This window comes from Rana temporaria, chromosome 4 (genome assembly GCF_905171775.1).
Source record: "Rana temporaria chromosome 4, aRanTem1.1, whole genome shotgun sequence".
Classification (NCBI taxonomy): domain Eukaryota; kingdom Metazoa; phylum Chordata; class Amphibia; order Anura; family Ranidae; genus Rana; species Rana temporaria.
The window spans coordinates 278631393-278775571 of record NC_053492.1 but is presented as its reverse complement, the minus strand read 5'-3'; the positions used below and the strand labels follow the sequence as shown (position 1 = coordinate 278775571).

General features: G+C 44.4%; 1 protein-coding gene across 1 annotated transcript; it reads left to right on the top strand.

Moving 5' to 3' along the window:
* Positions 1 to 27340: 27340 nt before the first annotated feature.
* Positions 27341 to 29176, top strand: LOC120935715 (zinc finger BED domain-containing protein 5-like). Its single transcript, XM_040347774.1, has one exon. The coding sequence runs from the start codon at positions 27341 to 27343 to the stop codon at positions 29174 to 29176; it is 1836 nt and encodes a 611-aa protein (XP_040203708.1).
* The last annotated feature ends 115003 nt before the right edge of the window (positions 29177 to 144179 follow it).

Genomic DNA, 144179 nt, shown 5'->3' with positions numbered 1-144179 from the left:
GAGAGAGGGGGGTGTCTGAGAGATGGGGAGGGGGCTTGGAGAGAAGGGAGGGGGGCTGAGAGAGAAGGGAGGGGGGCTGAGAGAGAAGGGAGGGGAGCTGAGAGAGAAGGGAGGGGGCTGAGAGAGAAGGGAGGGGGCTGAGAGAGAAGGGAAGGGGGCTTAGAGAGAGGGAGCTGAGAGAGAAGGGAGAGTGGCTGAGAGAGGGGGAGGGGGGCTTGAAGAGAAGGGAGGGGGCTGAGAGAGAATGGAGGGGGGCTTGAAGAGAAGAGAGGGGGGCTAAGAGAGACAGGAGGGTGGCTGAGAGAGGGGAGGGGGCTAAGCTGAGAGAGAAGGGAGGGGGCTAAGAGAGAGGGAAGGGCAGAGAGAGAAGGGAGGGGGGCTTAGAGAGAGGGGGTCTGAGAGAGCAGAGAGGGGGGCTTGGAGAGAGGGGGCTAAGGGAGAAGTGAGGGGGCTGAGAGAGAATGGAGGGGGGCTTGAAGAGAAGAGAGGGGGGCTTAGAGAGACAGGAGGGTGGCCGAGAGAGGGGAGGGGGCTTGGAGAGAGGGAGGGGGGAGTTGGGGGGAGATAAGAGACCCATAGCCCTTTTCCTGCAGTCCCACCTCTGTCCCAGTCTCTGTATGCAGGTGCCACTCTCCTGCTTCCTTCCGTCCGTCCAATTCCTGCGGCTCCCGCAGCAGCCAGCGCCTCCTGCACGTCCTCGGTGACAGCTCTGTGCCCCCAGTGAGCGGCAAGTCTGTCTGTCCCCCAGCTCCGGGTGGCCGGGCCTCACATCAGAGCAAACTTGGAGCAGTTCCTGCTAGCATGGGGTACGCTGCGGCCGCTTGACTTCTAGGGGAGGCGGGGCTAGGGGACAAAGTCAAGGAGGAGGCGGTGCTCGAGTCTCGGTCTCTCGGCGCTAGCAATGTATGCCTAGCCGCCCACATCTCCCCAGGGGTGCTGCTGATTGCTGCCCACTGCCGCGCCACCACACACATTTCCTGTTGCTAGACAGCAGGATAGAGGACGAGGTCCATTGGCAAGTTCCAGGCGCCCTCTCCTCTCAGTAGAGAGCGCCAGCCCTGGGTGTGCCTCGGCATTAGGGTGTGCCCAGGCACACCCGGCACACCCCGTGCGCACGCCTATGGGTGGGGGCACTCTCCTCCAGGGATGGCGTTGGTCGCCCAGCAGCCGACGATGGCCCCGCTCCATCCAGCACATCTGTGGATGACACAAAACATTCACATTTTGGTGGACCCACACACTTGTCACATGTTCCCTTGCCCCCCCACACATTATACACCGAAGAGAAGATAAAACACACTTACCTGTCCTCAAGGGCTGATCAACCGAATCATATCCCTCCAGGCCCTCAACCTGCTCCCTCTCCAGGCATCGGGCAATGACCAGCTCATCAGGAGTGAGGGTGATGTTGGTGGCTGGTCCACCTCCTGTGCCACTGGCATGCCTCCGGATCTTTGCCAGCTTCTCTTTTACAAGACGCTGCAGATCATTGATCTTTTTGGTTATATCCCTGGGGGTCCTAGCCTCCACGCCAAGGGCATTCACCTGCATCATTATCTCCAGCAGGATTTGATCTTTCTCCACCTTGCTGGTAGTTCCACTCAGTGCCCCATAGATGCACGCGCCGTGTTTGGAGAGGCCCTCGATAATAAGTGCCTTCTCCTCACGGCTGAAATTTAGCTTCCTCCGACCCTTTGAAGCCACTACTGGTGCAGACATGTCTCAAGAAACAAAAGTACTAGCACAAAAAAATGCTTATGTACTTTTGCACTTGACGGACGCATGTCTGGGCGTAATTATGCACTGGGCGTAGGCGGTGGGCCGGCGTATCTTAGGGGTTACGCCAGGCGTAGTTGTGAGCATGCGCAGATGGGTGCAGTCAGTTCATCCACGTCACAGCGCATGCGCCGTTTAAGATACGCCCAACGTAAACCACTGTGACGCGGTCGGACCATCATTTGCATGGGGTGACGTCGAAAATACGTTACGCTGGCACATCTTGGTGAGTAATAGCTTTCAGAATACAGTACATGCCTCTCCGCAATGCTCCGGCTTAGTGTAAAAAAGATACGCTACGCCGGCATAAATATGCGACAATGTATCTGAATCTGGGCCATTGTGTTTTTTTTTTAATTTTCTGTCTTTTTTGGTTTATAGTGCAAAAAATAAAAATCGCAGAGATGATCAAATACCACCAAAAGAAAGCTCTATTTGTGGGAAAAAAATTATAAAAATATAATTTGGGTACAGTGTTGTATGACCGCGCAATTGTCATTCAAAATGCGTCAGCGCTGAAAGCTGAAAATTGGTCTGGGCACGAAGGGGGTTTAAGTGCCCAGTAATGAAATGGCTAAAGAAGAAAATACAGGTCTGTGATAGCCAGAAATCTTGCTTGTTTGTGGGTGACCAAATACTTATTTTCCACCATAATTTGCAAATAAATAATTTCCAAATCAGACAATGTGATTGTCTGGAGTTGTTTCCACATTTTGTCTCTCAGGCCTCGTACATACGACAGAGTTTCTCGGCAGAATTCACAAAGAAACTCGGTCAAAACCCGGATTCTGCCGAGAAACTCTGTCGTCTGTACACTTTTGGCTCGATGGAGCCGCCGAGGAACTCGTCGAGAAAATAGAGAACATGTTCTCTATTTTCTCGTTGTTCTATGGGAGAAGGCGGCCCGCCGAGCTCCTCGGCGGCTTCATCCCAGAACTCGACGAGGAACTCGACGTGTTTGGCACGTCGAGTTCCTCGGCCGTGTGTACGGGGCCTCATAGTTGAGGTATACCTATGATGACAATTACAGGCCTCTCTCATCTTTTGAAGTGGGAAAACTTGCACAATTGGTGGCTGACTAAATACTTGTTTGCCCCACTGTATAGAAATAGCTGTTTTACATGAAACTGTAAGAATAATTTTACTTAGATTCTAATTTCTCTTTTACGCATATAGCATTGTTTTGCCAGTAGATGGCGAAACTGTCACATTTATTGAAAAGCCAAAAAAAAAAGTAATAGCAATAGTTATAAAAATATATTAGTGGAAAAACACTAAAACATTTTTTCTTTCCTTTATTGGTTCATTAAATTGAATATATTTATTGCCTCAAAAAAATTGATGGTTATTACTAAAATATTTTTAATAAGGGACTCAAAAAGTCATAATTGTATTGTATTATATGAAATAGGATGACTTGCTTTGTACATCTGTGTCACCACTGGGACAGTTTTGTTAGACGAGCACATGACACTTAACCTTTGTTCAAGTCAAACATTTTAATAATCACCTGCTATGATTTCTTTAGAACAAGCCAAATTTGTTTAATTAGCAAAGTGATATGTTTAGCTCTCACTTATAATAGCATTTCCATGACATAAGCTGGATACCTAATCACAGACAAACCATTAAGAACTGTTTCATGTTGCCCTTGTTTCCAAGGAAAAAATACATAAACCAAATGAACGTAAAATCTTTAATCTTTTTTTCTATGTCTTCATTAATATGTTATGTTACAGTTCAACAAAACTTGACTGATTTGTAAGCTGTTGTGTTAAGAGAATCTGTCACAGTAATGATTTACATAGTGTCTTATACATTATGTATGTCTTGAAAACCATGAAGAATGTTAAAAAACCCTACTAGTTCTGTGATCATGACAAGTGCAAGTTTATAGTAGTTTTCCATTTTCGAGACCCAGAGTCTGAATCCTCTGTGAAGCACAAAGAATAAAGGAGAAGTGAGGCCAAAGCTATTTTGGCTATATTTCTCTTATGGACCACAGGAGTGCAGTTTGTTCTGCACTCCTGTGACCCATTTTCAGCTGACAGTGGGTTGAAGCCGTTGTCGGCTGACGTCACTCAGCCTGTCCAGGCTAGGAAAAGAGCCTGACTTTACAATGAGGATCCCCCTAGATCAGTGGTCTCCAAACTGCGGCCCGAGGGCCGGATGCGGCCCTTTGCTTGCCTTTATCTGGCTCTTGGAGCACTATCCCTCCCAATGATACGAGACACTATTCTGCCATCTGACACCGACAATGGAGCACCATTTCTCTCACTGACACCACTAATGGGACACTATTCCTCCCTATGATACCAGCAATGGGGCACTATTCCTCCCCCTAATACCAGATGTTTACTCCCACTGATGCCAGGAAAATTTTCACTCCCACTGGCTAAAATCCGGCCCTCCAAGAGTCTGAAGGACAATAAACCGGCCCTTTGTTTAGAATGTTTGGAGACCCCTGCCCTAGATGCCTGGACCACCACTGGAGGGGCAGAGCAGAGAGCTGCTGACTGTGGGGGAAGGGATGAACTGAGTGATCAGCGGTGTTTGATCACTCAGTTCTCCATGCAGAGGTGGTGGGGGAGAGATGCAGCATTGGATAAATGTTGCGTAACCTAGGTGAGTATAAGGTTTTTTTTTTTTTGGTAATCCCATACTTCTCTTTTAAGCTTCAGTTCTATTAGCCATCTCACACCTGGACTGAAAGTTTTTGTCAGAACAGGGGAAGGTTGGAACCCCTGTCAGGATTGTGTTGTGCCATGGACAACCAGACAGATGATATCAATAGGCAAATCCACTGGTAAGTGTTCAAATTGTCTCAAAATATGCGGAGCAAAAAAGAGAAACGAGGGTGCACATAGCGTTAATCCATATAAAAAGTTTACTTTGAAGTAAAAGATAAAAGTTTACATTCACATTTCAGAAGAACATGACAAGCGTATAAAACAATCAAGCAGTAGGGTCAATGTGTCGTCCCGACGCGTTTCGTTCTCTCGTTTCGAACGTCATCTGGAGTCATGGATTTACGCTATGTGCACCCTCGTTTCTCTTTTTTGCTCCGCATATTTTGAGACAATTTGAACACTTACCAGTGGATTTGCCTATTGATATTATCTGTCTGGTTGTCCATCGTTTGGTCCCATACTGAATAGTATCTGAGCACTGAGTGTTTCCATCAACCTGCTCATCATCCAAGTCATTTTGGAATTTGGATATCGTTATCCTTTAAGCCTGAGTGACCTGATAAGTATATACTTACTTAGGTCCCTCTGGTAAGCCTCATCATATCAACTGGTGGTGGATCTACTATCAAATTTTCAGCACGAAGTCACTTGTAGTTGGAATGTTGTGATTTTCTCCATAGACATTCTACATTAATGTTTCATCACATTTGTGGACTATTTTAGGCACTTTTGGTGTTCGCACCACTTTTTAAGACTCATTCTTGAAGTCTTTCTTATTATTCTTTTCACTTATTTTTAGCGCTGCACTTATTTCTTTGTTTTACTTGTTTTGAAATTGATCTAATTTTGTGGTGTTGTCTGCCATTAAAATTTTGTTAACTGGTAGCGCAGTGAATGTATGTACATTTGTATATATCTTTTGCAACTTTTTTTTTCATAGCTAGAGCAAAGGGGGGTTATAACTCCTGCCATTTTTATTTTTTTTACGTCACCCATGTCTCATTTCAGAGATTTCACTTCACTCCCTGTCCCTGTCCCATAGCCAAACCGCAACTGAGAGGGATTTCCTGCAAATTAGGGGAATCCCTTGTGGACCCCCAGGTTCTAGGAACTAGTGTCCCTTTTGGAAGATTTCCCTATTATTACTCTTCTGGGGACAACCCAAAACTTGGGATTTTCTTTACTTTAATTTTCTTTTCAATTGTTTTTATTAGTTTTATCAGAGAAAGAAAAACAATAGTACAGTATTGGTTTACAGAGTACAGATTATAAATCGACATACAACATAAGTATAGGGAAGAAAAACAACTTCTCCAACCTGAAGAGGTTAAGATATAGAAGACCCAGGGTGACCCGCAGGGTCACCTAACTGAAAAGGTTGGTATCGACTAGTGTTGAGCAGAATATGCCATATTCGATTTCGCGATATATCTCGAATATATATTCGAATATTCGAGATATATTCGCTAAATTCGAATATTCGTGATATTTTATCGAAATTAATTGATTGCGATTTTTCGCTATTGCGAATGCGAAAATAATTGCGATTTTTTAATAACTGCGGTAGGAGCGCTCTGATTGGCTCAGAATATTCGTGATATTTTATCAAAATATCGCAACATGCGAATGCGATATTTATTGCGCAATTTCGAGATATGCTGGAGGAGCGCTCTGATTGGCTCAGAATATTCGTGATATTTTATCGAAATATCGCAACATGCGAATGCGATATTTATTGCGTAATTTCGAGATATGCTGGAGGAGCGCTCTGATTGGCTCAGAATATTCGTGATATTTTATCGAAATATCGCAACATGCGAATGCGATATTTATTGCGCAATTTCGAGATATGCTGGAGGAGCGCTCTGATTGGCTCAGAATATTCCTGATATTTTATCGAAATATCGCAACATGCGAATGCGAAATTGATTGCAGATATTTCGAAAACTGCTGTAGCAGCACTCTGAAATCGAATATTTATGATATTTTACCCAAAAATCATATTGCGATTGCGATTTTTCGATCGCGCATGCGCAATTGCGCGAACAGCACGCGACCATTTCCTGGAGCCTTGCCAGTTTCCAACTTATGATCGCAGCGCAATCACACAGCAACATGGTTGGAAGCAATTTCACTAAGTCTGAGGAAAAGATGCTGATTTGTGTAAGTATTTTGACCACTGTTATTTCATCATCTTCAACTGCATTTTAGTCTAGTTTAAAAGTTAGTATATATGATCAGATATTAGTATTTCACAAAAAATGTGTCTCCTGCTTTTACAAAACTACAAGTCCCAGCATGCCTGGACAGCTGCAGACACCCTGGTTGGCAAATGTGTATTTAGGCACTTTTCCTTGTTATTTAGCATAATGAATTTAACATTTTTTTGGACATAGGACGTATGCGAACGTCCTGACTTCAGTGTCCTCAAGGCCCAAGGACGTTCGAATACATATTGCCCTTTAGATGTTGCAGAACTACAACTTCCAGCATGCCTGGGAATGCTGGCACTTCTAGTATTGTAAGTTCTGCAGGCCCCCATTTTTCAGGCCTTTATGCACGGGTCTCTAAACTGTGGCACCCTAGATGCAGCAAAAGTAAAATTCTTAGCATGCACTGACAGACCGTGGCTGATGGGAGTAGTAGTTTTGCAACAGCTGGAGGTGGACTGGTCTTGAAACCCAGAGTTAGGTAACAAACCCGTAGTGTTTTGCAACCATTCTGCCTCCAGCTGTTTTTTTTCTGTTGAAAAGCCTGTGGCGTGCAAAACACAACCCAAAAACTCCACCCGGTGGAACGAAAAATTTGCACACACCTAAAGAGTGACATCACAAAAAACTGCGACGGTTGCATACGTCAGTGGTCCTCCGAAAAGGTCCCGTCTCTGACCCCCCGGGGCGTTAGGCTCCTGACAGGGAAAAGAGTTACTGTGGTCCATACAGCCGAAGCCATATGGACCCATCTCGGTCCAAGCAGCGCAATCAACACGCGAACAACACGCGACCATTTCCTGGACCCTTGCCAGTTTCCAACTTTATGATCGCAACGCAATCGCAGAGCAAGATGGTTGGAAGTAATTTCACTGTATCTGAGGAAAATTTGCTGATTTGTGTAAGTATTTTGACCACTGTTATTTCATTATCTTCAACTGCATTTTAGTCTAGTTTAAAAGTTAGTATATATGATCAGATATTAGTATTTCACAAAAAATGTGTCTCCTGCTTTTACAAAACTACAAGTCCCAGCATGCCTGGACAGCTGCAGACACCCTGGTTGGCAAATGTGTATTTAGGCACTTTTCCTTGTTATTTAGCATAATGAATTTAACATTTTTTTGGACATAGGACGTATGCGAACGTCCTGACTTCAGTGTCCTCAAGGCCCAAGGACGTTCGAATACATATTGCCCTTTAGATGTTGCAGAACTACAACTTCCAGCATGCCTGGGAATGCTGGCACTTCTAGTATTGTAAGTTCTGCAGGCCCCCATTTTTCAGGCCTTTATGCACGGGTCTCTAAACTGTGGCACCCTAGATGCAGCAAAAGTAAAATTCTTAACATGCACTGACAGACCGTGGCTGATGGGAGTAGTAGTTTTGCAACAGCTGGAGGTGGACTGGTCTTGAAACCCAGAGTTAGGTAACAAACCCGTAGTGTTTTGCAACCATTCTGCCTCCAGCTGGTTTTTTTCTGTTGAAAAGCCTGTAGCGTGCAAAACACAACCCAAAAACTCCACCCGGATGCAGTGAAAAATGTGCACACACCTAAAGAGTGACATCACAAAAAACTGCGACGGGTACATACGTCAGTGGTCCTCCGAAAAGGTCCCGTCTCTGACCCCCCGGGGCGTTAGGCTCCTGACAGGGAAAAGAGTTAGCAACGCATATCTCCCCTATACGTGTATCCTGTGTTGTTAATAATATATTCATAATTATGCAAATGATAATGGCTGCTATATTTATGCAAAAAAGGTGGCGACCGAAATGGCAGGATATAAAATCTGTCATGTTACCCCTGTCATTGATTAATAAGGCGAGAATGCTTCCAATTGTTGAATAGCATACATTTACGTCATATATCCATAAGGCTGTCAACAGAAGTATTACAATATACTTTGTTCTTCATCTTGCAGAAGTTCCTGGAAACAGGATACGATGAGCTGCGGAGGCAGCCAGAGAAAAGGGCTGTGGTCAGCGCCCTAATCGCTGACTTTGGCGGCCAACACGACCACAAGGCGATTGTGAAGAAGTGGTCTGACCTGAAGAGGCGCCAAATGGATCAGGTCAGACGTCTTCGGGCTAGATATCATCCAGGTAAGTTATTGTTGACAGTTATGTTTTTTTTTTCAAAAGTGTATTTTGTGCGTGAACTCGAAAGAGAGAGGAGCCGGCCTGCAGGAGTTGGGAGGCCTCCCCCAGAGGCAATCTGCCACCTTTCTCCATGCCCCGGTTGGCAATGGCGGGTGTGAGGGGGTCCTCCCAACCCAACCTCGCATAGCACACCCACCGGGGGCGGGGCTGAGACCACCAAACTCAATTCACATGTAGCCGAGAGCGGGATCCGAACCCCTAGCTGCAGAGGTGAATCACTTGTCAGCGCAGTGGCAATCGCGTGGAGCCACCACAGCTCCTTTGGTGACAGTTATGTAAGGTCATATGTAATTCATGTAAGGTCAGATGTTGTTAACCAAGATGCCATGTTGTGCTAACATATATCACCACCAGCCAAGGTATTCATAGTATTGTTGAAAAAAGACATGGGACAGCAGACAGGAACACAGAAGTTATGTGGGAACATACTTTTCCCATTGCTTTGCATGGGACTTTAAAGAAAAACCCCGACCATGGCAAATGGGGGTGGGTAAGGTTTAAACCACCTATCCTATGTTTGTGGCTGACATATAAGTAACCTGTGTGCCAAGTTTCATATAAATATCTTTAGCCGTTTGTACGTGATGCTGGAACATACATACATACATACATACATACATTTATGCACACACACGTTGAGTTTTATATATATAGATTACCACTAAATTCCTGTGTTAGGAGTGGGGTTGTTATAGTAATCCCGTGTGCTCCATCAGTCCCTTTTTTTAACATGAGATCGTCTGAACAAAACAAAGGAGACAAAAACAGCTCATTTTAACATGGTGGCATCCCAGCTCACGCTCAGTCCCCTGTAGTGCCCACAAGACCCTTTAATATAACATTGTCCCATTGGTTAACTGTCTATATAAATCAATTTGTATTCATATACAATACAGCAGAGTACACAGAATTTGCATACGTCATTAGAAAACATTTTTATAATATATGAACATTGTGTTATTATAGGTGCTCCAATACCAGCTGTGCGCGCCAAGCGCAGAAGGCGCCAGGCCGATGAGGAGGAGGAGGAGGATGCGGCAGAGGAGGATGCGGCAGAGGAGGAGATGGATGAGGAGGAGCAGCCAGGGCCCTCCCACTCCCCAACCCCAGCTCCTGTTGAGGAGCAAGCTGAGGAGCTTCCCCCCCCACCACCCCAACTTCTCAAGCAGAAGAGCAGGAGGAAGACAGCGGTCCTGTGAGCCTTGTTCAGGAAGGTAAATATGTGCACAATGATTAATAACATTTCAACAATAAAATGTAGATATAAAAATGGACAACATATAAAGCGCACCTGTCAGATTGTAGAACCATAATATGGTATTGATGCTAGAAGTATACAGGTAGTGCATAATTATTAGGCAAGTTGTATTTTTGAGGATTCATTTTATTATTGAACAACAACCATGTTCTCAATGAACCCCAAAAACTCATTAATATCAAAGCTGAATTTTTTTGGAAGTAGTTTTTAGTTTGTTTTTAGTGTTAGTTATTTTCGGGGGATATCTGTGTGTGCAGGTGACTACTATTACTGTGCAGAATTATTAGGCAACTTAACCAAAAAATAAATAGATACCCATTTCAATGATTTATTTTTAACAGTGAAACCAATATAACATCTCAACATTCACAAATACACATTTCTGACATTTAAAAACAAAACAAAAACAAATCAGTGACCAATATAGCCACCTTTCTTTGCAAGGACACTCAAAAGCCTGACATCCATGGATTCTGTCAGTGTTTTGATCTGTTCACCATCAACATTGCGTGCAGCAGCAACCACAGCCTCCCAGACACTGTTCAGAGAGGTGTACTGTTTTCCCTCCTTGTAAATCCCACATTTGATGATGGACCACAGGTTCTCAATGGGGTTCAGATCAGGTGAACAAGGAGGCCATGTCATTACTTTTTTTTATTTAATACCCTTTCTTGCCAGCCACGCTGTGGAGTACTTTGACACGTGTGATGGAGCATTGTCCTGCATGAAAATCATGTTTTTCTTGAAGGATGGTGACTTATTCCTGTACCACTGCTTGAAGAAGGTCTCTTCCATAATCTGGCAGTAGGACTGGGAGTTGAGCTTGACTCCATCCTCAATCCGAAAAGTCCCCACAAGCTCATCTTTGATGATACCAGCCCAAACCAGTACTCCACCACCACCTTGCTGGCGTCTGAGTCGGACTGGAGCTCCCTGCCCTTTACCAATCCAGCCACGGGCTCTTCCATCTGGCCCATCAAGACTCACTCTCATTTCAGCAGTCCATAAAACCTTAGAAAAATCTTTCTTGAGATATTTATTGGCACAGTCTTGACGTTGCAGCTTGTGTGTCTTGTTCAGTGGTCGTCATCTTTCAGCCTTTCTTACCTTGGCCATGTCTCTGGGTATTGCACACCTTGTGCTTTTGGGCACCCCAGTGATGTTGCAGCTCTGAAATATGGGCAATGGTGTGGGGGTGGTGGCGCTGTCTAAGTGGAGGCTGATGTTACCCAGAGGTGGTATGAACAAGCTATATGGACCTCAAAAACAATAAGTGATATATGTGTCCTGAATATAGTGCCTCTTAAAATATGTGATGTGCCAGTGGTAAATAAATAACTCAAGTGTGGCTAAGACCACATGCTACAAATATACAAATTAGTATATACAACGTTGGATAAAAGTATTAATACTGAAAAGTGATAGCGTACAACACGAGTGCCAAGAAATGTGTCCAAAAAAGTAAAAAATCCAAAAAATCCAAAGAATGTCTATAAATTCAGAAAAAAATGTATATAAAAAATATATATATAAAAAGCAACAATCCGGGTGTGTAAACCAATATTACATAAATTAACAGCAGTCCAGAGTGATAATGGTGACAATGTGACTTTCCAAGTAGATAGGTGATCACAGTATGCAATAGTGCAGTGATGCGAAGTGGATCCGGTGCTCCCCCTCCTGGGTCCCTACTCACCAGAGGCCCTCACCCCTGCAGGGGTAAAGTGCATAGAAGATATCCAACCGACTCGGGTCCTCGCTCTCCTAGTAGGTCCTACGGTCAAGCTGGTACCAAAAAGATCCTGGGTGGCCAGATTCCTCCAGGGGATGAAAAAAAGGGTCTCATAGAGTAGTAGGTTCAGGTTCCAGTGGGTAAGTTTATTAGTACAGCCAAAGGCTTATACTGAAACAATGTATACAATTGTATATAGACAAAAAGAAAAATAAAAAATATATGTATAAAAATGGATTTAAAAATGAAATAAAAAACGGGGGCCAGATAGAATGCTTGTGGATACAAGCAGACAATTATCTGTGTAATAGCAAGCTTCCCAGCACAGCACAAGCTCCACAAATGAAGATCAGAGCCAGCATGGGAACGGCGTGCGTTCCACCAGGTGAACTGCTGGTTAGTCCAGGAAGTGCGTGCGGGCGTGCGTGTATCCGCTTTACGCACGTTTCGTTCTCTTACGTCTTCTGAAGCGGGTGAAATATGGCCAATCTGGTGGCAAGTGGCATCTTGGCAGCTGCACGCTTAACTTTTCTCAGTTCATGGGCAGTTATTTTGCACCTTTGTTTTTCCACACGCTTCTTTTGTTTGATGATCACGCTTCAGAAGCTTTGCAATTTTAAGAGTGCTGCATCCCTCTGCTAGATATCTCTCTATTTTGGACTTTTCAGAGTCTGTCAAGTCCTTCTTTTGGCCCATTTTGCCAAAGAAAAGGAAATTGACTAATAATTATGCACACCTGATATAGAGTGTTGATGTCATTAGACCACACACCTTCTCATTACAGAGATGTACATTACCTAATATGCCTAATCGGTAGTAGGCTTTCGAGCCTATACAGCTTGGAGTAAGACAACATGCATAAAGAGGATGATGTGGTCCAAATACTCATTTGCCTAATAATTCTGCACTCCCGGGATGTGTTAGACACATAACAAGTGTATACACATGATAATGATTGATTAATAAGCCAAAAAAATATTTTATTTATTTGGTAACGTTCTTTGAAATCCAAATGTTTTTTTATTATATCCTAACAGCATCAAGAGATCTGAGAAGGCAGAACAGACTCATCAAAAAGACCCACCAGAGGATCCTGCAAAACCAGCGGAAGATGAGCTACCTAACCCAACAAAATGCTCTGCTAGAGCAGCAGCTATCGGATCATATTGCGGAACTGGAACGCATTCAGAAACGCATTGATAGTTATATTTGAATTTTTTTTTGTATTAAAAAATCTTATTTTTTGGAAATGTTTCATTTCTTTTTGAGATAGAGTTGTAGGTTTTTCAACACATCTAACTTCACATCAAACAAATCAACATCAACACATTTAACTTCATAATAAGCAAAAACATTTTATACTATTATTTTATTTAACAGTAACCTAGGACAAACTAAAGCACACGACACAGACACGACGAACACCAAATAAACTGTTGAAAAATGAACATAACAAAAGCAACAATATATATATATATACAAAGAGAGAGAGAGGGAGAGCAAGAAAGAGAGAGAATGCAGATGAGCTCTTGCAGACAGCCCAATGGTTGCAGTATAAATGCCGCAAAACAGGGTTTAACATAAGGTTCATTGTTATAGTTACACTTGCTGTTTAGATCCGGTCTGGTAGCTTGTAGCGGAGGCTGTTGGTGGATCCGCTGTGCCAGAGAGGTCATGAAGCTTTACTCAGCATGGAGGCAGCAGCAGGAGTATTAAAATATAATATAACTAGACAATGCATTTCCTGAGGAAAATGCGAGTGGGAATGCTGAATAGCTTAATTGGTGAGCCCCTTGCCAAAGACATTCACCATAACCACTACACTATCTTTAGGACACACAGCTTCTTTCTCTATCTGCAAAGTATAGAGTATGCTGACTTCCTGGTCGCCCCTCCCCCCTCAATAGGTTTCCCCTCCCCCCCAGGTCAGTGAGGAGGAATATTGCACTGAGGTCAGGAAAGTTATTTATGGAAAGAAATAACATTACAAACGCTTTTAATTCACAGATCTAATACATGATTTAAGCCTCCAAACAAAGCTTAATAAATCCTCAACCGTACATGCGATCGATACAACGACTACACCGTTTGAAATACACGGCCCTTGTAAACGCATCGATATGAAATTTATGTTGATAAACTTAAAAATGTGGCCATGTCTGCGATTTAGAAAAGAGCGTCTTTGTGAGTTCTGCAGCAACATTTTTTAGATAATTTAACATGAGAGTCTATGAGACATAATTTCTGGCTGTTGCTCCAATAACTAAAACTAAAATACGTATTGCAGAATTGATCACATTGCCATAAACCAGACAAGCATAGCTACGTTTTGATATAAAAATTGTGTATGAAAAGTAGATCTTGTGGGCGTGAGACCAATTTGTTTCCCCTTTTTCTAAAGATATTTTTAATTACAAAGATCTCCAATGTTAAGGTCACATGACAGACTCTAAATCTCCTCCATAGGATTACATTATAACCGATTGCATTTTTGTGAAAAATTCGCAAAACGTAAATTGCGTTTTCACCAAAAAATTGTAAACGATAACGATCTGAAAAGTCATAGCCGGATAGCTAAATATTTTGTGACCGCTTTAAAGTTTTTTCAGTGTCTGTAAGTGAAAGTATGAAGTAGCTGAAACTTTTGGCAGGGCATGTGAATTCAAAGGGGAAAAGGATGTTCTCATTGACTTCAATGTTAAAAAAAAGGGTCTAAAAGCTTAAAATTTATAAAAGTGTAAAAAGTAGAAAAAAACTTGAAGAAGTCCCATCATTAGCTGAACGAGACGAACATTTTTACAGTTGAATGGTCTCAATAGCTGAAAGTATGCCGAAGTTACGCAGAACCAAAAAACGTAAGGAATAATAAGATTACTAAATTTACGTATATCAATACTGGAAATGTTTATTAAAGCATTCACACTAATTAAGATTAATACATTTACGGGTATCCATACTGGGAATGCTTATTAAAGCATTCCCACTAAGTATCACACAGGCATGATTTACAAGCAGTAGTGGTAATAGTAATATATAGCATAAAAACACTTGGGGAATACTTTACAGCATCAGTAGTGGTCATAGTAGTCAATAGTGTACCAAAAAATTGGGACACAGGTGTCTTGACTGAGCTGTAATAGTAGTAGTAGACATTGACAATACAGTGTCAAATCACTCGGGCAAGAGGTGCCATGATGAACAGCAGCAGCAGCATCAGTAGTGGTAATAGTAGTATAGAGTGGCAAATAACTAGTGACATAGGTGTCTTGATTGATCAGTAGTAGTAGTAGTAGACATTGACAATACAGAGTCATATCACTTGGGCAGGAGGTGCCATGATGAACAGCAGTGGTAATAGGAGTATATAGAGTGTGAATTAACTGCTGACATAGGTGTATTGACTGAGCAGCAGAAGCAGCAGTAGTAGTATTAGCAGTAGTAGTTGATACAGAGTCATATCACTTGGGCAGGAGGTGCCATGATGAACAGCAGTCTTAATAAGAGTATATAGAGTGTGAAATAACTGCTGACATAGGTGTATTGACTGGGCGGCAGCAGCAGCAGAAGCAGCAGTAGTAGTATTAACAGTAGTAGTTGATACAGAGTCATATCACATGGGCAGGAGGTGCCATGATGAACAGCAGTAGGAATAGGAGTATATAGAGTGTCAAATAACTGCTGACATAGGTGTATTGACTGGGCGGCAGCAGCAGCAGAAGCAGCAGTAGTAGTATTAACAGTAGTAGTTGATACAGAGTCATATCACATGGGCAGGAGGTGCCATGATGAACAGCAGTAGGAATAGGAGTATATAGAGTGTCAAATAACTGCTGACATAGGTGTATTGACTGGGCGGCAGCAGCAGCAGAAGCAGCAGTAGTAGTATTAACAGTAGTAGTTGATACAGAGTCATATCACATGGGCAGGAGGTGCCATGATGAACAGCAGTAGGAATAGGAGTATATAGAGTGTCAAATAACTGCTGACATAGGTGTATTGACTGGGCGGCAGCAGCAGCAGAAGCAGTATTAACAGTAGTAGTTGACACAGAGTCATATCACTTGGGCAGGAGGTGCCATGATGAACAGCAGTGTTAATAAGAGTATATAGGGTGTGAAATAACTGCTGACATAGGTGTCTTGACTGGGCAGCAGAAACAGCAGTAGTAGTATTACCAGTAGTAGTTGATACAGAGTCATATCACATGGGCAGGAGGTGCCATGATGAACAGCAGTAGGAATAGGAGTATATAGAGTGTGAAATAACTGCTGACATAGGTGTATTGACTGGGCGGCAGCAGCAGCAGAAGCAGCAGTAGTAGTATTAACAGTAGTAGTTGATACAGAGTCATATCACATGGGCAGGAGGTGCCATGATGAACAGCAGTAGGAATAGGAGTATATAGAGTGTGAAATAACTGCTGACATAGGTGTATTGACTGGGCGGCAGCAGCAGCAGAAGCATCAGTAGTAGTATTAACAGTAGTAGTTGATACAGAGTCATATCACATGGGCAGGAGGTGCCATGATGAACAGCAGTAGGAATAGGAGTATATAGAGTGTGAAATAACTGCTGACATAGGTGTATTGACTGGGCGGCAGCAGCAGCAGAAGCAGCAGTAGTAGTATTAACAGTAGTAGTTGACACAGAGTCATATCACTTGGGCAGGAGGTGCCATGATGAACAGCAGTGTTAATAAGAGTATATAGGGTGTGAAATAACTGCTGACATAGGTGTATTGACTGGGCAGCAGAAACAGCAGTAGTAGTATTACCAGTAGTAGTTGATACAGAGTCATATCACATGGGCACGAGGTGCCATGATGAACAGCAGTAGGAATAGGAGTATATAGAGTGTGAAATAACTGCTGACATAGGTGTATTGACTGGGCGGCAGCAGCAGCAGAAGCAGCAGTAGTAGTATTAGCAGTAGTAGTTGATACAGAGTCATATCACTTGGGCAGGAGGTGCCATGATGAACAGCAGTGTTAATAAGAGTATATAGGGTGTGAAATAACTGCTGACATAGGTGTCTTGACTGATCCAGAGGAGTCATGGGAGAAAATCATGTGGTCAGATGAGACCATAATATAACTTTTTGATCATAATTTCACTAACCGTGTTCGGAGGAAGAATAATGATGACTACCATGCCAAGAACGCCATCCCTAATGTGAAGCATGGTGGTGGTAGCATCATGCTTTGGTGGTGTTTTTCTGCACATGGGACAGGGTGACTGCACTGTAGTAAGGAGAGGATGACCGTGGCCATGTATTGCGAGATTTTGGGCAACAACCTCCTTCCCTGAGTTAGAGCTTTGAAGATGGGTCGAGGCTGGGTCTTCCAACATGACAATGACCCAAAGCACACAGCCAGGATAACCAAGGATTGGCTCTGTAAGGAGCATATCAAGGTTCTGGCGTGGCCTAGCCAGTCTCCAGACCTAAACCCAATAGAGAATCTTTGGAGGGAGCTCAAACTCCGTGTTTCTCAGCGAGAGCCCAGAAACCTGACTGATGTAGAGAAGATCTGTGTGGAGGAGTGGGCCAAAATCCCTCCTCCAGTGTGTGCAAAGCTGGTGTAAAACTACAAGAAAGGTTTGACCGCTGTAATTGCAAAGAAAGCCTACTGTACCAAATATTAACATTGATTTTCTCAGATGTTAAAATAGTTATATTCAGCACTGTAAATACATCAGGTCCGGGGCTCCATCAGGGAATGCATGACAAGGGACCCTTCAGCGCCCTGAACCGACGACGGGTGCCAGAAAGTCACCGCCGATCCAGGACTCATTCATCTTTATGAATGTGAGTCTGTCCACGGAGTCTGTGGACAGACGGGTCCTCTTGTCCGTGACCACCCCACCTGCCGCGCTGAATGTCTGCTCAGATAGTACGCTGGAGGGGGGGCAAGACAATAACTCCAGCGCATACTGAGCGAGCTCGCGGCAGGTGTCCAATCTGGCAACCCAGTACTCCATGGGGTCGTCGGTGCTCATACTGTCAGAAGCACCGACGGACGCCATGTAGTCTGCCACCATGTGGGCCAGCCGCTGGTGGTGACTGCTGCTGCTGCTGGTGCTGGTACTGGGTCGCTCGGTTTGGAAGAACATCCTCATCTCATCCATTAGGTCCCCTGCTCGGCTGCTGCTGGGTGCAGCCACCTGCTGGGTGAGATGAGGGGGGACAACTGGAGGCCGGGGAGTTGCCTGCTCCAACCATCTGACAATGCCTGCCTGCAGTTCCTCCATCCGGTGCTGCCTCCGGCTGGCTGGGATGAACTGCTCCAGTTTCCCCTTGCACCTGGGATCCAAAAGGGTGGCCATCCAGAAATCATCCCTCGCCTTGATGGTCTTAACCCGGGGGTCCCTCCTGAGGCATCTCAGCATGTGGGCAGCCATGGGGAAGAGCACAGCCCGCTGTGACTCCTCAATGCTGGCCAGGTGAATGAGGTGCGACTCTTCATCCCTGAGGCGCTGCTGGTCAAACTCAGAGATGCCCAACCCCCGGACTATCGGTGCCCCCAACACCGGCTCTCCCTCCTGACCAGGCCCTGACTCCGGGACGACACCAGCAACCACCTCCTCCTCATCATCATCATCCTCCTCCTCCTCCTCGTCCTGGCCCTGGTCTCGGTGGAGCATTGCTGACTCCTCCTGCTCCACCAAGGCACTCTCCCCAGCTTCGAGCAGGCGATCTAGTGTCCTCTCCAGCATGAACACTATTGGCAGCACGCCATTGAGGCCGACGTGCTCACTGCTGACCATCTTGGTCGCCTGCTCGAAGGAGGACAACACTTGGCAGACCTGCTTTATCTGCCCCCACTCCGCACAGGCGATGAAAGGGAGTTGTGGTGAAGCCCTCTCAGTGCCTAGTTCCATCAGGTACTCCCTCACCGCCCTTTGCTGCTCCCACAACCTCTTCAGCATGTGGAGGGTGGAGTTCCACCGCGTCACACTGTCCACAATCAGCCTGTGAAGGGGCAGACTGTACTTCCGCTGCAACTTGGACAGGGACGCGGTAGCGGTTGGGGAGCGCCTGAAGTGGCTGGCAATCCTACGCGCCTTTGCCACAATGTCACTCAACCCTGGATAAGTGCGCAGGAACTTCTGCACCACCAGGTTGAGGACATGTGCCAGACAGGGCACGTGGGTCAGACTGCCAGCACTGAGGGCGGCGAGTAGGTTGCTGCCGTTATCGCAGACAACCATACCTGCCTGGAGCCTTCGGGGTGTCAGCCACTTCTGGACCTGAGCCTGAAGTGCTTTCAGCACTTCTTCTCCAGTGTGTCTCCGGTCCCCTAAACTAACAAGCTGGAGCACGGCCTGACAGCGCACGTGCCCCACACTTGAGTAGCTACGGGGGCGCTTGCTGGGAGGCTCAGCAGCTGCGGAGACAGTGGCTTGAGGGAGACCAGCAGTTCTCCCCTGGACACCCCGGGGCGGCACCACAAGATCGGTTGCCGCCGATCCCTCACCGACGCCTCGGAGGGAAACCCAATGGGCCATGAAGCTGATGTAGCGCCCCTGCCCATGCCTGCTGGTCCAGCCATCCATTGTCAGATGAACCCTGTCGCTGACAGCGTGATCCAGCGACAGGGTTACATTCTGCACAATGTGCTGGTGTAGGGCAGGGACACCAGTCCTGGCAAAGAAATGGCGGCTGGGGACACGCCATTGGGGTTGGGCCTGCTCCAACATCTGCCTGAAGGGGTTGCTGTCAACTATGTTGAAGGGCAGCAGATGTTGGGCAATAACCCTTGCCAGGAGCCCATTGAGGGAACGCACACGTCGGTCTCCAGGGGGGAAGGGAGTGGTGCGGTCAAAGGCGTCTGAAATCGACGCCTGGCGCCGGACGGCAGTGCGGGACACAGACGCGGAGGGTGCTGTGGAAGTAGAGGTCTGGCTGCCGGTACCAGTACCTCTACTCGAGGGAGCGGGGGGGCATGACCTGCTGGAAAGAGATGAAGATGTGGCAGGGGCTGCTGTACCCTGCTCACTTGTGGTGGTGGCGCTGCTACCACCACCACGCTTCATCTCGTCAAACACCGCCCAGTGGTTTATCCTCAGGTGCTGGTTCAGGGCTGTGGTACCCACCCGAGCCAAACACTTCCCTCTCTTCACCCTCACTTTACAAATCCGGCAGATGGCCACGGTAGGGTTGTCTGCCACCAGGGTAAAGTAATTCCAGACAGGTGACTTCAGCACCGCCCTCCTGTCAGATGGGGTGACGCTTACTTGCACCTGCTGGGACTCGGTGCGCACAGGTGGAGCTGCCTGCTGCTGCTGCTGCTGCTGCTGCTCCTCCTCCTGACACCTCCTGCTGCCATCACCAGTGGAGACCCTGACGATGGTCTCCCTGGTGGTGACCTGGCGCACCGTTTCACCAGGGTGCCTACCTTCCCCGTCGTCACTGACGTAGTGAGCCGACGCGTCAGATGGCAACCATGATGGGTCACCCTCTTCGCCCCCAGAGATGTCAGACCAAGGGCTGAAATGTGTTGGTCTGAGGGAACCAACTGACATGGAGCCTCTACCCTGGCTCCGCTGTCCCCTCACCCACGCCTGGGTCTGACTAGGTGCTGCTGTTTCCTGCACCAAAACAGCAGCACCAGTTTGAAGGGATGTCTCTGGGATACTGCCAGCAGGTATCCCATCCTCCTCATCCATCCCTTCAAAAAGGTCCTGACCATCAGGATAGAGCTGAAGGTCTGCCTGATGCATGGCCTCCCCCAAGATATCCCTCTCACTGTCGCTGTCGAACAGTAAGATGCTGGACTCTTGGGGGCTGGGGGGGGGGGTACTACAGGCACCGGTGTAATGGTGGTACTACTGTGAGTCGGGACCGACGACTCAGTGGCACTGCTGTGCCCCATGTAGTCCACCACTACTTCAGCCTGAGATGGCAATATCGGGCGGCTGCCCGATGGGAAGAACTCCCGGATCAGGCGTACTCCCCTTGCACCCGATCCTCTACCACTAGTAGGGGCACGAGAGGTACCCCGTGCTGGCAGCGATCCAGCACTGGGAGTAGCTCCCCTACCCCTGCTGCCACGGCCACGGATGCCGCTCATTATTGCTGATATGTGTGTGGGGGGGGGTAAACTTTATTGGGGGGGGGAAATGTGAACAAAATGTGTTTTTGTGTTTTTTTTTACAAGACAGGCACGCAGACAAAGACGTACACAGACAGCTACTAAACTATAAGAAAAGTAGTACACCAAAGACAAGGACTACAAAATTAAAGAAAAAAAAAAAGCACTAAACAAACACTAACTTTTTTTTTTTTTTTTTTTTTTTTTTAAACACAAAACACAGACACTAAACACACACTAAGCTAAGCTAGATGAAATAAATGTACACTAACAGTGTGTACACTTACTACACAAAATTTAACTAAACTGAACACAAAACTTAGCTTTTAGAAAAGCTCTTTAGGAAAAACTAAACAAAATGTGCACTGAAATGCCTAGCAAATATCACTGAACAGCGAACCTGCAAGATCTAACAGTAACACAAGATGAACAAAACTTAGCTTTTAGAAAAGCTCTTTTAGAAAGCTCAGCAAAATGTGCACTGAAATCTCTAGCAAATATCACTGAACAGCGAAGATGCAGGATCAAACAGTAACACAAATGAACAAAACCGCACAAAACAGCACAAAACGTAGCTTTGAAAAAAGCTCTTGGGTCTATTGCTTTGAAAAAAGCAGTTGATATACTGGAAAAGATCCACTGGAATCACTAAATAGGAATGCTGGTGATGATATAAATCAATCAGGAACAAAGACACAGGAACACAGAAACAGCCTCCACACTCTCTAGCCAGCTTCTGAATCTGCAATGAAATGGTGCTGGGAGTGAGCTTATATAATGTCCATGCAGGCAGGTTCCTATTGGTTGCTAACCTCTGACGAGTGTGGAAGGAGAACTCTGATTGGCTCTGATGCAAAAGGGCGGAGCAAATAATCGCGCAATATTCCTATTGCCGAATATTCGCATTGCGAATATTCGGCAATATAAAATGATCGCTTCAGCTACTCGGCCCAAGGTCTCTAATCATACCAGCAATGCTTTTAGACGTCTATGGAGATCACTAGGATGTGATCTGTTTTAAAAATGAAACTGTAAAAATCGCTCTGATGCGGAAGATCGGGGCGAGGAAAATAATCGCGCAATATTGCGTTTGCCGAATAATCGCATTGCGATTTTTCTGGAAAATTCAATGAACGCTTCAGCTACTCGGCCCAGGGTCTCTAATGATACCAGCAATGCTTTTAGACGTCGATGGAGATATCTAGGATGTGATCTGTTTTAAAAAAAAAATTGTAAAAAATCGAATACTCGGAATTGCGAATATTCACCGCGAATTTCGAAATATAGCGCGATTTCTCGAATATGCTATATTCGAGTCGAATATTCGCAATGCGAATATTCGTGAGCAACACTAGTATCGACTCTGCTGCTGAAGTAGTTGAGACCAGAAGGACCAAAAAATAATAATAATTATACAATCCCATATACACAATCCTATACCCACAGTTGCTTCAGAGGGTAGTGAAAAACCCCAGCATAATCCAATTTGCAACAGCAGGGGGAAAAAAATCCTTTCTGATCCTCCGAGAAGCAATCAAATATTTCCTGGATCAACGTTACCTATAATGCCCGTACACATGATCGGTTTTCCCGTTGGAAAAAGTCAGATGAGATCTTTTGGTTGGGAATCCCAACCGTGTGTATGCTCCATCAGACTTTTTCCAACGGAAAAACTGCTGAAGAAAGATATAGAGCAGTTTTTTTTTTACCTTTACAACCCCTTTAAACTGAATAACTCAACGCCAAGTTCACTATATGGACCCCTCATGTATTTGAACATGAAAAAGGAAAAGGAGAACATTGGGACTTTAAATGAGGCGGTAACCTGGTAAGGTTAATTGCCTCCATCCTTATCTAATGTTTTTTCATCTTTGCCCATGGTGCTGTCTCCCCACTGCCTTCTACGTCGAGCAGCCTGGTAGAGGGATGATTGTGGCACAGATTTTGGGTGGCTTTTCCGCCTCGTTGATTGTGTCTCCCTTCCACAGTAAACGCCAGCGTGACGTTGGTGGACATGCCGGCTGTGCCCTATAAGTTTCACTCTGGGATGCCTGATTCACATTGGTGGCTTCACTTGTTCATTTGGGTCAACTTTCTAGATCACTGCTAATTCAAGCTTGTATTTATCAATTCCAGGCACTCTAATCTTTACTTTTCACTATTAGTTTTAACTGGCATGTTTAAGGCCCCGTACACACGACCGAACATGTCCGATGAAACTGGTTCGTGGACCAGTTTCATCGGACATGTTCGGTCGTGTGTACGGCCTATCGGACTGTTTTCCAGCGGCCAAAAGTTTCTTAGCATGCTTAGAAACTTGTCCGCTGGAAACCTGTCTGTCGGACATGTCCGCTGGTTAGTACGTCTAACCAGCAGACCGAAATCCCATGCATGCGTCGAATTGATTCGACGCATGCGTGGAAGCATTGAACTTCCTGGTTTGCGCACGTCGCCACGTCACCGTCACTGCCACATCACCGCGTTCTCTGTCCGCTGGGATTTTGGTCTGATGGTGTGTACACACATCAGACCAAAATATCCCAGGAGACATGTCTGCTGAAAACGGTCCGCGGATTTGCGGACCGATTTCATCGGACATGTCTCCTCGTGTGTACAGGGCCTAAGATTTGATCACACACATTTTTTTTTTTACCTATTCAACAATTTCCACTTTTATCAATCTGGACTTCACTTATATTCCCTAGTATCTTACTGCCCTATTATTTACCGAGCATAGGACTTATTGTACATTACACTATAATATACTAGTTCTTTTTTTTTTTTTTAAATATAAATTTTTTGATAAAAAAATTCCAGGGAAGGTACAGTTTAAATACAGCAGTGACATAAGACCATCATGTAAGCTTGCAGCCACAACATCATGCTATGCTTCCAACAATTGGTGCAGTTATCTGCAATGTTTATAATTTCCTATACCATTACCAAAAAAAAAACATGTCCCGTTGCACAACATCAGTATCACAGGTCACTGGGTAATATATTCATTATACTAGTACTTAGTACTGTATTTATTGGCGTATAACACTCACTTTTTTACCCTGAAAATAGAGGGTAAACTGTGCCTGCGTGTTATACGCAGGGGGCTGTGGAAAGTTTTTTTCCTGAAACCTCCCTCTTAAAGTTAGGGTGCGTGTTATACGCCGATAAATACGGTATTTATTCTTGTTGGTTTCAGCATTCACTGTCTTTATGATTATTTTCACTTCTTGAATACTGCCCTCCTTGGATGTCATCCTTGTTTGTTCCTGAGCCATTCGCAACACCTCAGCTCCCGATAGTGATGCCCCTAAGGCAGTGCTTCTCAAATAGTGGGGCGCGCCCCCCTGGGGGGCCGCGAGGCTCTGTAAAGGGGGGCTCGTGTCATCTGCACAGTCCTCCTGCACTTGTTCCGCTCCGCTCCCGCCCCTGTTTGCCGCCAGCCAATAGATGATCGCGGCGCTCCTTCTAAATTTACAGCTCCGCTCCCGCCCCTGTTTGCCGCCAGCCAATAGATCAGCCGTCACTACATTTCAGCGTTGGTTTGCTGGGGCCGCGGGTTTCCCCAGCAACCAGTGACGCTGAGAGCGGAGAAGACAAGCTTGCAGTCACGGGCCGCGAGTAGAGGCGTGATGTCACGTGCGTGCCCCGCCCCCTGCTGCTTGCGGGTCCACTCCTGGCTCTCCTTACGAGATTGGGGCGTGACGTCCCGTGCGCGCCCCGCCCCCCTGCTACTCGCATTTCCCGGGCTCTCCTTATCACGCAGCTTCTGCCCATCTTGCATGCAAGGTATGTGACAAGTTAATTAGTTGTCACTAATGGGCAGATTTGTTTGTTATTGGGCTGTCATTAATGGTCACGCTGATGGGCACCTTTTTTTTATGTTAAGGGGCACTCTGATGGACAAATTTTATTTTAAGGGGCATGCTGATGGGTATATTTTTTAATGTGCACACTGATGAGCATATTTTGTTAAGGGGCACACTGATGGACACATTTTGTTGTGCCCATCAGAGTGCCCCTTAACATAAAATATACCCATCAGCGTACCCCTTAAAATAAAATGTGCCCATCAGAGTGCCCCTTAACAAAAAAAAATCCCATCAGCATGTCCCTTAACATAAAATAAGGGTCACGCTGATGAGCACCTTTTATGTTAAGGGGTACTCTGATGGGCACATTTTATTTTAAGGCGTACGCTGATGGGTATATTTTATGTTAAGGGGCACTCTGATGGGCACAACAAAATGTGTCCATCAGTGTGCCCCATAACAAAATATGCTCATCAGTGTGCACATTAAAAATGTGCCCATCAGAGTACCCCTTAAAATAAAATGTGCCCATCAGAGTGCCCCTTAACAAAAAAAAATCCCATCAGCATGTCCCTTAACATAAAATAAGGGTCACGCTGATGAGCACCTTTTATGTTAAGGGGTACTCTGATGGGCACATTTTATTTTAAGGCGTACGCTGATGGGTATATTTTATGTTAAGGGGCACTCTGATGGGCACAACAAAATGTGTCCATCAGTGTGCCCCATAACAAAATATGCTCATCAGTGTGCACATTAAAAATGTGCCCATCAGAGTACCCCTTAACATAAAAGGTGCCCATCAGCGTGACCCTTATTTTATGTTAAGGGGCATGCTGATGGGAACAGTTTTTGTTAAGGAGCACTCTGATGGGCATATTTTATTTTAAGAGCAACACTGATGGGCACATTTTGTATTAAGGAGCACTCTGATGGGCAGATTTTATGTTAAGGGGCACATTTTCTTGTGCCCATCAGAGTGCCCCTTCATATAAAATGTGCCCATCAGGATGTCCCTTAACATAAAACTTGTCCATTAAAGTGTCCCTTAACATAAAATGTGCCCATCAGTATGACCCTTATTTTATGTTAAGGGGCACGCTGATGGGCACATTTTATGTTAAGGGGGACTCTGATGGGGACATCTGATGTAAGGAGGCACTCTGATGGGAATGCCTGATGTAAATGAGCACTGTGATGGGGACCCCTGATGTAAAGGGGCGCTGTGATGGGGACCCCTGATATAAAGTGACTGTGATGGGGACCTCTGATATAAAGTGACTGTGATGGGGACCCCTGATATAAAGTGACTGTGATGGGGACCTCTGATTTAATGGAGTGCTGTGATATGGACACCTGATGTAAATGAGCTCTGTGATGGGGACCCCTGATGTAAATGAGCACTGTGATGGGGACCCCTGATTTAAAGGAGCGCTGTGATAGGGACACCTGATGTAAAGGGGTGCTGTGATGGGGACACCTGATGTAAAGGGGTGCTGTGATGGGGACACCTGATGTAAAGGGGTGCTGTGATGGGGACACCTGATGTAAAGGGGTGCTGCTATGGGGACACCTGATGTAAAGGGGTGCTGTGATGGGGACACCTGATGTAAAGGGGTGCTGTGATGGGGACACCTGATGTAAAGGGGTGCTGTGATAGGGACACCTGATGTAAAGGGGTGCTGTGATAGGGACACCTGATGTAAAGGGGTGCTGTGATAGGGACACCTGATGTAAAGGGGTGCTGTGATAGGGACACCTGATGAAAAGGGGTGCTGTGATAGGGACACCTGATGAAAAGGGGCGCTGTGATGGGGAAAAATGGGGACTTGAGATTCGGACCTCGGCCCAAAGAAAATTTTAGTGACCGGACCTCCTTGAATTTTAATTCAAGACCCCTGCAATAGATGATCGCGGCGCTCTGTTTGTATGTCTGTCTGACCACCCTCTGTGACCTATCTCTATATCTCTGCACTGTTTGCGTCATTGTGATGTGGTGCCACAGGGTCAACTTGCATTATGTGCCAACATTTTCATATCTTCACTGTAACAATGCACAATCTCTTTATGGGTTCAAGAGGTATTTATTAAATGGAATGTTCAGAATGCACCTCCACTCGAATACAGATACCTGGTACTAGCTGTGCTTATTTAATATAAATCCACACGTGGCCTTACATAAAACAGAAGAGTAACATATACAGTGAAGTTATTCAAAAGAACAAATATGACATTATACTTCAAACCATCCTGAACAGCTAAAAGACAACATCTGATTGGTTGCTTTGATGTTTAAGCTTTACACTGCTCTGTGAATAATATACAGTACAGTATCTCACAAAAGTGAGTACACCCCTCACATTTTTGCATATTCTATTATATCTTTTCATGTGACAACACTGAAGAAATGACACTTTGCTACAATGTAAAGTTATTTTACTGGTCACTGATGAATTATTTTACTGGTCACTGATGAATAAGAAATTTCTTATTTACATGATTGTGGGACTTAAACTTTCATATCCTCTTTTGTTGTAGCGCTCTATCCTGATTGGCCAAACCCGCCCGTGTGACTCTTTTAGACACAAAGTGTAGTAGACCCTCAAGTGACATAATGGAGAAATTTTTAACAGGCATGAGAAGACAGGCGGAGAGAGAAGGAGAGAAGGAGACAGAAAGTCTCCCGAAGGCTAAGACAAGGAAATATGACGAGGCGTATGTAGCGCTTGGCTTCACTGTGACTACGGTGGGAGGCGAGGAAAGACCGGTGTGCTTACTATGTCTAAAAATGTTGGCAGCGGACAGCATGAAGCCAAATAAATTACGTCGTCACTTAAAGACATTACACCCCAATCACGCTAATAAGCCGCTTGAGTTTTTTCAGCGAAAACGTGTCGAATATTGCAAACAATCATCCCGCTTTCTGACTGCTACTTCAGTAAACCAGCGAGCATTGTTGGCATCATATAAGGTGGCGTACCAAATTGCTCAGTGCAAAAAACCCCACACCATAGCAGAAGAGCTGATACTACCTGCAGCATTAGACATGGTCTCTGTCATGCTGGATGACGCAAGTGCTGCAAAAATAAAAAGTATCCCTCTGTCAAATGACACCGTTGCTAGACGTATAAATGACATTGCTGACGATCTCAACGAACAGCTGGTAGATAAACTCAAGGATAAACGTTTTGCCTTACAATTTGATGAAGCAACTGACAGCAACAAAGACTGTTTGTTTATCGCTTATGTACGTTTTGAAATGGCAAATTCCCTGTGTGAGGATCTACTTTTTTGTAAATATGTCAGAGACAGAGCCACGGCTGAAGAGCTATTCAAAATGCTAGACTGCTTCCTGACTGAGAATGGGCTAAAGTGGGAGAATTGCGTGGGTGTTTGCAGTGATGGTGCACAGACCATGGCAGGGATGAGAAAAGGACTTCGGACACTCATCAAGAAGGTCTCACCTAATGCTGAGTGGACACACTGTATTTTACATAGAGAAGCACTGGCATCAAGGCACCTTTCCTCTGAATTAAATGAGGTTATGACTGACATTATAGGAGTAGTCAATTTAATAAAGACCAGACCACTAAAAACAAGAGTTTTCTCTGCTATCTGTGAGGAAATGGGAGCTGAACATCAAGCTTTGCTGTTTCACAGTGAAGCAAGGTGGCTGTCACGAGGAAAAGTGTTGTCCCGAGTTTTTGAGCTCAGAGAGGAGATAAGAATGTTTTTGGATCAGGAGCACAAGTATGACGTTGCAAGAAAGTTCAGTGATGTGAACTTTCTGATGAAACTTGCTTACCTGAGTGATATATTTGGAAAGCTTAATGAACTAAATCTACAGCTTCAGGGGAAAAATCAACACCTCCCTCAGGCCACAGACAAGATCAACTCTTTTACTCGAAAGCTTGCAATGTGGGGCAGGCGACTTGATGAAGGAAGTACCGTGTCATTTGAGAACTTGCAGGAATTTGTTGACACTACTGACTATGATGCCACCTCAGTGATTCCATATTTTAAGCAGCATATTTCATCACTGATAGGATTCTTTACAAAGTACTTCCCTGAAAACAGTTCCCAGTATGACTGGGTGAGAGATCCTTTTAATGCACCAGCTCCTACTGGTTTCAGTCTTGCAGAGGAGGAGCAGTTCATAGAAATCACATCTGACTCCATATTGAGACTAAGTTTCACATCCCAGACACTGAGTGAATTCTGGCTGAGTGTGGAGAAGCAATATCCACTCTTAGGACAAAGAGCTGTGCACATTCTTCTTCCATTTGCAACTTCTTACTTGTGTGAGATTGGCTTCTCTGCTGTTGCTGCTCTGAAAAGCAAATACAGGTCTCGGCTACACATTGAGAAGGAGCTGAGAGTTGCTGTGTCCTGCCTCAAACCCCGCTTCGAAAAGCTATGTATTGCAAAACGTGCTCATTGTAGCCATTAATCCAGACATCACATGTGACCCATTCCTCGTTTCCCTTCTTCCCTGGTTCCTCCATTGCATAAGGATCTACTACTCGAGGGCCTGTTCTATATGTTTTATCTTGTGGGGGGGGCGTCCCTCCTGATGGGAAGCGCCCAGGTGGTGAGGGTAGGGTGGTTCATTATGGAAGTGGTTTATATTGTGCCTTGTTTATGTTGCTCACCATTCACCCTGCTGTGCCTCCGGATGTGGGCGTGCCCCTGGGGAGGGGGGCTTACCACTAGGTTCAGTTTGATTGCCCGAGACGAGATCCCGATTGATGTGCAATGTGATTTCTATAATTTCAGTAGCTTACCTAATGGGCCATGTTGGCCGAATGTATATGTGTCTGTCTGTCTTGTGCAAATTTTTTTCTGAAAAATAAAGATTATATAAAAAAAAAAAATCCAGACATCACCTCTGATTAAAAAATCAGCTTAAAATAAATCCTGTGCTCCTTTAAATATTTTCTACTACAGTTAATAAAGCTATTCTTTGTTGTAAATTGATCCACATTTCTTTCTTTTTTATTCTCTTATACGTTAATAAGGATACGGTGTTATGCAGGGGTGTACTTATAACAATTTTATAGACAAAACATACTATTTACAGTCGCGCGGGGGGGGCCCGAAATGTTTTCTTCTTCCTAGGGGGGGCATGACAGAAAATAATTGAGAAGCACTGCCCTAAGGTGATGTCCCCAACCTTTTTGGCACCAGGAACCGGCTGCGTGGAAGAAAATTATGCCAATGGATGGTGTTGGTGCTTCAATCATCATGGCACCATGGTTGATATGGTGTCAGGGTGATTGATTCTATTATTACAGTAGTAATGTAGTAATAAATTAAATAGTTCAACTTGCCATAATGTAGAATCAGTGGAAGCCCTGAGCGTGTCACTTGCCACTGTCGCCTCCTACCAGATGTGGATAGTCACTTGCCACTCTGCCTGTCACCAGATGCGAATCTCACTTGCCACATCACCTGCCACAAGATGTGGATTGTCACTTTCCACATCACCTGCCTTGCTTACTGCCACAAGATGTGGATTGTCACTTGCCACATTGCCTGTCACGCTGCCTGCCACAAGATGTGGATTGCCACCTGCCCCGTTGCCTGTCACCAGATGCGGAGTGAGTGGAGCGCCCCTTGTGGTATATCATGCAGACAGCTGAGGGGGTGAACAACAAGTCCCAGCACACCTCACCTGTACTCCCACAAACGGCTCACCTGTCACTGTTAATGTCACATCTCTGTGGGATCGCCCTTCTAGATATAGCAGGATGTCTCCCTCATGCTGCAGCGGTATCACCTGGCAGAGGGAGGGTCCAGGACTCCTTCATCTGTCACTCTTTGGCTCCACCCTTCTGCAAATTTATGCTTAGCTGTCCGGGGGGCCAGCAATCTGCGACACTGAACAAGGACTCTTGGCAGTGTGAGATGATGTCATCTCTCTGCTCCCCGCCTAACCTCCAACACTGAGGCAGAGCACTGACTTTGAGGGCGAAAGAGCGGCGATGCAGGGGGCGGAGAGAGATGATATCTCTGCTTGCCCGCCCGCTCACTTCTTCCATCCACCCAGCGCTCTCATGCCGGCAGCCCAGCATGTCTCTTGACGGCCGCCCGCAGCCCGCCTGCAGAAGGGCCATGGCCCGGTAGTGGGCCGCGGACCAGGGGTTGACGACCCCTGCCCTAAGGGACCTCTCTGATCCGTAGTACCACACTCCCATCATAGTTCTACATTATGTATTTCATCGTATTACATCTGATTTATTTATTTTAAACTTCTCTTCCTTGACAGGGTCAGATCATTATAGATATTTTTCCCATAATACTACAATATTCAGTTAATCCACATGCATGCTCCAGAAGAGTGGATGAATCCATGAAATGTATAAAGCTACTATATGCCGTGTTTTTGCTCATTATATGTTTTATCGAAAAATGTTTACTATATGTATTATGTGATATCTATTGTCTGCAATTATGTGGCAAACTGCCTTCATTGTATATACATCTATTTTACAAATTATATTGGATATTTTATGGGAAGGGGTTAACACTAGGGGGCGATCAAGGGGTTAAGTGTGTCCTAGGGAGGTGTTTCCACTGTCCTAGGGAGGGAGTGGACTGATTGGGAGAGATCCTGTTCCTGATTACTAGGAACAGCAGATCTCTCTCTACTTCCCTGTCAGAACAGGGATCTGTCTGTTTACATTGACAGATCCCCGTTCTGGCTCTCTGAGGAGCGATCGTGGGTCACCAGCGGATGTCATGGCCACCAGCCACGCACATCGGCTCCAGCGCCGCACCGCGTGCCCCTAGAGCTCTTAAAGCAGCCGCCGTACAACTACGGCGTTTCGCGCAGCCGTGCCAACCTGCCACCGTATAATGAAGGTCAGCAAGCAGTTAAATCATAGCTCTCATTGTGCACCAGAGCTTCCAACCCACCTATTTTGCTTGGCAGACTTCTAGAATTGGTGAACAAACACTTTAATTCATTTACACATTTTTCACACTTGCACATTTGCATATTCTTTTATTTTAGTACAAATAGTACCATTTCCAATGGTTGTTTGTAACATGGGAACCTTCATATCACCTACCATAGCCCTCCTCCCATCTTTCCCCATTCCACCCACCAATATGAGGTAACCCCAGTCTGTCCCATTATAATCTAATTCACCCCCCCCCCATCCTAGAGAAAAAAGAGGATCACCGCTCCAGGTGGGTCACTATGTAGAGTAGACTGACTCAGGATACCGTGGGTGCTGGCAATGCACTGACCATGCATGAGATACGAAGAGAGGAAATGGATAGCCGCACTCCAATGACCAAAAGGTTGTCTTTTTATTCAAACGGACAGCAAATACATCACTTCACAAGGTCACAGCAAAGGAACAAGGGAACAGTCGACGCGTTTCGCACTGAACTAGTGCTTAATCATGGCTAGTGTGCAAACTGGACTGTTTGACCTATATATAAGAAATAAAGGTGAGCATGTGACTCCCATCACCAACTGGTCGGGAGGAGCCTCACAGGCTCCTCGTCACAGGCTCCTCCCAACCAGTTGGTGATGGGAGTCACATGCTCACCTTTATTTCTTATATATAGGTCAAACAGTCCAGTTTGCACACTAGCCATGATTAAGCACTAGTTCAGTGCGAAACGCGTCGGCTATTCCCTTGTTCCTTTGCTGTGACCTTGTGAAGTGATGTATTTGCTGTCCATTTGAATAAAAAGTCAACCTTTTGGTCATTGGAGTGCGGCTATCCATTTCCTCTCTTCGTACCCCCCCCCCATCCTGGTTATAAATACTCCTTCAGCCTTCTCATAAACCTGTCCCCCAGCACAACAAACCCCCTTCTATTTAGGTGCAAACCATCTTTAGCATATAGGTTGTCCCCCAATGAAAAGTCAGCCCAGTGCTCTAAAGACTCAAATCCCTCCTTCTTACACCAGGTCTTTCGCCATGCATTCAGTTCTCTAGTCCCCACCTGTCTTTATCGTGTTGCACTTGGCACAGGCAAAATTTCAGAGAATATCACGTTGAAGGTCCTTCCCTTCAACTTGCAGCTTAGTTCTTTAAATTGGCACAACAGAGGTGGAACCTCCACCTGGTGACAGCTAACATACCCAGTCACTGCTGTCCCATCTCCCTGAGCACCTGAGGGTGGCAAACAGTGGAATTTTTATCCCCTGGGCATGTCTAGGAGTCCTGGGGATTGTGGAAGCTCATTGAGACACTAAATTAAGTGCTAGTTCACACCGGACGCAGTTCCGTGCGTTTTTTTTTCTGCACAAAAAGCATGCACAGTGTTTTCCATGTATTCTAATGGCTCTAGTTCACACCATGCAGTTAGTTTCCGGTCAGTTTCTACACCGGAAACTGACTGCATGGTGTGAACTAGATCCATTGGAATACATGGAAAACACAGTGGGCCAGATTCATGAAGCACTTACACCGTTTTTTTGGTAAATGCACGGCGTAAGTGCAGATTTGCGCCGGCGGATCGCTGCGCCTTACCCAGAGAACCAGATTACGCCTCCAAATAGACTTCATCGCCTCGGTGTAACCTTTCCACACCGGCGCGGCGTTGGCGCAGATTTACGCTGGTCGGATCTGGCGCGGCCATGGTTTTTGTGTTTTAAATATGCAAATGAGGTTTTTGGGCCGATTCATCAACTTAAGCTTGACCGGCGCAGGCTACTCCCGGTGAGCGAAGCTGAAATTTCCGGTGCAAAGTTACACCTCATAAAAGCAGGGGTAACTTTGCACCAAACTTGCAGAGGTCAGCTGGAGAGCAGCTAAAGCAGCAGCGTTACAAACGAACTGAGCAACAACACTTGCTGGACAACACATAGAGGCGGTCCCCATGTTGGGAGAGGCCCTCAATAATTACAGCCCTCTCCTCTGGGCTGAAATTGGTCATCCGCCCACCTCATCATGAGGATTCCTCATCAGCCATAACTGCCCCACCACAATGCAAACGACCTAGCTTAGAAAAAAAAAAGCTTCAGTACATTTGCACCTGCAGGGCGGAAGTCTGGGCTGATTCATGGACTGGGCTTTGGTAGTGGGTCGGCGCAGCTCAGGGATCACGCCGGGGCGCAGTTCTGAGCATGTGCAGATTGGGGCATTTACCCCTGGATGTCACTGAGCATGTGCGGTCTAAGATGCGCCCCGGCGTGACCCCTGCGCCACGGTCGGCACTTCATTAGCATAGGGTGACTCCCAGTTGGCCTTACCCCGCCTTACGCCGTCTAAAATCCGCCCCGCTGGGGCATCGTAGACAAAAAAAGTTTCTTGAATCACCTAACTGCCTCTCCGCGCTGTACCGGTGTAGTCTAAAAATGATGCACCACGCCGGTGCAAATCTGCACCATTGTTCATGAATCTGGCCCACTGTATGCATTTTAAGTGCATAAAAAAAGCGCGCGGAACTGCGTCTGGTGTGAACTGGCACTAAAGGGACTTGCACCCACTTTTGGACAAAGTGTTAAAGAGGGCTTCTACTACAATATTTCACTACATTAATTTTCTGGGAAGGTCCAGTTCATTGGAATATATTACATAAATTAAGAAGGTGTATTTGTTTAATATTATATTTGTCTACTGTATGTTTGGAGATACAAAGCTAGAGCAGGATTAAAACATTAGTGCACATTACTAAAAAGAAAACTTCAGATCTACAGCAATGATGATGATTGATTTTATATCCATATTAACAAAGTTAAGGAGTGTTGCAAGTCAGGAATGATAATCATATCTTACCGATCTCTATTTAACATGTGCATGCTGTGTGCTATGCTGTGGCAATGATTTAGAGTTTACATCAGGAAAGAAGCCATTAAAGTGATGCATGAGATGCTGGAGCACAGCGTGTATGAAGAGAAAATTTCTTCTGTCTCTGGCAAATAACAATATTCTTGGAAAATACATATCTATAAACCATTACACATATTTTATTTAAGATCTCACAAAGGGGATCCATATTGGAGACTACAGTATATACATAAAATATAATTAGACTGGCTGTTTGACCTTCCGCCTACCAAAAAAAAATAAGAATTATGGACATATAAAGACAGGACAGAGGACTGTGGCAGGATAGCGGGGGGTGACCAGGTGACACCAACCCTAATGACACCACTGCAAGACACTCGCTTTCTCAGAATCCTCTTCTCTGTTACCCTCAGCAACAACAGCTGCAATTAACCACCTCCAGTCTAGGCCTTTTCTGGCACTTTTTGTTCACATGTAACAATCAGTGCTATTTGCTAGAAAATTAGTTAGGACCCCAAAAACATTATATAGCGCTACCCCCTCAGGAGCCGCTGATTGTTTTGGGATCGGCATATTAAGTTACCTCTATGTGATGTCTAGGGGTGAAGGTAGTGAGTAGAGCCAGGGCCACTGATAGGGCAGTATAGGCAGCCCTGTTGTACTGGGCCCGGCCCCCAGCAGCTCCACAGGGGGGCCCGGGCAACTTGACAGTTAATTTCTGACTACTAAAAAATAGAAAGGGGGGTGTAATTACATTTTCCTGGGCCCCATCAGGTCATCAGAGGGGCCCAGGAGGTGAGCGCAGTGGTCGGACTATTTTTTGTTTTTCGGGCGGATGTACATAAGACCATACCGCACATGGCTCTGCTTTTTAATTAGTCTCAGATGCCGATACACACTGCCTTCACTGGCGGAGTAATACTACGACGCCTCCGCTCCACCTCCCGTCCTCATGTGCCGACTTACCCGAGACTGATGTGAGGCACAGGCGGCTCTGTGGCTGGCAAGGGAGCAAGAACTTGGACACCGTGGCTGCAGTACACACAGTGAGTGGAGCACAGAGGATAGACTCCTCACTGTATATCGCTTACACACAACATGGCAACTTATGATTATCAGCATTATGATACTCATGCAGGGTAGGGTGACCACATGTCCCGGATTGCCCGGGACAGTCCCACATTTTGCAGGTCTGTCCCGGGCACCTTCATTCCAGGACAATACACTGTCCCGGAATGAAATTGACACGGCCACCCCCCGGCCAATCTGATGCCCCCAAAAAAAGGCCACCACATCACCGCTTTACTCACTGACAGTACTTGTCCTGGCCCGGAATGCCTGGAGGAGCACAATCCCTCACCCTGCTTGTGATTGGAGAAATCATAAAACCCGCCTCTTGTGTCCAATCACTGTGCTGTGATTCGTTACAGCACAAGCTGATTTTTAGGAAGGGAGGGTGTCCCTGAATGGTAGTTTGGAAATGTGGTCACCCTAATGCAGGGAGCACAGTCAGCATGTGCTCTGTAATGGATTTGTCATATTGCTGTTGGGTGCTTACTTTGTTATGGCTGTGCTGGGTTATAGTTTGTAACACACAGTACAGACAAAGTCAGAACCCAAAAGCCATTTGACACTGACAGATCCATGACAGAACACATGCTGACTGTGCTGCCTGTTCATAATGCTGGTGAAGATGAAGTGAGATGCTGCTTTACACTTGTATTTGGGGGGCAGTAAACATGTGCCCCCCAACCACTCCCCTTTAACCACTTCCTGTCCAGCGACGTACTGGTACAATGCTGGATTGTAAGGGTGATATCTTGATCATCGCTACAGCAATGATCACGATATCATTTTTTAGCCCCAGCGATTCTGCACAAAGTAAAAGTAATCTTAGTGGCTAAGAAGCCCCTGGATTACTTTTACAGGCAGTCAGTGGAAGGGGGTTCCACCACCATCCTGCCATTGCCTTTACTGGGCTCTCCAATGCAATCAGGGGTCCTGTTAATGATGTGAGCAGCGGAATCCAGTTCCTAGGACACAGTGAGTGGAACTGATGTCGTTTCTCCCACTGTGTGACGTCAAAAACCAGAAGAAATGACCGGCTTAAACAAGCATGTGATCAAACCGATCTACATTTGATCAGATGCTTTGGAGGACAGAGGATAGATATGGGGTCTAATAGACCCGAGATCTCTCCATAAAGGGGACATGTCACTGCAATAAAAGAGATACAAAAAAATGAAAGACACAGTGTAAAAAATTATTGTTAATAAAATAACATTTTGCATTTTTTTTTAAACCGCCGCTGTCCCCCTGTACTGATAAGCCATAATAAACGTGTGTGCATATGTAAACAGTGACAAATCTGCAGAGGTGAGGGCAGGGTAGTGGCCTGGGGGGGGTTAAGGACAGGATTAAAGGGGCCCCATCAGGTAGCCTGTACGGGGCCCCATGATTTCTAACAGCGGCCCTGAGTACAGCAGTAATTGAATGTCCAGTCTGCAGATGAAGTATTCTGAATGCTTTATTTCCTGGTCCAACACGACCAACATCAACTTGAGGTAGACAGAAAAGGTTGATGAAATAAAGTAACTTTGCAGTATCAGGCTCTGGATAAGGAAAAGCAGTCCTGCTCTTCTACAGCTGTAACGATACGTCGCCACTCTAGCCAGAGTGGGTGAAGTGCCCCTGGACAGACCTCTGCCACAGGCCTGGCAGCCAGAGTGTCACTTTAGGTTGCTGGGAGGAACAAGTCTCTGCCACCGACTTGGCTCTGATTAATTTAGGATGCCAGATGAAACCTCTGCCACAGGCTCAATGCTGACAATGTGAACAACAAAGCGAATCCTCCCTACTATTCATAGACAATGCTTTAAAAGCCTTTACAGGTTACCACTTTCGATTTACAGAGCAGATCTGGTTCTAGAATTACTGCCCATGATCTGACGTTTGCGATGATCGCTCACATGTGTGGGACGATCACTGTTTGCGTGCATGCGGGACCAACATGCAAATTTGCCTTGGAGCAGCACAGGAGGATGGGGGGGGGGGGGTGCAATTAAAAATTCACACTGTTGCTTTAAAGGGGTTGTAAAGGTAATTTTTTTCGCCCTAAATAGCTTCCTTTACCTTAGTGCAGTCCTCCTTCACTTACCCCATTCTTTGATTTTGCTTTTAAATGTCCTTATTTCTTCTGAGAAATCCTCACTTCCTGTTCTTTTGTCTGTAACTACACACCGTAATGCAAGGCTTTCTTCCTGGTGTGGAGAAAGCCTCTTGAGGGGGGAGGGGGCGAGCAGGAGTGTCAGGACACTCTCTACTTTGCAGATAGAGAAAGGAGCTGTGTGTTAGTGGGCGTCCTAACACTCCTGCTCGCCCCCTCCCCCTCAAGAGGTTTTCTCCACACCAGGGAGAAAGCCTCACATTACGGTGTGTAGTTACAGACAGAAGAACAGGAAGTGAGGATTTCTCAGAAGAAATAAGGACATTTAAAAGCAAAATGCAAGGATGAGGTAAATGAAGGAGGACTGCACTAAGGTAAAAGAAGCTATTCAGGGAAAACTTTTTTTACCTTTACAACTCCTTTAAAAAAAATGTTTTATCACTTTTATTGCTGAGACAGTCCCCACCCCTTGCATACGTGCAGCTGCGGGACGGGGAAAGCCTTGAAAATAGCTCAGTAGGATTCAGCCTCGTTACCGAACATGCCTGAGCTCTTAAACTAACTACAGTGTGCACAGACCCTCTCCCTCCAATCCATCCAAGGAACTTAAAGGTAATATGTGAGAGGAGGGCCGGTGGGGATCAAGGCATTCAGCTCTGCCATGACAGCTTCCCTGCGCCACTCTGCATAAATAAAGAACTTTTGTGCCTTACTGATCCCCCCCAATAGTATACCCTCCTAACCTCCATGCACCATGCCCTCCTGACCCCCCTGTACTCTGCCCACCTGAGCCCCCAGTACCGTGCCCTCCTAGCACCCCAATACCATATCCTCCTGACTCCCAATACGATACCCTCCTGACCCCTTAGTACTGTATCCCCTTCTCTCCCTGCACCATGCTTTTGGCCAGGAAAACTGGCCGTGTGTATGCTCCATGGCAGTTTTCCCGTCAGGAAAACTGCTGCAAATCGCAGCGGGAAAAAAAAGAGCTGGTTTTCTATTTTCCCGCCGGGATTCGCGGCAGTTTTTAACCCGGCAGTTTTCCTATGGGAAACACTGCAGTGGAGCATACACACGGCTGGGATTCGTGCCCAAAGCTCTCACCGCAGTTTTCCAGACTGGAAAACCTCTGGTGTGTACAGTGGGAAAGTTACCGAGCAAGTTCTCGGTTTTCCCCCCGGGTTTCCCGGCGGACATTTTATTGCCGGGAATCCCGGTCGTGTGTACAGGGCTTAGGACTGGGATGCCATTAAAGTTCATGTGTGTGTGTAAAGGCAGATGTCCCAATACTTGTGTTAATATAGTGTATATATTAATACCCTACTCCACAGCCTCCTGTTCCTGCTCACACTAGCTGTACAGTCCCTATTATCACTCAACTGAATTCTTGCTCCACAGCCTAGTTACTCATGTCAACCCCTCAGACACCCTATCCTGCCACTGCTACTTTCCCCTCTCAGCTTCTCACTGCTCTTCCAGCCTTACCACCAACAGAAGAACCTGATTGTAATCCTGCAATCACCCGCAGGACTTGAGAGTTTAAAGCTAAAAAGACACAAATGTTTTCTTCCAGCCCACACAGTGTCATGGCCCACTCCTGCTTTAACCATTAATTAGCCAGGTCCTGTGCCATTTACAGCCTTTGTACAGTCAGGCCTTGTATCCACTTTAGATCAGTACACTACAACACCAGCCTCTGACCAGTGTATGTTGCCATTGGTCCTGTATCATCATCAATGATAATATCAACCAACTCATCTGCATGCTGTCTTAAGAGCCTGCCTCCATGCCTGCTTCTCCAGTCCAGTCTTTCCCAGTGCCGGTTGCTCCAGTCCAGCCTGTTCCTGTGCCAAACGCTTTGGTTAAGCCTGTTTCAGTGGCATGTACTCCAGTTCTGCTTGTTCCCATGCCAGCAGCTCCAATTCATCCTGTGTTCATTGATCCTGTTCAGCCTGCCTCAATGCCAGCTGCTCTAATTCAACATGTTCTTTTGCTTGTTGCTCTAGCCCTGCTAATGTCAATTAATCATGTCCAGTCTGTGCCAGCTGCTCCAGTCCTGGCTGTCTCTGCACCAACCATTTCAGTTCATTCTGTTGCATTAACAACTTTAAGCCCATCCACTCCTGATTCAACCTCTACCCTGACTTTTGCCATGCTACCTTTGGGACCCTTAGCTCCCCACTCTTTCTCTACTGCAATAACATCTATCCATGTCTTTCCAAGAAGTTCCATCCATCCTTGCATTCTCATTCAGCTAAGTGGGGTCTTCGAACACTGCTCAGAACCATTCTGCATCCCGACATTGCTTCAGTAGCTTTGCATCTTATTTCTGTTCCACAGACTTAGCAGTCTGTAGCCATTCCAGAAGTCATGCACTCTGTCCATGATTCAGTTCTGCAGCTTGACTCTGCTGCCCTCTTGCTGATTCTCTGTAGACTGCCCAAGCAGACTCTGCTGATGCTCTAAACCAGGGGTGCCCAACCAGTGGCCCAGGGGCCACAGGTGGCCCACGGAGCCCTCTGATGTGGCCCGCGACCTCCTGCTCTGGGATGGAATAGAATATTGTTAATAAAGGCAAGTTTATTACTAAAATCACAGCATATATATAGGCATATCTGTCTATTGCAAAGTGCAGGAAAGCCAAAAGTACACTGCGTTGGTAAATCACAGCGCATCAGTGTGAAAACAGCCTAGGGCCCCTTTTACACGGACAGTCCGACCCAATTGGACCCTCCATTCAACTCTAAGGCCGCATACACACGGTCGGTCAAAACCGATGGAAACGGACTGAAGGACCGTTTTATCGGTCCAAACTGATGGTGTGTGGGCCCCATTGGTCAGTTATTCTTCGTGTCAAAAATTTTAGAACTTGCTTTAAAATTGAACCGATGGACGCCTAACCGATAGGTCAAAACCAACGGTTAGTACGCGAAAGCATCGGTTAAAAATCCATGCATGCTCAGAATCAAGTCAATGCATGCTTAGAAGCATTGAACTTCATTTTTCTCAGCACGTCGTTGTGTTTTACGTCACCGCGTTGGACTCGATCGGTTTTTTAACTTATGGTGTGTAGGCACATCAGTCCGCTTCATCGGTTAACCGATGAGAACGGTCCTTCGGACTGACCGTGTGTATGAGGCTTAAGGAGTGGCAGATGTAAACCGACTTGTGTCCTACCTCCAATCTGATCCGCTAAAAAAGATTATAGTGGGCTATGTCCGTGTCTGCTCAGACATGGACCTGCCACCCACCCGCACCATTTATTGTGGCCCGCGACCGGTTACCAAGTCACTTAACTGGCCCTCGCTCTTCAAAAGGTTGGGCACCCTTGCTCTAAACAGTTCCCAGCCAGACCCTGCTGATCCTCTATGAAAACACAAGCAGAAGAGGGTGCACCAGCCTAGAGCATTTACCCATGAATCATTTATCAACAATATGTCAGAAATAGATATACTTAGAAACAATATGGTAAAGACAGCATGTTAAGGAAAACACATGGAGAGCTGTTACCAGTCTATCACACTCATGTGCAGGAGGTGTTGTGTTCTGTCACTGCTGATCCTCTGCCTGCTGCCCAGCCAGATTGTGCTGATCCATCCTCTGCCCACTGCCCAGACAGCCTCTGCTGATCCTCTACCTGCTGCTCAGACAGACTCCTTTACCTGGTGCCCCGCTAGATTCTGCTGATCCTCTGACTGCTGCCCAGTCAGACTTTGCTTATCCACTGCCTGCTACCCAGCCAAACTCTTCTAAATTTCTACCATTTTCCCAGTCAGACACTGCTGCTTCTCTGTTTGCTGCAAAGCCAAACTGCTGCTTTTTTGTCTGCTGTCTAACTATGGTACTAAGTTAAGCACCGGCCAGCTAATTGGTCTGATAGTTCAGAGTTTTCTTTTTTGTCACGTGTCTTGCATATGTTGCCCATCTGCCTTGAGTTTCTTCCAGTAGTTGCTTTGTTCAAGTTTTTTTTGTTCAGTGTGTTGCTCCTGTAGTGCCACAACTTGGTTATCTGGACATTACCTCTGTAACTAGCAGCTGCATTTGCCATAACAGCCCTGATAGTATCAATCTTTTGGGGAGTGTTATTTGTACCTGTTCATGACCCAGATGTAACTACTGTGACTCCAGGTGCATTAGAAGACCTGGATCAGGTAACCAGCGCCCTGGAGACCTAGGTCAATATGCACAACAGGTCCTAGGACGCAGACAAGCTATCCAGTTACAATAAGACACCCTGATGTCAGGGTTCCTGTGCTGTCAAAAGACTCCAGTGCTAAGTTTTCTCGTGACCCATGGTATCCCAGGGTTTAGGGTACTTTCCAACCTGCTGGGAGAGGAGTAAGCCCTTTCAGGAAGGATCCAGGGCAGGTGTCAGTGAGTGGAAACACAGTGAGAGATCTGGAAGAGGCATGCCAGGGGAGCTGGGTGAGAGCCAGAGGGAGAGACTGTGGAGTTTGTGTCAAATCGATGCAGCCATGAGGGTGGGCAGGATTTGCAAGTCGGATCACTGGGATTAGTAGTCCATCACCATTAAAACTACTAAAATAACCGGTTGTCGCCATGAGGAATACTGCAGGCCCCAGGCCTTCAACATTTTCATCTTCTACTTAAACTGGGACTTATTCAGAGTGAGGCCTAGTCATATCTGATGGCGTGACAGGAATACTAAGACTGTGACAGGAAGAAAGTGCTGAGGTAAAAGTCTGTCAAGTTTAGTGTCATGTTTAGTGTCAGCCATCTTGTCCTATCTCAAAAGTGTGACACACTCATTTCTATATCCTATCTGAAGAAGTGTAACACATCTATTGCATAACATTTCAATTATTCATTGTTTCCATGGGCATCCCATGTCCCTTCCCCAACCTAGTTCAATCCCCTAATAAAATAGCGAAAACAAGCAAAAGACTGTTCATTGACTAAAGGATTGTGTCTGGGAGCAAGGTGAAATGTGTGGATGTACTAACTCGTAGCAACCACTCGCTACACAGGAAACATGTTCCCTTTAGTAAGCACTTTTTTGTTCTTTATGTTAGTATTGTGACAGTGCTGTGCCCTGCTATGGTGTGAAAAAGGTTTTGTATCACCCAGGCTGAGGTGCTCCAGGGTGCTTGTCTCATACAGAGGAAACAGCATTTTTAGCTTTCTCAGAGGCTGGTAAAGATGTTGGGACCTGGAGTCTGGAGGCTTCATAGAGACTTGGGAGGGATGAAGTCTCTATTCCAGGATCCAGATTTTGTGGATAACCAGAACACTGATTGTGCAGGGCATGAGTATGGTTCAGCACTCCACCCTGGCGGACATAGAAGGCTTCAGACAAAGTGTCAGGAGGGCTTCATCTAGGAGACCGGTGGGAGCCAGTGCAGCACAGACATGCTAGGTGTATATGCTCAGAGCTTGTGTGAGAAGACAGACAGTGGAGTATACAGACAAAGGGCATGGTGGTGAGCAGCAGTGCTGCAACTGTAAGCCAGGAGGCTGATGTTTTTGTAGCAGAGCAAGTGAAGCCCTGGTGTGTTTTGGGAATTTTATTTTAATAAAAGTGGGCAAAAAAGCTCTTAAAAAAAGGTATTTGTGAGTGGCTTAATGCTCTACGGTATTAAGCTGGTTCCCACTGTATGTACATATTTTTTATTGAAAGTTAGTCTTTGTATCCATGAATTACATTACCGGCGCTATTTAGCTTGACACAAATCAAAATCTTTAAATATATTAAAGGTTAAAAAAGAGGAAATCACTCTAACTCTTTTCTACACTGCTTACTTTAATGTATATCACCGTCCAATGTTTAAAATCTAAATTATTTTTTATGTATTTAACAAAGCTTCCTTTTGTCCTGATCATTAGAAGTCTGTATGAAGTAAAGTAATAAATAATGGTCTAATGCCTGCATATCAGTCACTACTTGGTAGCATTTATTTATAGTTATCCATGATACTGTGCTTCACAGGGTTTTAGCGGATCATTCCTGGAAAGAAAGTACAGGAGTGTGATTATATTGTCAAGTCATTTCTTTGAAGAAGCAGCCATATGGCTTTTAGTTCTGCCTATACAGGGCAGAAAAAACAGATGCAAGCTTTTTAGAGATTATCTTCGTAACTCCCTTCAGTTGAGTTAACCCTTCCAGTGTTCTCACGGCAATTTTTGAACAAATTGTTTGAGGCGTATCTGCAATAAAATTGGCAGCACTCATCTTTGGCAAAATAGGGTGTAGCTGTAGGCCCCCGTCCCCATGCTTTCCCCACTTTTATACCTACCTTTCTTTTGTAGAAATTCCTTGCTGAAATTTGAATGTCTGATGCTCCAGTCCTTGGCTTCTGGCAGCAGAGGTAGGAGGACCTTAAGGAGCCGGGCTACCCATCTCAATGTTAAACAGCTTGGCTGAGCGGTTTCCACAACAGGAAATACTGTTGCTAGAATAGTTAGCACGTTTCAGTATCATGATCTGAGAATGATTTTAGGTCTAAGGCCGCGTACACACGATAGGATAGCCAGAGGACAACAGTCTGAAGGACTGTTTTCATCGGTCAAAACCGATCGTGTGTGGGCCCCATAGGTTATTTAACCTTCGGTTAAAAAAATAGGAACTTGCTTTAAAATTTAACCGATGGACGCCTAACCGATAGGTCAAAACCGATCGTTAGTATGGAAAACCATCGGTTAAAAACCCGCGCATGCTCAGAAGCAATTTTTGATAGGGCAGTTTTTGATGGGGCAATTTGATGGGGCAGTTTTGAGAGTACAAAAAAGGGCAACAAAGCTAATAAAGGGTCTGGAGGATATTAGTTATGAAGAAAGGTTGCAAGCACTGAACTTATTCTCTCTGGCGAAGAGACGCTTGAGAGGGGATATGATTTTAATTTACAAATACCATACTGGTGACCGCACAATAGGGATAAAACTTTTTTTGTGGAAGGGAGTTTAACAAGACACGTGGTCACTCATTCAAATTAGAAGAAAAGAGGTTTAACCTTAAACTACGTAGAGGGTTCTTTACTGTAAAAGCGGCAAGGATGTGGAATTCCCTTCCACAGGCGGTGGTCTCAGTGGGGGAGCATCGATGGTTTCAAGAAACTATTAGATAAGAACCTGAACAACCACAACATACAGGATATACAATGTAATACTGAAATATAATCACACACATAGGTTGGACTAGATGGACTTGTGTCTTTTTTCAACCTCACCTAATATGTTATGTAGCGCCCCCTTACTTTCAGTATAGGCACTACGCTAAAGTTAGTGGGGAATGGGAGAGTTACTTTGCTCCCATTCACAATTTATTTAAATTGTGACTTCTGTCATTCCAGAAAAGTCCACTGGGTCAGTCTGTGCTCCAGGGATGCGTTACCATCCCTGACCAACAGTTGGCACCAGTGGGGTTCTGGCAGAGTGAGTTTTCCTCAGCAGCCAATTAGAGGAGTTTTTCCCTCGCAAGGCATGCTGGGGAAGAGTATATCTGTGATAGGTGTCATGTGTTCTAAAATCTTCGCAGGGTCCCGTTCCAGGTGCGGCATCCACCTTCAGGGTGCGCACATCCATGGACCCCGCCGGCGAGGCCCACCTGGCCAAAATTGCAGGCTACACAAACCCTCATCCGGAGGTAAAAGGGGACCCCATTGACTTACTGGGTTCCGGGTTCTATTGAGAGGATTCCAGGCTGGGTGCCGCTCGATTCTGGGGTCTGGTGACTGGATAGCTGACAGGTACGTTTTGCTGTCACTCGGTGAGCTATGCTAAAAATCCACTGGGAGGATTTGCTCTGTCCATCCATTTAGCTCACCTAAAGTAATTGGCCTGTGGCAGGGGCCCTAGAGCCAGGTCTGTGAGAGAGACCTGTTCCTCCCAGCAAATCCTAAGTGACACTTCGGCTGCCAGGCTTGTGAGAGGGGTCTGTCCAGGGGCACTTTACCCACTCCAGCTAAGAGTTGCGACAAGTAATATTTTGGTACTCTATTGAGCAAGGACTGCTCAATTAATATCCAGGCCTGATACTGCAAGGTTCTCCTTTTTCTTCATCAACCTTCTCTTCCCACTTATTGTTGATGTTGGCCGTGTTAGCCTGGAAAAACCTTTATTCACTGTCTGGACATTCGCTCACTGTTTTGGCTCACTGCTATTACCCCTAGACACACTGCAGGGTAACTTAATACGCAGATCCCAAAACAATCAGCGGCTCCTTCGGGGGTAGCGCTACAGTAACTATGTAACAGCCTTATGGGATGTGATCAGTGCTAGCAGCTGATAACATTAGAACTGACAATTTGTGTATGGTAGCTCGCAAGATCACCAGTGTTTAAAATAAATATAAAAAAAAAGGCCGTAGAGTATATTAAAAATGTGATCAAAATTCAAAAGTAGAAATGTCCCTTACGCCGTGATAAAAGTTTAAAAACTCCAAAGATAGCCAGGGTGACACCTCTGGATCTCTTGCAAAGCTTACCAAAACAATTGTGACCCCTATATGAAAGTGGTCAAAAACGCTGGTCAAAAACGTGGTCAAAGAAGTTTCAGGGTCTGGTATCCCTTCTTGTCTCACCTCGGCTGAGGTGACTGCAGCCACCAATTCCATGTCTGGAGATGAGGACCACTACCAGTCATTTCCAAAATCCTCAGGGTGTTATAACCCTGCCAGTCCCACCTTGGTTAAGGCTAGGACCAGTAACATCAGTGCCTCCAACCTGATGGAGGTTTCTTCAACACCTTCAGGGCATTCAAGCCCTGCACATCCAGCTGAGACTGGAACCAGTGACACCAACCTGAGCATTGGTGTAGTTTCAGGGTCTGGTATCCCTTCTTGTCTCACCTCGGCTGAGGTGACTGCAGCCACCAATTCCATGTCTGGAGATGAGGACCACTGCCAGTCATCTCCAAAACCCTCAGGGTGTCATAACCCTGTCAGTCCCATTTTGGCTAAGGTTGGGACCAACAGCACCTCCAGCATTATGGAGGTCCGTTCTCAACCTGCGGCACATTGCAGCCCTGCTTGTCCAGATGAAGATGGAACCCCCAACAACAACCTGGGCACAGAGTGTGTCCTTTTAGGACCTTGCAGCCATTCCTATCCTGCCTCGGCTGAGGCTGGAACCCCTAACAATGCACTAAGCATGGTGAGTGTCTTTTCATGACCTTCAGGATGCATCAACTCAGAGACTGAAATCACCTGATATGACTCCACCGCACCAAGCAAGGACATGACAATAACTCGATCAAGCTTCACATTGCACTATGAGCTTGGAGAAGGAAGCTTTGGAAGGGTAAGTGCTCATTTACTCCCTGTTACTTAACTTACTACCTCCACCCACAAAACACCCTTTCAACACCGAGGAGCCCACTAATTGTTATCTTCTCTCTCATTTAGGTTGTTCTGGCTACCCACCAAAAGAGCCAGCAGAAAGTGGCCATCAAGTCAGTCATTAAGACTAGAAATACCTACGACCTTGACATAGAACGCTATGCCATGGAGAAGTCGGAAGGGTGCCCCTTTCTGATTCAGCTATATGCCGCCTTCCAAACCCCCTTCACCGCCTGCTTTGTGATGAAATATGCCTGCGGAGGGAGTTTAGGTGACTTTATCTGGAAATATTCACCAGTTGACACTGCAGTGACACCATCAAGTAAGTTTCAAACAGAAGAGAAGGCAAGCCTTAGAAGATATTTAAAGCGGTGTTCCAGCCGTGATTTTTTTAAAGTCAGCAGTTACAAACAATGTAGCTGCTGACTTTTAATAAGGACACGTCGATCGTGGCAGGTCCTGGCGCCACCATCCTCACTAAGGGTAACAGGCAGTGGAGCTTTGCGGCTTCACCGCCCGTTTCCTCCTGCGCATGCGCAAGTCGCGCAGCAATTTCCTAATGGCTGTTCTCTGGGATACACACAGTTCCCAGAGGACACCGCTCTCTTGTTATCCCCAACATCAGACGAAGAGTCAATATCAGAGGTATCATACTCTTTAGCAGGCACACACACTCTCCAGCAAAGGTACTGACCTTGTTATGTGTACTTATAGGTGGGTCTCGAACACAGCCGTGGGAGACCTGGACGGGGCCCATTTTTCCAAGAGTTCTCTGGGATACACACAGTTCCCAGAGGACACCGCTCTCTTGTTATCCCCAACATCAGACGAAGAGTCAATATCAGAGGTATCATACTCTTTAGCAGGCACACACACTCTCCAGCAAAGGTACTGACCTTGTTATGTGTACTTATAGGTGGGTCTCGAACACAGCCGTGGGAGACCTGGACGGGGCCCATTTTTCCAAGAGCGTGCCAAACAGAGACCACTGCCGTACATGCTGTCTCAGTTGCAGCATCCACTTTCACGGTAGATACACTAGTTTTATCTTCGGCGTTGCTTACCTCCGGTGACACGATCGGGGTAGCAGCCGATGGCAGGGTCAGCGTAGAAGAGACAGTCACTATCTCCGGATCAGCGATCACAGTAGTGGAAGAGGTTTCAGGCCATGGGACCTCTTCCTCCGCGGTCACCGTTCCAGCAATACAATCCACCCTATACTCCCGGGGAGATTTAGTTGGTGGCTCCACTTGGAACAGGTAGTCCCGGCATTTCTTACACCGGGCGAAAGGCAAGTTCCGGACGGCCAGCTCCGAACAGCGGGGGCATGACAGTCCGAGGGCCTCCACGCTACCGCTGGAAAACAAGACGAAATTCCCCAGGGTCCGCATTCGGATCCCGGTATCGGTCAGGGGGACTCCAGTGGTAGCAGACATCGGGTTGACTCCCAGGGCAGACATCGGAGATCCCAGCCTTTCAGGTGGCACAGACATGGTTGCACGTCTCTCTTTCGTGGGCAGGCAATCACTCTATCCTTTGGCGCCAAACTCGCCCAACGGCTCACACAGGGGTGGGTAACTCCTCCCACTCTGAGTTATTTTTCTCACACTTTGTAGACACACGTCACTGCGCTTCAATGGTGACATTAACTCTTTCCTTTCTGACACAGTCCAACACCACGACAATTCCTTGTATTAATGGCAGAATAAAACTTTTGGGTGGCACATTTACCTCGTGGCTCTCCAAATTCCTAGGGGTGTATGGTGCATATAGAAGTAGTAATGGAATGTCCACAAAAGGTGTCTTTTCTATGCTCTTTATTACCCAGCCAGGGAAAAACAATAAACTTGTGGTGAAAGGATAGAGTTGAAGAAAGAAGGAGAACAGCAGATTCAGGCGTAGTATTTGGAAACAGTCCTGCTCCCATATGTAACACTTTCTGCACCACTCCTGCCTGAGTGGGCTTAGCGTACCCGGACAGGCCTCTCTCACTGACCTGGCAGCCGGAGTATCACTCAAACCTTTTTTTGGGAAAAGTCTCTGCCACAGACCCTCCTGGAATGGACTTGAACTTGAGGAAAATTCTCTGCCACAGACCCTCCTGGAATGGACTCAGGGAGAAACCTCTGCCACAGGTCCTCACTGATTGCAATTACGGAGACAATCCTCCTTGAAAGAATTACGCCTGGATCTCCTTCAAATAGTCGCCCAGGTTCTGACTGACAGGTGATCAATCCTTCAGTGTCCGGCTACCTTGATCCCCGGTGGTTTGTCAAAATCCTTTTGGATCACCAGCCTCTCATTGGCTCTCCTCAGATGGACTCCCCACCGAACAGCTATACCGCTTGGGATCTTCAAGAATGGGAGCTTAGTCGATCACTGGGCCCCCGCCGCTTCTCAAATGTTCTGGACCAACATGGTCCCGGAACCAGGAACACCGCGTGGCACGCACGCCCCGGCCAGGTAGGCCATAACACCGGGGGGGGGCCATGATGTGGTCACCTTAAAGGTTGGTGCAACACTGGAAGAAGACCCAGACTCAATGGTGTCTGTCCCATAAATACCCTCTCTCAGCATGCACAGCGGGGAAACTCACTCCTGATTGGCTGCTGGGAAAGAGCACCCAAGTCTCGACTCCACTGCTGCCACCTATCATCCTGGGGTGGAACAACACCCCAGCAACAACATAATGAGCCCACAGCACAGCCAAGCTGAGACAGAGACCCTGTTTTGAATATAGTAATTTGGATCAGAGTCTACTAATACTCTGATCGCCCACTAAATTTCAATAGCACCGATACTTGGAAGCAACCAGGCGCTACATATATTTTGCATTTAATTTTCAAAAGAGTAAAATAAAGGTAAAACGTGGAGATTCAATCGCATTTTTTAAATTTACAAATGACACATCAAATATATTACTCTAGAAATAAGGCACATTTCTGAATGACGTTGCAAGATCTATGTTTGATAGCTGATGGGGTGTATGCCAATACAGGCTCAAGGAATGCAAAAAAAGTAAACCGTTTAAAAAAGGTGATTAAAAACAGAGAAAAGACCTCTACTGCTATTGTAAAATGCCACCTCAGCCGAAAGCCATCAATCGACATGGGTACAACCAGCCTGTCAGATTTTTCTTCATGAGATTACTGTCAGCGGCTATATCCCTTAGCAGTAAACATGGTGTTACCTCAGCCCGGATTGCCCCCCCCCCCCGACCAGCAGAACAAAATAGCATTGTGGGAGGCATTCTCCCCATCAACACTGACCTGTGGTGGAAGGAAAGAAATCTAATTTTATATGAGCTGTTTAACTCAATAAATGTATGGGATCAAATATTATATGTATTAAATATATATGTCTCTTCATTAATCTAACCACCTGTGAATTGAAAATGCAGAGAGGGTACAGCTAATTCATTGGGCCCATACACACGATCATTTGCCTCCCTACTTGATACTCTCCACAGATGCCGAGAAAAGCATTTAATCGCGTGGACTGTGAGTTTCTCAATGTTGTGCTGGTGAAGCTGGGTTTGGGCCCTCATATGTTGCGCTGGATATCTGCGCTATATGCCCCAACTGCTCATTTTAGGGTGAATGGCTGCTTGTCTTCAGTGTTCTCCATCCAGAATGGCATGAGGTAGGGGTGTCCACTCTCGCCCCTTGTTGACGCTGGTCCTGGAACCACTGCTCTGGAAAATACGAGCTTGAACATTAGAGTGGTCCCCATAGGTCCCGCAGAACATAAGCTCTTAGCATACATGGACAATGTTCTTTTACACATGGTGGACCCCACTGTCTCGCTACCTAACCTGGTGGAGGAACTGGTGGTCTATAGCCGGGTGTCCAACTTTAAGATTAACTATGCCAGATCTTGCCGATTACGATTCTTCCTTCATGTGATATCTAGGCATTCAACTCACTAGGAGCTTAGACACAATGGCCCAGATTCACAGAAAGTAAGGCGCACATTATGCCGCCGTAGAGCAAACACTGTACGCCCACGCCAACGCAGCGCAGAGAGGCAAGCATTGCATTCAGCAAGCCAGTGCTCCCAATGCTGCGCCAGCGTGGCGTGGGTTTCGAAGGCGCAGGTCGGCGTAGGTGGAAGTGGGCGTGAACCAATGCAAATGAGGCATGACCCCATGCAAATGATGGGCCGAGCGCTAGACAGGTACGTATCACGAAATGCGCATGCGCCGTGACGTGGACGCAAGCCTCACAACCACGCCCGCACAACTGCCTAAGCTACGCCGGATCACTGCGTACGCCGTGAACATAACGTATGCCCAGCCAGACAGACGTCCAACGCACAATATGGCGGCTTGTGTTCCCTGGTGCAGACCTGTGCATATCTGTTGCCGGGTTGCACCTCCTTTATGGGGAATAACTTTACGCCGGACGTACAACTTACGCGCATCTCGCGTAGTATGCTTCGGGCACACACACGTTCGTGAATCGCCGTATTTCCCTCATTTGCATGTTTGAATGGCTAATCAATGGGAGCGGCACCATGCGCCCAGCCTAAATGTGCACCCACCCTACGCCGGCGTGAACAAGCTACGTCGGCGGGTTGTAGCCTGTTTTTAGGCGCATATTAGTTTGTGGGTCTGGCGCACACATACGCCGGCGCACATTTGCACTTACGTCGGCGTAATGTGTTATACGTCGGCGTAAGTGCTTTGTGAATCTGGGCCTCTGTACTTACACAATTATATTCCCTTACTCAAGAAAATCTGCCTAGACTTACAATCTTGGGACAAGGCGACTTTCACATGGGTTGGTTGCACTAATATCAAAAAATATGACAATTCTCACCTGCATACTGTTTCTCCTGCAGATGTTACCTGTCCCCCTACCTTGGTGCTTCTTCTTTGAACTCCATAGTCTTTGTACTGGGTTTGTGTGGAGAGGCAAGAAACCACAATTAGCCATGGCGTTGCTGCAGCGGTCCAAGCGAAATGGGGGCTTGGGTCTGCCTAATTGTCTCCAATATTACAAGTGATAGCTCTGCAACGTGTATTCGACTGAAAATTTCACACTGCCTCTAAATTATGGGTTTTACTGTCGTGTCCTCCCTGGGTTCCATCGGGGGACAGACGTCTCTCTGACTGGATGTCCACGTTGACTAACCATTCTTAGAAAGTCTGGGATAGACTGAACAGGTCCTTGGCCTTTCTGTACTTATTTAATTGTTGTTTTTTTTTCTTCATTTTTTCCTGATTTGTACAGTTTAAAATGTTAAAGATTAGAAAAAAAAGAAAATACCAAGAGGGTAGGCATCCTCTCCAAAATAAAACTGATCCAGTAACTTTGAAAGGCATTGGAAAAAACAAGAGAAACAACAGTGCAACCCCATAGTGTAGCATTAAAAAATAAAGTTTATTTGAAAAATAGAAATGCACTCCCAAAAGTATACATGTATGGGGTATGGCATAAAGGTTACTTGGGAGCTAGAAATATCCAAGGGGCAACCAGAGAACCACCAGACTTTGCCACTGGCTGGGGATGAATCATGCTAAAGGTGGAGGAAGCCGCTGTCACTGCAACCACAATCGGTGTTCAACCCAGGATTCGAATCCCAGCGTCACTATAGACACATGCGTAGTAAACAAGGGAAGCGCTTTGAAGTCAGTTGGCTTCTTCATCAGTACTTTTACTTAGTACACACTTTCAGAAATGGATACCTGTTTTCCCCAACATCTCCCAAGACAACATAAAATCACAGGCAGTATTACACCATCTAGCAAGTTCCTAACCACACCCATGACATGCTCTACAGCTCCACTAGGTATCTACACTGGGAGCACTGCAGTAGAGTAGTTTTTAGCATCAGCATTTACTGTATACATAGTACTCCTATTCGGTCTGAGCCAAGCTTGACAGGGTCCACCATATTGGCTTGGATCGAAGTTTCAAGGCTTCTGAAGTCTATTAATGACTCAACCGGGTGTCTTTTTATGCTGAAAGAACATACTTGCCTTTGTGTCTCAATTCCTAGGTGTTTTGCAAGGAACAGACTTTGCTAATAGTGACATACATGTCCCTAGTTTACATTTCATAGTCTCAGGTTTTTCTACAAGTGATATTTATTTTTCTCACCCATGCTGCCAATGCCGTAATGTGCTGCAGACAGTGCCACCCATGACGCTAATGCCAAAACGCATGTGCTGCCTGCAGAGACAGTGCCACCCATGCTGCCAATGGCATTATTTCATTGGCGGCATGGGTGGCACGGTCAGCAGCACAATATGGATATTGCGGCATGGGTGGCACTGTTAGCAGGTAGCACATGCGTTATGGCATTAGCGTCATGGGTGGCACTGTCTGCAGCACATTACGGCATTGGCGGCATGGGTGACACTGTCTCTACAGCACATTACGGCATTGGCGGCATGGGTGGCATTGTCTCTGCAGGCAGCACATGCATTATGGGCCAGTGCCACCCATGCTGTCAATGCCATATAGTGCTGCAGACAGTGCCACCCATGCCGTAATGTGCTGCAGACAGTGCCACCCATGACACTAATGCCATAACGCATGTGCTACCTGCTGACATTGCCGCCAATGCCATATTGTGCTGCAGACAGTGCCACCCATGCCGCCAATGGCATAATGCCATTAGCAGCATGGGTGGCATTGTCTCTGCAGGCAGCACATGTGTTTTGGCATTATCGGCATGGGTGGCACTGTCTCTGCAGGCAGCACATGCATTATGGCCCATAACGCATGTGCTACCTGCAGACAGTGCCACCCATGCTGCCAATGCCATGATGTATAGATGCTGGCTGCTGCAGTAGAAGTAGATCCTGAATCCTCCTCTCCCCAAGCAAGCACACACGACACACCTGTGTTAGATGGCCGGGCCCCAGGAGTCACTTCCTCCCTAAACCTGCCTAGACTGGAGTGGCCACACAAACTATTCCAGTCGGATGGCAGCTGCTTCTTCTGCCGCCGCCGCCACTCACCTCGCTGCTTCTCTCACGCGGAGGGAGAGGAATCACTGCGCAGTGGCAGGAAAGGCAATATAGAGGATGCGCTGGCCGTGACTTTAGCCAGCATGAGGAGCGGGCGCAGGAGAATGCCTCTTCCGCGCCCGAAATAGAAGAAATAGTCCCTCCCCCTGCAGCCACATACTAGCACATTGAAGTTACAGTGCTATCAAGAAAAAAAAAACATAAAAAGAAAGCGGTGCCTGGGCGTTAGACGGACGATGGCTGGTGGATTTTTTATATTTTTTTACATTAATTAGCTATCGGTTTAGGTTGCCCAGGCCCCCCTGCTGGCCGGGCCCAGTACAACAGGGCCAGTTGTACTGGACTATCAGCGGCCCTGCTAATGGGTGTCTTAATTCCCACACCACCAGAACCCTTTGACATCTTTGATAAAAAAGAACAGTCTTATCTGATATTTTCCTGTTTGCAAAGGTCAGCTTGGATTGCAGATCCTGGAGTTAGTCCTCGGTAGTAGTATGTTGTTCCAAGAGACACCAATTCATCCACAGTCTGGGGGGCTATATGCTTATTGTGGCATTGTATCTAAACGAGCAAGGCTATGGTGTAATGGTCACAGACCACACACTCCACTGTCTGAACAGTCTTGAGTACCTCTGGTTGCAGCCACCATCCAATCCAGGAGAGAGAGGGTCTCACCAAAGGGGTCAGATCTGCGCCAGCCAGAAATCAAGAGGAAGAAGGTCTTATCAGAGGGCCCCAGCCAGAAGCCAGGAGTCAGAGGGTCTCACTGAGGGGTTTTAGGAGCCCCAGCCACAAGCCAGGAGACAGAGGGTCTTACCAAAGGGTCAGAGGAGCCCCAGCCACAAGCCAAGAAACAGAGGGTCTCACCGAGGGGTTAGAGGTGCCCCAGCTAGCAGCCAGGAGATGGGAGGTCTTGTTCCAGGAGTCAGGTCAGCTCCTATCAGGATGTCAGGAGAGCCCCAATCCATAGGCCAGAAGTGAGGCATGCAGCAGGGAGCTACGACTAAAGGCTAAGGCCCCTTCCACACGTGGAAGGATCTGCTTTCAGTGGTCCGCCATCTCAGGGGGAGATCTCTCCGCTGATCTGCTGAGCCGGCGGATGACAGGTCCCTCTCTGCCCACTGAGCGGGGAGGGGCTTGTGCAGCGCCACTGTCTTTTATGGAGAGATCGGACAAAAACTGATGAAAACAGACATGCTGCTCTCTGATCTCATCCGATCCGATCCACCATAGACGAATGGCGACGTATCGACATCCATCTGATTTTAGCGGATTGGATCGGGTAGGATGTCGGCGGACATGTCTCCGATGACATCCGATGCTCCATAGAGATGTATGGAGTGGCCATTCAGGTCCGCCGACAAAACTGGCAGGCGGACCTGAACGGTCTGATCGTGTGAAATGTGCCTAAGGCCCCGTACACACGACCAAACATGTATGCTGAAACTGGTCCGCGGGCCAGTTTCAGCATACATGTTCGGTCGTGTGTGGGCGCGAGCGGGCCGAATTCCAGCAAACATTTGCCCGCCGGGCCTTTTCCCAGCAGACAAATATTCCTGGACGTGTTTTAAAACCGTCCGCTGGAATCCTGCCGCTCGGACATGTACGGTCGTCAGTACAGACCTACCGTACATGTCCAGGCGCCCGCCGTCCCTCGCATGCGTCGAATGACTTCGACGCATGCGTGGAAGCCTTTAAATGGCAGGCCCGCCCACGTCTCCGCGTCATCGCCGCGTCATCGTCGCGGCGACGACGCGGACACGCCCCGCGTATTGTTTACGCGCGGACTTCTGTACGATGGTGTGTACAACCATCGTACAGAAGCCCTCTGGCAGACATGTACGGTGAAAACGGTCCGACGGACCGCTTTCACCGTACATGTTTGTTCGTGTGTACCCGGCCTAAGAGTGCCAAAGGGATACAGGAGAGCTGGACAACACAATCAGAGGGACTGGTAAGAGGAGCAGCAGTGCTGCTGCCCACATGCAAGCCAGTTGCCTTGATATTTTCATTGTTAGAATTTGGGGTGGAAAGAACCCTGCGTGGGCAACTAATGTGAAATTTGAATTTGAATTTTTTTACACACGGTCGGACCAAACCGATATGTGTACACACCGTCAGTCCAAAATCCGATCGGGTCCGAACGCGGTGACGTCAAACACACGACGTGCTGAATAAAACGAAGTTCAATGCTGACAAGCATGCGTCGACTTGATTCTGAGCATGCGCGAGTTTTGAACCGATGCTTTTCTGTACTAACCGTCGGTTTGGTCCGATGGGGCAGAGGTCCATCAGTTCGGTTTTGAAGCATGTTTTAAAATTTTGGACCGAAGGAAAACAGACCGATGGCATATACACACGGTCGGTTTGGTCCGATGAAACTGAACTTCGGTTCATTCTCATCGGTTCGGTCCGACCGTGTGTACGGGGCCTTAGAGACCGCTCATCTCTCAATAAAGAGTACCTGTGACTGCGCAGACTATCACAGGGGATGTTGTTCTTCCCTTGTGATAAGCAATAAAGTTGAATAAATAAAAAATGTAAAAAGTGTAAAACAATAAATTTAAATAAAATATGTAGTTTATGCATATGGAGATTTTTCGATATTAGATAAAATCTTACATTTTTATATGTTTGGTATCTGCTTATTCGGTGCAACATCATCTTTTGTTCTTTACAAAAAAATTGTGTATTATATTGTGAAACATAAAATATTATAATAGCCACTATTTTATTCTCCAGTAGTTCTAAGTAATTTGTAATTTTCTAGCAAAAAAATGCTGTGAGAAATGTCAAAATTGGCACAGAGGGCAAATGGTGAAAAAATCAGATAGCAGCTCCCATATATCAGCTATGACTAAGCATTAGTTGTTAATGCGAAACGCGTCAGCTGTCTATCCCACTGTATGCTGTTGTGTGCTGTGCATTTTTTCCTTTTTACAATAAAGAGCACGTCTTTTTTCAACAAGACTTTTTGGAGTGCGGCTGTCCATCCATTCCCCCACCTGCTTAATCCCATATATCTAACCTCACAGATTCACAAGTTTTAAATTGAGCAGAAAGAAAGGGAAATTTTACTATGTTCTACTTGGGGAACCTCCACAAATAACCCTTGGTCCATGAGATATAGGTAAGTAGTCTTGATAGCATTGCTGTAAGATGTGTAGGTACTGCTGTAGTTTGCGAGGCATAAAAAAGAACCAGAAGTGCACATAACTAGCTATTTGTACCAAGAGCGCGATTCTCATTTAACATCAATTGGATGGGATATGTACAATTCGAAATGATCTGTGTCAGTGTAAGAGATATTAACAATGAATATAGTCTATTACACATAAATGGTACAAAGATTATAATTTTACGTGTTCTTGGTACTTGGTAGGTGCTACCAGGGTCCAGTGGCAACATTTGATGGGGCTCTTCAATGAAACTCAGAGAATAATGAATACAGCCAGTCATAATGTAAGTGGGGAAAAAACAGGCACTGCAGGAGTGAACAGAATGTTCCATTTCACTGTGAGCAAACTCCAGTATCAAAGTAATCTGCTTTCAGCAAGTGCCAATGGCTACATGAGAGCATTCTGCTTCCGTGATGGCTTTGTATTCGAGGTGCATTTTCCCACAGATGCAAAGAATCCTCTCCTGTGCCTCGCTCCACATTTTCCTGTCCCTTATGCTTGAAAACACAGTAAGTACCTTAGGAGAAAATATAGACGTTTTATAGACATTGTATAAAGTATGGAAAGATTTGCAATAACATCAAATAAACTAGTCTATTTACTGTATATATGTTTTCACTAAAAGATTTAGGCACATTTGCATGGACGATTTGGCACAGTGCGAATTGCAGTGGCAGAAATCTTCTGATTGCTGCTGTGAGTGGTTAACTGCGGCCGCCAAGCCCGTTAAAAGTAATTATAGGTCACTGGTGGCCACAGCTATTTATGGCTGTCCCCACAGCCAGCGATTGTGTGGGATCATCGCTGCAGGACGTAAGTGAAGTACCTCCAGCAGCGATCAACGCAGGTAATCGCTGGCTGTGCGGACAGCGGCAAATAGCTTCAGCCACCCGTGACCTGTCATTATAGTGAGAGTGTACCCAGCAGCAATAACCGCAGGTAATCGCTGGCTGTACAACTTGCGATTCACGCCAGCAGCAGGAATCTTCTGATTCGCACTGGGCCAAATAGCCCACGTGCATGTTGTCTTCCACAACCTTACCCCGGGATCCATAATTTTTTTCAATTCAATCCAATTTGAAAAATTAGTAAATCATGGAAAATTTTAAGAATTTTGTGTAAAAACATTTCTATATAGATCACTAAAAAAAATATAGCTATTGAGAATAAATAAAAAAAAATACATATAGTATATTGTATATACACTAAATTACCAAAAGTATTGGGACACCTGCCTTTACATGAACTTTAATGACATCCCAGTCTTAGTCTATAGGGCTCAATATTGAGTTGGCCCACCCTTTGCAGCTAAAACAGCTTCAACTCTTTTGGGAAGGTTGTTCACAAGGTTTATGAGTGTCTTTGGGACTGTTTAACCATTCTTCCAGAAGCGCATTTGTGAGGTCAGGCACTGATGTTGGACTAGAAGGCCTGGTTCGCAGTGTCTGCTCTTTCATCCCAAAGGTGTTCTTCGAGTTGAGGTCAGGACTCTGTGTAGGCCAGTCAAGTTCCTCCACCCCAAACTCGCTCATCCATGTTCCCTGTGTACAGCGATCTGTGCTGCTCTGGGCTTTAAATGTAAACAGCTGGTCAGCCTGTCCTAGCTGTCAATCATTGGCCGGAACTCGCTGACAGGCTCCCGCTGTGTACTTTGGGGGGTTGCCACAGTACATTGCGGCTAAGTGGATACTATTCAGGACTTATGTATTATTTTTTTTTGCAACATCCTAGATCTTGGTGTATGCCATACCTATTTAAGTAATAGAGCACCTTAAGTGGGGTACACACTATAAGAAAATCGGGCAAACGTTCGTCTGATTTTTCTCAATGTTTCACAGCAAATTGGAACAAATACGAAAATTCTCGGACGACAAAGGCTTTTTTTCTTGTTTATTGTTTCTGATCATGCGCAGTCTTTCTTTTGTGATTCTTCTTGCACGAATCGTACGAAAGCAGCACACATTAAATGAAAATTGTCCATTCTGTTCCTCTCCTAGAAATATTGGTCCCTTCCAGAAATTTCATACGAAAAATTCAAATTCATATGGCTGTCGAAGGTTGTGTACACACTGGGGGTTATTTACTAAAGGTAAATACAATTTGCACTACAACTACAAGTGCACTTGAAAGTGCACTTGGAAGTGCAGTTGCTGTAGATCTGAGGGGCTTCCCCTCATTTTAGATCTTCCCCTCATATCTATAGCGACTGCACTTACAAGTGCACTTTAATGTGCATGTGCACTTGCAGTGCACTCGTAGTGCAAAGTGGATTTGCCTTAAGTAAATAAACCCCACTATACAAAAATCGTACGAAAATTCTTTGGATGAAAATGTTCGCCTGATTGTCTTATAGCGTGTGCAAGCCTTGAGTGCTAGTTCACACCAGACGCAGTTCCGTTCAGGTTTGTGCACTTTTTGTCTGCACAAAATGCATGCACGGTGGTTTCCATGTATTCCAATGGCTCTAGTTCACACCAAGCAGTTAGTTTCCGGTCAGTTTCTGCACCGGAAACTGACTGCATGGTATGAAGTAGAGCCATTGGAATACATGAAAAACACTGTGTATGCATTTTTAGTGCATAAAAAAGTGCACGAAACTGAACGGAACTGCGTCTGGTGTGAACTGGCTCTTATAGTGAGGCCAGAACACCTGTTATTTGTCACCTACCAATATATAATCAACAGGTAGCCTGTAGAACATGAGGCCAATTTTAAAGCCAGAAAACAAAAAAAAATTATGTACTTGTGCCCCATCAAATGGCATATACAAGGGTGCGTGCACATTGACTTCAGATCGCATTCTCCTTCTTATGCATTTAATCAGAATTGACGTCTTCAGGGACCCAAGAAACAACTTTCTTTGCACTGATCACTTTCATTGCACTATTTTGCACATTTGGTTTGATCAACATAATATTTGTACTAAATTTGATCGACAGCACATGGGCAGGTGTGAAGATGGACTGTAGTGCCCAATGGAGATCCCGTCATTGCACAAATTTCATCCTGAACATACTATCTACTCTGGATAGATTCATGCATAGCTTCCGCCGTCACCCCCTATTCATGCGTCCAGCCCCTTTCAGGACACCGGGCACATGAATTACAGCGGCAGGGGTAGTTTTTTTGAAGCACCTGATTGCAGCCAGAGGCTCTAATAGGCTTCAAAATAGGGAGTACTCGTGGAACAGAGCATTGCGCTCGGAGCCCACCTAGGTGTGTTAGAAAAGCAAATGAATATTCGCTTTTCAAAGGCCCCGTACACACGACCGAACATGTCTGCTGAAACTGGTCCGCGGACCAGTTTCAGCAGACATGTTCGGTCGTGTGTACGGCCGAGCGGACAGGTTTCCAGCGTACATTTGTCCGCCAGACCGTTTTCGAGCGGACAAATGTTTCTAAACATGTTTAGTAACATGCCCGCTGGAATCCTGTCCGTCGGACATGTTCGGTCGTCTGTACATGTAAGTACATGTCCGAGCGGCCGCCAAATCCCTTGCATGCGTCGAATGACTTTGAGGCATGCGTGGAAGCATTGAACTTCCAGGGCCGAGCACGTCGCCGCGGCGACAGAGCGGCCTCGTCACCGCGTATCGTGTACGCGCGGATTTCTGTATGATGGTGTGTACAGCCATCATACAGAAATCTCCGGGCGGGCATGTCCGCTGAAAACGGTCCGGCGGACCGTTTTCATCGGACATGTTTGCCCGTGTGTACAAGGCCTAACACTAAATCGTCTCTCCGCCAATCAGGATGTGTGGGTCTGATACCGTTTCCCGACTGGCTGAAAGGCCAGGTGATCCTATTGGATGCCTAGGTGGAGGAGGAGGGGGATGCACGGCTTAAAGCGGGAGTTCACCCATTTATACATTTTATTTTTTTCTCCCCTTAGATTCCTGCTCGTTCGGTCTAGGGGAATCGGCTATTTGTATTAAAATATGAGCAGTACTTACCCGTTTTCGAGATGCATCTTCTTCCGTCGCTTCCGGGTATGGGTCTTCGGGAGCGGGCGTTCCTTCTTGATTGACAGGCTTCCGACGGTCGCATCCATCGCGTCACTCGTAGCCGAAAGAAGCCGAACGTCGGTGCGGCTCTATACTGCGCCTGCGCACCGACGTTCGGCTTCTTTCGGAAAATCGTGACGCGATGGATGCGACCGTCGGAAGCCTCTCGGAAGACTGTCAATCAAGAAGGAACGCCCATTCCCGCAGCCCATACCCGGAAGCGACGGAGAGGATGCATCTCGTAAACGGGTAAGTACTGCACATATTTTAAAACAAATAGCCGATTCCCCTAGAGAAAACGAGCAGGAATCTAAGGGGAAAAAGTGCCCTCTAAGGGTGAACCCCCGCTTTAAGCTGCCGTGCTCCACACCACGGGAGGAGGAAGAAAGCTGCCGGACACGCTGCCAGCCCGGTGGCGTAAGTGTGGGGTTTTGACGTCCCGACTGTCCTCCGGGAGGGGGGTGCCGCCACTGGTGTTTGAAAAACTTTATTGAATTCAGTCTGAATGGTGGTAGGCACATTGTTACAGGGCCTTTCTGTTGTATATGTTGTTTCTTTGATTTGCAAGTCAGATTAAAACTTTCTACTTTTTAAACTACCTTCGGAGCAAGATTGAATATTTCCAACAACACTCTGCTGTGGCTTAATTGCTAGAGAATATGTCTCCTCTGTACAACCATCCCTTCATAAACCACATATAACTTGTGAACAGATTACCATAGTTGCAATGAGAACAATTTTACCTCTAGTTATATTATTTAAGAACATTGCTAGGGATAACAATAACTACATTTTCATAAGCAAAAGCATATTCTACGGAGAGATTTTAATGACTATTATATGAGCTGCCATATTTGGCATGTCTAGCAAAAACCATTTTTTAAAGCACAAATCATGTTTTCCTTTTTTTATGCTTCCCCGATAAGTCTTTTATTTATTTTTTTACTTTTTACATTCATTCCATTAAAAGTTTTCTTCTTTGGAAAGTGCAAACAGAATCTCTTCTGCAGAAGCTGTTAGTCTTCTGTTGTAAATTTAATTTTCTAAATTTAATTTTTTAAATTTGATTTAGAAGAACATGCAGATTGTAACGCCTGGTAGCATAACTCATGTAATACCTTCAACTTGCCATTAGATGGCAGCAAGCATTAATGTTTCGCACAGACCAGACCTATAAAAGTTAACCTTCGGAAATTTCTATAGACGTCTTTAATATTGAGGTCAGTTTATAAGCAGCAACTCAAACACAAGGTTGAGTACAAAAAACATTTCAAAAGGGGAATTTATTGCGTACAATTGTATGCATTCTCTTTAGTTTCTTAATATAAAAAAAAAACCTTAAAGAACAGTGTATTATTGTTTTGATAGGCTGTATTACGTAGTCCACTATTAAATAAATGACTGGATTTTTTGTCAATGCCCAGCTCTTGAAAATCAGAACATTCTCCCTTGCATTGCGGCTACACACTGCAAAGGTTTCCTACTTGTTTATTTTGGGGATAGTAAAAACACTTATGCCCTGTACACACGATCGGTTCGTCTGATGAAAATGGACCGATGGACTGTATTCATCGGACGAACTGATCGTGTGTGGGCCCCATCGTTTTTTTTCCCATCGGTGAAAAAAATAGAACCTGTTTTATATATTTTTTGTGGTTAAAAAAACGATAGAAAAAAGCGATCGTCTGTGGGGAAATCCATTGGTCAAAAATCCACGCATGCTCAGAATCAAGTCGACGCATGCTCGGAAGCATTGAACTTAATTTTTCTCAGCACGTCGTTGTGTTTTACGTCACAGCGTTGGACAGGATCGGATTTTTAACCGATGGTGTGTAGGCAAGACTGATGAAAGTCAGCTTCATCGGATATCTGATGAAAAAATCCATCGGTACGTTTTCATCAGACGAACCGATTGTGTGTACAGGGCATTACCCTTTCCTCTGCTCCTCCAAGCTCTGGCTATGTACCCTGCATTGGTCTCGATGTCATCAAGACCTTGACCCGCTGGAGCATTGGGGAGAAGAGGGGACTGATCCACAAGTGCAGAGGACAGGAGGATTGGGTAAATAAATCTACTTTTCCATGACCCCTAGACGTAAATGAATAGTTAACCATGACAGTGCAGGCACAGCCCCACTACAAGGGAGCATTTTTGTATGTGTGTTATCTATAAATATTGCTTTTTAATGCACTTCCATCATCATCATCAGTAGGTCTTACAATGTGCAATGATGCATTAAGAAACAGATAACACATGGCAAGGATGTCAAGGATTTAAACCAATGGCTAACCTGTGTATATGCACATGTATTGCGGGCTGTATCTATTTATTGCTTATGTTCTCAATCACCGCTATACTCTATTGTCCCATTGACTATGTTCTGTTGAATGAAACGCGTTGGCTAGACGTCAGCTTTGACGTCATTACGGGGAACTTAAGGAACAGATGCCACTGAACCAAGGTCGTCGATCCTTGGTCTGTCGTCCCACCACCTCGTGGCCCTCCTGGCCGGGGGTGCGTGTTCCTGCAATCCTGGCTCCGGGACCACGTTGGTCCGGGGTTGTGATCTGTTGAGTAGGCCCAGTAAGCAGACTGGGTCTACCGTTTCAAGGTGATCCTGTGCTGTCCATCCTGGAGGGCGGAAGCCGCTTAATGAAGGACCTATCTTGGAGAGGACCAAGCATGAGGCTGGTATCTCGGGAGAGGCCTGGAGACTTCATGGAAGGATGCACCATGTACTGAGAGGCTTGATGGTGATCGTTCATCAGACTTGAATTCTACAGAAATTAATCTGAAGAGATCCGGGTGCTGAATCCTGTGCTAGGGGATTCTGGACCGAAAGTGTCTCCATTCAAAGGAAGGTCTGTGGCAGAGACTGTACTTTGTTTCGTGCGCCACTCTGGTTGCTAGACCAGTGAGAGGGACCTATCCGGGTGCGCAATACCCACTCTGGTTAGAGTGGTGACGAAAGCTGTGTTGCCCTTCAACCACTTTCTCTTTCCTTACCAAGTTCTACAAATAAATCTTAGAAAAAGAAATGTGCAGTGTGGACATTGAACTTTCTCAACTCTCATCTACCACCCTGGATGGCAAGAAGATAGAGGTAACATGCCACTCGAAAATATCCAGCAGCTCCTTTCGGAGGTAGTGCTACAATTACATGCCAAACAAAAATTTATATAGACAACACCAACTTGCCCCTCCCATACCTGATGAAGCTCAAGCTGATTGGGCAAAGGGAGGTCACTATATCACGTGAGTGATGTTCTGATGTCACTGTCCACACATCTTCACATGCCTGAAGTACCTACTGAGACAGTGGACGCCATCTTAGGTACAGGCACAGCTTTGCTGATAAACAACTAACAGACCCCCATGATTGCAGATCGCTCCAACCTCCATGAGAGACCAGAATCATTAAGTACTGATGTTGGCAGACAGCCTGGCTCCTTGCGAGATGAATATCTGTGAGTACAAAGCCTCTCTTACATGACCCAGAGGGTGGATTCATCTGTATGCTGATCGTATACTGGTCGGATGAGCTGATACAACTGGTCATGTTCTGGATTACAGTGCAGAGATGCACTTTACTGTTGCCTGCAATACCCTTTAAACATTTGACTTCATAGCATACCTTATGCTTTATTTCCACTGTCATTTTATGGCACTGAAGTTATGAGACTCCCTTCACATAGCTGAGTCTAACATTTTCTTTCAGTCCTATTTTTTATAGCACACAACCTATCAAAATAAGGATCAACTATACTTACATTAACCACTTAAGCCCCGGACCAAAATGCAGCTAAATTCCCAGGCCAGGTTTTGCGATTCGGCACTGCTTCGCTTTAACAGACAATTGCGCAGTCGTGCTACGTGGCTCCCAAACGAAATTGACGTCCTTTTTTCCCCACAAATAGAGCTTTCTTTTGGTGGTATTTGATCACCTCTGCGGTTTTTATTTTTTGCGCTATAAACAAAAATACAGCGACAATTTTGAAAAAAATTCTATATTTTTTACTTTTTGCTATAATAAATATCCCCCAAAAACATATATAATTTTTTTTTTCCTCAGTTTAAGCCGAAACGTATTTTTCTACCTATTTTTGGTAAAAAAAAACCCACAATAAGCGTTTATCGATTGGTTTGCGCAAAATTTATAGCGTTTACAAAATAGGGGATAGTTGTATTGCATTTTTATAAAAAAAATTTTTTTACTACTAATGGCGGCGATCAGCGATTTTTTTCATGACTGCGACATTATGGCGGACACTTCGGACAATTTTGACACATTTTTGGGACCATTGTCATTTTCACAGCAAAAAATGCATTTAAATTGTATTGTTTATTGTGAAAATGACAGTTGCAGTTTGGGAGTTAACCACAGGGGGCGCTGAAAGAGTTATGTTTCACCTAGTGTGTGTTTACAACTGTAGGGGGGTGTGGCTGTAGGTCTGACGTCATCGATTGTGTCTCCCTATAAAAGGGATCACACGATCGATGCAGCCGCCACAGTGAAGCACGGGGAAGCCGTGTTTACATACGGCTCTCCCCGTTCTTCAGCTCCGGGGAGCGATCGCGAGGGAGCGGCTAGAAACAAATCCCGGATCACTCCCACACGATTTCCGACCGCCGCATGTACCGGGGGGGGGGGTCCCGATCGGACCCCCGACCCGCGGAAAGGCAGGGACGTACATGTACGCCCATCTGCCTGTACGTGACATTATGTGGACATATATGTACATGCGGCGGTCGTTAAGTGGTTAAGTGACTGTAAACAATCCAATTTTTACCGGGTGAATACATGTGGATTCTTAAAGCGGAACGTCAGTTATTTTTTCAACTTTCCATCTATTAAACCATCTGCCCTGGTTGTTTTAACTTTGGATAGTAGTATTTTTTTTTATGCCAGTAAATCCCAGCCCACTTCCTGTTTGTTGTCTGATAAAAAACCTAGGCTTATGACATCATGCACAGCTCTCTCTCTCACTCTCATGAGAGTTTGCCGGGAAGGGGGGGGGGTCATAAGAGGGCCAATGAGAGCTGCAGAGCTGGAGGTGTGCCTCTGTGTGTCTGTGTAAATCCAGGAAGTGAACATGCAGCAGCTTTAGCTGCCCACAGTTAAAATATAAATGCAGCCAGACTTAGTGGAGGGAGATTTCTGCAGCATATTTGGCAAATGTAGAATCACAGTATATATAAAATAATATGCAAAGTGGTTTGAGGGAAGCTTCAGAATGGCAAAGATGTTTTTATTACAAATGATGTGAGTTTCTCTTATAGGCTACTTTCACACCGAGGCGTTGGGGCGTCGGCTGTATTTTTAGCTGCGCTTTAATGTCTTTTTGGCCACTGGCGCTTTTAAACCCTGCTAGAGGCCGAAAAAGGGTTAAAATCACCTGCAAAGCGCTGCTTTGTCGGCCGTCCGGCAACACTGCCCATTGATTAGTCTTACCTGTAGGTACCATGAATATCTCCTAAACGTGCCCTGTTTAGAAGATATTCAGTGTATCTGCATGTGCTGACGTCGCTCGATGTCCAAAAATAGGTTGGGCACCAATGAAAAGAAAAATATTTCATAAAATTACAGACCTTTATTTTTTCACCAAGTAAAATTAATGATTGATTTCAAAACCAACAGCATAAGCTCTCATAAACATGGCAAGGTATTATAAAATCCTGATACTGAAATATTCACATGGCAAAAGAAAAAAAAAGTCTATACATTGCACTGTTGATGTAATGATCAATATAGCTGATGTAGTTTTCTCACACATTTTGAGTAGTTCTTTCTCAGGGGCAAAAATGAACCTTTGAAATAAAGTTCATGAGAGCTGTATACTTAACAGCCATAAATAATTAAAAAAATCCAGCCTTTGTATCAAGGGAGCACAGAGCAGGTGACTCATAGCCTCAGCTTGGTATGTATTTCAGGGGGTGTGTCCCTTCCCTCCACTCGGCTATCAGATTACAGACAACTCTGTGCTGCAGCTCTGCAGTGTGTGTGTGACATCAGATCCCTGCCCTCCTGCTTTGTGCTGCTGTGAAAAATCCTTTGATCTGCGTGTTTTAGAAGGCTCTGCAGGATAAATAGATGCAGATTTACAGGTAAACCTTATGTAGGAGGATTTGTTTAATCTACTGTATGTGCATCATCTGAGGCTACTCCCTTCACTGGGTATATGTAAGGGTTTACAAGCACTTTATGGCCCCATTCATATGGACACAGAGGTTCATAGTTTGTGAATAGGCCGTGTGTTTATGAGGCTTGTACTGCCAGGTGCTGCATGCCGACAGCATAGTGTAAGTTTATAGGGATGCAGTGGCTCACAGACACAGCTGCTTATCCCAATTTGACAGAGATGTGAATGTTGGCGAGTGACCCTGAATGCACACTGTCTCACCCACACCCATACCTAGCCTGTCAAATTGAAGGAGGCATAAAGGCCAATATAGTAGAAAATTGTTTTAGACTTTGTCAGATTTTTTATGTATCTGCATCCCCACTGGGGAGATTTTTGCTCACTTCCTTTACCAACTTTATGACAACTTTTTTAACATTATCAAAGGCCTCCAATCCCAAATGACGCCTTCTAAGGAGAAACACATTGGGCGGAGCGACATTTACATGCATGGCCAACCTCTACTCATCCTGGCCATGCTTATATGACATTGTTGGCATGTTTTACACAATATTTCTGTAAGTGCAATACTTTTTATTAAATACTTGATTTAAATTATTTAGCACTGTGAGTCCTCTTCCTTTTTTTAATACATGTAACTGGGAGAGTTGAAAGCTGAGATTCATCCTGATACATAGGGGCCATCCAGGAACAAGCTGTGGCTTCCCAGCTGGGAATATCTTTATGCGCTTAAGATCTCCTTCTCTTCCTATTGGTCTAGTAAGCTGCCCAAGCTAAGAGCATGGTGGCTTTTACACAGAAGCACTTTATGTATGATTATTTTTGCAGAAGAACACCTTTCTGGATGAAGTTTATTGGGATGTTGATAAAAAAAATTAAAAATTTGTATGAACTTTAGATCAAATTTTTTTTGCACTCAGAAGGACTTTATTTGGATTGTATTATATATGACTTATCAATTATTTATCACTGTAGGTTGCACTTAAATTTTTTTTTTATATTGTTTGCACCTTAAAGTGGTTATTAACCCACTTTCACAAGTTCACATAATCAGTCCTGTCACTTAATGCAGTGCCCCCTGTCTCTGTGCTTTATTTAAAAAATATACCGTATTTAATAATGGCTCCTGGCGCTCACATGATCGGCCGTCTTTCTCCTCTGCCCGTCTGACAGATGCAGTGGGCAGGGATGAGATTCCCCCGCTGATGTCAGCGGGATGCGAGGAGGAGAGGAAAGAGAAAGCCGGCGGGGCAGGTGATCGCCGGGAGCCGGCGTGAAATATGGTAAAGGAGGCATTTTTTTAATAAAACACAGAGACAGGGGGGCACTGCATTAGGAGACAGAGCGGATAGTATAAAGATGTATTTTTTATTCCAGCAGCAGGGGGCACTGTCACTAGCTGACAGGCAGGGAGGGGAAGGGGGAGGAGGACACATGAGCAGAGAGCATGCTGTGGATGATGGAGGCACGTAAACTGACCACGTTGTCAGGGCTCAGCAGCAATGATATACCATGGTCAGTTTACAGGGGGAGGGCAGAAACTGGAAGAATCAACCAGGTATTTTAGGTGTTACAGGGGGCCAAATGACACAGCACAAGAACTGTGCTGTATAGCATTCTTTAAAGGAGCAGGATCCAAACGCTTTAATGCTTGAATTTTAGCACATAATTTGTGCTTTAAAAACCCGAGGGTGGCATAACGCAATTTATGCCGCAGGTATTCATGATCACATTTTATTCACATTTTGTGGTTTGAGACATCATTGCATCATTAATAGTTATACAAATTTTGCACAGTCCAAAGGAATATTTTGTGCAGCAGTCTCAATTTAATTGTGGCTAAGCACGAATCCTAGGATTTCTTTTTAACTTAAAGTGGAAGTAAACCCTTCTATTTTAAAGTTTCAAAAAACAGTTAACATTCCCGGCATGCCGGAAATGATAGCTGTCACATTGGTTGTGCTCTCAACCAAACTGTCAAACCATCCAATGACCGGTGTCATAATGGATCACATGTGCAGCATTATGGCAGTTGCAGATTAAACAGAGGCCAAGATGGCAGCTTCCTTGACTGAAAACAATAGTAGGGTTTACTTCCACTTTAAGTGTTGCAAAGTGAAATTTTATTAATTTTATTCATGGCAGAGTGCTTTGATGTGGGTGTACTGTGTCGTAACATTCTGAAGTAAAACAAGTACTGCATATCCTACTTTTGTGCAGTGAACACAACGGCATGACTAGTGTGCAACCTCCCCTTAACCCCACCATTGTTACCTTCCCCTTTTACCCATATCACCTCCCCCTCTTACCCCAGTAACGAGATCGACACAGTAAATTGGAGAAAATTGGCCACAACAGCCATTTTTATTTTATAACCAAAATTAAATATTTAACCAAACTTTAAATAATAATTTCCAACAGTTCCAACTTTATTATTAACAATATTTTACCAAACCACTTTATTATTAACAACAGTCCCAATTGGACAAATTTTCTCACCGCTCCAGGTGAGCCCCGTAGGCAATCAAGGGCTGTTGAACCATCAAGGTGCTGGCAATGCTATTAATAGCAACAATGAAAAGAACGAAGACTGGACAGCCGCACTCCAAAATCACTTAAAAAAGAGATGTCTTTTTATTTTTCAACTGTACATACAGTCACTGCAAACCAACAACATACAGTGTGGCCGACGCGTTTCGCACTGGCAGCCAGTGCTTAGTCATGACCCAATTGGTCTTTGACAGTAAACCCCCCATTAACCTTTTCCTTCACCACCACACTGCGTTACCATTACCATACCCGGCCTCCAGCCAACTCCAGCTCGGTGACACCCCCTTTTAACCCGCAGTGCACCGTAACCGTATTACAGCGGACACTGTTCCACTGAAATAACCCCATAAGGGGCCCATCCCACCGATGAGCCCCCCAACCATTTCCATTCCATCAGTTAACTGTCACCATCAAAGACCAAGGACACCGCCACAGCTGTCATGAGAACCTTTTCCACCGACCTGAAAGAAAAGAAAACAGACGCACAACACCCAACAGAAAACAAAACACTCCGGTGCAGCGCTCACTGAAAGTTGCCCTGACATGAGACAGCCTTCTAGTTTCTGCAGTTTTCTTCTCCTTGTGCTCTATGTAAGTGTCCAACAGTTTAGCCTGAGCACTGTGAACAGACTGGTCTCACTGTGCGCTGTCAGTGTGCGCTGTGCTATGGTGTCAATGGCTGTGCAGTTGTGGATCTCAGCGCTGAATTGTACTCCCTCCAGCTGTGCTGCAGCTCCTCTCCTCTCTGCCAGCCTGAATAAAAAGTGGGGACATGCAAGCGTGGAGCCGCACACACAGGCTCCTGATAATGAGATGAATGGGAGAGAGAGAGAGGATGGATGGGAGTTGCAGAGGAGACAGCAAGAGAATGGGGAAGAGACCCAGTTCTAGTGCCCTGTCCCTCTGGTCTGCCCCCAGTGCCCTGTCCCTCTGGTCTGCCCCCAGTGCCCTGTCCCATTTTGTTAAAGTTGTTGTTGGTAATATTGAATTTTGTAACTTGATTCTGCATAAAACATTGTCATTCCATGAGATAATCTACAAGGGCGTGTTTACGGGTGCAATTAGGCGCAGGACAGTGTATGAATTAGGTGGGGCAACTGGTGGCGAGTAACTCTTGAGGCCTGGCTAGTAGCTCAGGACTTGAAATTTTGAGCCCTGTCCTACGACCACTCCCCTGAAAGCACCTCCTTCTCCTTAACCCCTTGTTGCATCCTCCACGCTAGTCATGCCCAGCCCTCCGTTATCCCTCCCTTTTTGTCCCTGTCACTCCGGGCCTCACTGCACAGTGGTGTGCACTGTTCACATAGGACACAAGGCAATTTGCTTTAGGACTGCGTTGAGCTGCTCAGTACAGCCTAATGCAAATAGTGCGAATGGGCCCTTATTCTGCAGAGGCCCGTTGTTCTGTGTTTGTCAGTGTGTCTGTATCCGTGTGAAAGAATCATTATGTGGACAAATTGTACAGAAGCACCTGTGATGGTCGCCATAGATGCTGCACACATCTGTTTAATAAAGAGGCTGAGGCTGTTCGTCATACTGTAATGACACAATATAAATGCATATGTCATTATTACAATGTGCAGGCTTCCTTCACCATGAAAAGCTTTATTGGCTGCAAAACAAAAAGTGACACATCAGGGGTGTGAATATTTACTCTTGACTACAGAATGTAGTGACTGAGCAATGTCAGGCTAAAGCAAAACGACAAACCTGCTAGTTTCCCCTAATGAACCTGTATGCCTGGACATACACTTCTATTAAAGGTGTTAAAATTCTCCCCAGATGTTCTGTTCCCCTCTCGGAATGATCTGAGATTAGAAATGAGACTTTGATGGAAGTTCTTTTCACTGTTACTAGGTCACCAGTACAATGAGGTCTTGTGTAATGCTGCCTAAGTCCCACAATATGGCTATTCCAAACCTGGCTAATAAATCAATTTCCCTGCACAATAAAACCTATTATGCATGAAAGTAATTGCAAAAATAATTCAGCAGGCAGCAAAGACACTGAATTGATTTTTTACTAGTGACTGGAAGTCCAGTAAACACAAATTCTCCACTGCATGCATGTTTCAGCCTCAAATACCTTAGGCAGAAAGCTTTAAAAGTTCCTTTATTACTCTTTTTTTTAAGACTTTCTAAGCATGGAAAATCTATAAATTCCAACAAGCCCTTATAAAATGGTTTCTAAGTAACCAAACAAAAGACTGCATTTTGCTAAAGTTTGCAGGTAAACACAGAAATTAAGCCAATTAATGCTGTCTCTACTATAATTTTATTATGATACAAGGTTTCACACATATCTATCGTTTTCTTTACATATAGATCTGTTTATCTTACATTTGACATCATAGCGGGTTTTATAATTAGAGGTGATGGGAACATTCAATATGTATGGCTAGTACAAATGGCATAGACATCTATCCCTGTGATAGAGCAAATAAAAAGCTGTGAGTTACACTTAGGCCTTGTACACACGAGAGGATATCCGCTGGAAACGGTCCGCCGGACCGTTTACAGCGGATAAATCCTCTGGCTGTACACACCATCAGATCGAAATCCCCGCGGAATACATCCGTGGTGACGTGGCCGCGCCGTCGCCGCGACGATGACACGGCGACGTGCGCAACCCTGAAGGTAAATACTTCCACGCATGCGTCGAATCATTACGACGCATGCGAGGGATGGGAGCGGACGGACTGATCCGGTGAGTCTGTACAGACGACCGGATCAGTCCGCTGGACTGGATTCAAGCGGATAGATTTCTTAGCATGCTAAGAAATTTTTATCCGCTGGGAATCCGTCGGCTGGATTTTTATCCGCTGGGAAATGTCCGCTCGGACATACACACAACCGGATCTATCTGCTGGAACTGATCCGCGGATCAATCCCAGCGGATAGATCCGGTCGTGTGTACGGGGCCTTAAAGTGGATGTAAACCCTCCATATACCCAGTGAAGTGAACAGCCTCAGATGATACACTGAAATGAAACAAATGTACCTACATAAGGTTTACATCCATATCTTCTGTTTTCACATTTATATACTGTTTAGAAAGTTGAGATCATGTTAGGAAATTTTCTCTTCCTGTTTAACACACAGTGTGATGTCTGGGCATACAGCCAAGATAGCTAAAATTGCTTGTTGGAGGAAAGGCACACACCTCCTCTCATCATAGGCAGAGACTCTCATGCCGTGTACACACGGTCGTTTTTTGTCTTGTAAAAAAACTTATTTTTTTCTCATGAAAAAAACTAAGTTTTTCAAACTTCATTTTAAAAAACGACGTTGCCTACACACCATCGTTTTTTCAAAATGCTCTAGCAAAACGCGGTTACGTATAACACGTACGAGGGCACTCTGTTCCATTCAAGCTTGCGTCATAACTTGCTTCTGAGCATGCGCGGGTTTAAAAACGTCATTTTAAACGTCGTTTTAGCCCACACACGATCAAACGACATTTTGAAAAACGACATAAAAAATTGAAGCATGTTCGAATTTTTTTTTGGTCATTTTTTAGAAGACAAAAAAATACATAAAGCCCACACACAATCTTTTTAAATGATGTTTTTTAAAACGTTGTTTTATTTCATCACAAAAAACGACCGTGTGTACGCGGCATCAGAGGTGTTTTTTAACAGGGCCAGCTGCCTGCTAATCTATTTATAGCAACCTCCCGGACAGAAATTTCAGGCTGCTTGTATCTAATGTGTCTGAGAATTTGTCAGGAGTTATCTGGCTAATAACAGAAATTTGGAATAAACTGTAGCGCAAACACTGGTACTACCGAACACTTAAAAAGCAGCAATGTATATGTCTAAAAAACAGTCACAGTTTTATAGTCCATATAGTGGTACAAAATGACCAGTCCAAAAAAGAAAGGAGATGGGAAGATGATGGGTGGCAGCTGTCCTCAGAGAAAAGCCAACTCTGTTAGGAGAAGACAAGGAAACAAAAAAGGGAAGCGCCACCTAAGTGCAATATGTCAGATACTATGTTTAATCTCAAAAGAAATGCACTTACAATACACAATTACAAAACAGGCTCATCAGGGTCTCATGATGCTCGGTGCGGTCCAGTCTCAGGTCCGGCCTGTTGCAGAGGTCTGTTTCCTCCCAGTGATCCGCAAGTGATGCTCCGGCTGCCAGGCCTGAGATAACCACCTGTCCGGGGGCACTTTACCCACCCTGATTGGGGTGGCGACGTATTGAGCTATATCATTGCTGAGAGCAGGCTTGCTCTCTCTTCATATCCAAGGCCTGATACTAAAGTTTTCTCTACGCTCATCAACCTTTCTCTGTCGTGTGCCATGTTGATGTTGGCCGTGTTGGGCCTTGGAATAAAGCATTGAAAACTGAAATGATGTCTGGACACTTGCTCTTTATTCACACTCACAGAAATCACCCCTAGACCAAGTCAAGAAGGTAACTCAGTAAGCCGATCCCAAACTAATCAGCGGCTCCTTCGGGGGTGAGTGCTACATATATATATAACTATTTACAGAGCGAGAGAGAGAGAGAGAGAGAGACTATAGTGAGTAGCTAAGTAGTGACATCAAATCTTTCTCCAAATCTCCTGATACTAGCTGTCAGAGGCAGCCTCATATTCTCACTGCAGATATACAGCTATGAGGATGTATTACCAGGAGTGCCTAGGCACACTCACAGACTTTCTCAAGAGAAATTCCAGGCAAAAAGTAAATTTGTTGATTTCAATGTCACTGTAAATTTTAGATTAACCACTTGCCGACCTGCCGCCGTAGTTTTACGGCGGCAGGTTGGTTCATTGCCCTGGGTTCAATTCAAGTAGGGTTTGACAAGCTTCAAAGTATTTCAGATGCTGAACCCAGAGAATCTGCAAAATTTCAAATTCCCGTTGTATGGGCTAATAGGCAAGCGGTGTAAAAAAAAAAAAACAGTATAGGGGTTGAGCACTGCCCTGGGGGACATGTACCAATGCAAACAAATAAAAATAACTGTTCAGCTAAGAGCAGTGAATTTTTTTAAGTGTTTAAAGTGAAACAATAAAATGCCCAATACCTTTAAATAACATCCCTATGGGGTGTCCTAATATTGTGTGTGAAGGGTTGCATCTCTGTGATGTAAAGAAAGTCCTGCAATGGCACTAATATAGGCGAAGGAAAAAAGTTTTACAATTGGCAGCAAATGACACGGCAGTTTCTTTGATTTACAAAAGACAACATAGAAACCCCTTCTGGGGCCTGTCATTTATGTTGGGGGACCTTTGGAGAGGTCCGTGTGCCTTTTAAAAATAAAAAAAATAAGTTGGTAACACATTCTGCAACAATAATAATGATAATAATAATAATAATAATAATAATAATAATATAAAAAAACAGATGGGGGAACCAATCTGGCAACCCTGGCTATGGAACATGTTTGGGCAGTGATGTCACTGATATCCCTCATCCCTTTGCACTGCTTAAAAAGAGGGATTCTTGGTGATGTCAGTGATTCCTAGATTCACCTCCTAGAGCGTTAGCATCTGCAGATTCCTTAGAAAATAGTGACAGCAGGAAGCTGTCGTATATAGAAGCCATAGAAACACTGCTTCTATATGTGATCTGGTGGGCTGAACAGCCCAAAGTTCGGGCATTTGTCCAAGCGACTGAACAGCCAAAGTTTAGTCTGAACGGTCGACTCATCTTTAGTGTTTACGAGATCCAGCATTATCCTCTCTCACGGAATTCACGCCCATACACATGATCCAGTGTGAGAGGGTAATAGCCAATTCAGATCAGAGAGACAGTAAAACTCTTTTTACATTATTCTTATTAGTCCAATTATCCTCACATACAAAATTAAGGAAATTTAAGATCACAGTGATACTCTTGATTTCATTAGATGTTCACTGGCTGACTATAAATGAGTAGAAAGAGGACAACAAAGCTAAGACAATAATAGATTAAAACAACAAGCCATGGTGTCAGGTCTGGGCCGGATTTACCATTGGGCTTGACTGGGCTCAAGCCCATGGGCCCCGCCCAATAGGGGGCACCGCCCGTTTACGTAACAATTTTTTCAATAATATGCCAGTCATTTAATTTTTCATTTAAAGTGTGTTGATTGGTCTAGCATTTTTACCTGTTCTAGGGACATTGATCATTTGTGTCCTCCGTCCAAGTAGACAAACTGTTTTTCTTTTATTATTACCCTTGTGCAGCTATATTTTAAATATTATGCCCGGTGTCTGTCCTTTTGCTGGATGTGGCATGTTACTTTGGCTCCAATTGCTGGATTTGCCCTTTGAATACATTGCACTCTGAGGCCCCGTACACATGTCCGAGGAACTCGACGGGCAAAACACATTGTTTTGCTCGTCGAGTTCATTGTGAAGCCGCCGAGGATCTCGGCGAGCCAAGTTTCCCCGTTGACTAACGAGGAAATAGAGAACATGTTCTCTATTTTGCCCGACGAGATCCTTGTCGGTTTCCTCGGCCGAAAGTGTACACACGGCCGGGTTTCTCGGCAGAATACAGCTCCGATCGAGTTTCTGGCTGAATTCTGCCGAGAAACTCGGTCGTGTGTACGGGGCCTGACTTGTGTCAGTGCTTTTTTGTGCCCATGCGCAGTATACATCATGTCCTTCGGGACAACGCTATGTTTACTATTGATGACTACGCGTCATCATTTATGCGACTTTTAATTGACTTCAGCAATTTACATAAATTATGTAATTTTGTTTAGGGCTCTTTCACACGTCCATTCCGTTCGTCTGTTTTTTGGACGTCCGTTAACGGATCGCAATGCTTCCCTATGGGTTAACGTCCATTAGCGGATGAGCATCCGCTAACGTCCGTTAGCATCCGTCTGCGTTAAGTTCCGTTTTTTTGGACGGAAGAAAACCCTATTTTTCTTCCGTCAAAAAAACGGAACGGACGAAAAACGGACGTTAGCGGATGATCCGTTTACCATCCGATCCGCTAACATCAGTTTTTCATCAAAATATGTAAAAAGCCCCCCCAAAAAAAACGGACGAAAAAACGGATGGAAAAACGGATGGAAAAACGGATGGAAAAACTGATGGAAAAACTGATGGAAAACTGACGGAAAACGGACGGAAAACGGACGAAAAACTGATGGAAAAACGGATCAACTGATGAAAAAAAAACTGATCTAAAAAACTGAGCTGACGTGTGAAAGAGCCCTTAGTTGTTTGTTCAGAATCGTGATCTCAGTTATTCTCAGTTTATCCAGAATTGTGTAGCTCTAATACATAGCTTGTGTATGTATCATTTTGTTCTATTTAAAGTAATGTATAGAAGGTGGGGCACGAAAGTGACTCAAGCCCAGGGGCCCCCACCAAGTCCTGCCCTGGGTCTGACGTTCCAGAGCTTAGATGTTAGCAACATTGAGTGATCAATAAGCATCTGAGGTTTAACCAGGAAGTGAGCAGTCAAAACATTACTCAGGATCCATTAGTAGAGATCAGTAGATGCACAACATCAGCATCATGCTTGAAGATAAATAAAAATAAAAACATTGGAACTCATTTAAAAAGACCTGAGCAATGTAGTACAACAGGATGCTCTAACTACAAAGGAATGATTCTTGTGCTTAAACATGTTTGGTAAATAAAATATACTTAATTCACAAGTGTATCTCTATCGCTTTAACTGACATGCGTCATTGTACCCAAACAAAACTTAGGTCCTTTTTTTCCCACAAATAGAGCTTTCTTTTGGTGGTATTTGACTACCTCTGCGGTTTTTATTCTTTGCACTTGTAGCGCCCCCTTACTTTCAGTATGGGCACTACGCTAAAGTTAGTGGGGAATGAGAGAGTTATTTTGCTCCCATTGACAATTTGCTAAATTTGGGCTGCCGTCATTCCTGAACTGTCCTGTAGGTCAGTCTGCGCTCCAGGGGTGTCATTTCCACCCCTGGGCGACAGGTAGCGCTAGAGGGGTTCTGGCAGAGCCACTTTTCTCCAGCAGTCAATTAGAGGAGTTTTTCCCTCGCGGGGCATGCTGGGGGAGAGTATATCTGTGGCAGACGCCATTTTGTGTGGTTCTTCGCCGGTTCCAGGTGCGGCACCCACCTTTAGGGTGTGCGCATTCAATGGACCCCGGCAATGGCCTACCAGGCCGGGGTCGCATGCTACGCGGAGCTCCATGTTGCTGAAAGGGGCCCCAGTGACTTGCTGGGTCCCCCACTTTACTGAGAAGATCCCAGGCTGGGTGCCGTTCCATGGGGGGTCGGCTTGAGGAGAACCCGGAGGCGGGTTGTCCAACAGGGCTTGAACGAACCATCGGGGATCTGGTGACCCAGCAACCTAAAGTGACGCTTCGGCTGCCAGACTTGTAGCGGGAGTCTGTCCGGAGGCACTTCACCCACTCTGGCTGGAGTAGCGACGAACTGTATCAACTACTACTGTGCTACTGAGAGCAGGATTGCTCTTGTTCATATCCAGGCCTGATACTGCAAAGTTTTCTATCGCTTCATCAACCTTTTCTTCCTACCTCTTGTTGATGTTGGCTATGTTGGGCCGAAAATAAAGCATTTGAAAACCTTAATTTATTGACTGGACATTCGCTCACTACTCTACTCTACTCTACAAATACATCCCTAGACAACACTGAGAGGTAACTTATTATGCCGATCCCAACAACAACCAGCGACTCCTGAGGGGGTAGCGCTACAAGTGGGGGCTCGTTCGGGATTTCGGCTGTTACCTCTGGCAACGGAAATTGTGAGTAGCAATTTACTAAAGAGCGAAGTGTTGTGTACTTAGAACTGTCTGGCTACTAGGGAGTTAACCTCGCACAGCTAAGCTTGGGCGTACGTGCAGCATAGCACGCGCCTGCAACGTGTCTGGACAAGTTCTTCAAGTGGGAGGAGCCACCCTCCCCTGCGTGAGATGTGGGTAAAGTTTCACGCCAAACGAGAAAGGGAAACGTCCATCTTTGCGCCAAATCAGCAGAATCACCATTTTCTTGTGAAGAACGGATCATATGAGTGATGTCTGCTTCGAAGGAAAATGCTGCTGCCCCCGCTGGGTTGAGACACCCTATGACCACCCCAGGGGTATTCTCTGCCTCTGGCTGCATCTGGAGTGCCTGTGACGGATACGGGCATTCATTTGTCTACGAAGGGACAGTTTGTATTGCTGTCCTCCGGAGGGACAGAGATGTTGGGCCTAGCCTGCCCTCAATGTCAGGAGTTGTCCGTTCGCCTCCTACCCTTTGCCCAGTGCCGGAGATGTCGGGCGTACCTATTCGATGTCACACCGTCTGTCGGTCCCCCAAGAGAATACAGAGTGGACCGATTCTCAGGAGTAGTCACCGCGGAGGTGGAGACCCCATGGCCGGAACCTCTCTCCTCCGAGGGGATCATGGAACCAGAGATCCCGAGTGCTGATGCCGCTACCATCGTCCCGTCTACCAAGACTTCAGTATCGGCTACCTCGCCCTCCCGCTTGATAGAGGTAAGCCCGCCGGACGAGATGGAGCACAATGACTATGCGGGCCACGTGCCCAGCGCGTAGGCCGAGACCACCCGAGAGGCTATTTCAGTTGGTGCGGCCTCCATTCGATGTGTTACTGCCAGAGGGAGACCTCCCCGGCTACCTGACTGCAGTGAGTGGAAGCTACCCTATCGACCCGATTTAGTTCCTATTCTAACCAAGGGCCGAAACTGTCTTCCTGCGGAGGAGTATGATTCCTCGGATTTCGAATCCTGGTCGGGCGATTCTCTGACGGATGGCAGCGATCTTTCAGACCACCCCTTTGAGCCTCAATTCCCAGAGTCGCAAGGTTTCGGGGGAGTTCGGGTCGCTCGCAGCAGGAGAAAGAAGTGCTCCATCCGGAGTGCACCTCGGGAGCCCGGCGTGGCATACCCGAGCATTACATGCCCAACTTGAGGAGCCGGTGAGTCTGTTGCTGTTTTTTTTTGTATCACCGCTCCTCCAACCCGTGTTGTGTCCATTTTTTGCGGGCATCCGATGTTTGTGTTTTCGGGCCCCTGTTTAACTGAGTAGGTTGGATGGTGAGTTGCCTGACCTACTCACTTTAAAGAAGTTTGGACAAGGGTTTTTGCCCCCACTTTTGTTGTTTTTCCCAGTTTTCCCTTTTTCCCCTGGCCCCTCCGGATCCATATCACGGCTTATATGAAGAACTTCAGAGGGGTTGGGTTCAGTCAGTTAGAGTGGGACCTTGCCAACTTCTCCGCAGCAGTACAGGAATATTCAGCAAGAAAAGAATTGTTTTACCTTTTCACTTCCCTTTTGCTGCTATTTCTTTGCACTTGAACTGGACTGCCGCAGTACCAGCGCACTGACCGCTAGGGGCAGTGTTCTGCAACATTTACATTGCAGGACAGAAATGTACATACAGTTCTTCTACTTCTTTTATAGTCTTGCATCAGAAAAAAAAAATTATTATTGCTCAAGCACTTACATTTAGGACTTACATTTGAGAGGAATGGAAACTTCGCGTTCAGACGTGAGCGTGCAGTTTCAATTCTGACCTTGGAGGTTGTATATAGATATAAAATTATAATAATATGTCAGGATGTATAGTGTGTATGTTTCTTTTACATTTTCTTATGCAGGTTCGGGACCCACCTACTATCAACACTGCAGAGAATGGGCAGCTAGATAGATAGGGTTGTGTATGTGTGTATTGTCTTATGTTATTTAAATTGCTAAAATTGTAATTTAATGTTTTAAATGATGTTCTTCTCTTTTTCCTACTTTTCTACACTGTTCAGCAGGTATCAGGCTGGCATTCAGGCTTGATTGCCTTAGGACACTGGGGACAGTGTCATTTCAAGTGGGGGGAGTATGTAGCGCCCCCTTACTTTCAGTATGGGCACTACGCTAAAGTCAGTGGGGAATGGGAGAGTTATTTTGCTCCTATTCACAATTTGCTCAATTTGGGCTGCTGTTATTCCTGAACTGTCCTGTAGGTCAGTCTGCGCTCCAGGGGTGTCGTTTCCACCCCTGGGCAACAGGTGGCGCTAGAGGGGTCCTGGCAGAGCCACTTTTCCCCAGCAGCCAATTAGAGGAGTTTTTCCCTCGCGGGGCATGCTGGGGGAGGGTATATCTGTGGCAGTCGCCATTTTGTGTGGTTCTTCGCGGGTTCCAGGTTCCAGGTGCGGCACCCACCTTTAGGGTGTGCGGCACCCACCTTTAGGGTGTGCGCATCCAACAGACCCCGGCGATGGCCTACCAGGCTGGGATCGCATGCTATGCGGAGCTCCATGTTGCTGAAAGGGGCCCCAGTGACTTGCTGGGTCCCCTGCTTTACTGAGAAGATCCCAGGCTGGGTGCCGTTCCATGGGGGGTCGGCTTGAGGAGAACCCGGAGGCAGGTTGTCCAACAGGGCTTGAACGAACCATCGGGGATCTGGTGACCGGGACATTGACAGGTACATTTCAACTGTCACCCGGTGACCCTGACTTAATTTACTGGGAGGATTCGCTCAATTTGTTTAGCTCATCCAAGTAATAGACCTGTGGCAGAGGTCCCTAGAGCCGGGTCTGTGGCAGAGGCCTGTTCCTCCCAGCAACCTAGAGTGACGCTTCGGCTGCCAGGCTCGTGGCAGAAGTCTGTCTGGAGGCACTTCACCCACTCTGGCGATGAACTGTATCAACTACTACTGTGCTACTGAGAGCAGGATTGCTCTTGTTCATATCCAGGCCTGATACCGCAAAGTTCTCTATCGCTTCATCATCCTTTTCTTCCTACCTCTTGTTGATGTTGGCTATGTTGGGCCGAAAATAAAGCATTTGAAAACCTTAATTTATTGACTGGACATTCGCTCACTACTCTATTCTACTCTACTTATTAAGAACATCCCTAGACAACACTGAGAGGTAAATTAATATGCCAATCCCAACAACAACCAGCGGCTCCTGAGGGGGTAGCGCTACACACTATAAACACAATAAAATATATTGTGTTTTTTTCAAACTTGTCACTCTTCTTTTGTTTATAGGGCAAGAAATAAAAACCGCAGAGGTGATCAAATACCATCCATAAGAAAGCTCTATTTGTGAGGGAAAAATTACAAAAATTTCAGTTGGGTAATGACCGCATAAATTGTCATTCAAAGTGTGACGGCGCTGAAAGCTAAAAAAGTGCCCTGTATTAAGGTGGTTAAAGAGGGCTTCCAAATTATTAAAAGGCTCTCTGTCCACAGACCCCCACAACCAATAGAGAAGAGGCCTTTATCCATCAAAAACCCCTTCATGCTGAGGGTATATGACCTGGTATGTTTCAGGTGGGGGGCTGCATGCTTATCTACCCAATTCCTTTCCCCTTTTTATTTGTTTTTTTTGCATGAGGCTCCCCCTTAAAATCCATAGGCCTGAAGGGTCTACACATTTGTTTGTACCCCTTTAAAATCCATACCAATCTACCAAAGACCAAAGAGTCATTTCGGGGCAACATTACTAATTCATTCTTGCTTTAGCATGTGCTTCAGCAAAAATTATATTTACAAAAAAAAAACATACAGTTTGAATTGCTGGCAAATGACATTTCATTGACAGATTCTTTTAAAAAGAAAAATGGCCCAGAGACTCCTCCAAAACTATCTCAAATATTTTGGGGAGCCTGTGTGCCATTTCTTGTATAAATAGAAGCTGTAAGGTAAATTTAATTTGCCAGAAATTTCAAAACAAAAATTATCAGTAAATGTCAGTGCTTTAAAAAATCAGTGCTCCTGGCCAAATGTTTTAAACCTTTTTTTCGTACTGGTATATGTGGCAATGTCAACCCTGTGTCAGCCTTTTGCCTATTAACTCAGAAAATGGGCATTATTGATTTGACAGATTTGGTTCCTATTGATTTAAATAAATGTACAGTTATCTTTAATTTTTAACTTCATCACAGCAATGAAATTGGCCACAGTGATCACATGGTACATACAGGGCCAATCACAGCTCATCTGTACCATGTGATTAGCTTTGGCCAATCACAGCTAATCACAACAAAAGACACTGATTGAACCAGTTTCATTAAAGCGGAGGTTCACCTGCACAGGACACTTTTTCCCCTTAGCTTCATGCTCGTTTTGTCTAGGGGAATCGGCTAGTTGTTTTAAAATATGATCCGTACTTACCGTTTACGAGATGCATCTTCTCCGCCGCTTCCGGGTATGGGCTGCGGGACTGGGCGTTCCTATCTTGATTGACAGTCTTCCGAGAGGCTTCCGACGGTCGCATCCATCGCGTCACGATTTTCCGAAAGAAGCCGAACGTCGGTGCGCAGGCGCAGTATAGAGCCGCACCGACGTTCGGCTTCTTTCGGCTACTAGTGACGCGATGGATGCGACCGTCGGAAGCCTCTCGGAAGACTGTCAATCAAGAAGGAACACCCGCTCCCGAAGACCCATACCCGGAAGCCGACGGAGAAGATGCATCTCGAAAACGTAAGTACGGATCATATTTTAAAACAACTAGCCGATTCCCCTAGACAAAACGAGCAGGAATCTAAGGGGAAAAGAGAAAAAAATATTAATTGGGTGAACTCCCGCTTTAAGTAAAAATGGTTGATTATACCAATGAAAATCACTAGTATAAACAATCATAATGTGTAAAAAAAATCCTGACCACTTTCCTAGAGTAGTACAGTGTTAATATGGTAACACTGTATTGCTCTGGTAACAGTGTGTTAGAAAAAAAAAATCTTAAAAAAATAAAAAAGTGTAGGAAAAATAAAAAAATATATATATTTTATATGCTGTCACCAGTCAGTGTCCCTGATCACTACCACACCAGTTATATGATAAAGCTGTACTGCACTGGTAACAGTATGTAAACAAAAAATATCTTAATTTTCCCAAAAATTGTGACAAAAATTACAACTTCAAAAACCTTGACAAGCCTCTTACTAAATAGCCTGTACTGTCTACTTTCCAAAAAGGGATAATTTTAGGGATATTTGTACTGCCCTGGTGTTTTTGAGCCTCAAGAAATGAGATAGGCCATCAGTACATTAGGACTGATCAATTTTCAGATACCGTATTTATCGCCCTATAGCGCGCACCGGCGTATAGCGCACACCCCAAACCTAGAGGGGAATCCTAAGAAAAAAAAAGAAATACTGACAATTGACAGATACAGTTACTTACAGTTGCTCGGCGTCCATCGGCGGCCTTGTCTGGTCCGGCGTCCGTCTGCGGCATTCGTGGTGTCCTCGTGGTGTCCTCCCCGCTTCTTCCCGCTTCTCCCGCGCTGTTTTTGAACGCCGCCGCTGACATATACCGAGTGCAGTACACTCGGGTACACTCGGCTGGGCTCGGCCACGCTCGGCTCCTCTCGCATAAAGGCTAGGAGGTGGCAGCGGAGCGGAGCCGAGCGCGGCCGAGCCCAGCCGAGTGTACCCGAGTGTACTGCACTCGGTATATGTCGGCGGCAGCGCTCAGAAAGCAGGGATTGGCGTATAACACGCGCCCACGATTTCCCCCTGATTTTAAGGGGAAAAAAGTGCGCGTTATACGCCGATAAATACGGTATATACCATAGTTTGTGGACTCTCTACCTTTCCTACTGGCTAAATAATATACACTGGTTTAAGTTATTTTCACCAATGAAATGTAGCAGAATATATTTGACCTAAATGCATGAAGAAAGATTATATACTTGTAAAAGGGGAACGTAGAAAAACACGTTTTGTTTTTTTTTTCTTCAAATTTTCGGTCTTTTTTTCCGTTTATTTAGCAAAAAATAAAAAACCCAGTGGTGAATAAATACATCTAAATGAAAGATGTAAATGATAAGCATTTTCTATGAGTGCAATGTTGCATGACCATGCAATTGTCATTCAAAGTGTGTTAGTGCTAAAAGCTGAAAATTGGCTTGGCAGGAAGAGGGTACACCTTTGCAGCCATTGTGCTACATGCTGGATGTTTGGTGTGCTCCTGTACCTTTAAGAAGTCCACCTGCCCTCATCTATCCATCAGAAAGCATGTGCCTCCATTGTGGGGACATTCATAGTTTAGTGTTAGGACCACAGATTCCAGGGTGCCGTGACGTGGCTCTGTGCTCTCGCATGCGTTTGCAAATGCGTGCGGACAAAACCCCTGTTTTTAACGCATACTGTTAGACTGGTTAATTAGTTGTCTGCAAGCTGGTCAGTAAGTAGGCTTGTTTTTTTTTTCCTGGGCATTCCCCAGGCCTTTGTTGTTAGAGGGTAAAAGTGCCTGGTATTGAAGTGGTTAATCATCAGTAATATTTTATAGCTGTGTTGCAGCCATGTGAATGTAGCCTTAAAGTATTAACTTTCTAGAACTGAATAACCCCTCCATAGGAAATCACAAGACCACTTGCAATAACATGTCATCACTTAGGAAACAACACCATTCAGGTTGTTGTAATATGCCAACACTTAAAAAGCACAGTTGTATCACTCCTACTTTCCTTACATCGGACCATTCTAAAGCATGTAAAGTATATAACACTGCTTGTATAATTTAGTATTACTTTCTCTTTAATATCAAGATACTCTTGCTCTTGATACTCTGACATTTTGTCTTGAGATCTATTTTGTGTTGAAACAGGAGAGAAAGCATCAATTCTCTCAGAATTCATTTCAAAGCACACAGGACTCCTTGTGTGAGGGGGAGAAGGCTGTGGACCAAGGATCACTATGGGGACATGGAATGGTTTCTACAGATGATAGACATCAATTTCATAAGGAAGTTAAGCTTAAAGCACCTGTAAATTAAAACCTACTGAAATATATGTTTAGCGCCTGGTTACTTTCCAGAACCGGTGCTAGGTTAAATTTAGAGGGGGTCAGAGAGTTAGGTAGCTCTGACCATGTTAATTTGTTCAAATTTAGGCCTCTGTCTCAGCTTTGGCTGTGCTGTGGGCTCATTCTGTCCTTTCTGATCACACCCCAGGTCAGCAGGTGGCAGCAGTGGAGTCAAGGATTGGGTAATCTTACCCAGCAGCCTATCAGGAGAAGTTTTCCTTGTTGTGCATGCTGGGGGTGAGTATTTATGAGGCAGACGCCATTGTCCTGGGTCTTCTCCTCATGTGGCGCCCACCTTTAGGGTGGCCACTTCACGCCGCCTCTGCAAATAGGCTTCCGGGCCGGGGTGCGCGTGAAATGCAGAGATCCTGGCTTCGGGACCGCATTGACCCAGGGCAATTGATCTGCCGCTTGGGGACTCAGTGGTCGACTGGGTCCCACCTACGGAGGCCCTGGGCTGTCTGTCCTGTTGGAGGAAGCTGTATGGTGGAGAGTCTTCCTAAGGAGTACCAAGAGAGGCTGGTGTTCCAATAGGGGCTTGACCATCCATCGGGGACCAGGGGAACCATACACTAATTCAAAACTAAGAGATCCAGTGTCAGGACCTGGGCTTGAACTTGGGACCTCTTCCCACTGAGCTATCTGGGATGCTGGACAGCTCCCTGTCTGATCTGCTGGACAAACCTATCTGATCCATTGGACAACCCTGCCTTGTGTCTTGATTGCTGTTGAACCTTGAAACCCTTGCTCCTCCCATGAACTTCCTATAAAAGCCTTGTCTCAGCACTTCCTCTTTTCCAGGTTATTGTGCCTTCTCAGCCAGTGCCTTGCTATTTGTCTTCCCTGCTGCCATCTGTATTTACTACCCCTCATGATTGACCCTTGGCTTGTTCCTTGACTACTCTACTGCCTGATCCCAACCTGCAACTACTCGTTACCGACCTTTTTGGCTTGCTTACTGACCACGCTGCTGTTTAACCCTTATCTGCTAATCCGCTACTGTACCCTGGCTTGCTCACACCCTGGTGGGGCAAACCTGAGGACTGCGACCTGGTACTAGCTCGCAGCTAAATCCATCTCCACCATCAGGAGCTCTGGTGAACACCAGCTAGTACTTAGACTCTGCATCTCAGGGGAGCCTGTGTCATCTGCCAGAAGTGTCAACCTGTATTCCTGTCCTGTCACTGCTATAGCAATTGGTCTTCAAGCCCGACGCCTGATCGTGACATCCAGGTGTCAAGTCTGCTAAGGAGGATTGTCTCTGCTGTTTCAACCATAGGAAGGGTCTGTGGCAGAGACTTATTTTCCCAAGTTCTGAGTGACATTCTGGCTGCCAGGCTTGTGAGAGAGGCCCGTCCAGGTGCACTACACCCACTCAGGCTGGAGTGGTGAAAAATAAAGTATTGTTGGAAGCAGGACTGTTTCCCTATTGCTCACACCTGAATCTGCTATCTCCACTTCCACTAAACCTCTATTCTTCAACAAATTGTATTGTTTTTACCCGGCTGGGTAATAAAAAGCACAGAAAAGACACCTGTCGTGTGGACATTCCGTTACTACAACTTTCACCAAATACCCCTAGACAGTGGAGGAACACGAGGTAACATGCCACCCAAAACAAACCAGCAGCTCCTCCGGGGGTAGTGCTACATATAATTGTATCAGTTCCATTATATAAGTAAAAAAAAGCTACAATAACAATAAACAAATGCACCAAATATCTTTGAAAACTCATTGCTTACAGCAGTCCCTTAACTGCAACAACAGCTGGTTCATCACTTTTGAGAAGGACATGGGGACTTGGTCATGTTCTCTTGAGGGACCTATCAGTCTGTAATGCCACATGCTGACAAGGGAACTGCAACCATGCCATGGATCAGAACAGCGTTCTGTCATTCCCAGTCCAGAAGAGAGGATGTAAGCTGACTAAGCTATCATTAGCATTGTCAGACTCTCACATGAAGCAGTGCTATGTGAAGAACACTACCAGGATCACCAAGTATTTATTCTGCATAACTACCGTAATTACACAAAAAGCCTGCAATATTAATGTTACTTGGAAGTGAGGAATGTGCAAACACTTATTTGTATTTTAGGTTTATATACACTTTAAAGGAACCTGTATTGGGGTAGTATGTATGCTGCTATTGCTGACTTGTTGTAATAAATGTAATAAATGTTATTAGTGTTGATAGTTTACATTCAAATCTTACAGACCTTATAAACGAATCATGGGATGACAAAACTGTAAACAACCAAAAGAATTGCAAGAATGGGATGTTTGTATATAAATGGTACTAAACACTATTTACACAAGGTAACCAACAATTATTTGATCAATGACTCATTTAAACCCAATTAATAGTTGCTCAAAAAAAGGTTATTTCCAGTGTAATGACTTCACTAAAGACCTTTATTTTGAAAGCTATGTGTTGAAAGGATCAAATATTATTAATACTGTGCATCTGAAAGCATATGAGTATACAATTGTAGTTCTAGGAAGATGTTTTCGGTTAGTCAGTATGAATTCCTTGAAACAGATTTTGCTTTGACGTAAACCTATTTAAAAGATTTTTAATATTATTATTATTATTATTATTATTATTATTATTATTATTATTATTATTATTATTATTATCGTTATATATTTATAAAGTGATAAGGTAGGATGGTAGGACAAGGGATGGAATACCTAAAATATTCCAAAGAATAGTACATATCGTTTAGCAATGTAACCTAACAATAGTAACAATGTATAACAATAACAACATATAGTAGAAAAGTAAGCCCTGCCCATAACAGTTTACAATCTAGAGAAATAGCAAATGAAAACAAAAGCTTATGCCGCGTACACACGATCAGACTTTTGCCCGGCCAGATCACATCGGAACATGTTCTATATCTATAGTCCGAGGGAATTCATCGGAAATTTCCAATGAAAAAACTCCGATGGGGTTACACACGATCAGAAAATCCAATGGAAAAAGTCCATCGGAAATTCTGATAATGTGTACGGGGCATGAGTGATTTGTATTAAAAACTCCCTGTGATGAAGTTGGAAGTGACGAAATGTGTCGGCCATGGCTATACGGCAGTCAGATGGTGACAACAGCATTAGGAGGTGGTGAGAGACTGTGAGCAATCACTGCATGCAATACACCCCTAACACTGATGTTTAAATAAAGCCTTTTAAATGTTTTTAATGTAAGTGGATTTTTCATATTTTATAAAATTCGCTGTTGTTTGGTTACTGTACCATTGGAGGCTTTTTTCTTTCTTTTGAGGGATATGGCCACAAATTATTCCAGCGTAGGAACACCACTATAGTCACATAAGGAGAGAACCAGTTAACTAATACCGTGTTTCCTCCGAAAATAAGTCTTATATTAATTTTGGCAACAAAAGACCCAGTAGGGCTTATTTTTGGGGTAGGGCTTGTCATGTGCTGATTTCTCCCCTATCTCCCTCACTGCCTGTCAGGAATCCCCAGTGGCCAGTGGAACCGAGTAAAAGTGCCTGCAAAACTCAAGAATGCTCTGGATTACAGTATCAGATAATGAAAACTATACCTTTCTGCAATCCATGCACAGTGGTGCAGTGAGTAGCACTTTCGCCTAGCAGCAAAAGGTTCGCTGGTTTGAATCCCAACCACGACACCATCTGCCTGGAGTTTGCATGTTCTCCCTGTGTCTGCATGGGTTTCCTCCGGGTACTCCGGTTTCCTTCCACACTCCAAAGACATGCTGGTAGGTAAATTGGATCTCGTCCAAACTGGCCCAGTATATATGTATATATATATGTGTGTATGACTGTGTGTCCCTAGCGTGTCATGATCCTACGGGGTAAAAATGACCGCACCAGCCAAGCAGATACTGGCTGGAAAAAGCGCCCAGAGGCGATTCAGTTCGCATGCGTTGCGCTATACAAATCATTCATTCATTCATTCATTCATTCACAAACACCTTCACATAGTACCGCTCCCGTGTCCAGCCTGAGCACTGCAAATAGAGGGGGATCTGATATCCCCCGCTGACAGCTGGCAGAAGAGAGGAGAAAAGCAGTGGGACATCAGCTGAGCGCCGCTATGCACTTCCATGGCCCACCAAAGCTCTTGTTCCAACTCCGAGCACTGAGGGGGCCAAAATCCCCCACTGACAGCAGGCTGAAGAGGAAGAGAGCAGCGGGACATCAGCTGAGCGCCGCTATGCGGTTTCATGGCCTGCCGGAGCTCTTGTTCCCGCTCCAAGCACTGAGGGGGGCCAAAATCCCCCACTGACAGCTGGCAGAAGAGAGAAGAAGAGCAGCAGGACATCAGCTGAGCACCGCTATATGGTTTCATGGCCCGCCGGAGCTCTTGTTCCTGCTCCGAGGCACTGAGGGGGCCAAAATCCCCCACTGACAGCTGGCTGAAGATAGGAGAAGAGCAGCGGGACATCAGCTGAGTGCCGCTATGCGCTTCCATGGCCATCCGGAGCTCTTGTTCCCGCTCTGAGCACTGAGGGGGGGTCAAAATCCCCCCGCTGACAGCTGGCTGAAGAGGAGGAGAGCAGCGGGAGGCCAGCTGAGCGTTATACCGAATGCATCCAGCACACACAGCCCACATCACTTACCATGCTAGGTCTTATTTTCGGGGTAGGGCTTATATTGCAGTCCTCCCCGAAAATCACAAAAGGGCTTATTTTTGGGGTAGGTCTTTTTTTCAGGGAAACACGGTATATTAAGCATATCATGCCTACCATGAGAATGGAAGTTTGTTTCCACTTGGAGAGAGGTCACTTTGTACACAGATGGTGATTTTGTTTTGGAAAACAAGGCAAAATTGGATAACACAAATAATCGCGGATAGCAGCATCTGGTGGATTTTTGTTTTAGCATGAATAACACTGGATGGACGTTATTTTGAATATTTACTATGTTTAGACTATTTTGACATGTTTTTTGTATTAAAAATATGCCATGGATAAATAACATAAAAGATACATCATAACAGATGATGTGAAAGGTGAACAATCAGATAAATATTTCTCAAAAATGTTTAAACACTTTGCCTCTCACACCTGTTCACTCCCTATGGACCAGAGCAGTTTTCACATTTCTTCTATGGATCTCTTTATTACTTTGTCATTACTTAAAGTGGTTGTAAACCCACTTTTTTCACTTTTACCTACAGGTAAGCCTATAATAAGGCTTACCTGTAGGTATAGAGAATATCTCCTAAACCTGTACGGTTTAAGAGATATTCCCCTCGCAAGGCGCCGCTGATTGCAGCGGCGCATGTGCAGGGGGGATCCACGGCGAAAGGACCGGCAGCCGCCGGACCTTGCGAATTTAAATCTCCCGCGGTGCATACTAGCTGATTATGCCTTTTGCCTTGCAGGTTTAAAAAAAAAAAAAGTTTGCGCGGTTTACAACCGCTTTAAGATACATACATATATATATATATATATATATATATATATATCTTTATTTATATATATATATATATATATATATATATATATATATATATATATATATATATATATATATATATATATATATATATTTTTAAGAACAAACAAGGCCTTTTTTTATGTAATAATATTGTCTTGTGACAATCATTTTTTATTGTTTTGCAATCCTCAGACCATAAAACGCAGCAAAACTAAACAAAACAAGTTTTTTTTGGAGCAGAGTTAATTTAAAAATTGTGTTACTACAGATAACAATTGCACATATTTTGTAAATCTGTCTTTCTTAACCACTTACGACCCAGACCTATTTTTCAAACTTGTTGTTTACAAGTTAATAATCTTTTTTTTTTTTTTTGCTAGAAAATTACTTAGAACCCCCAAACATTATATATTTTTCATGTGTAAAGAAAAGTGTAGCGCCAATATACCTCAACTCCACTTTGGTGGGAAACCGAAAGGAGAGAGATAATATAAGATTGGAAATTATCCAAATGTGTACTTAACACCGTGAAGTGTAGTGACAATTATGTGTAATTGAGAATTTTATAAATGCCCAAAAATAAATAAATAAACTTGTAAGATGGGAATACACACCTAAAATGCAAAAATTGTCTATGAGACAAGTATTCCTGTGTGAATATTAGTGTAAACCCCAGAGGATCAACATGCACCTGTTGCCAGTTAGGTCCTGTTAGGAGCTTTGGAGAGAGATAATGATACCCTCAAATAAACACACCCTAAAGCAATTAACCTGCAAAGGCAGGTGAGCTATAGGTTCAAAACAAGTCCTTTTGGAAAAACATCTTAAATCATATAGGATGGTATTAAATTTGCATAAATTATATATAGTCCAATCCCCTGATGGGAATAATACATATATATGGTCCTTTTGATTGTATAAATGCGATGTATATCCTCAGCAGCACACTTCAATCAGACTTTTACGAGAGAAGAAATAACTGGGTACTCTTACCAGAACACGATGACCCACTGCTCATCTTACGATGGGTGGGTCTCCAAAGCTTGTACGGGCCGATTGCCCTCTCTGGTTACCCTTGCGATGTGGTTCTCTCAAGGCCTCTCCAGCCTTATGTAGTCTCCAGATAGTGGTTGGTGCAAGATTATACTCACAGACAAAAGGACGCAGATGTTCTCCAAAAAAGGTAGGTGATGGAATCAGTAGTTGATCACAACAGAGTATGTGAAAAAAGCAAAAAAAGGGCTCCACATAGTGTAAAAAAGTTACAGTTTTAATAAAAACTTTCAAACTTGTGTCACTGAAAAGGTGAGCACTCTGAATAAAACCACGCTTTGAACAGAATTTTCAAACAAAGTTCAGTAGTAAAAATCAAAAATCCAACAAAAAATCAAATAAATCCAAAAAAAACCATGCAGCAAGCCAAAAAGCTTTCCAATCCAATGAACGGACAGAAAATATCCACAGATAATGCAGGTGATGGCGGTGTGACCTGTGTACCCTACCGGTTTCGTCGCTATAAGGACTTCTACTGGGGTGTATACATAGGTCTATGCCATCCACTGCCAATATATAGCCTAAAAATCCACCTGTCTGTAATCTTACCTTGTTCCACAGCTGACCCCGGCGTGCGCTCCAATTAGGCACACATGTTTGGATTTGCTCTCCAAAGCCCGGAAGTAGTGGGGAGGGCCATTAATAATAGTGGGCGTGTATGCTGGAAGTGTCTCTAACTTTCCAGTTTGTCGCTGTCCTCGTTCTCCACCCCTCGCATGAGCCCATTGGCATGGAGAGCGCTAGACGTCATGACGTCACGCGCATGCGCACATCGCCACCTTGATGCCGCGCTTCCGCGTGTCATAAGGTGATTCAAGCCTCGTTTCCATGCCCGGGAGATGTGTTCATACAGCGCTGTGACGTGACGCACACGCTCTCCATACAGCAGTGCCGTGTGTCCGCGTGTCACGATGCGTTCCACGCCTCGTTATCACGTCATGCAAGCAGATTCCTGCATACAGGACAGCTGCATCTTGTGGGTAACTAGGGTTAGTGTTTCATTGAAGTCATTTGACAGCAAAGACATATAGTATTGATGTTCCACAATTACCTCTAATGGTCATAAACACAACCAGGTAATTCTACATATATTGGGAGAGTGAAAAACATTGGTCCCAAGGATTTAATCCCAGACAGGTGGATTGACAATATGCAAAAGAAATAAAAATAATATTATATAAAGCCAATCATCAATATGCATTTAAACCGGCCACATTATATATTTTCACTTAGAACTATAAAGGGAATATAGAAATTTAACAGGCTTTTTTTTCCCTAAGGCAATAAAACTTATCCAAACCATATAAGATCTCCCTGGCAAACCAACGGAGGAAAAATTTATCGCTAAGCCTGGTTGATGAAGGCGTTGACGTCCCACTCAACGTTTAACCCATATGGTACAAAACATTTTAGCTGGTAAATCCAGAATACCTCAAGCTTAGACACCCCTCTGACTTTGGGCTCGCCCCTCCAGTGGGGGACAAACCTGTCTATAATTTGGAATTTAGTGCCTTCTAGTTTTTTATTATGTTTTTCTACATAGTGCCTGGGTACGGTGTGGTTGGTACGGCCTTTCAAAATCTTTGCCACATGCTCACCTACCCTTGTGGAAAAGCTCCGTATGGTACGACCAACGTACTGTTTTCCACAAGGGCAGGTGATCAAGTATACGATACTGGTTGTGGCGCATGTAAAGAAGTGACGCATGGGGTATTCTATCCCCGTAGTGGTAGACCTAAAGCTGGTGGTTTTTTTCCTACCACATATATTGTTGGTGCACACTGTGCATCTCCTACAGGGATGATATCCTTTTGAAAGGGGAAAAAAAGACGGCTTTATGGGGGGATCAGGGACATTGGGTGCAATCTGATTCCTCAACGAGGTGGCCCCTCTGTAAATTATTCCAGCATTTTCGGGAAGGGATGGCCCCAAAATTCCATCACTCTTTAACACTTTCCAGTGTTTAGAGATGATCCCCTTTATCTGCCTGTATTGCACTGAAAATGAGGTAAAGAAAGAATTTTTGAACTTAGACTCTCCCACCTCCTTTTGTCGTGCCACAGTGAGTGAGATTCTGTCAACTGTTGCTATGTTGTTAATTTCCTTATCGACCAAATGACCTGGGTAGCCTTTATCTACAAATCTTTGTTTGAGGATCTTCGCTTGTGTCTGGTAGTCTTCGATGTTCGAGCAGTTACGTCTAATGCGCAATAACTGACTCTTAGGTACCGAAGAAAGCCAGGATGGATGGTGACAGCTATCGACCGGAATATAGCCATTCCGGTCGGTGCTCTTGAAGTATGTTCTGGTTGTTAATTGATTATTTTGGACAAAGATCTCCAAATCTAAAAAGTGAATACTAGAATGGCTAGCCTCATGAGAGAGTCTAATACCCAAATCATTTGTATTCAAGGTGACCATGAAGTTGTTAAGGGACTCCAGGTCCCCCCTCCATAGGAGGAGGATGTCGTCTATGTATCGAGCCCAGAGTACTACCTCTGGCCGATTATAAGCATAGACGACATCCTCCTCCCACTTGGCCATGAAGATGTTTGCCAAGCTGGGGGCAAACTTTGCCCCCATTGCCACTCCTTTGCGTTGTAAATAGTATTCCCCGTCATACCAAAAATAGTTGTGCGCAGTAGCGAACTGCAGGAGCTCCAAAATAAAGGTCTTTTGCGCACCGGGGAGGGTTTCTGAACGCCCCAAAAAACATTCAACTGCTTTATACCCCAACTCATGAGCGATACAGGTATATAAGGAGGCAACATCCGCTGTCACCAGCAGCATGCCCTCCTCATATACTACATCCTGAAGGAGTGAGATGGCATGCCTAGTATCTTTTAAGTAGGAGGGAATATCCTTGACTATGGGCTGAAGATGGTAGTCAATATACTTGCCCAAGCGTGCTGTTATGGAGTTAATCCCGCTAATAATGGGCCTCCCCGGAGGATGGACACTGTCTTTATGAATTTTCGGTAAAAAGTACATCACCGGAATTCGTGGTACTTTTGGGACCAGATAGGCTCGTTCTTTTTTGTCCAAAATTCCCTTCCGGGTACCATCTTCAATGAGCTTCGTCAGAGAGCTTTTAAAGTTATTAGTGGGGTTTGAAAGTAATTTAGTATAGGTTTCAGAATCCCCCAGTATTTTGAGCATCTCTTCATGATATGCTGATTTGTCCAAAATGACGATCCCTCCTCCCTTATCTGCAGGGCGAATGATAAGGTCTTTGCGTTCGCATAAACTTTTCAAACCCTTCCTGATGTTAGGGTCAGAATATGTTCTTTTTGGGGGAAGGTCATCCAAATCTTTCAAAACCAAATCCCTGAACACCTTCACACTTGGAGCCATTGGGCAGGGAGGGTTGAAAAGGGATGGGTTCGAAAGGCCTGTATGGATGATTTCTGAGGTTACTTCTGATAGATTTGACCTAATTGGATTACTCAAAAAATAGCGTTGAATGTTGAGCTTGCGCACAAACTTCTGGACGTCTATAAATGTGTCAAACTTGTTTAAGTTCTTAGGGGGAACAAATTTTAACCCCTTGTCCAAAACAACCTTTTCAGCTTCCGTGAGTGTGGTGGTGCTGAGGTTGAAGATACCTGTCCCTATTGAACCCTTGGCCTTTTTCGACCGGGCGCGCCGCCCCCCTCTCGTGCCGCGTTTTGTTCGCCCTCTCTGTTGTAATTGGCATGATCCCTGTAAAAATCCCCTGGGTGATTTGGTCTCGGTTGGTCTTGATTATAATGATATGGGGATCTATCATGTTGATTGACCTCTCGATACATGTACCCATATTGGTCATATGGTCTCGGTGGATAGTCCCTGTATGCAGGCCCCCCTCCTCCTCCCCATCTCGGGGTGGTGGGAGGGTGTCTTTGGGGGTAGTCGTTGTGATTTCCACCATAGGGTGAATAGTCACGTGACCGTCCTTCTCGTGATTGATCTCTTGGGTTATGGTGTTTACCTCGAGGTCCCTTCCCCTTTCCTCTGTTATTCTGTGGGTTACCATTCTGATGTGCATTTGGGGTGCAGGGTCCAGCTGGTCTAGCATTAGACCCACTTGACCTTGTAGAGGGTACTGCTGCCAATACTGGCTGCGAGAAAGAGAGAATTTTGGCATCACTGGTGGACGGTTGCGACAAATCCATATCTGTCTGTTGATGGTCGATATTTGTGTTAAAATTGGCATTTGTTTGCCAACTAAACACGGTACCTGCCTTGTAATCGGCAAGATCCCTATTATATTTCTTTTGCTTCTTAATCCTTTGCTCACGTTCCTCCTTCTCCAGGTGGTTTTTTAGGTTGGTGGATAGTGTGCTGTACTCAGGTGTAGTTTTGGATGTTAGGAGCTTTTCTTTAATGTCTTTAATCTCCTTATCTAACAAAACCATTTTGGATTTTTTTCTATCAGTTAAAAATTCTAAAAGGGATAGTCCCTGTTTGTTAAAAAACTTAAACCATGATTCCAGGTCGGGGTCTCCCTGTTGGGGATGAACATCCCATCTAAGACCTCTCGGGACCATCTCTTCCTTGGTATAATGCTCCAAAAAAGCAGTGTCCCATTGGAGGTGTAATTCTGAGGTCATGATGTTCTTCAGCCTAACAAACAGACCTCCAATTTCAGAGTCTGAATTTAAGGCTGAGAAAACCCCTTCAGTATTAAAAGTCCGACTACTGCGATAATCGAAAATGTCCATTTTTCAAAATGGAAGAAGATGCTGCAATATATAAATATTTAAATTCCAAAAAGCAGTGTATGTGAAAATATTGCGCAAACTTATAATGAAAAGAAGGTGAAAAGGTGGGCAGCCAACACACAAAAAATATTTGTAAAGGTAATGTGTAAAGAAAAGTGTAGCGCCAATATACCTCAACTCCACTTTGGTGGGAAACCGAAAGGAGAGAGATAATATAAGATTGGAAATTATCCAAATGTGTACTTAACACCGTGAAGTGTAGTGACAATTATGTGTAATTGAGAATTTTATAAATGCCCAAAAATAAATAAATAAACTTGTAAGATGGGAATACACACCTAAAATGCAAAAATTGTCTATGAGACAAGTATTCCTGTGTGAATATTAGTGTAAACCCCAGAGGATCAACATGCACCTGTTGCCAGTTAGGTCCTGTTAGGAGCTTTGGAGAGAGATAATGATACCCTCAAATAAACACACCCTAAAGCAATTAACCTGCAAAGGCAGGTGAGCTATAGGTTCAAAACAAGTCCTTTTGGAAAAACATCTTAAATCATATAGGATGGTATTAAATTTGCATAAATTATATATAGTCCAATCCCCTGATGGGAATAATACATATATATGGTCCTTTTGATTGTATAAATGCGATGTATATCCTCAGCAGCACACTTCAATCAGACTTTTACGAGAGAAGAAATAACTGGGTACTCTTACCAGAACACGATGACCCACTGCTCATCTTACGATGGGTGGGTCTCCAAAGCTTGTACGGGCCGATTGCCCTCTCTGGTTACCCTTGCGATGTGGTTCTCTCAAGGCCTCTCCAGCCTTATGTAGTCTCCAGATAGTGGTTGGTGCAAGATTATACTCACAGACAAAAGGACGCAGATGTTCTCCAAAAAAGGTAGGTGATGGAATCAGTAGTTGATCACAACAGAGTATGTGAAAAAAGCAAAAAAAGGGCTCCACATAGTGTAAAAAAGTTACAGTTTTAATAAAAACTTTCAAACTTGTGTCACTGAAAAGGTGAGCACTCTGAATAAAACCACGCTTTGAACAGAATTTTCAAACAAAGTTCAGTAGTAAAAATCAAAAATCCAACAAAAAATCAAATAAATCCAAAAAAAACATGCAGCAAGCCAAAAAGCTTTCCAATCCAATGAACGGACAGAAAATATCCACAGATAATGCAGGTGATGGCGGTGTGACTTGTGTACCCTACCGGTTTCGTCGCTATAAGGACTTCTACTGGGGTGTATACATAGGTCTATGCCATCCACTGCCAATATATAGCCTAAAAATCCACCTGTCTGTAATCTTACCTTGTTCCACAGCTGACTCCGGCGTGCGCTCCAATTAGGCACACATGTTTGGATTTGCTCTCCAAAGCCCGGAAGTAGTGGGGAGGGCCATTAATAATAGTGGGCGTGTATGCTGGAACGTCATGACGTCTAGCGCTCTCCATGCCAATGGGCTCATGCGAGGGGTGGAGAACGAGGACAGCGACAAACTGGAAAGTTAGAGACACTTCCAGCATACACGCCCACTATTATTAATGGCCCTCCCCACTACTTCCGGGCTTTGGAGAGCAAATCCAAACATGTGTGCCTAATTGGAGCGCACGCCGGAGTCAGCTGTGGAACAAGGTAAGATTACAGACAGGTGGATTTTTAGGCTATATATTGGCAGTGGATGGCATAGACCTATGTATACACCCCAGTAGAAGTCCTTATAGCGACAAAACCGGTAGGGTACACAGGTCACACCGCCATCACCTGCATTATCTGTGGATATTTTCTGTCCGTTCATTGGATTGGAAAGCTTTTTGGCTTGCTGCATGTTTTTTTTGGATTTATTTGATTTTTTGTTGGATTTTTGATTTTTACTACTGAACTTTGTTTGAAAATTCTGTTCAAAGCGTGGTTTTATTCAGAGTGCTCACCTTTTCAGTGACACAAGTTTGAAAGTTTTTATTAAAACTGTAACTTTTTTACACTATGTGGAGCCCTTTTTTTGCTTTTTTCACATACTCTGTTGTGATCAACTACTGATTCCATCACCTACCTTTTTTGGAGAACATCTGCGTCCTTTTGTCTGTGAGTATAATCTTGCACCAACCACTATCTGGAGACTACATAAGGCTGGAGAGGCCTTGAGAGAACCACATCGCAAGGGTAACCAGAGAGGGCAATCGGCCCGTACAAGCTTTGGAGACCCACCCATCGTAAGATGAGCAGTGGGTCATCGTGTTCTGGTAAGAGTACCCAGTTATTTCTTCTCTCGTAAAAGTCTGATTGAAGTGTGCTGCTGAGGATATACATCGCATTTATACAATCAAAAGGACCATATATATGTATTATTCCCATCAGGGGATTGGACTATATATAATTTATGCAAATTTAATACCATCATATATGATTTAAGATGTTTTTCCAAAAGGACTTGTTTTGAACCTATAGCTCACCTGCCTTTGCAGGTTAATTGCTTTAGGGTGTGTTTATTTGAGGGTATCATTATCTCTCTCCAAAGCTCCTAACAGGACCTAACTGGCAACAGGTGCATGTTGATCCTCTGGGGTTTACACTAATATTCACACAGGAATACTTGTCTCATAGACAATTTTTGCATTTTAGGTGTGTATTCCCATCTTACAAGTTTATTTATTTATTTTTGGGCATTTATAAAATTCTCAATTACACATAATTGTCACTACACTTCACGGTGTTAAGTACACATTTGGATAATTTCCAATCTTATATTATCTCTTTCCTTTCGGTTTCCCACCAAAGTGGAGTTGAGGTATATTGGCGCTACACTTTTCTTTACACATTACCTTTACAAATATTTTTTGTGTGTTGGCTGCCCACCTTTTCACCTTCTTTTCATTATAAGTTTGCGCAATATTTTCACATACACTGCTTATATATTTTTCAGACATCCTGGAGAATAAAATGGCGGTTGCTGCAATACTTTGTCACACCGTATTTGCATAGCGGTCTTACAAACGCAATGTTTTTGGGAAAAATACACTTTTTTTAATAAAAAAAATAAAAAAACAGTAAAGTTAGCCCATTTTTTTAATATTGTGAAAGATAATGTTGCGCCAAGTAAATTGATACCCAACATGTCCGCTCGTGAAATGGCGACAAACTTTGACACTTAAAAAGCTCTAAAGGCGATGTTTAAAGATTTCTACAGGATACCAGTTTTGAGTTACAGAGGATGTCTATTGCTAGAATTATTGCTCTTACAGCGATACTTCACATGTGTGGTTTGAATACTGTTTACATATGCGGGCAAGACTTATGTATGCGTTCGCTTCTGCACGTGATCAAGATGGGGCGGGATGCTTTAAATTAATTTATTTTACTTTTTTTTACACTGTGCCTTTAAAAACAAAAAAATATTGGGTCACTTTTATTCCTATTACAAGAAATGTAAACGTCCCTTATAATAGAAAAAAAGTATGACAGGACCTCTTTAATGTGATATATGGGGTCAAAAATACCTCAGATCTCACATTTACACTTAAATGCAATTATAAAAAAAGTATTTTTTTTTCAATAAAAAAAATGCCCCTTTAAGGCCTTGGGGGAAGTGACATTTGATGTTGCTTCCGTCATCCAACGGCATTGAGTCAAGTTTATAATGTCCTGTGTACAATGATTACGTTTTTTTGGGGGGCATGTGTAGCATGCCAAAAGCCCAGAACTAGGTTGTAGTTAAGGTAATTGTATAGATATGGCCTTCTTAAGGGTGCAGTTTATTAAGAATCAAGTGAACAGGTGTCCACTTCCAGAGCTTCTGTTTTGGTGTTACAATGAGCGTGTCAAAGTTGGACTACATACTGTACAGTACATCTGTGTCTGGTATGCAATTTTTGTTGAGTTACTCAAGAAGAGATGTGTTAGTCCTGGTATTTTCCAGGTTTTCCATAGGAAGTTGGTAAGTGGAAGGGGGTTTGGATATATGTTTGGTGGGTTAAACAAAATATGAGGGGGTTGGTTGAGTGTTCTGAGAAGAGGGAGATGGGAGGAAAGTTAAGAAGGGGTAGAAAGTGCAGAAATGGGAATTAGAGAAAAAAAAAGCTGGGGAGGGGGTTGGACATGAAAAGGTATCTGCATGGAGAGGGCATCCAGTCATGGAGAGGTGGGTTAATTTACTAAAGTCAAATAGACTATGCCTTTTCCAAAGTGCAGTGGCCCTCTGCAAGAGCAGTTGCTCCAGAGCTTAGTAAATGAGGTAAGGCTTCAATTTGCAAAGAGTACCCAATCACATGCAAGGGAAATAAAAAAAAAACAGCATTTTTGCTTGCACATGATTGGATGATAGAAGTCAGCAGAGCTTTTGCTTATTTATTAAGCTCTGGAGCCAATGCACTTGCAGAGTGCTACTGCACTTTGCAAAGTGCACAGTCTTTTTCCTTTTAGTAAATCAACCCCAGAGTATGTTTTGTACACAACCAACTGTGTCTCCTCCCCCTCACAAGTGTAAAAGGACTTACTAGCTCCAAAATGTTCATTTGAGAAAAACTTGTACATAGACCATTATTTCTATCACCCTGAAAATCTTGGTTCCCTGCTTGTTATGCTGATTCTGTGTCAAAGATGTGGAATAAGTATACAGATTAGAAAAGTCTTAGAAAATTTTGAATTCCTTTTATATAAGCATCTTCTAGGTCAGTGACTCAAAGTACTAAAGCTAAATGGTCAACCAGGCACATAGTATAGAGAGGCCAGCAATGGCAGACTGTGTGTTTTTCTTCTGACATGCTGTCAGGTTTCAGTGGTAATGAGCCCTATAGAATGGCAACTCCAGGGTGCAGAGTATAAGCCCCAGCCTGCTTCTCACCAGGTGGGGATGGACTTGCAGCAAGCTGGAACCAGGTTTTGGGGCTCCAGGTACGACTAGCTGAAGATGTGGAGACCACTCACATGTGCAGGGAGACAGAAGTAGATCCAGGAACCAGGCCAAGGGTGTCAGGCAAGCACAAACAAAAGACGAAACCAGGGTCAGTAAACAGGAAGTCAGGCGCTGAATTCACATAATAGTTAGTGTTGAGCAGAATATGCCATATTCGATTTCGCGATATATCTCGAATATATATTCGAATATTCGAGATATATTCGCTAAATTCGAATATTCGTGATATTTTATCGAAAGTAAATGATTGCGATTTTTCGCTATTGCGAATGCGAAAATAATTGCGATTTTTTGATAACTGCGGTAGGAGCACTCTGATTGGCTCAGAATATTCGTGATATTTTATCGAAATATCGCAACATGCGAATGCGATATTTATTGCGCAATTTCGAGAAATGCTGGAGGAGCGCTCTGATTGGCTCAGAATATTCGTGATATTTTATCGAAATATCGCAACATGCGAATGCGATATTTATTGCGCAATTTCGAGAAATGCTGTAGGAGCACTCTGATTGGCTCAGAATATTCGTGATATTTTACAATACAAAATAATTGCGAATATTCGGCAAATGCGGAAGGAGCACTCTGATTGGCTCAGAATATTCTTGATATTTTACAATACAAAATAATTGCGAATATTCGGCAAATGCAGAAGGAGCACTCTGATTGGCTCAGAATATTCTTGATATTTTACAATACAAAATAATTGCGAATATTCGGCAAATGCAGAAGGAGCACTCTGATTGGCTCAGAATATTCTTGATATTTTACAATACAAAATAATTGCGAATATTCGGCAAATGCGGAAGGAGCACTCTGATTGGCTCAGAATATTCTTGATATTTTACAATAGAAAATAAAAAGTGTTTTGCATTGGTGGTGATTCTTTACTCTATCCATCTGTCACAGCCGTTTGTCAATCAAACACCTTGAAGATTGAACACGTTCATGCTGCATGCTTTGGACTTTTTTTCACTTCACATATCAAAGACATTTTTATGAAAGATTATTTTTCTATTATTGGGACTATATTTCTTTATATATTTGTTTCACTGTGTATTTCACAAGTTATTTGCGCTTGCTTATTTTATAATTTGCCCACATGTCTTGTCACTAGACATATTTTTTATTCTTGTAGAGCGACTCCATTTTCTGTCTTGTATTAATTTATGTTGTATAACATTTTTGAGTTGCTGCTGTATTCTCCCCTTTTTTAAGGTATGCGCAATTTTTTCCTTCTTACAAAAAATAATAATATCAAACATACAAATATTCATAACATACACATACACATACACAAAGCCCCCCCCTTTTGCATCAGAGACAATCAGAGTTCTCCTACCACAGTTATCGAAAATTCGCAATCATTTTCGCATTCGCAATAGCGAAAAATCGCAATTTTTTTTTTTTCAATTTGGCAACATAATAGGATCGCCTCAGCTTAGCTACTCGGCCCAGGGTCTCTAATCATACCAGCAATGCTTTTAGACGTCGATAGGATGTGATCTGTTTTAAAAATCAAATTGAAAAAATGCGAATATTCGGAATTGCGAATATTCACCGCGAAATTCGAAATATAGCGCGATTTCTCGAATATGCTATATTCGAGTCGAATATTCGCAATGCGAATATTCGTGAGCAACACTAATAATAGTAGGCAAACAGAAGCACAGAAGCTCAGATAACTAGGAACTTGTTCAGGCATATATACTGTATAGGGAAGCAGACTTGAAGGTGGACAAGAAAGTGATAGAAAGGAAAAGGATATAAATCCACAGTAGAGCAGGTGATTCCCATAGGTGAACAGAGAAGGCAGCAGCACATATGAAGGGAATTATAGATCTAACAGAACCACTGCAGCAAGGAGGTAAGAGTTTCACAAACAGAAAATTGCAGGTTAGACCGTGACACATCCTTCCTTAGCTCTACCAGGGATTAGGACCACACAATATTGCTAACTGTTGTTTCCTACTATTGCTCCTACAAAGCAGAGAGGAAAAAATGCTATCTGCTGATATGTCATACATAATTCAATTTAGTCCAATAAGAAAAAATAGAATTTTTGTACTCACCGTAAAATCCATTTCTCTGAGTCCATAGACGGACACAGCCTTCTTTGACATTAGGGTTATGCTTCTTCCTACCAGGAGATTTAGGCTCTCCTGGTAGGAAGAAGCATAACCCTAATGTCAAAGAAGGCTGTGTCCGTCTATGAACGAAAGAGAAAATAGGATGTTTGTACTCACCGTAAAATCCATTTCTCTGAGTTCATAGATGGACACAGCCTTCTTTGACATTAGGGTTATGCTTCTTCCTACCAGGAGAGCCTAAATCTCCTGGTAGGAAGAAGCACAACCCTAATGTCAAAGAAGGCTGTGTCCGTCTATGAACGAAAGAGAAAAAACCCTGCCAGAGTTAGTGTCATTAAACCCAAAACTTTTCTCTTAGCATTTATGGGCTGGATTCACAGACACTTACGCTGACGTATCTTGAGATACGCAGCGTAAGTGCACAGATGCGCCGTCGTATCTATGCGCCTGATTCTTCATAGGAGATACGCCTGAAATGTGGCTCCATCCGACCGACGTAAGTTTCCTACGCCGTCGTATCTTGGGCGCATATTTCCGCTGGCCGCAAGGGGCGCTTCCATTGATTTACGCATCAGATATGTAAATGAGCGAGATACGCCAATTCACGAACGTACTTACGCCCGTCTCAGTAATCTACGCCGTTTACGTAAGGCGAACGTCCGATGGTCGTTCGGCTCATCATTTGCATGGGGTCAAGCTTGATTTAAATGAATCACGCCCACTTCCTTCCTAGGCGGGCTTACGCCGGACAATTTACGCTACGCCGGCGCAACGTACGGATCAAGTGCTTTGTGAATACTGTTCTTGCCTCTCACTGTTACGTTGGCGTAGCGCATATGAGATGCGCTACGCCCGCACAAAGATACGCCGCTCTTTATGAATCCAGCCCTATATCTACGTATATCACCACTATAAATACTTTACTACATTATACATCTCAGAAGTTGTCCATTATAATCCTCTGAGAAACAACCTACAAAATCCCTGAGTTAAAAGAATGACATGAAGTAACAGATTAGATGGGGTCAGCCCTGGTTAGCATAACAGATATTGCCCATGATGTCTTGCCAAGAATATTAAAATGTCTCAGTGAATGAGAGAAGTTGTGACTCACAGACCAGACCCAGCCAGAGTTTTCCCTTCCAGCGCGATGGGGAAGGCCCTAGCCTTGTGTATTGAATATGTAGTGGGGCTACCTCCTGGCCTCATCCTGATTGGCTGACCAGGGTTTGACTTCTGTGTCCCCTTACATGTTTGAGCAGTCCTCTGGATGTATTGGGGGTTTTCTTTTCTCCCTGGATTGGCTGATTTAGGCCATGGATGTGTTGGCTTTACCTCTTGTCCAGAAGTCTGCACTGACATTTAGGTAATGCTTACGGTACATCCACTCCACTCCATAGGAAAGGCCGCGGCTTCGGCCTAGCTCCCGGAGCGACGGCCATCTTGGTCCACCCAGCGGTGGCCTAGGTGAGCCTAGAGCGGAGTGCTGATGTCATCACACCTTGCCCAATGCACCCACTTCATCATTATATATTTTACAACAATCATAACAAACTATTTTACACTTTCACTCAAAGAACAACAAGGAGAAGACAGTTTTAGGGTTAACCTTGAGAGGTAGTCCAAGCTGTATTGTCAGGTATAAGGGGTACTGAAAATCAATGTCCTACTTCCATGAATAAACTGTATCAATCGCTAAAGTTACAAGCAAGCTGTATGTAATAACAAGTGTATATTTTAAAATATAAAATGAACTATTTCCATAAAACTGTGCATGCATTTAGACATCCTTAGGCCGGGTACACACGAACAAACATGTATGGTGAAAGCGGTCCGTCGGACCGTTTTCACCATACATGTCTGCCAGAGGGCTTCTGTACGATGGTTGTACACACCATCGTACAGAAGTCCGCGCGTAAACAATACGCGGGGCGTGTCCGCGGTGTCGCCGCGTCGATGACGCGGTGTCGCCGCGACAATGACGCAGCGACGTGGGCGGCCCGCCTTTAAAATGCTTCCACGCATGCGTCAAAGTCATTCGACGCATGCGAGGGACGGCGGGCGCCTGGACATGTACGGTAGGTCTGTACTGACGACCGTACATGTCCGAGCGGGCAGGATTCCAGCGGACTGTTTTAAAACAAGTCCAGGAATATTTGTCTGCTGGGAAAAGGCCCAGCGGGCAAATGTTTGCTGGAATTCGGCCCGCTCGCGCCCACACACGACCGAACATGTCTGCTGAAACTGGCCCGCGGACCAGTTTCAGCAGACATGTTTGGTCGTGAGTATGGGGCCTTACTGATTGTGGAATTCATGTTTAATAAAGTCAAAGAGTTTTGATAACCTGTATTTTTAAATAAGGCTGCAAAAGAGACAAGCATGTGGTGGCTAAGGAAGGAAAAAAACTAGCACTATCATTATTTTTCCCAGTAAATTATAAAGCAAAGCTCATGCATAATGCTAAACTAGGCAAAACAAATACCTTTAAACTCACAAACATTGATTCACAATTAACAAACTCTTATCCGGTTTATGCAAAAGCTATACAGATGTCTGGGCAACAGCTGAACTAGCAAGGCTTATTTGTTTTCAGGAAAAAAAAAATTGGTAAAATAGTTTTATCTACCAAGTTTATCACCAAGAAGTTATTTTCTGTTGGTCCCCAGGTGGTTTGCTTTCTGTTTAAACAAGTTTTCCTTTTCTTGTCTCTCACATGCCTTATATCCAGCCAGCTGACCCAAAAGGCCCCTTTCACAGGGGGCGGACTCCGTCAAGCCCCATGTCCACCTTCTCAGCGAGGGCTCTTTCTGCTGATCCCAGATGGATGACAGGTCAGTGTCCGCTCTACTGATGCAGAGCCAACACGGACACAGCCCGCTGCTCTGTACCGTCTGTCTGTTTCCATCTGACTGTCATCCAATCCGCTAGATCATAGGGGTCAAACACAAGGCCCGCAAGCCGAATCCAGCCCTCCAGGCCATTTCATGTGGCCCTCGCACCTCCAGCCCTCCTCTGCTACTCCTCCAGACCCTTACTTTCTGCTTTTAAGCAATGCATCCAGCTTCTTCCCAGCAGCAGCATAATGAAAGGGGGGTGCACTGTGATGTAAGGGACTCAACTTCTGATGATGGGGTGGCTCTTGACATTTAATTTAAGGGGAAGGGATGCGCTGGACATCTAATCTTACAGATACAACTGGCCCTTTTGAGGGCAATCATAATGATGATGCAGCCCACAATGAAATTGAGTTTGACACCCCTGTGCTAGATGGATGAGGAACATCCCCATCTGTCTGTTTTTGGTGGACTGGATTGGATGCAGGCGGGTGTAAACATCCGCCTCCCCATAGAGAAAAATGTGTTAAAGAAGTCCAAGTCATTCTTGCATGATGAGGGTAGGTCATGGAAAAGGTGGTGGAGAAACTAGAAAAGTTTCATGCTGCAAAGCAAAGGAGAGCAAGGCTTCAAAAATGGTGCCCATAGATTAAAAGATGGACTTTATTTCACAAAATTGTGAAACACAATACATAGCATTCCTTCTAGCACTCTAACTTGTGAAACCAGGTACAGATTCAGTGTGCATGTTTGGAACCTGTAAATGTAAAGCTGAAATCTAGGCAATTATAAAAGCCACAGATTAATGCAGCTCTGTAATCATTAATACATTGATACATTTATTTTTTAGTCATAAGCCACACTCCCGTTGCTCAATGTAAGCCAGCAATTCAATCCTCTCTCCAACACAGAAGGGGTGCCAGTCCAATTCTTGCTGCACACGAACATGTATAAATCTGGACGACTGCGATATCCTCAAAGCAAATCTGCTCGTTACAGCAGCAAAATGTACAAAAGTATACATGGGAGAAACCTAAACTGTCCTCAATCAATGCACCTCTTATGCCTACACAATCAGATCACTCTCTAACCATGTCTTTACTACGATTATTAAAAACATATAGACACGCCCCAGTGTGAAAGCACTCAGGCTTTCACACTGGGACTGCAGCGGAAGCGTTTTTTAGTCGCTTTACAGGCACTATTTTTAGCCCAAAAGCGCCTAAAAAACACCTCAGTGTAAAAAGGGGTCCTACACTCACCCCCTCTCTTTTACACTCACTCTCTTTTTCTTACACTCACCCCTCTCTCTCTCTCTCTCTCTCTCTCTCTTTCTCACCCTCTTATGATATACAATAATGGATGTAGGGGCCTTTTGGTGGGCGTGATTTTTCGGGGGGGGGGGGGGGTGGGGGCAGCATTTTATTGAATTAAAGTGGGCCGGTCTGGATGAAGTCCAGGGCCAAATTTTTGTCTCAGTCCAGCCCTGGACACACCATAATAACCATTTCGATAATGCCTTATAACATGCATTGTGTTGTGAATGAGGCCTTTACATTTACTTCAAAGCCACTTTTTAAAAGTGTAAAAATTGTCCAACTGCTTCTTGTTTACTGCGTTTGGGGGGAAGACGGGCAAAATTAACATTCAAAAATATCCACCATTGTACCCTTGCATCTCATCAACTGCTGAGTGTTCACAAGTCTCCATTTGTATAAATGAATTTAAAATTAGAACCCAATGATAAAAAACAGAGGCGTGCTTATGCCTTAGGGAATGTTAAGGAAACAAACACATTTTTTTTGTCTAGATACGCCAAAACAGCCTAATCACACTTTGGACATCTCCAGATGTGACTATTGTAGATATACAGCCATTTGATTATTACAACCACCTGTAGACCAGATAGCTGTGAAGCTCTCCAAACATGTCCTCATAATGTTATGGTTTTAATGAGGACACTGCAACCTGTATCCATGGATTACTCAGAATGAAATACAGATCTTCTAATATAATAAATTAAAACATTAATTATTTAATTGTCTAAAATAATTTTACGAGTGTATAGTTGATCAAGAATGCTAATCTTTTGGCCCAAATATGTATGTATCAGGATTTTAATATATTTTACCGCATTAAGAAGTACTATTTGAATCTAATATGAATAGTAATAATAATAATATTTTAATCTTCTGCTTTTTTATATTTATAATGTTACTATAAGTCCAAATATCTAGATGCTAACTATACAGCCCTGTAGAGCTTTGCCACATGAAATGACCAGTATTTTTCCAAAGTTGCTTTGTTTTCTGGTCAATTGTCATGTCTAATAAAAATTGGGAAACTAAAGAACCCCCCTGTATGCAGATATCAAAATGATTGTAGACTTTCTGCTTTTAGATATAATTTTACTGAGTAGCTTAAAACATGTGAAATCTACTTTTGTTGTCTTTCAAATAAAAAAAACAGAATTAAAGAAGAAAACATAAAGAAAATAGACCTCCTGCAATTCTTCATTTTTTCAAATGTCTATCAGTCTATTACTTTACTGTGTAATTTACTGCCAATCAATCATACTGTATGTATATGTCATATTTTTTTTTTTAATTAGGTATTAAAAAGAGAACACCAATAGCAAGGTAGACTTGTTCTTTGCAATCTAACTAAAGAGCTAAGAGCTTGTGTTGTTTCTCCCATCTGCATTAAACTGCCTGTCAGACATTGCAGAGGTTATAGCAGACTATTGAATACTTGGTGATAAGCTCTACTATGTATTGTATATAAAGAAAGCCTGCCAGGAAAAAAAATATGGTGACTGGTATTCCTAAACTTCTTCTAAAAATGCCTGTCTATTATGCTAACCATCTGTTCTAGTCAATATTCTGATGGAAATAACAGATTACTGTTGTAACAGGAGTCCCTTTTGGGCACAGATTGAGCCAGGAGATGGGGTACACATGTTGGATTGTTTTGGCGTGGACAGTGATTTACAGTATATTCCTTAATGCCTGCAAAGAATATTCTATGACTCATTTCTATGCTTAGCCCTGACTAGTGACATGCTAATTGAGTCAGGGCCTGGAAGACATTCCATTGTCCTTGTGTAAAGGTGTTAATCCAGGTCTGCTCCCAGACCTCTAATTATGTATGCTAAATACTGTTTATGTGTGGAATGTACTTGTCGGAGACAGAGCGTCTGTCTGGGGATGTGGATTGGAAGGAGATCATTGTGTGATGGTGTTTTGTTTGTTATGCTGTTAATGAAGGAATGTTTAGTAATTAGCCTTACTGTGTGATTAGGGCGGTGGAGATTTCATTGTCCCTTTGAATACTTCCATGCCTTGTACTGTATATAAGCTGAGAAGAAACCATTAAAGTTGTCTTCATTTTGAAACCAGTAATGGAGCAAGTCTCGTTATTCTGGGATGTCTGATGTCTGTTGGACGGTTGGAGTGTCAGATGAGCTGTCGTGGATGGGATGGAAGGTCGTAAACGGTGGTGACCGTTACAACTGTATACTGGGTGATGGGGATTGGCTTGGACTTAAAAAAAGGACTATCATGAGGGAACTATGGGGACTGCCATTGCTAACCTTTGTCTGCAAATGGGTGTTGCTTGGCTATGTTGCAAAAATCCTATGTCACCGCCCCTGGACAAATATGCAGATCTGAAAAGCTGAAGAAATGTCAGAAGTATTTACATACTAATTCCTCATTAATAGAACTGAAATATTCTAATGACAGGTGTATTATAAGGAATTCAGTTGGGTGCTATTCACAGTAAAATCTCATAATCTTTTACAAAGAAAGCAAATGGATTTTTTGAAAAGACCAAAGAGTCTATGCAAATTAAGATCATGTGTGGTGCTGGAATTTTGCAGAATTTCATCTATAGTGTGTTTATAGTTCAGTTTCATTTATTTATCTAAAAGTCTGGGTATTTATTGGGCTGAGTTCTCTTTTGTGTTCAATCAACAAATCTTGTATTCCAGTAATATCAATTATGGGTAACACTGAGTCTTTTTATGTCCAACCAGATAAAGAGCCCTTAATTCACAAAGTGGTCTTTGGAAAAAAAAAATCAAAAGACTGCCAACATGAGCAGCTTGTTAACAACATCATATATTACTAAAAGAACTGCTGAAGAACTGTTTATTTAAATTCTCATGTGTCTACAAGCCTTCTAATTTCAGGGTGTGGAGATATTTGTTATTAATACCAATGCTGAAATATTTATTTTACTTTTTTGTAATGAGGTTTACCTTAGTTAACAATACAATTAAAAACCCCAAATGTATTTTTCATGAGCCACAATTAAAGCAGCATAAACAGATGCAAATTGAAATGGTTTTGCTCTTATAAAGGTAGGAATACAAAGCACATATAAGAAAAAAATGTTTAAAAAAAATTGTAATGTTCATAGTAAATGTTGAAAATCTCTATTAGGCCTTTATTATATTCAGCATTGTCTTTGAAGAGCTAATACACTACATACTTATGTTTTGTAACCCTATTTCTATTATAGAGGAGATCAACTGGTTTAATGTGTTTTTGTGGGTTAGGGTTTTTCATAAGGGTATATATACTGCTAAAAAAAGGAACACTTTTGAATCAGAACTCCTGGGATATTGATCTGATCAGTTAGGTAACAGAGGGGGGGGGGGTGTATACAAAGGGGGTTGTTAATCAGTTTCAGCTGCTTTGCTGTTAATTGAAATTAACAACGGGTGCACTAGATGGGCAACAATGAGACAACCTCCAAAACAGGAATGTTTTTTCAGGTGGAGGTGTCTGAATTTTTTCCCCCCTACTCATCTTTTCTGACTGTTTTTCACTAGATTTACATTTGGCTAGGGTCAGTGTCACTACTGGTAGCACAAGGCGATACTTGGACCCTATAAAACAGGGGTGCCCAACCTTTTAAAGAGCGAGGGTCACTTAAGGCAGTGGTCCCCAACCTTTTTGGCACCGGGGACCGGCTGCATGGAAAAAAATTGTGCCAAGGCTCGGCGAGGGGGGGGGGGGGGGGGGTTTGTGTACGCATATGCGGGGAGTAAGCGATTTTTCGCGGGCAATTTATCGGGGTAATAGCTGGTGTTCTGCTGTTGGCGCTTCAATCATCACAGCACGGTTGGTATGGTGTCAGAATGATTGAAGCACATTATTTCTTATAGTACATTGTAATATAAATGAAATAGTTCAACTCACTATAATGCAGAATCAGTGGGAGCCATGAGCGTGTCACTTGCCATGTTGCCTGCCACCAGATGCAGCTTGTCACTTTACACGTCGCCTGCCACCAGATGAGAAATGTCACTTGCCACGTCACCTGCCAGTGCCACCAGATGAGGAATGCCACGTCACCTGCCTGTGCCACCAGATGAGGAATGCCACTTGCCACGTCCTCTGCCTGCCACCAGATAAGGAATGCCACTTGCCACATCACCTGCCAGTGCCACCAGATAAGGAATGCCACTTGCCACATCACCTGCCAGTGCCACCAGGTGTGGATTGTCACTGCATTTGTGGCACTGGTTTAGTGGTATTTGAGTGAGGGCGGGAGAACGGAGATGCAGGGCGGGCGGTGAGAGATGTAACCTCTCTGCTCCTCACCGCACCTCCGACATTCAACATGCTGTGAGTGAGGGCGTTGGAGCGCTGATGCTAGGCGGGCGGAGAGAGATGGTGTCATCTCTCTGCTCCCCGCCGCACCTACGACATTCCGCACGCTGTAGAGGAAGAGCAGTGATGTTAGGTGGGGGCGGAGAGAGATGTCATCTCTGCTCGCAGCTCGCTTCTCTCATCCGCCCGCAGCTCGCCTGTCAGATCCACCGGGCTCTCACCTGCCGCCTTAAAATGTCATGCTGCCCGCTGCAGCCCGGCTGTAGAGGCGCTGCGGCCCGGGGGTTGACGACCACTGACTTAAGGGACTTAGTAACCGGTCATGGGCCACAATGAGTGGACCAGGCAGATGTCTGGTCCGTGTCCTCTCTAAATATGCTGAGCAGACATGAACACAGCCCACTCTACTGAATAGGCCCTCTTATACGATCCGCCTAGATGGAAGGGGGTGGATTCCCTTTCGTTTTTTTTTTTTTTGGAGGTAGGCGGGTATAAATGGACACAAGTTTGTCTACATCTGCCGCTCCATAGAGGAGAATGGATGGTTCTGATTGGGTTGAACCGATCGTGTGAAAGGGTCCTAAGGCTGTTGCTGTCCCAGGCAGAGTGCATTAGGTATCACTCTGCCTGGGACAGGAGCCGGTGCTATACAGGAAGCATCGGCTTATGCTGCTCTGCTCCACAGCTACTTGCTTCCTCTACCACCAGCTTCATTCACAACACTGATGCTCTGGGATGGTGGGTCGGCAACCCATGATCTTGGCTTACCAACCTGCCATCCCAAAGAAGGAGGTCAAGGGCCACATCAGAGGGCTCTGTGGGCCACTTATGGCCCCTGGGCCACAGGTTGGGCACACCTGCTATAAAGGGTGCACAGACAGTCCAACTCCTTCAGGATGGCACATCAATATGTGTTATTGCCAGAAGGTTTGCCTGGAGAAGCCGCAGAGAACTTTATGCTGCCTGTAACATCGTTCAGCATGACCGGTTTGGTGGTGGGTAAGTGATGGTCTGGGGAGGCATATCCATTGAGGGATGCACAGACCTCTACAGGCTACACAATGGCACCCTGACTGCCATTAAGTATCGGGATGAAATCCTTGGACCCATTGTCATACCCTATGCTGGTGCAGTGGGTGCTGGGTTCCTCCTGGTGCACGACAATGCCCGGCCTCATGTGGAGCAAGAGCATGCAGCTAGTTCTTGGAGGATGAAGAAATTGATACCATTGAATGGCCCCCACGCTCACCTGACCTAAATCCAAAAGAACACATCTGGGAAATTATGTTTCGGTCCATCCGGTGCCGCCAGATTGCACCTCAGTCTGTTCAGGAGCTCAGTGATGCTTTGGTCCAGATCTGGGAGGAAATACCCCAGGACACAATCCGTCGTCTCATTAGGAGTATGCCCTGATGTTGTCAGGCATGCATTCAAGCACTTGGGGGGTCATACAAACTACTGAGGACCATTTTGAGTTGTTGCAATTTCAGCAAAATGGACTAGCTTGCTGCATAATTTTTTCACTTTGATTTTCGGGGTGTCTTTGAATTCAGCCCTCTGTAGGTGGATAATTTTCATTTCCATCAAATGATGTGCCATCCTTTCATTCCTAACACATTACCTAGTCCATATCAGTATAGATATCCAGCATGATATTTTTGCCCGTTGAGATCTGATATGTTTTCTAAGTGTTCCTTTAATTTGTTTGAGCATTGTGTAATTGCTTGTATATTTTGCTATGAATTGTTAACATTAAAAGTTGATTGTTTAGAGCAGCTCAGCATATATTTGGGATATTTTTGTGCTTTACTGTAATAGTTGCTATATTTTGTATAGGGCTGCAACTAATGATTATTTTCATAATCGATTAGTTGGCCGATTGTTTTTTCGATTAATCAATTAATCGAATAATAGCCTTAAAGAAAAAAAAATGCTAATTAAAAAAAAAAATTGGGCCAATTTGTTATTGGGCAGATTATAAAACACAAATTGCCACAAAAACACATTACATGCTTTTCTGCAGCTTCTCCATTGAAGTATATTGAACCAAAAAAAACAAAATTGCACCGTTATGCGTTAAAAAGTCCTTGCCCTTTCTGAATACCCAGCAGCTGAAAAAAAAAAATCATGGATGTGAACGTGTCCCATAGGAAAACATGTAAATGAACTGTAGTGTGTTTCTGCAAAAAGCACCAAAGGTGTGAACCCAGGCCTGAGATGTTTAGTAACATAATGGGGTTAAAAAAAAAAATAAGTACAAAAAGAGCAAATAATTGCTACTGTAAGGGGTTCATTTTTTTTACTGTGGGACAGTGAAAGTGATATTTACAGTAGCGATTTGCTTTTTTGTACTATAAAGGGCTAATTTTTGTTTTTTAACCCCATTATGTTACTGGCCGATTAATCGATTATGAAAATTGTAATCGATTAATTTCATAATCGATTAGTTGTCGATTAATCGATTAGTTGTTTCGGGTCTCTAGCTGGCATGTTAAAGGGTAACACACTTTCGTGGGGGAAAAAAATGACAAATAAAATAAAATAAAAATGTAGCATATACAAATTTGACACAAGTCATATTGTAATTGAATATTATTAGAAATTAACTATCGTTTTACATAGTAGTTACTTTGTTATTCAGGTTGAAAAAAGACACACGTCCATCTAGTTCAACCAATAAAAGAGAAAAAAAAATCATACAATCCCATATACCCAATCCTGTACTCACAGTTGATCCAGAGGAAGGTGAAAAACTCCAGCAAAACATTATACAATTTGCTACAGCAGGGGAAAAAATTCCTTCCTGATCCCCAGAGAGGCAATTGGATATTCCCTGCATCAACTTTACCTATAACTTTTACATTTTTAATCTGTAGCTCTCTAATTGTCTGTAAAATGCAATGTAATATGGCTACCTGGAGGTGTTCTGTACACAGAATGTGTGCAGAACACCCCCCAGAAAAATAATTTCCTGCTTGTGTGATTGGCTCACTGATTTTCCCAGTCTACAAGGTACAGTCAGATACAGTCTGGGGCATCCCTTGGTGGGAAAGTCACGGCATGATATGTGAAATTATGTTATAACTTGATATGACTATTTAAAAAACGTCACTTTATCTAGATGGCAGTAACAAAAGTCTGTTAAATGACAATGCCCCGTAGATAGATAGATAGATAAACAGACATGTAGATAGATAGATAGATAGATAGATAGATAGATAGATAGATAGCACTGTCCTCCCCCAGGGATTTAGTAATGAATAATAGAAGCATTAAATCGGAACCAGTCCCCCATGGCCCCCCTCCTCTCCCTTCTCCTGCCTGACACATGTCTCTGACACAGCACACTGTCACGTGGATGGCTCTGGCTGAAGGTTGATTTTAGGGGAGAGTTGAAGCAGCAGGGCGCTCTAGATACAGATAGATCAACCTCTACACTGCCTGTAAACCATGGCTGTGGCAGGACATCGTGGCACAGAAGCAGATCACCCTCCCCTCCCTCCACCTGCAGTCCGATCATCACAGATCACAGTACAAGGTAGATAGCATTACCTACCTAATGCAGCTCCGCTCAGGACGTGCGTTCAACGGAGCTGCTGACCTGGAAGTGACGTTGTAACTACGATAGACAGCACCACCCATGTCTTAGGGCGGTACAAATATCTATCATTCACCCAGCCAAGTATACATTACAGGCGCCGCTCCGGAAGCTATGTGGCGGGAGGGAAAGCGCCGCAAAGCCAGTTTAAAGCCTGCAAATTGAAACGCCATGTCTGCAATCACATGATTGCATAGAGGTGGCGTTTCCGATAGAGCACTTTGTCCGGCGCTCGGCACCTGAACACAGTGCACTGGAGGACTTATTTTTTTCAATTTTTTTTCTTAAAGGGCTAGTTTTAAAAAAAAAACTTTTTTTTTTTTTTACATTTTTTTTACTGCCTGGGGGGGGGGGGGGGGGCGGCAACTATTTGCCCCCTATGAACGGGCCACCACTGGAACCATCTTCTCTCTACTCCCTCAACTATCCTCCTCTGATCTCAAAAATTGTGGATGAAATGGGGGCTTGGATAAAGTAAATTACGACAAAACTGAGGCCCTTAACATCTCCCTACCCAAACCTACAGTAACCCAGGTTTCCACTGTCTCTTCGGATTGCTAACCTGGAACGTTCCCATAAATGTATTCAATCTCCGACCACCCAACTTGTCTTATCCGACGCAAGACTTAAACTGTTGAACTTGTTTGAACAGAAGGCCTTGTCCATTAGGGACAGATCACGTAAACTGTTTTATGTTGAAGCCAAAAAAACGGGTAGAATGCTGGCCAGAGCCCTCCATGCTAAAAATGGCATTGCTTCCATTCCTAAACTCAAGAGACCCGATGGCCAACTTACCCATCATCCTAAGGAAATTAACGAATAGTTTTGTTCATTCTACAACTCACTATACAACCTCCCCTCACGCCCTACACACATGTCGCCTGAAGACTTTAAATCTAAAATTGACAATTACATTGCTGCCACGGCACTTCCGACTATCCCTACAGATCTAGTGCAGGATCTCGAGCGACCATTTACAGAGGACAAACTTGTGCTGGCAATATCCTCCCTCAAACCTAACAAAAGTCCAGATACTCAACCTGTTTCTATAAATCCTTCCGTGATTCCCTTACACCAGGTCTTATAAAGATGTATAATAACATCTTTAGTGACTCAACTTTCCTGAGACAGGCTCTGGAAGCCCATATCATAGTTCTACCGAAACCCGGGAAAGATCCTACACTGTGCGGTAGCTTTTGCCCCATTTCTCTCACCAACATTGACATTCGCTTATACTCCAAGCTACTGGCCAATCGCCTCCTACCAGCGATACCCGACCTAATACACCTTGACCAGGTGGAGTTCACTCCAAAGAGGGAGGCCAGGAATAACATCCTCAAAACTATTTCCCTGATGGAATATGCCCAAAAATGTAGAATCCTAGCTTGCTTGATTTCGGTCGACGCCAAAAAAGCGTTCGACCGGGTTCATTGGCAATTTTTGGAGAGAACGCTTCAACAAGTGGGTCTTGGACCCAACATGCTATGAAAAATCCTGACTCTCTATGACAACCCTACAGCAAGGATCCGATCTAATGGCCTGCTATCTGACCCAATATGGATTCGTAACGGAACCCGCCAGGGATGCCCCTTGTCGCAATTGTTGTACATACTCACAATGGAGCATCTAGCCACGGCCATCCGGCACGACTCCAATATTCAGGGTATATCTATTGGCCATCGTCAATATAAACTGTCCCTATATGCGGACGACCTCTTATTATATGTTACTAAGCCCCACACATCTTTACCAGCTATTACTGAGGCATTCACAGAGTTTGGACTGGCTAATAACTTTAAAGTAAATTACGGCAAATCTGAGGCCCTTAACATCTCCCTACCCAAATCTACAGTAACCCAGGTTCAATCCTCATTTGAATTTAAATGGCAGCAAAAAGCTGTCAAATATCTTGGAATCCAAATCCCTACTTCTCTACCCACCCTGACAGATATAAATGATATGCCCCTAATGAGAATGTTGCGAACGTACCTGGAATCTTATGATAAACCGAACATCTCCTGGTTTGGCCGAATGAACGCCATCAAAATGGACATTCTACCCAAAGTTTTATACGTTTGTCAGGCAATTCCTAGCCCCCTCCTCGTGGCTTCTTCCAATCGATCAACAGGGCCATTCGGGACTTCATATGGCGACATGGGAAGTCCAGGATTGGCTTTAACGTTTTAACTTTACCTAAAAGTAGAGGGGGTGTTGCCCTCCCTGACCTACGACTGTACTTTCACGCTGCATCGTTGATCAGAATAGTCAATTGGTACCACAGTTCCTCCACTAAATTATGGACATCATTAGAAAATGACCGAATATGTCCCGACCTCACATCCCTTCCATAGACACACCTGACACACAGACCCCCTACGGACCTATTGCCCCATGTGACTTCCACTACGCTGCGAATTTGGGACAACTACCTCCACAAAGGTTTATTATCCTCAAGACCCAGCCCCTTGACTCCATTATTTGATATCAACTCTTTCCCTCCGACTTGTGCTAAATTAAAATTTCTTATGTGGCAAAAATCAGAGGCTTCTCTGTTGAGTCATACGATTCGCGCTGGAAACCCGATTCCCCTACCAGACATGCTCTCTTCTTGCCACAACCCTTCTATTGCTTGGCTTGAACACACTCAATTAACACACTTTATACACAAAATACCAAATGTCGACAATATGACTAGACCACAGACAGCTTTTGAGTCATTGCTTTCCCAGTCGGACAGACCAGAGCATTCGCTATCCCTGATATATCAGTTGCTGATTCAGGTCTCCTATCCAAACTCACCGTCATTCCTTTCAAAGGGAGATGAATTTGTCTCCGGAGGATATGGAGTTGGGCAAAACACTGGCGCTCTCTTTTAAATTATGTACAGTATCTCAAATCATGCCCAAGAACGGAATTACCGTATTTTCTCCAGGTGGTACCGCTGCCCCACTATTCTACATAAGTTTGATCCTAATGTCTCTGACGTATGTTGGAGATGTTTGCAGGCCCCAGGAAACATGACACACATTTTGGGTACGTGCCCACGTGTCGCCCCCTTTTGGGACAAGGTTCTCAAACTATATGACAAACTTGTAGGTGACAAATATCCCAATGAACCCCGCTTAACAGTCCTATCTATGATTCCGGGGTCATACAAACAAATCAAGAAGAGCTTAATCTGCCATGTGCTGACGGCTGCAGTTCAGTTATTGCCAGAGCGTGGCGTCAACCTGTGATCCCCTCTCTGGCTGATTGGGCATGTGAAATAGACAGGATCGAACATATTGAAAGGATGCTAGCGTTGGATACCGTTAAGAGTGAGGACCACACGATTACGTGGACCGTTTGGTTACACTTCCGGTTCTCTGCTGATTTTGAATCTTTTATAGCAGATACAGCTCCTATTGCTTTCCCGATGCCCTCTCATGAGTAGCGTGATGTCCCTTCTCCCTACTTTTCCCTTTCCTTTTTTTTCTCCTCTCCTTACTTCTCCTCCTCCTGTATCTTTATCAGTTTGTAATAATCTTACCAGTAGATTTACCATACATTCAGGCCATAAGTGTTGAGCCTTTGTTTTTGTTTTTTGTTTTTTTGGTCGTTGTCTATGCCACTGTTTACAGTGGTCTACTGGATACTTGATTTACCATTACTTGGCTTATTTCACTTATTTCTGTGTTCAATGAGGTTATTTACCTGACTATGCATATGTGATACATGTTCTTTTGGTGTCCTTCCAATCCTAATGTGGACCTGTACACTCAATAAACAGATATTATTTATGACCTATGTTTTGTCGAAATGTTTTACAAATGCTTGTGACTCAATAAAACAGATTCAATATAAATTAACAAGATCTATATTGACCCAACTGGAAACTCCTCAGGCCTTGTACACACGGTCGGTCCAAACTGATGAGAATGGTCCGACGGACCGTTTTCATTGGTTCACCGCTGAAGTGGCCTGATGGTCTGTTGGGCGTACACACCATCAGTTCAAAATCAGATCGGGTCAGAACGCGGTGATGTAAAACACACGACGTGCTGAAAAAAACGAAGTTCAATGCTTCCAAGCATGCGTCGATTTGATTCTGAGCATGCGCGGGTTTTGAACCGATGCTTTTCTGTACTAACCATCGGTTTGGACCGATCGGGCAGTGGTCCATCGGTTCGGTTTTGAAGCATGTTTTAAAATTTTGGACCGAAGGAAAACAGACCGATGGGCTATACACACGGTCGGTTTGGACCGATGAAACTGAACCTCGGTCCATTCTCATCGGTTTTGTCTGACCGTGTGTACGGGGTCTCAGGGCATTGTCATACCTTTTGTTTGATATAATTATTTTATATTATATCTGGAAAATTTCTTAATAAAAATTATTGTTCAAAAAAAAAAATGCTGAGTATGTTTATGTAGATTTCTCATATATCCGTCCTGCAGGACTGCTGTGAAGTGTTTTAATTGCTGGAAGAGGAGGATGGCCCACTCGGGAGCCTGGAGGATGGCCCGTTCGGGAGCCAGGAGGAGCCTTGGGAGGCCATGCCAACCAGCATGGAACGTACATTGGAAGTGATGTCACCGAAAGGATAGAGGACCAGATGAGAAAACAAGGTTACGCAATCGGAACATCCAGCTCCTTCTAGAGCCCTGAATGATTAGGATAGGCAAGAAATTCCTTGTTTTTGTATTTTTAGTAGGTCACTGTAAAACAAAAAAAAAAAACTCTAGTTTAACTAAAAGTAAGATTACCAGCAAGTTTGTCCTGGTAACTGAGTTATTCCAAGCATACTTTATAACACTTGTTAGTTTTGTACAAGTTTGCAAAACTCCCATGCCATTATTCAATTAATCATACATTGTTTGACTGAGCGTGCAACAATTTCCTTTATTAAGTAGTTATTGCTAAAAATAATGAGAGTCTTGTGAATAATAAAAAGTTATAATAAGGCAATTTTTACCCATATAAAATATTTTTAAATATTTCTCTTGAAGTAGGATCTAGAAAATGTTGTCAGTGATCATTAAGAAGAAACAGTGGCAAAGATCAAGCCCTTGTGTGAAAAAAATAAACAGCTCAGCAACCGTAAACCCAGTTTTTTTTCCCTTTTTATAAATTGTGTTTTGATGAAAAAGCTGGATTCCAGTCTTCCAGAGAACAAGTGCTCTTAGAGACCATGGACTCTATTATCAGGAATTTGGCACATAATGAATAAAGCAAAGAGTTGAAAACATTGGTGAATCAAACTCTTCAGCTGAGCTGCATTGCTAACGACTATATACTCTTCTATGTAAACCCAGTTCACATAGAGCACCATAACTACTGGAACTATGTGCCATTTGTAGCTTGTTTAATTTACACAAGGAAGTATGTGGGTTTAGTTTTTTATTTGAGTCCTTGAAATTCAGTTAATTAGTAAAAGATGGCTTACTTCAATGTTTTGTTGTTCAGAACTTTGTTTCTTCCTGTTTTCTTTTTATAATTTCCTCCGTTAAAGGGATTGTGTAGTCTGTTTATTACATGTGAAGAAGATGAGCTAGAAAACAATAATCTGTTGTATAGTTTGAAACCATACTTGTGCATGGGAGAAGCCATATTTTTTCATTACATATGTAAGTTCTGCTTCCTTGATTTGCAGTGCTGCACAATGGTTTTCCCCACACAGGGCAAAGTAATGGGTTTTCTTTAATCCCCATCCCCAGCAGTGCATATCCACCTTTCATTATCTTCCATGCTGCTCTTTCCAGCGGTTGGGAGTGATAAAAATACCCATTCGTTTTGGTGACTCAGTCCATGGGACAGAGCTGCGATAATCACCAGCACTCTCACATGGGGAAAGTCCATAGACGTGTGTCCATAGACTTGAGTGGCCTTATTCAGGATAACTTCTGCTCCCGGAAGCTGAATAGAGCAGCGATTGCTGATGGGGTGGGTTAAAGTGAATAGGCCTACTTTAGGCTACATTCACACTTGTGACTTGACCCTGCCTGAAAGTGACAACACTTTTCACCTTATGTGAGTTGACTAATCTTTTGTGCCACTATGCCATTGTATATGCTATGCTTAGTATGGCACCCTCTGGTGTTTCTGTGGTGCCACAGGTATTCCAGCAGTCAGCCTTGTGATGTTCTACACTGGATTCTGGTTCTCCTGGCTTCCTGTTACACTGAGCACTACGACCCCAGGTGCCCCATTGCCTTGATGATGACTATTCTGATGAGCAGATTTCTAATCCTTTGCATGTGTGTTGCCAATTATCTTGTTCCACAATAAGTATGTCAATGTGCTACACTCAGATCATGCCCTTTTTGTCCTTATCTACATCTACACTTGAGCATCAACAGTTTTGGTTGTTTGTTTAGGTTTTTTTTTATGTTTTTTTTACAGGTTTCCCTGCATCCAATTCGCATAGCAGGAGAATGTGACCGACTCTCTATGGAGCCGGTTCACATATATCCGGGTGGCTGTGAAGTGCACGTTTCATGGCTGAATTCAGACAAAGATTTGGCCTTGATTTGTCCCTGATACGGAGAACAGGGACGCACAGCATTCCTGTGCATTCCTGTGCAATCCATGGCTGGTTTGGGTGTGAACCGAGTCTTAAGGAAAAGCCTGCCATATTTTTCTCCTAAAGTGACCCTGTCAGAAATGTTATACTTGTTATCTGCACTGTATTGCCGAGATACAACTGGCTGAAGGATATTCATCATCTGTCACACTTCTGAGTGTGTCGGATTCCTGGTCTTCCAATGGGCTTATAGGTTTCATAACACTAGAAGTAAAATGCTGCCTGGGCAGGTAATTTGAGTTTGGGAGATGTAAACTGCTGCTGGGGGGTAAGGATGGTAAAAAATACTCTTGGAGGATGAAGATGCTGATTTTGTAAAGTAATGCTAGAAAAGATAAAGTTTGAATTGATGCTAAAGATAGTAAAATGGGGTGTAAAATGCTGCTTAGGTGAATAAATGGGGTTTGCAAGAAGTTAATCTGGCCATAGATGGTTTAGCAGGAGTCAACAAAATCTGTCCGCGGCTGTCCCTGTCTTCAAACTTGTCCCTTTGACAGAAGTTGATTTAATGAATCTGTTCATCTTGTTTCTTTCAGCCCTCTGGCTGAACAAAAACTCTACTCATCTAAGGCCAACCTAACTGGTTGCTGGATGAGGGGATTAAAATGCTGCTGTAGATGCTAAATTGCTGTGAAGTGGGGTAAAGTGCTCCTGGGGATCATAGTGGGTTACAATTCTACAGGTGGGAGTAAGAAGGGTAAATAGTTGATACTGAATAATATTCAAAGATAGTGGCAATCAACTTTCTTGATATTTGTTGGCTCACGTTTAGCCCCTGACATAACCTGTGGAGCATACATTATATTCAGTGCCTTTGCAAATTGTGGAAATACTACAGTAGAAGGTCAAAGACATGCAACAGGAGGCAGTCAGAAACTGCAGACATATTCTTGGAGTGCGTGATGCAGGACACAGAAATGATGACATTTTAAACAAGACTCCTAAAAATCACTGCCATTGCAACCTTTTTACATAGCAAATCTTCCACATGTCTGCATTCTTCAGCTTCCTTAAACATTGCTGTCAACATTTGTCAGGTCTTGGCAAGATCAACTATAAACTATAAGAAAAAAATGTATATAAAAAGTAAAAAGGAACCCGACAGCACAGAAAAGGGAAGAATGATTAACAGAATCAAACCAAAGCACGTAACTAATAGAATCCAGACATATTAATAATTTTGCTTCCCTAGCTCCGAGAAAGCACCTAGTCAAAAAAAAAAACAGACTTCCCTAGCTCTGAGAAAGCACCTAGTCAAAAAAAAAAAACAGACTACTGGCTGGTGGGACACTAGGGTTTCAAAGTAGATTCCAAAGGGCTGTTGCCTGCTCTCTGGATTGTAGGTTGGGTTCTACAGTTTAACAGCATTATTTGTTGAGTTCTGATTAGTGATATACTGCATGACATCATATGTTTTTAATCTCAACTGCCACTGCATATATAATGTACTACAGCCTTTTTCAACTAAGGAGCCCAGGCACCCTGGGGTGCCTTGAGGTTTCTTCAGGGGTCCCTTGGCAAAATACCAGAAAATTGATCAAACATTGTATAAAAGCCAGCAGGTGGACAAAGCCTGCCTTTTAGTTACACAAAGCCACAGGTTTTCATTGTGCACCATTATGACTTTCTAGATCAGTGGTTCTCAACTCCTGTCCTCAGAACCCACTAACTGTAACAGCTCTGGTGAACGGGAGTGAACCACAACTGCGGCTAGCAAGGAATTTCAATGCAATTCTCTATGTTAGAATTCAGTATTGGACCCCAGGCATTACTCCACACAAACAGGAGTTTGGGGGTTCTCTACATCATCTCTCTCTCACAGAAAGGAATGCGTTGAGCTTCTAGGGGTGATCGCATTACAACATGCGACCAGAGCCTAGCATTACAAGATACGATTCACTAGGAGATTCCAATGCACAACTGTATGCAAGGGATTATCAGTATTGGACCTCAGGCGTCACTCCACACAAACAGGAGTTTGGGGGTTCTCTACATCATATCACTTAAACATACAGTAGTGCATTAGGCCGCTAAGGGAGTAGGTGTGTATTACCTCCAACCCTTAGCATAGAAAAGTTAGAGCGAACATGTTCAGTAACTTCGGGCAAGGGCCCTTTAACAAATAAGAACTTATGTCAAGCAAGTAGTTAGTATGAATAGTGATAGCAACTAGTATATGCATAAGAGAGGCATAAATAGCTCAGCTTATTGGAAGTATATGTTCCTTTAAGATGTTTCCACAGCAAACAGCCAAAGCACAACAGTGAGTCCCAAGTTAAGATGATAGTTTACAAGCCAACGATAAATAGCATTTGCTTTGCAACAATATGTGTAGCAGATCTTCCTAAAGCACTACAAGTAAAAGATGTGCTACTTATCCGTTTGCAGGGCTTGAGGCAAGGGATAGTGTAGGGTGTCAGCAAGGAATTGCTCTTAGGGTGCCAGCAGGAATGGTTGTCTGGTGGTAGATAGCATAATGGCTATTTTGGCCCGGAGATTCCTGGTAAGGTTGATCTGTAGCGTGGAGAGCGCTGGCAGTAGGATTGTAGCATGACCGAGCTACGGCTGACAATAATAGAACAGCGTGTACAATAGACACCATTCTGTTTATCCCTTTCACGCCGAGCGTACGCATATATGCGTCCTCGGCTTTCAGGGGTTATACCGGGATGATGCCTGCAGCCGCAGGCATCATCCCGGTACCGTTGTTTAGAGCGGGCGATCGGCTTTCCAAACATAACAACCGATGCGGCTAAAAGCCGCTCGGTTGTTATGCCGGAGGAGCGGGAGGGGACATCCCCCCCCTCCCGCCGCCTCTCGCCGCTCTGACCGGGCCTCCCGTCCCACCGGGTGACCCGATCCACGATCCGGCGCCTCCAGCGTCTCGGCGCGCTCTGAAACAAAGCCGTAAACGGCTTTGATTCAGTGTCTGCATTGAAACCACGGAAGCGGCGTCATGACGTCACTTCCGGGTTTCTCAGATGCCAATGGCGCCGGATTTAAAAAAGTATACAGTATTCAGAATCGCCGTTTTCGGCGATCTGAATACTTTGAAGTGCAAAGGAGGGCTCGGGGGTCTTTTAGACCCCCGATCCCTCCATAAAGAGTACCTGTCACCACCTATTGCTGTCACAAGGGATGTTTACATTCCTTGTGACAGCAATAAAAGTGATCAAAATGTAAAAAAAAAAAATTTAATATTAGAAAAAATAAATAAATAAATAAGAAAACAAAAAAACATTTTTTTTAAAGTGCCCCCCTCCCCGCGAGCTTGCGCAGCAAAGAAAGCGCATACGGAAGTCGCGCCCGCATATGAAAACGGTGTTCAAATAACACATGTGAGGTATCGCCGCGATCGTAAGAGCGAGAGCAATAATTATAGCACTAGGCCTACTCTGTAACTCTAACCTGGTAACCGTAAAAAAAGTTTAAAGCGTCGCCTATGGAGATTTTTAGTTACCGTAGTTTGTCGCCATTCCACGAGTGCGTGCAATTATAAAGCGTGTCATGCTTGGTATCTATTTACTCGGCATAACATCATCTTTCACATTATGCAAAAAAATTGGGCTAATTTTACTTTTTCATTTTTTTAAAATTCATGAAAGTAAATTTTTCCCAAAAAGTTGTGTTTAAAACACCGCCGCACAAATACCGTATGACATAAAATATTGCAACAATCGCCATTTTATTCTCTAGATTCTCTGCTAAAAATATATATATAATGTTTGGGGGTTCTAAGTAATTTTCTAGCCAAAAATATGGATTTTAACTTGTAAACACCAAATGTCATACATAGGCATAGGCATGAAAGGGTTAAAGTAGAACAGCATGTGTGCCGAATGCAGCTGATTTTATTCGGCACTTCTGCGTTCCAGGCTGGAATGCAGGCGGCGCCGGGCGATGACATCATAGCGCGCTCGTGATGCTGTGCTCCAGCGTGGAACGCATTACGGCGCCAGGCACCGATTACACTAACAGGCCATATTTTAAGTATTACCTTGGGGAGATGCAGACTACAATACTGCAATTACTGAGCAGCAAATTATATCACCTGTATTTCAGTTATTCTATTAAACCTGGCCTGTTAGTAAAAATGACACTGGCAGTGAAGGGGTTAACCACTAGGTGGCGCTGTAGGTGTTAAGTGCGCCCTGGGGAGTGATTCTTACTGTAGGGGGGCGTGGCTACACGTGACACGTCACTGATCGTTGTTCCCGATGACAGGGAACGCGATCACTGACAGTGTAACTAGGCAGAACGGGGAGATGTGTTTACACACAACATCTCCCCATTCTTCAGCTCTGTGACCCGATCGCGGGACACTGGCAACAATCGGGTCCACGGTTCTAACGGACATGGTCATGGAGCTCGCGACAGTAATGCGCGCAACCACACAGCAGCAATTTAAAGGGAACGTACCTGTACGCCCATATGCCTGTCTGTGTGTAAATGTGCGTGGGCTGGTCCTTAAGCTGGGTGTCTTGACTCAAAAAAGTGTGAGCAACACTGATATGCTACATGCTATATATATATATACTTTTGTGTACTCTGCTTACTAGGTTTTACTCATTAATAATGATCTTTCTGGCAAATACAAACAGACCTGACAGAAGGTCTGTTGCTACTTTTTCCAGTTTTGATTTGTCTGCGGGAAGAAAAAAAAGAAAAAAAAATGGCAATAACCAAACACATACAGAGCAAGCAAATAATATATGTAAAATAAAGCAAAAACCATCTTGTATGTGTGCAAGAACACTTCCTCTAAATAATACCAAACGTAGCTACTGGCATTGTCTGCAAGCAGCGACTTTATCCTTTAATGAGATAAGAGTATAGCACTTTCCGGCCACTTTCTCATGAATGCCATAAAGTTTAATGTTTGGGTTATGTAGTGGAAAATATTTTAAGAGGAAAATTTTCCATTTCATACTGCATATTTTCCTGTTGTAGAAATGTGAACCACCTGTAGCAGGAGCCCCAGGGGGACGGCAGAAGCAGTACAGATTGCCCATTAACATCTTGGACCCCTCCTGTTTGCACTGCAGCCCAAACATTTTTCAGCAAACATTTCATGATCTCCTACACTAATTATTTGGAATTCATTTGTAATAAATGCCTTATGTTTCCCTTCCTGAAGCACGCACGTTTAAATACTTATACTGTTTGTGTGGTAATGACTATAAGCAAGCGCCACTATAGGATTGCAAAAGAGTAAAGATAAATGTTTGTTGGAGTGTTGTTTATTTTAGAGTAGATGAAAAAGTAGTTGAGTTCCAAGTTTATTTCCCTCAGACTCGTGTTAATATACTTTTTTCATTAATTGCAGGGTGGCAGTCACAGTTTGCCTTTATTAGTCCAAGAAGGTAAAAAGACCATACATAAATATATAGCACTACGTGTGCCCTACTTTTAAAAGAGAAAAGTTAAGCCATTTTACTGCAATTTTTTTGGTCATTTATCATTTTACTTTTGACACTTAACTTCAACTTATATATATATATATATATATATATATATATATATATATTGAAGCATTTTTTACGTTTTTTTTCTATTTTAAGCCCTGGGGGTAGATTCAGGTAGGGGCGCGCTTAGTTACGGCGGCGCAGCGTATTGTATTTCCGCTACGCCGACGCAACTTACAGGAGCAAGTGCAGTATTCACAAAGCACTTGCTCCGTAAGTTGCGGCGGTGTAGCGTAAATGGGGCCGGCGTAAGCGCGTGTAATTCAAATGTGGAAGGGGGGGCGTGTTTTATGCTAATGTGTGATGACCTGACGTGATTGACGTGTTTTACGAACGGCGCATGCGCCATCCGTGTACATATCTCAGTGTGCATTGCTCCCAAGTATGGCGCAACGACGTATTGGTTTTGAAGCGGGAACGACATCCATACTTAACATTGGCTGCGACTCCTAATAGCAGGAGCAACCTTACGCAGAAAAAGCCTTACGCAAACGAGGTGAAAAACTACCGCCGGGCCCACGTACGTTCGTGAACCGACGTAACTAGGTAATTTGCATATTCTATGCCGAAAACAACGGAAGCGCCCCTAGCGGCCAACATAATATTGCACACAATTATACGCCGCCGCATTCAAGTTACGTCGGCGGAGGAAGCCTATTTTTTTTAGCGTATCTGCCTTTGAGAATCGGCGTAACGCCGGCACAGAATTCAAATTACCGCGGCGTATCTTGAGGTAGGCCGCCGTAAAAGCTACCTGAATCTGCCCCCACGGCCCGGGAATCCCGTAAGGAAAAAAAACTTTGGTTTTCCTGTCGGGATTCCTGGCAAGCTTTTCTTGCAAAGCTGTGCATACAGACAGCCATTCAAAAGAACCACAGTTCGATGACGCGGTGACTTTATCGACTACGAAGCTCGTCACATTCAATACCGTCGCCGCCATCTTGCCACACCCCACACTATGCCTTGTATGCTGCCGCGCATGCGTCTAAGCCTTATCGAGCATGCACAGGTTTACCTCCGGACAGGTAAGCATACAGACGACCGGTTTTCGTGGCAGGAAACACTCTGCCGGAAAACCCGACGAGAAAATAGAGAGCAGGGTCCTCTATTTTACCGTCGGGATTCCCGGCCAAATGCTCTCCTGGCAGTTTTCCTGCCGGGAAAACAGGTCGTGTGTACGAGGCTAAAGAGTATAAAAATTACTAAAACCCCTGTTAAAATTTATATTTTTTTCATATGTGTCCCATTGGAAAGATTTCCATAACATTTCTGTTCCATAAACAGAGAAAAAGGAAAGGAGATGAAATCTCCCTTTAGTGAGGGAAATGCTCTCTTAGACAGCTGTTACCAGAACAAGTATCCCCATTGGAATATTCCCCTTCTATTTTCAGGTTTCAGGGAGAGAGAGCACTTTGAATAAGCTGATCTAGTCACTGAAGTGCAAGGTCCACTTAAGATAGGGATCAGTGGCGGCTGGTGCTCAATTTTTTTGGGGGGGGGCGCAGACAAACAAAAAAAAAACCCCATCATTTGCAGCCTCACTGAGCCCATCAATTGCCGCCACTGTGCCTGTCATTTTCCGCCAATGTGCCCATCAAACGCAGCCACTGTGCCATAAAATTGTCACCACTGTGCCATGCCATCAAACACAGCCACTGTGCCATGCCATCAAACGCAGCCACTGTGCCATAAAATTGTCACCACTGTGCCATGCCATCAAACACAGCCACTGTGCCATGCCATCAAACGCAGCCACTGTGCCCATCAATTGTCGCCACTGTGCCATGCCATCAAACGCAGCCACTGTGCTATCAATTGTTGCCACTGTGGCCATCAATTGTCGCCACTGAGCCATGCCATCAATTGTCGCCACTGTGCCATGCCATTGTCACCACTGTGCCCATCAATTGTTGCCACTGTGCCATGCCAAACGCAGCCACTGTGCCATCAATTGTCACCACTGTGCCATGCCAAACGCAGCCACTGTGCCATCAATTGTCACCACTGTGCCATGCCAAACGCAGCCACTGTGCCATGCCATTGTCGCCACTGTGCCCATCAATTGTTGCCACTGTCCATGCTATTGTCGCCACTGTGCCCATCAATTTTCGCTACTGTGCCATGCCAAACGCAGTCACTGTGCCATCAATTGTCGCCACTGTGCCATGCCATTGTCGTAACTGTGCCCATCAATTGTCGCCACTGTGCCATGCCAAACGCAGCCACTGTTCCATGCCATTTTCGCCACTGTGCCCATCAATTGTCGCCACTGTGCCATGCCATTGTCGCCACTGTGCCCATCAATTGTCGCCACTGTGCCATGCCAAACGCAGTCACTGTGCCATGCCAAACCCAGCCACTGTGCCCATCAATTGTTTCCACTGTGCCATGCCATTGTCGCCACTGTGCCCATCAATTATCGTCACTGTGCCATGCCAAATGCAGCCACTGTGCCATGCCATTAACACCACTGTGCCCAACAATTGCCGCCAGTTTGCCCCTAAAATGCTGCCAGATTGCCCCCCCCCCGCCTGGCACTTATCTTTCTCGGTCAGCCATCCTCGGATCCTCCTTCACCATCCCTCGAAGTAGTCCCGCCCTCGATGGTTCTTCAGCCAATCAGGAACCGGTGAACCTGATTGGCTGAGACCCCTGTCAACCAGGGAATGCACACCCCATGCGTGCCCTGCTTAACGTTTTGGAAGCAGATTACAGCCCTCAGGCTCTGATAGACACTTCCAAAGCCAACCAGCTGCCGTTATTCAGATAGCCCGCATTTACCAGGGGGCCGGCCATCTGAATAGTGGGCAGCGGCAACAATACATAGATTCAGGCAAAGCATTTTTCTATGTATTGTTTTTCAGTGGCGGTGCAGGAGCGAGAGGGGGTGGCGCTCCTGCGCCCTCTATGGACGCACCGCCACTGATAGGGATCCAAAGGACCAACATGAGCACAGGGATTGATGAGAAGAATAACATGGATTATTTTTGGCACTGCATGGTGCTACACATCTGCTGTGTTGTTAGCCTTGATTGATTCTGCCAACAGATTGATAATCCATGGAGCATATTTGTATGCCTCAACATAAATTATCCTTGAAAAATCCTTCACTTGTGGAATGGCTTTTCATTTTTTTTAATAATTCCTTCCTTTTTTTCAGGCTGCTGTATACTCCTTATGCCGCGTACACACGGTCGTTTTATGTGATGAAAAAAAATGACGTTTTTAAAAACGTCACTTTAATTGACCGTGTGTGGGGGAAAACTTTGTTTTATGTCTTCTAAAAAACGACCAAAAAAAATTGAAGCATGCTTCAATTTTATGTGTCGTTTTTCAAAACGTCGTTTTTTACTTCACAGAAAATGTCATTTTTTTTCATCACATAAAGTGATGGTGTGTACGGGGCATTACAATCACAGGATAGCTCTCCCAAAAAAAGAAAAAATGTTTCTGCCATTCCATAATGCCTCGCAAAAACAGTAGCCTTATCTGACGCATTAGGTTAAATGGGCAATTATAGTGCTCCTATCATTAGAAACATGTGTACATACTCTCTTCATAATTATTGAACATTTTAAAGCCCCTAAAGTGTATTTCTAATTAAAACATTTTATTTTTTAAAAGAGTAAAGAATTGTTAGACCCTCGAGTCAAGTTTATTACTGCCTGTGTCCCCATTGGGGGGGGGGGGGGGGGGGGGGGGTTACCATTCTGATTACGCAGATAACTATGGTCACAGTCAATGTAGAGTTGCTTACAGAAGAGAAGGTAAGGGGAGAATTTCCAATAGAAACAGATGTCTAACAGGGTAATTTTCCTCAAATTAGGATATTTCATCTAAATTCCTGTTCAATTTTGGTGATGTAGAAATTAATAATGTTCCTTTAAGGTGTAGGGAACGCTTCCATATATACATACAATGATGTGAAAAAGTATTTGCGCCCTTTCTGATTTTTTATTTTTTTGCATATTTGTCACACTTAACCACTTGCTGCATTTTTACGTCGGCAGAATGGCACGGGCAGGCAAATAGGCGTACATGTATGTGCGCGCCCCTGCCAAAAGCTCTGTGACCTTGCCCGCGGGACCCGTGGACTCGATGTCTGCCTGTGTCCCGCGATCGTGTCACGGAGCTGCAGAACGGGGGGGAATGCCTGTGTAAACAAGGCATATCCCTGTTCTGCCTTGTGACATGACACTGATCTTCTGCTCCTTGTCATCGGGAGCAGTGATCAGTGTTGTGATCACAGATAGCCCAGCCCCCACAACCCCTTCCTCGCCCCCTACTGGTTAACCCCTTCCCTGCCAGTGTCATTTACACAGTTATCAGTGCATTTTTATAGCACTGATCGATATATAAATGACAATGGTCCCAAAATAGCATCAAAAGTGTCTAATGTGTCTGCCATAATGTCGCAGTCACGATAAAAATCACTGATCGCCGCCATTACTAGTAAAAAAAAATGCCATAAATCTATCCCCTATTTTACAGACACTATGGGCTAGATTCAAGTAGCCTGCCGTAAGTTTGTGCGGGCGTAGCGTATGTTATTTACGCTATGCCGCCGCAACTTAGACGGGCAAGTGCAGTATTCACAAAGCACTTGCTCCATAAGTTGCAGCGGCGTAGCGTAAATCAGGCAGCGTAAGCGCGCCAAATTCAAATTTGCAAGAGGTGGGCGTGTTTTATGTAAATAAAACATGACCCCACATAAATTACGTCTTTAACAAACGGCGCATGCGCCGTTCCTGAAAGAATCCCAGTGCGCATGCTCAAAATTCCGACGCAAATCGTCAATGCTTTCGATGTGGACGTAATTTACGCAAAGCCCTATTCGCGAACGACTTACGCAAACTGTGAAGGATGCTTCAGTTTAAATTCTGCCTGCTAAGTAATATTGTGTGTGGGTTAAGTGTAACAGGCTTTTGAAATGTTAATGACCCTTCCTCAGCCAGTACTATTTCAAAGGGTAATTGTGTGTGTGAAGGAGCCCTGTGGTTACTGTTTACTGTGATTAGAAGGGGCTCATGTTAATTATTCTGATTGCTTCATTGTGGTAATTATCCCTTCTATGTGCGGGGCCAAGCCGTCTAGATAATGTATTCTGTACAACTAGTAATTACCTTCACTGATGTCATTATCTAAAGAAAATGTGTTTTCAGGATCGACTCCGAAAAGTCTGCCTATCATCTGTATGGAAGCCCCCCACTGTGTGTGAGAAGGGGGTGGAGATTTCATTGTTCCTTGATTGAGGATTTAGCTTGAAAACTGTATATATCCCAGCAGCAAGCTGTCATTAAAGTGTCTTGTTCCAGCAGTAAGCTTGGCATGTGTGGCTTATCGGGCGACTCCAGGAATATTCCCCCTTGTGGAATATTGGGTGATTATCTTTATGGGAAGAAAGGAAGACTTTGACGGGGATATCATTCTAATAAAGTCACACAAACGTCGTAAAATTTTCAAAATTCGATGCGGGAACGACGTCCATACTTAACATTGCGTACGCCTCATAGAAGCAGGAGCAACGTTACGCCGGAAAAAGCCTTACGCAAACGACGTAAAAAATTCCGCCGGGCGCACGTACGTTTGTGAATCGGCGTATCTAGGTCATTTGCATATTCTGCGCCGAAAACTACGGAAGCGCCACCTAGCGGCCATCGTAAATATGCACCCTAAGATACGACGGCGTAAGAGACTTACGCCAGTCGGATCTTAGCCTAATTTCGGCGTATCTTGCTCTCTGAATACAGAAAGAAGATACGCCGGTGCAGCTTTGAATTTACGTGGCGTATCTATAGATACGCCGGCGTAAATCATTGCTGAATCTAGCCCTATAACTTTTGCGCAAACTGATCAATAATGCTTTTTGGTAAAAGCAACCTCGCAGGCCGCAGGCCGCAGGAAAAGAGGGGGGGCGAGAGAGCGCCCCCCCCTCCTGAACCGTACCAGGCCACATGCCCTCAACATTGGGAGACCCCCACAACCACCGAGCAAGGGTTGTGGGGATGAGGCCCTTGTCCCCATCAACATGGGGACATGGTGCTTAGAGGGGTCACAGACCCCCAAAGCATCCTCCCAATGTTGTGGGCATGTGGCCTGTTACAGTTCAGGAGGGGGGCGCCCTCTTGTCCCCCCTCGTTTCCTGCGGCCTGACAGGTTGCATGCTTGGATAAAGGGTCTGGTGTGGATTTTTGGGGGGAACTCTACGCCATTTTTTTTTTTTTTGGGGTAGAGCTCCCCTTAAAATCCATACCAGACCTGAGGGGTCTGGAATGGATATTTGGGGGGAACCCCCACGTCATTTTTTTTTTATGAATGACTTTTCTCTGTATTGCCGACAATTCATTATAGCCGCGAGTGGTTTTAAATGACTTTTTTTCCTTCAGAAATTACACTTTGTGCAGAGACAGTTCTAAGCACGGGAAACAATCGCTACTTCACAGACATACAATACACCCCCCTAGGTACGAAATTTTAAGGAATATTTCACTTTTATTGTTTCACTTTAAGCATTATTAAAATCACTGCTCCTGAAAAAACGTCAGTTTTTAAAACTTTTTTTTGCATTGATAAATATCTCCTGTAGCAGGACCCAGGTCCCCAATTTTTTTAGGACAATAACTTGCATATTAGCCTTTAAAATGAGCACTTTAGATTTCTCACATAGACTTTTACAGGGTGTTTCGCGGCTTTTCGAATTTGCCGCGAACACCCCACCAAACAGGCAAACAGGCAATGTTCGAGTCGAACATAAGTTTGACTCGAACTCGAAGCTCATGCCTAGTATTCGTTTTATGCCAGATGTAACGGGGCGCACACCTTCCAAAAAGTAAATTTATTGTTTCATCAATCCACAGAATATTTGTCTAAAAGTCGGGATAATCAACATGTTTTTTGGTAAATGTGAGCTGAGTCTTTGTGTTCTTTTTGGTCAGCAGTGGCTTTGGGCTTAGAACTGTCCCATGGATGCCATTTTTGCCCAGTCTCTCTCATTGTTGAATCATGAACACTGATCTTACCTGAGGCAAGTGAGGCCTGTGATTCTTTAGATGTTGTTCTGGGTTCTTTTATGACCTCCTGGATGAGTTGTCGTCATGCTCTAGGAGTAAATTTGTACGCCGGCTACCCCTGGAAAGGTTCACCACTGTTCCAAGTTATCTCCATTTGTGCATAATGGCTCTCCTTGTGATTCACTGGAGTCCCAAAGCCTTAGAAATGGCTTTGAAACCCTTGTTTGTTTGATACATGTTTGTTTCCAAACTGTTCTTGAATTTTTTCTAATTGTGGCATGATGTGTGGCTTTTTGTGATCTCCTAGCATGATTCACTTTGTCAGACAGCTTCTATTTATGTGATTTCTTGATTCAACAGGTTTGGCAGTAATCAGGCCTGGGTGTGGCAAGTGAAATTTAACTTGCGGTTTTGTCAGACAGCTTCTATTATGTGATTTCTTGATTCAACAGGTTTGGCAGTAATAAGTAAGCAATTACTTTTTCACATATGGCCAGGCAGGTTTGAACAGCTTTTTGGATTTAATAGGGTTATCTTTGTGTAATATTAAAATGTGTTTGATAATCTGAATAATTTAAAGTGGAAGTAAACCCTGATGGGTTTTATTTCCTCTTTGTTCCCTGCACAGTAAAAGCAGAATGGGCTAGTATGCATCACATACTAGCCCATTATGTGCCACTTACCTGCAGAAGAGGCCCGCAATGCCACCGCTCTCCCCGCTGTGTAATCGCGTCCATCTTCAACCCCTCTTCCTTCCGGGGCCGTGGACTCCTGTTCTCCTATGCATGTACGTGGGAGCCGATGGTCACGCCACAAAATGGCTATAGAAACGGCGTGGATCATGCCCTTTATTCAGTGTGCATGCGCCGATTAGCGCTGGCGTATTTGTCGAATATCTTCTAAACCGTAGAGGTTTAGGAGATATTTCCAGTACCTACAGGTAATCTTATTATAGGCTTACCTGTAGGGAAAAGTGGTTGTACAGGATATACAACCACTTTAAGTGTGAGAAATATGCAATATATATATATATATATATATATATATATATATATATATATATATATATATATATACTTTTTCACAGCACTGTAAATCAATATATTATTGGTGAATCAAGTGTTCCTGTGCATAAACCATCAGTCCAAGTAATGAAACTTGTGTTGTGTCTGATCAAAATGTGTTATTTCCTCTGTGTCTTTAAAATGAAACACTCACACCACATTCACCAGATGCTGAAGTTAGAACTTTTTCATCAATGTGCCATGCAGTCCCTTTAAGTATCAGCCACTGGGTTCCTCTCTTTTAAACCCTTTATGGTACCTCCGTCACTGTAAGGATACTCAATGTTGCCTTACGTTATTATCGTCAAGGGAAAAATGGTGCAGTAATTTTTTGCTAATCAAATAAAAACAGAATTGTACTTAACATTTGTGTAGCGCCTGTGTACTTTCAGTACAGGTGCTATGTCAAATTTAATGGTGGGGATGAAGGAGTTATATTGCTCTCATCCATGTTGATCTATTTAAATTGGGCTGCTGCCAGCCCTGGACTGTCCTGTGGGTTCATTCTGTGTTCCAAAGATACAGTTCCATCTTTGGATAACAGGTGGCGCCAGAGGGGTCCAGGCAGAGGCGCCTTTCTCCAGCAGCCAATCGGAGGGGTGTTTCCCTCGCGGGGCATGCTGGGGAGGGTATTTCTGTGGCAGAGGCCATTGTGTGGGGTCTTCGCGCGTTCCTGGTTCCAGGTGCGGCACCGACCTTTACGGTGTGTGCACATCACAGGCCGGGGTGCACGTGCTACGCGGAGTTCCTGACTCTGGGCCCTAATGGCCCAGAGCAACTAATGCTGCAAAGGGGCCCCAGTGACTTACTGGGTCCCCACACTTCATGAGGAAGATCCCAAGCGAGTTATGCTGTTCGATGGGGAGTCGGTCTGAGGTGAACCCGGAGGCAGGTGATCCAATAGGGCTTAGACGATCCATTGGGGATCTGGGTGACCGGACACTGACAGGTTGTATGCTGCAAACTGTTAGTCTGATCCCAAATTTAGCAAAACCTACCTGAAGGAGATTCAGGCAAATTACTCATTGAGAGGATTGGCTCTACTATTCATGTTCCTGAGGGAAGTGCCTGTGGCAGAGGTCCCACTCCTAATTCTGCAGCGTCCCACTCAGGACATGTGGGAACTGCAAAAGTATTACTTCTTTGTCATTGCTATATTGCATGTCATTTTGCATTGTATACCTGTGGTATCCCTGTTCATAGGCTGGTCAGGTGTGCTTCTTACTTCCCACCACAAGATGGGGATAGCACCACTCTGGGAAATCTATCCCAGCTCAGGCTTATCTGTGGTCAGTTGGTCAGTACAGGAAGCAGTGTGGAGAGGAAAGGAGAATGTGAAGGTCAGTCCAGAGAAGGGACACATTTAAACTGCTAAAATCAAAGGATAAAAGCCATTAATCGGCAGCAAAGACCTTTGAGTATAAAGGTGAAGGATTTATTAGCCTCCGGCAACCTCACCCATGTCACTGGATTCAAAAAGGACCAGACACAAGTAAGCATTATTACTGAACCACAGCCTGAGTCCAGGCCTACTAAAGCCTATTAGCAGTGGATCAGCAGAATTCCTCTATTTACCCAGAGACTGTATTCTACTGGATGTTTGTACTGCAACCAAAACCAGACACAGTAAAAGTTGTGAGTTGTATTCTGCCACTGTCTACCTCATTCTTTAACATTGTTACTACAACTGGTTGTACCACCATTAACGGTACTGGCGTCACGACTAATATCATCAAGGGACCCAGCCGCCACAAGCACTCTAAACACCCCTGTCATCACGGGCACCTCAACCACCATCTTGGCTGGCGTTTCCCTATCACAGAGCGTGCCCCGGAGGATCCTGTGCTGTCTTCCCTTTCACTGTGCGACCGGCCCAGGGAGGCTTTCTGCTAACCGTGAGTAAACCGATGAACTGTATTATTGCTGTCTCTCATCGGCCCACCGTGCACCTCACGTGTTCCCCTGCGGTTCTGGCTCGTCGCATAAGAAAAATTGGCGTCACGAACAGGATAATTACCCCTGTGCCTTATCTAAAAGACTGTCGCATCAGAATAAGCCCCTTTGCTTTATTGAGAGACTATTTACTTATTGCATGCTGTGTGGGGCCACAGAACTGTTTAAACTGTTTAAAAATTGCATGGAAGCGTTATCCCAGTTATCAGCATAAAAATCGCAGCATCCAATTTGTGTGTTAACAAAACTGCATGCAGTATTTGAATTGACTATTTCCATTCACTTAAAATGTCTGCCAGAGACCTTCTTGTTCAAAAATTCCTACGCCATCACTGTGGATAAGTTAGTGACACCCCCTGAAGAGCGGGAAAGTTTGGTGCCACCTATTTATGCAAAATTGTCCGGCCAGCCCGCCTTACCTTTGCTGTGTCAATCCTGGGAGGAAAGTGTGACAAACGCACGCCCCAGAAGTCGCGAGACTTTGCATGCGAGCAAAAGGAGAGAAAATAATCGCATTGCTTGCCGTCCGAGCAGTAATCGCAGCCTGTCAGGTGCCTCTACTAACTATAAGGAGCACTGATAGATGGAACTCTGCCAGAGACCCAAAATCAACATCGCTGCAGCATTGCATTCAGCTGGCATTAAATTCTTAAAGGGCCATACACCCGCAAGACAGCGGTTGCCCATAGCAACACCGCACAAAAAGTGTCTAAAAACGCATTTGACTTACCTAACTAGAACTCACCTGCTGTTACCATGTCTGTGCAAGGAGATGACGTGCAGCCCGACCTCAGAGGACCCCCTGCATCAGCCGCAGTCGGTCCCAATGCAATACCAACCGCTGCAGCACCAAGTTTAATGCCTTTAACCATGCCTTATTATTTTGGGGCCCCCTGGTTCCCACGATATTCTGGGGAAATTCATACTTTAAGGGACTTTAAAGAAAAAATTCTGGCTATGTTCAGATTGTACCCTGTATCCTCAGAGCAACAGATGGAGATTCTTCTTGCGCAATTGGACGGAGCTGCGCTCAGAGTGAAATCTTGGCCGAGCTCAGAGAGAAAGACCATGGAGCAGATTTTTCAACGTCTCTACACCACCTTTGAACCCAGTACTGTGTCAGAGGTCAAGATGAGGTTCTTCAGCAAGAGACAGCAATCTGGTGAGTCACTCAGAGACTTTGCATTATCTTTGCAGGAAGCCCTTAGAGCTGTTGTCCAAGTAGACCCCCGTGAGGCAGAAAATCAGGACAAAACCCTGAAAGAACAATTTATTGAAGGCGTCCATACAGACAATCTAAAGAGCCAACTAAGAATGTTAGCCGCCCAACATCCAAGCGCTACCTTCTTAGATTTTAAAGAACTAGCTATCAGCATACTGGGAAAAAGCCCACCAACAGAACCTGTTAGATCTGTTGACGTGCCTGTATCACAGCTGGTTACCCCTGTAAAGTCTTTACCTATAGTCAGTCAGGCAACCCAAGCTCCAGTTCCTGACGCAGTTGCTGCCTTGACTGAGCAAGTCCGTTTTCTGACTAAAAGTCTGGAGAAAGTCCACCAAAAATTGGAACAATGGGAAAAACCATTAATGCTAGAGGATGAGAAACCGGTGTCCAGAAGACTCTTCCCCTCTAATTCTAGAGAGACTTATTCCAGAAATTCTGGCGGACGCCCCCCTGACCACACTAGTACCCCTAAGCGGCCTATCTGCACGTACTGTCACAAACCAGGCCATACAGAAGCAACCTGCTGGCAGTTAAACGGGAAACCCCCGAGGCCAAGGACCACCCCTCGGGAGGTAAACCAATAGGTCCAGAAGATCCCCACTGGATGCCAAGATACGTTGGATCCCGTCCTGAAGTGGCACTTCAAATAAATGGAGTCCCTTTTGTTGCCCTAGTTGACACCGGATCCCAAGTCACCACCATCCAACAAGCAGCCTTTGAAAAATACTGGGATCAAAATCAGCTTACCCAGCCTCCAGAATCCTGGCTGAGTCTCATAGCCAGTAACGGCAAACCCATACCAGTCCATGGTTATTGGGAACCTACCATTCAAGTAGGAGGAACTACCCTACCTCGACAAGGCCTTATTGTGGTACAAGTCAGAGACAATAACCCTAACCCTCCAATAGTCCTAGGAATGAATGTCCTCAGGAACTGTTATGTTGAGATGCTAGAAGCCTTGCACCAGTTAGTGCCTACTGCCCCTCCTGATTCTAAGAAGGTGATCCAACAAACCATCCGTGTACTAAATGCGCAACAGAGATTCACCAACGAAAAAGGAGAAATTTGCTGTGCCCGCATACGGGATAAGCAACCTGTGATCCTCAAACCCAACACCGAAACTCTCTTGTGGTGCCGAGCTGTAGTCGGAATCCAAGGTCAAGATTACCAAGCCCTGGTAGAGCCTGTTGTTTTGGAAGACTATCCTCTAGTTAGAGCTGCAAGGAGCCTAGTAACCGTCTCTGAAGGTAAAGTGCCTATACGACTCCTAAACTTGAGTGATAGCAGTGTAACCCTATCAAAACACCTTCCTATTGCACAGCTAATCCAAGTCACTTTTCAAGATGTCATCAGTGTGGCTACAGCTACCACAGAGCAAATTCCCAAGAGACAGAACCCCCAGGACCAAAATGTAAACACATCCTGGTGGAAGGAACTTCATGTGGGAGATGCTTCCACACCAGTAAACCAAATGGAGGGAGTACTAAAAATTGTGAAGGAGCTTCACCTTGCCTTCAGTAAGCATTCCACAGACTATGGAGAAGTGGATATCATCAAGCACTCCATTCCTACAGGTTCGCACCCACCGATCAAGGAAAGATATCGGCCTATACCACCAACTATGTACCAATCCGTAAAGCAAATGATCCAAGAGATGAAGGACTCCAATGTCATTAGAGACAGCCATAGTCCATGGGCTGCACCTCTAGTCCTTGTCCGTAAAAAGGATGGTAACATCAGATTCTGTGTGGATTACAGAAAAATTAACCAAATCACCCACAAGGATGCTTACCCTTTACCACGCATAGAGGAATCTTTGACAGCTTTAGGATCTTCAGCCTACTTCTCTACCCTTGATTTAACCAGTGGATACTGGCAAGTACCCATGGCACCTGAAGATCGTGAGAAGACTGCATTTACCACCCCGATGGGCCTATTTGAGTTCAACCGCATGCCTTTTGGACTTTGCAATGCGCCCGGAACCTTTCAAAGATTAATGGAGCATTTTTTAGGACACAAAAATTTTGAAACCGTTCTGTTGTACTTAGATGATGTCATCATCTACTCCAAATCTTATGAAGATCACTTGAAACATTTGGCTGAAGTTTTTCAAATCCTCATTAAACATGGACTCAAAGTCAAACCATCTAAGTGCTATCTACTGAAGACAGAAGTCAAATACTTAGGGCATATTGTAAGCTCTGAAGGTGTTAAACCGGATCCAGAGAAGATAGCCGCAGTCCGAAATTGGCCTACTCCTACTACAGTGAAAGAAGTGAGGAGCTTTCTCAGTTTCGCAGGATACTACAGACGCTTTATTCCTCACTTTGCCCAAATTGCGGGGCCAATATTAGAACTTCTGAGAGGACATCCTAAGAGGTACCAAAAGTCTCCAATACCAGTTGAATGGAACACAGAAAGAGAAATTGCCTTCCAGCTCCTAAAGAAGAAGTTAACAGAACCACCAATCCTAGGCTATCCAGATTACCAGCAACCATTTCATCTTTACACAGATGCTAGTAAGAAAGGTCTGGGAGCTGTCCTATCGCAGGTACAGGAAGGAAAAGAAAGAGTTATTTCCTACGCTAGTAGATCTCTTAAAGGTACTGAAAGAAACGACCAAAACTATAGTTCCTTCAAATTGGAATTCCTCGCACTCGTGTGGGCTGTTACAGAAAAATTTAAAGATTACCTTGCCGCAACACCATTTGTGGCCTTCACAGATAACAACCCGCTAGCACATCTGAATACCGCCAAGTTGGGAGCATTGGAACAAAGATGGGCCTCACGCCTAGCTAACTACGATTTCACCATAAAATACAGAACAGGAAAAGCAAATGAAAATGCGGATGCATTATCCCGTCTGCCTACCCAAGAAGACCCTACTACACAGGAAGATGTTTGGGAAGAGGTAGAAATGCCAGCTTTTTACAAAAATTTTGCCCAACAAGACATAATCACCATCAAAGGAAGAAAAGTCCTTAATCTTCAACAACAAGTGGATCCAAGATCCCAAGTGGACAAAGAAAGGTGGATCAAGCTGCAAAATGAAAGCAGAGTGTTGGGAGAACTGCAAGATTTCTTCACCAGCGGAAGAACCCCTGAAAGAATTCGCAGAAGAAATGCTGATCCAGAATTGTCAAAACTTTGGAGACACAGAAAACATCTCTTCCTACAGAAGGGCCTACTATTAAGAAGAACTTTAGACCCAATTACCTCGGATTGTCTATACCAAATCTTAATACCACGCCGAGATGCAAGAATCATTCTTGAGATGTATCATGATCAATCAGGACACTTTGGCGTGCAGAAGACAGAAGCCACCATCCGTAGAAGATTCTACTGGATTGGGATGAGAGGAGACATTGAAAAGTGGTGTCGAGAATGTTCCACCTGTGCTGTTGGAAGAAATGAAAAACATGACCAAAAAGCACCCTTACATCCCATTGTAAGCCAAACACCGCTAGAAATAGTTGCGATTGACCATGTGAAGCTGGAACCAAGTCGCTCAGGTTACACATACGCCATGACCATCATTGATCATTATACCAAATTTGTTGTAGCCGTACCTGTCAAGGACCTGACCGCTAGAACAACTGCAGATGCCTTCTGGAAACATTTCCTATTGCCATATGGATGCCCAGAAAGAATCCTTACAGATCAGGGATCTGCCTTTGAGTCGCAACTCTTCAAAGAACTGTGTACACTTCACAATTGCCAGAAAATCAGGACCACAGCCTACCACCCTCAAGGGAATGGACTTTGCGAGAAAATGAACCAAACTTTAATTGAGATGTTAAGAGCAGTACCTCTTGCTACAAGAAGTGATTGGCCTACTCTATTGCCTCAGTTGATGTACACCTACAATAACACGATTCACTGTTCTACTGGGTATACACCTTACTATCTCATGTTTGGCCGACAAGGTAAACTACCTGCTGACCATACTTTGGGCGTACAAGTGCCTGATGCAATCAACCCTCTACCAAAGACTGATTGGGTGAGTGAGCACCAAAGACGTCTAATTGATGCACAAGAAATTGTTCAACATCGCATGGAACGTGCTCATGAAAAGCAACAAAGAGATTATAACCAATCTGCCAAAGCAGAACCTCTCAAAATTGGTGACCATGTATGGTTAAAAAACAACCATCGCACCAGCAAGTTAGATAGAAAATGGGAGAGAGAACCTTACACCATTACAGCTATTCTCAATCCAGAGACTGATACTTATGAGATCACTAAAGAAAACAAATCACGTGTAGTACATCGCAATCGCCTTAAGTTATGTCTCAAGGAAAGTACTCAAGAAGAAACTCTTCAAGAAGAAGCTATCCAAGAGGAAACACAATCCATAGAACCAGAGCCTACAAAATCATCTGATTCAGAGAATCCACTACAGTCTTTTGGAAAAGCATTATTAGACTCTGATCCTTTACAATGGTTCCTTACACCATGGCTCAATATCTTAGTGCCTGCCAAGAACAATACAACCGCACTTCAACCAGAGGAGCTATCTCAAGAAGTGTCTACTACAGCTCAAGAGACACCAAGTTCCCTTGAAACAAGGCCTGTAGAAACTCAGCCACTAAGAAGATCTGACAGAACTACAAGAGGAAGACCACCTGTCCGTTTGGAGGATTACCTGCACCAGCAGCCGAGAAGTCGACTACCAACTCTGTCATCTCATCGTTGAGTGCATCCTTACATCGTCTGAAGTTCCAGAGTGAGAGGAAGACTTACTTGGGATATTATGTTTATTTCCTTTAAAGGACTTTTCAAAAGGACTACATACCTACTGTTTTGCAACGTTCAAGCCTGCACCCGGAGATAGATTTTCACGTACCTGAGCCTCCGTGATATTCATCGGTTGACATTTTCCTGTGCCCAGGGAACGGACTCATACCCTGTGAGCCTCCTGAGATGTTATTTTTGTTTTGTTTTTCTTTTTCCATCTCATCGTGGACTATTCTGGTTTTGCCATACATCACCAGTCTTCAGAGGAAAAACTACACCCCTTTTTGTCACCTTTTGTCACATTTCGTTGTTGCCTGAGATATGTTTGCCTAACCCATTTTACTTGCAGATACAAGAAGTACAAGAATGGGGTTATATTGTTATTTCCTATG

Coding starts and splice junctions, on each gene's coding strand:
- LOC120935715 (XM_040347774.1), top strand. CDS start 27,341: ATGGAGAAATTTTTAACAGGCATGAGAAGACAGGCGGAGAGAGAAGGA.